This window comes from Conger conger, chromosome 2, assembly GCF_963514075.1.
Source record: "Conger conger chromosome 2, fConCon1.1, whole genome shotgun sequence".
Lineage (NCBI taxonomy): Eukaryota > Metazoa > Chordata > Actinopteri > Anguilliformes > Congridae > Conger > Conger conger.
This window is the reverse complement of record NC_083761.1, coordinates 54,260,108-54,404,286: the sequence shown is the minus strand read 5'-3', so window position 1 is coordinate 54,404,286 and position 144,179 is coordinate 54,260,108. Positions and strand designations below refer to the sequence as shown.

At 39.2% G+C, this 144,179-nt stretch overlaps 1 protein-coding gene across 1 annotated transcript; it reads left to right on the top strand.

Moving 5' to 3' along the window:
- The first annotated feature begins 31,196 nt into the window (after positions 1 to 31,196).
- On the top strand, positions 31,197 to 105,802 carry LOC133121943 (heparan sulfate glucosamine 3-O-sulfotransferase 2-like). The gene is made up of 2 exons (XM_061231532.1): positions 31,197 to 32,064; positions 104,348 to 105,802. The coding sequence occupies exons 1-2, from the start codon at positions 31,508 to 31,510 to the stop codon at positions 104,964 to 104,966; spliced, it is 1,176 nt and encodes a 391-aa protein (XP_061087516.1). The 5' UTR covers positions 31,197 to 31,507; the 3' UTR covers positions 104,967 to 105,802.
- The last annotated feature ends 38,377 nt before the right edge of the window (positions 105,803 to 144,179 follow it).

Here is a 144,179-nt window from a genome sequence, read left to right as displayed (position 1 = left end):
GCAGAACTGTAAAGCAGACCTCTAACTGCAGCTTTTTCCACATGGAAAAAGGACCAGCATACCTCTTTTAGCGACTGAACGGACCAGACGATATCACACAGCACACAGGAAAAACCCCAGCTTTGCGCCTCTCCCCAGGACATCGATTCACGGCTCCATGTTGCTTATCAGAGGACAGCCCACAGCTACCCTCAGAGAAAACAACACGGGTGATACAGACTCATTATGACTGAACAAACTTTCCAGGCATAGCCAGTGTTTAGCTTAGTCTTGACTGAGATGGTGAATGTGTGTGTTTGTCTTTGTTATCAGTAGACTGCCTTCCGTTAGCTGTTTACGTGAATAGGTTTGCTGTCTTTTGCGTATGTATAGAGTTAAACTACACACGTAGCCTCTCTTTCCACTCCCACCCAGAACTCTAGCTAGCTACATTTATATTTCCATTGTTCAACAGACACGTGTGCTTATGCGCACGTGCACGTGCATGCAAACACAACTACCATACCTTAACTTCCCGTTAGTTCAACCCTTTTATGTTCTGTGTTTGTAATGTAAAGTGCTACCATACATACACACTTCGTAGATTTGAACATTCGTTCTTGTCTTTCTTTACATAAAGCATGGTACACAACAGTACATGTACTGCATCTAAAATTTTGTTTGGCTAATTCCATTTTTTTTCCCCCTTCCATGCAACTTCAATCTAATATCCCTAATGATGTATTCACAAATTCGCATTCATTTTTGCTTTGAGCGTGATGTTTTTAATTATATACTTCTTTTAAAAGTATGGATTAAATATACTTAAAACATCTGAGCAAAATATGTAATATAAATCATTAGAAATCACATTATATAAATAGGGAGAAATGCATGTATTCTGTTTTATTATGTAAGAGTTTATATTTTTTCAGTTATGTGTTTAAGATTTAAAATGGTTATACCTCCTGTTTCCCAAAGGAAATGATTAATTAATCACACGTTTCTCTCCTGGTACTATAGTGTGATACTATAATGACAGCCAAAAGTATATGCAGTTTTACCAGTTGTTTGTGCAGTTCAACGGCTAGCACTGCTGAGAAACAACTCAGATTGTGGGGAATAAGGGAGCCATGCAGTGTTACTTCTATTTCTGGAGAGTGGAATTGTCATTATTAATCCTCTTTGGTCCATTTTTGGCCAACAAACATCACTCAACTTGGCCATGTGTGCTCCCAAGTAGTTGCCTAGAGCATGTCCGCACTCTTGACTCAACTTTTGAGACCAGCAAAACACGATTGCAAAGTGAGAATTTGGAAAACAATAAAGCTACATGACAACATCAATTTGTGATCACCATTTTAGTGCCACTGTACCATTCATCTGTAATCAAACCCATTACAGCTGAGCTCAGAAAGTTTGGCCAAGGTCTCAGACTAAACAAAGGCTTGGTGAAGAAAACCCAATAACAGAAAAGCGCGAAATAGGTGCACTGTGAACAAACATATAAATTACATTTCAGGTGTTGTCTTTCCCATTTCTCTCCAAAAGTTCAGTAAGTAATGTTTACTTGGTCCCACCAAAATTGTTAAACCCTGCAAAATGGTAAAGAAGATGTACTAAAGCCATTTGGAAAACATTTAAGAACAGGATTCTGCAGCACAGGGGTTCATTTGTTCAGGGTGGCAATGTCTTGTTTAAAAACTATTTAAATGACAGCATGACAAACAATCCTTTTATTGTGCCAAGTAGTGTGTTTATATTGTAATGTATGTTGTACAGTGGGGTGCAGAAATTTGGGCATCCCTTGTTTAAATGTCTGCTACAATGAATCGGCATGTGATCGAAAGTAAACCTGAACTCTGAATGGTACAGAGTTAAACAGAGACCTTTCTGTCAGAAACATTATCAGAAAATTGAAGATAAATGGAACAGTTGAAGTCAAGGCAAGGTCTGGAAGACCAAAAAAGATTTCAGATAGAATGGCTTGAGACCTGGTGAGAAATGCTCTGAAGAACCCACATCTCACTGCAAAAGAGCTGCAAAAATAGTAGCAAAGGTCTAGCTGTTCACAGGACAACAATACAATGTACTTTAAAACACAAAGACCTACATGGCAGAGTTACCAGACGAAATCAAACGTCTGTAGTATGCAAAAGAAAACATTGAGAAGCTTGAAGCCTTTTGGAACAATGTGCTTTGGATAGACAAAATGATTACTATGGTATGTTTGGAGATGAAAGGGTGAAGCCTTTGTAGAGAAAAACACCTTGCCAACTGTGAAGCATGGAGGTGGTTCCATTATGCTTTGGGGTAGTGTGGCAGCAGGGGGCACAGGAAATATTATGTGAGTGGAAAGAAGAATGGAAACCAACAAATATTAAGAAATTTGAGAGGCTAATGTTCAAAGGTCAGTCCAGACATTGAAGTTGAAGAAAGGTTAGGTATTTCAGCAAGACAATGATCCAAAGCATAACTCAAAATCAACCATGATGTACTGGTAGGAAAGATGGGTGAAGGTTTTGGAATGGCCACCACAGTCCCCAGACTTGAATATTATTGAAAATATGTGGAGAGATCTTAAACATGCCATACACGCAAGGAGGATGAAGGATTTCTGAGCTAGAGGTGCTCTGCCAGGAAGAATGGGGAAAAATTCCAAAAGCGAGAATTGAAAGACTCTTAGCTGGCTACAGGAAGCATTTACAAGCTGGTATAGTTGCCTGAGGACTTAAACAGTACTAACTGACAGTGTTCCAAACTTTTGCACAGGGATTTATTTTTAATTTTTGTATTTAGAAACTGTAATAAATTACAATAAAAAGTAATCTTGCTTTAAAATTGGAAGAAATGTGTCATGTTTAACGTTGTACCATTTAGAGGTCAGGTTCGCTACTGTTCACTTTTCGGATTTTTGCTCACTACTGTATACCGTATATTTTTGCACCTACTGGTGAAATAGAGATTTAATACATTAACTACTGTGGCCCCAGGACAAGGTGTTGTCCACCAGGGGGCAGCACCGGCCCTACTGACAGGTATGGGCACAGCTGAGATTGATTGTAATCACCTTAGCTGTGGCCAATTCTGTAAGCACTGGTTGCCTGGTTGCCAAGACACACTTTTTTTGTTTTTCTCTTTATTGGTTATTTACTGTTGTAATGTATCTGGGTTGCTGGATCTTCCATTTTTTGTTCATAAAACGCGGTATGCCAACCTTTTTGGTCTTTGGTTTCATCTGGTCTTTCCACCTCGTGACCAGTGGCCATCCCCAGCCTGGCACAACATTTTGTTTAATTCACACATAATAATTCTGCTTTACGCTTCGTCTAGGGCTGCATTATTGCCCTCAGACAAACTACCCCAAATATTGCATTTGTAGTCATTGAATTTGAATCTGTTCAGAAATATTAAAGCAAAATAATCATGTTAGATGACTTGCTTAGTGTTAAACTGACACTTTTATGCCCAATAGCGCAATACATTATAAGCGTTCATTTTTAGAATACCCTGGACAGAAAAGCCAATACATTCTCAACAAGCATGTAATCAATACATCAGTAAAAATGTGTTAAAAAATCCAAATTATTGATAATACAAGGATGCTAATGTAACAGGGTAAAGGTCATGGTAGTTGAGGACTGCAATTCCCATACTCCCTTAAATGCCGGTGGTAGTAAATCTAAACTATCCATTTCATTCATTCTGTTTGGCACCAACAAACACAAGGTGCCGGTTCAGCATTTAAACATCGTGATAATCTTAAAATAGGTGTTTTAAGATTGGACAATTGGAAAGGCCTGCGATGGACTGGCGACCTGTCCAGGGTATATTCCTGCCTTTCGCCCAATGTATGCTGGGATAGGCTCCAGCCCCCCTGCGACCCTGTTCAGGATAAGTAGGTTAGGATAATGAATGAATGAATGAATTGGAAAGGTCATTGGACGTTTTTTATACTTGTTTGTGTTGCTCAGAACAATTAATTGAAGACTTCAATATATGTGATATTATGGTGTGGCTGATGCTGCTTCAAGAGGAGTGCTAGTTACCCAATTAAGGTTCAAGCGCAATTACAATTTACTTTTGGGGGTATCCTGTAACCAAATAAGGGACTTCCACCATGTGTGTGTGAATCAATTATTGAATAGGGATTTTACAGATACCTGTATATAGTTGTGTTATTGCATGGAAAGCTACAATAAGTTTGCAACTTCCCTCTGTTTGGATTAGTTCCCCCACTGGCGCTTCCATCCCCAGGGTAGGCCGCTGGCTGAAGGCCCGGGACTGGTGGTGACTGGTGAGGTGGGGAGCATTTTATGTTGTTATTTTTCCTTTTACAGCTTGCAGTGTAGCTATCTCCTTATGGTTTGCAGTGAATTTGGCAACTTGTGGTAGTGTTATTACACTTACCACACTTACCTCACAGCAAGGAGGTCCTGGGTTCGAATCCCCGTCGGCCGGGGCCTCTCTGTGCGGAGTTTGCAGGTTCTCCCCGTGTCTGCGTGGGTTTCCTCCGGGTACTCCGGTTTCCTCCCACAGTCCAAAGACATGCAGGTTAGGCCGATTGGAGAGTCTAAATTGCCCGTAGGCATGAGTGTGTGAGTGAATGGTGCGTGTGCCCTGCGGTGGACTGGCGACCTATCCAGGGTGTATTCCTGCCTTTCGCCCAATGTATGCTGGGATAGGCTCCAGCCCCCCTGCAACCCTGATCAGGATAAGCGGGTTCAGATAATGGATGGATGGATGGATGGACCATTGCTCCTGAACCTTTGGTGGCCAACACATGGACCAAATTTCAAATCATTGGACCTTGTTAAATCCATCTAATATGATGACTGGTACCCACACAGGCACCTTGAGAATATACAAACTCCATGTAGAAAGGGCCCAGGCAGGTCCTTCTGTCTCAGCGGCAACCATGCTAATCACTGAAGCATTACCCCAGATTTCCTAATTATATCGTCATGTTGTGGTCAAATTCTTTTTTTCACAGTCTAAAGGCAAGATCCTGATCACATGTACTAGGTTTGATGAGAATATGCAAAAGTGTTCTGGAGATATAGCCTTACTTCTTGTGTGGCGCCTTCACCAAAAGCGTCGCATGGTAAGCATGACCATTTCACATGAGGTGACCTGAACCAAACTCAAGGAATCATTGGAAATGAGAATTGTAATTCTAACCCAGGGGTGTCCAACTCCAGTCCTGGAGGGCCACAGTGTCTGCTGGTATGTGTGGTTTCCTTTCAATCAGCAGCCAATTAAGGCCTTGAGAACAAGGTGTGTGGACTCTTTAGCCAATGAAAGACTTGAAATTTGTCTCTCGTGCTGATGCACACCAAAAACCACCAGACACAATACAAAGTTATTAGGTAAAACCTAGATTTTTAAATTATAGTGCCCCCTATTTATCAATTGCTGCCTTCTCTCAGAGAGGGGTCACAATGATATCCACCAAATTTGGTGTCAATATGTGAAAGAATTTCGCATATGACCCGACTTCCTGCTGTTTGGCATCTTCACCATCAACTTTTCTTTGAGCACTACAGGCAAATGCGTTTGTATATGTCAAATATTTAGGAGAAGTAGCAAAAAAACGAATGTCATTAAAATGTAAAATGGCAGAAAATTGAATTGGGCAGAAAATGAAGTCATCGGGTGCATTGAAGGATTCAGAGGATAAAAATGAGTAAAAAGTTATGACTACAAACATACATTACATTCTGGCCTGTTGGTGGAACAAGAGAGAGAGTTACAGATACCAAAATAGGTGATATGATTGGCCTCTCTGTTATCAGAGTGCCAAATTTCACAACTTTTTACCATACGGTTCTATGGCACTCTCATGGCAGAAGAATAATTAGAAAAAGAAAAAAAAACAATTCCAATATGCTAATGTAATGAGATTTAATGTTGTATGCAATGTATTTAATGATTTAGAACCTATAATGTAATTGTAATGAGAATGACAGAATTAACATTGAAGGCTTTAGAGTGAATATCTTTTATGTTGAAATCTTTTATTTATTAGCAGGATAAGCCCTTTGGGATGGCACATCTCTTTTTAAATAGGCAATCAACACTTCGGCTGATACATTATCAAAATAAAAAAGTAATACATATAATAGTAAACAAAAAGACAAAAGAAAAACAGACAAAAAAACATTTAACATTAAAAACATTTACAACTGGTGTTCAGATGTAATGTAGTTGTAATCAAACCAAATGTAGTCATAGATCTTAAATTAGTATAATTTATTAATGTGTTCTATGTTAATTGTAATGAGATTTAATGTTGTACATAATGATTTGCAACCTCTAATATTGTAATGAGAATGACAGAATTAACATTACTGGATGCCTTTGCATAACTTTCATAATATTAAATGTAATAATTCATATAATACATCAATATCATTTGTAACATATTGAACTTTGAGATACAACATGTATTTTATTGCTGATACCTACATTGAGAGATATTTCAGAGACGGACTTAAAAATATGGCAATTATTTGTCATTTTTGTTAATCTTGGAAATACACTTGCTTAGAATTTATGGTCAGATGGGATTAATAACACACTCAAATGGAAAAATCCTTGCTTTATATAATGTTGATGAATCAAACATGACTTAAGTGTATGAGAATTTTCTACTTTGTGAATAAAGTTAAATGTTTTATATATGACAACAAATTACAAATATGGACATATACAACTTGTGAATAGATGATGTATGGATAACAAAAGTAATGTAATGATTACATTTTACCCTCTATGCCTGCTGCACAGGAAGAAAAATGAGAACCATGGTTCATATCCATGTTGAACTACCCCTATCATGTGTTAAAACACTGAAAATGTCAACTGCTTAAATAAATGAATCTACTTCCTTGTAAGTACTGCATTTCTTGCCATGTAACTTGAATTTCTGAGTCATAGATCACAAGAAGCAAGAAGGGAGAGGGATGCAAAATCCTCCTTTATGATTACTGTTCACTTTATATAAATAAATATGTGCTTGACTGCATATCGATTCCTCCATTCACTTTTAAAGGTTGTTCAATCATTCAGAGCTGACATTTAGGGATTGGAAAAGCCACAAAAAAGAGCAAGGGGTGTGCCTGAGACCTATTGTACCCGTCTTAGAGTAAGCTCTAAACAGAGGAATACGTATACCAGGCAGTAGATGAGATCTATACCATCATGAACTTATAAGTGTTTTCTAGAGCCATAATCTGCTGAGTGCTACAAATATGACCCTGTGTATTTGATGACACTGCCTGTACATTGCCACAGGATTAGAATTCACTATTAAAAGCTAAATCTATCAGAGTAAAAAAAAATAAAAATAAAAATAAAAATGATGAGGTGCGACACAGCCACCAAATTTTTACATGAACTCACCCCTAAGCACGATCCATCAATGTATAGTTGAAGATGGAAAAGGACACAGACTTAAAGCACTGAATTGAAGATGGACAATGATAAATTCATAATATGAACAATGCATGTTACTCATCATTCTTCCGTGAGTCATCTAAACACTCCTGTTCCATATTATTCATATATTTCAGACTGATGGAAAGACTCCAAACAAAGGTAACTGCAGAACTGGGCATCAAGCTTTTGCAAATAAACAATTTGCCACATATGACATCACATGAAGGTCTATCTGCAGAGTAGCTTATTCCAGACGACTTCCAGACATATCCAATGTAAGCAAGCAGAACCACTGACAATAAATACAATTCCATAAAGTTTAAAAGAAAATGGCTTTAAAAGGTCTCTAACAGTTATAACAGTTAATTATAGTAAAATACGCTCTTTTAGTGTTATGTTGGCTCATTGGATGGGGGTGCTTGTTAAAAAAACAGGTATGGACAGCTACTCCCCCAAATGTACTATAACACTTATACAATGTGTTAAAATCCTGGTGTCCAGGGTTTTATCAATCAGATAAAGCAAAGTGTTATCATTCTGGTGTTAAATTTCATATGATAAATATTTACACTCAAGTGATCATGAATTTGTTATGTACGGTGCAGAGAACCCAGAGGCAGACCACAGGATAATCCAAAATTGTAGTTTTAATGTTCAGTAATCAAAAGCCAAGAGATGCAGTACACAGCCAAAAATGAAAAGCAAAAGAATGGTCGAAAAACAAGCAAGAGGTCAAAATCCAGAAAATCACAGGGCGAAGGTACAGAAGGGCAAAAACAAACTCGTAGTCAAAAACACAAAGTGAAAACGTCGAAAAACCAGAAAATCAGAAGTGCAAACAAAACAAGAGGGCAAGGCAGGTACGGAAGTCAAGGCAAAGGGGTGTCTATCAAGAATCTCAATAATAAGGCTTACACAAAATCGGCACTTACTATGATCAACGTTCTGACAAAGAAGCATACTGAGAATGGGGTTTAAATACAAGAGGGAAGGTGACAATCTAGGCGGGGCAGAGAAAAAGGTGGGCTAAACAAATAGACAACAGGTGGGGAAACATAATAGGGTAATAACATAATAACCCTAGACGAAAACGCGGACTGGATGCACGAAACAAAACATGTAAAACATACGGCTCCGGATTAGGGAGTAGACATTTGCAAAGTTTGAAGACGTAGTGATAGTTAGAGACAGGTGCGAACGCTTTGCTGAAACTAAACGAGTAATCAGGGATAGCATAGGGAGGCGGAGTTACAGAACAGTGCAGAAATACTAAGAGATTGCGTTAGTGAATATTTCTAAACTACCCAATAAAAGTGATTGTTAGTTAGTTAGTTAGACAGACAGTAAGTGTATTAATCAGATTAGTACTGTACAAAACCTAGATTAGTAGTAGTTAGTAAGAATTGTGCTTTACAACATTTAACTACCAAGAAAAAGCAGGAAGTAAGAATCGCGAGTTTTTAGAAAAAATGTTGAAAACCCGAAAAACTACCGTAACCACCCGAATAGTGGGACACGCAGACAGGGGAGTGACTAGACTGGTAAACATTCAGACGCAGACATAACACGGGAGGACAATAGAGAACTGTAATGGAAAACATAAACCAGGTAACTATGAAAAATGAATAATAAACAAGAATAAACATGAAAACATACAGAACAACTACAGAAACATTACAGAATGACCTAATTATTTGATTTATAGTTATTTATTTATTTATTTAGTTATTGAGGATATTATTAATTCTGCTCCAAAATTGTTTCGGGTTTTGAAAGTACTGGTTAAAACATTACTCCATAATTACTTCACAATAAATAGATTTAGCATTCCTAGTCATGGTTTCACTAATATTCCTAAATACTTCCCAATCAGCAGGATCTCTAATTTGTCTAAAGTTAGTCCAAGCTTTATCCCTCTCATCAATAAGGTCAGAATTTATTCAAGGCAAATGTCTTTCCTTCTTTCCAGAGGGCGGGCTTGCCAATTACTGGAAATTCAGATTGAAATACATTCTTGAACATATGGAATTAGCTGAAACCTCTCCCAATTTATAGAAATGATGTCTTGAATAAACATTTCAACATTCATTTTCTTACATTGTCAGATTTTAATAAAGTTTGCAAATTTTGCAGTACTGTGCCTCCAAATACACTTAACCCTTTCCATTTTGGCCTGCTAGAAGGCAATTTCAGCCGATTTTGTACTTGTCCTATAAAAGTGTCAACATTTCAACTATTTACTGCACACGTCATTGAAGACTTAAATTAAAGAAGTGGCTTGTACCATTCATACATTTGAGACATAACAAATTTATGTCAGTGCATTTACATATAGTATACACAAAAGTTACATAAAAATACTAAAAAATGACAAAACTGTATAGTCTAACACTGAATATCTCAATTTCTAAGTCAAGCACCAACCCAGAACTACGTTATATTTATGCAAACTTTCTCTCAAAGTGTGTACAAGATTTGGTAAAGATATCCACAGGCATTCAAGTTCCACAGGAGGTTTCCCAAAACTGCACCCAGATACCCTCAGGTGTCCCCAAATCTCTCCAAATACAAAACATCTGCATATCTTGTTGTCCAGAAAGATGAATGGTCAGAAAAACATATCTTTTCTATTAAACCCGATTTTTTTAAATAGAAAATGCAAAAGAAATGACCCTTCACGTGTTTTATTCACATATATGAAAATATGTTTTATAAAGCTCTCCACAAAGGATTGCTCACCCTAACGAATCTGCAGTTGTCAGGGTTGGGATGTAGTACCGGTCGGGACCACCAGGGGTTTATTATTTTCACCTGGCCCTCATTAGTGCCAAGGGAGCCTACCTCCTGAAAAGTATTTAAAGCCCTCTCTGACTATCAGTCGATGCTTTGGTGTTACTGTTTGCTCTGACACCAAGCCGGTATGCACGCGGTAAGATTCTGTGCTGTGCTGTGCTGTGCTGTGCTATGCTATGCTATGCTATGCTGTGCTGTGCTGTGCTGTGCTGTGCTGTGCTGTGCTGTGCTGTGCTGTGTCAGGTATCGTGCAGGTATCATGCAGGTTCGGGTTTTCTGTCTCATTTAAAAAAAAAAAAAAAATTTAAAATAAAAGGGTAAGGAAGACACTCAGCTGGTTGGTGCTGTGTGCACGGCTGATGCCTTTCCGAAAGGTTCTTTGTTTTGTTTGATTTCATTTTCAGCTCGTGTGAGCTTTCGGGTGAGTGACATTGTCCCCGGTACATGTATTTTGGTTGGTGTTTTTCCTGAGCTGCGCCTCAAGGTTCTTTGTTTTCGTGCCTAGTGTTTTATACTAGGTTGTTATTTTAATATTGTCCCTGGTCTGGGGTTACAGTGCTCATTTTCAGCACTCATTTTTGTTGGGTTGTTCGCCCTGGTTTTTAAGGGTCGTTTTATTTTCCGGTGGCCGTTTTGTGGGCTGTTCCTTTTATTTTGGCCGGAGTTATCTCCAAGGCATTTTCTGTTTCCTCGATCTTCTGGGGTTTTGTGGCGAACACGTTCGCGTGTTCGCTTATAAGGGATACTCTTCGTCGCTCTCTGCCAGTCCCCGACCTTATAGCATTACATTTAAAATGGAACTTTATTTCAAAATGAGGTTAACCAGAGCTCCATTAGCTTGTAAAATTTTTGGTTTATCAAGTCCAACCCAAATGCTAACTTGATGTTATTTGCACATCTGAATACTCAGTCTGCTATGTGAATGCAGGAATTCCTAAACTGTCCATCACCTGAATATGACACATGAAACCTTGTTGGAATTAGTTCCGTACTGAAATGACCTAGCAATGGATTTATGCCGCAACAAGAAGTTCAAGACGGAATTTGCTTCAGTATAGCCCTGGCAAAAACATAGTTTTTTCAAAAATGGCTTACGGACTACTAAATAAACCTCAACGTTGGTTGTAGGTTCATAACCATGTGGTATATTTTGTTCCATAAATGTAAACAAAGGAAAAATACAATGTGTTTATCCATTCAACTTCTGAATTGTATATTTTTGTTCTTATATTGGAACATGATTTTTTGACGTAGAGAAATGGTATTAAGGATTGTTAGAATATGCTGTTTATTTATCAGTCTGTGACTAATTGTAAACCGTTCAAGTGGCATGGGGGAGGCTGTTGTTTTGTTGTGCTGCTTTGCAAATAAGCGGAAGATAAGAATCTAAAGTGCTGTTCCTGCTAGCAGAGAGTCTTTGTAAAAATCGGGCATTGCCATCTTGCGGTTTTATTACGTCACAGTTTTCATTATCTTAGAAAAATGAACGCAACAGTAATTTGGGACATCGAAGACTCAACCAAAAGGGGACAGTGTGGATGGGGTCAAGTGAAGACCAAGTGAAGATCAAGCCAATTTACTCTTAAAGTCACCCAATATAATACTTTATTTTGACCAATCAATGGTCAATTTCTGCTGTGGGCAGAACCCGAACATGGAGTTTGCATCACTGCCAATAATAACTTCAAACCCTTGCTACATCCTGCAGTATTTACCAACTTCTTTTCCCATTAATTAGGATTAATTGGAAGAAGTATCCACAACCAAGGGGTCCAGGAGGGACCTATTTTAATAAAGCTCTGCTGGGTGGAGTGAGAGCATTTTTGTCTTTTAAAATTTACACTGATCTCAGAGACAGCTTCTACAGGACAAATATGACTGTGTTCAATGAAACTAAAGAAATAAGGTGCTGAAGTCTTTTTTCTTTTTACCAATGTGCAATGTACTCCATTTTTTCTGAGACAAGTTAAAAAAAACACAGACAACAATCCTCTCCCAGCTGCCTTACACACACCATGGACCAATCAGAAGACTTGTATGAAAGAAATGATTCCCCACTCTTAAAGCTGCATATCCCCATTAACCAACATAATGCACCCAATGAGGAAAAAATTAATGTAATTAATCATAATGGATACTCGTTTCATCCGAGTATTTGGATCACCCCCCCATCAAACCAACCTCAAACCACCATGCTGCTACTAGATATGCAGTAATTACGTCAAGGGTTCTACTGAATATTTTTTCCAACAGGTTAATCGTCTCCATGTCGGTCATTATTCCATAATAGCAGACCGCCTCGTTGTGGATTATCCCACGTTCGGATTATCACTAACACAAAAGGTTTTAAACTGAAATGAGTCACTATAAAAATAGATAAAGAGGGCATGTCTTATTACATTTGTTTAAGAATACAATGCATACACACTCAGAAATAAAGGTATGAAAAGTGCCCCTTGTACCAGAGTACATTTGGGAAATTTGATCCTTGAAGAACAAAAATATATCTCCACTGTCACTTTATTTCTGAGAGTGTAGAGAGTGTAGACGAGTGTACCAGGCAAAAACCCACTGCAAACTGTCCCTGCTGGAGTTCAGAGATGTATTACAGCATAAAGCTCTGGAGTCTGATATAAGGTATTTGTGAGCTATGATCTGTAATTATGGAGTGCAGCTTCTCTGCAGTAGAGCACCACCTCCAGAAGGGATTGGCTGCACATAGAGAAAGTCAAGAAGAAGTACAGCAATACCTAATATACCTTCTTGCTATTGTCTTTGTATATTCCATAGGAATGCCTCCATTCAATTCAATTACCATTACTATCCCTGTGTCTGTCAGCGCCTCATTACTCACATTAGTGACTAGAGGTATTTGTGCAAGTTGATTTGATGGGCAAAAACATGGTAAATTACTGCAAAAAAAAACACATTGACATTTTTCATTGTGAGTGTATCCACAAATTTGAAAACATGAATGGAACGGAACTTGCTAAAGCAGATCAGCCAACAGTTTTATTTAGAAAGCAAGAAGAATGCATGTGAAGAAACATCAGATGTATTTCCTTTTTTATTTGATTGTGATTACTTCTTAATGGTGTTCCAAACCGCTTTTTGTAAGCCTGTCATTTGGCCTATGTCTCTGTCCTTTCCTGGCATTAGCACACCTCTTGTCTATTGACAAATGCCAATAACAGGTAACCAAAAGCCTCAAATCAATAATAGATACACCTGAATCATCAGAAACAGCTCAGAAGCCAACAGTCCATTACTTTTGGTCCCCTAAAATGGGTGGACTATGTGTAAAAAGGGAGGTTATTCCTACACGGATCACCCAATGTGGAAATACCCTCAAATTGAAGATGACAGCCTGCACTTTAATGGCAAATACTTGCTCAATAAACATACTTTCTTGATTCAATTGATGGTGTGGTCCTTAGCTAGTGAAATACAGTATATGGACATATGCACAGTAAAAGATATTGAATGACGTTGGATCCCATATATGGATAAAAACGTGTCATTGAGTATTGGACAAAGTACTTATACACATAGGTGCATACAACTAATGGTTCTTCAATCCATATTCAAATTGAATAAGAAGAATGAATGCATGCACATGTGAAGCATCTATCAGGGATTTGTGGAAAAAAAATGAAACTGCTCATAAAGTTTTTTATCCCCCCATTTCTTTCCAGATTATGAATACCCAGTTATATCCATAGCCTTGCCTCATTGCTCCAATGTCCTCAGTCATTTCAGAAGAATGCAGAGCTGCAGTCATTGGGTCTCAGGAGTACATGCACAGCTGGTGTGAGCAGAAGAGTTGTTCTTGTGCAATGAGATGGAGAATCCTGCCAACAGAAACCCTCCCTGGGTGATGCTATATTGTAGCTGGCCACAGTCGCCACTTGCATAGTCTTAATTGGGCTTTCAAAGCCACTGAAAACTCTAGGCTTTCTGTATCAATCTCCCTGTCTTAAACAAACCACATATCCCCAAAACAATACACAGGCATAGTTCAAAGATTGAAATAAAGAACACATTTCTACCAAAATGACCAAATCCCGACCCTGATCCTATGGGAGTCAGACTCAGTAAAAATAAAGGACATATTTATTCTGAAAAACAACAAAGAAAACAAAAAGTAGTTTTGTATTTTCTTTCATCTGGAGTGATTACATGTACATCTAATACTTACGGTAGCCCACAAGAAAGCTTCAAAAATGAAAGCACAAACACGCTCCAAATCAAGAAACAATGCAGATTTCAAAAGGGAAAACACAAACTAAAAGGAAAGTGCAATCCAAATTCAAAACGTTGAATTTGAGTTGATACAACGGAAGTGCTCCATGCCACTAGGGGGAATCACACAACAGAATAGAGCTGTTATCATAAACTTTTCAGTGGTCCTAGTCCTGGAAGTAAATATCCATTCATTTTCCCAATTGACATTTCAGAAAATGCCTAGCTAAAGATTTCTAAGCCTTGAACTGAACCATCCAGCCATAAGATGAATCATGGCATTATAAAAATGGTTTTAGAGTAGAAACGTCATTGGGAAGCGGAATGTTTTTAAGAGAGAATGAACTACTCATCCCATGAAGCACTTTGAATGAAGTCATCTTTCCACTCACTTTAAACCTGGCTGGTTTATCCATATAGTAATCCCGTATATATTATTTTTAGGTTTAATTAAATTTTCTCTTTAGTGCTTTCTTGTCATATTGTTGGGATTTCTTGTACTTAACATCATAGGGCCAGATTTACCATACATGAAACTCGTAGTACAAAATATGGCCTGACAAGGGTATTATTTAAGGCATTGAATATCTTCAGTGCGTGTGGCGTATTCCTTGTTTCGGGTGCCATGTAAAAGTGTATCCAGTGCAGGAAAAAATGTGTGCTTATTCCAGCTGTGGTGGCTATTGTCATTTGAATTAACATTGCAATGAGCTTGACTAGTGCCAGGATAGAATGGGAACATTGTGTCGGAGACATTATATATTATATTTCTCCAAGAAGCAGTTATTTGTATGGCTGGTTGTTTGTCACAGAAGTCTTTCCCCGTTTATTTTCTGTGATTGTTTTGGAGGATAACTAATACAAACAAACACACAACCCTGTTTTTATTATTTTAGCAATGCTAGTTAAGCATGCTGTGTCTAACAATGTTCTGTTAAAGGCAAAAAGCGTGTCTTTCCACAATGGACAAAAGTCATGAAAAGCTGAATATCAGTGCATTCAGCCTGCTCATATTATTTAAATGATGAATGGTTTCCCCATTATGAATATTTTCTCAATTCAATTCTTTTCAAACGTGAAAATGCAAAAACATTAAAATGTTTTGCACTGAGTATTTAGTTTTCAAAGTATTGAATCCAGGACCCTGTTACTTTCTGATATCTAATTAAAATATTGTTTCATTTGACATGTTAGCAGTTCAACTTGCAGCAAAGGCACTATAAGCCACTAATATGAGCTACTATGAGAACTGCCATGCAAATATTACAATTTAACGCTGCTTGAGTTATTTCTCCGAAAATCAAAGATGACTGTTACATTCTCTATCTTGTATTGGTCTACTAAATACCTTGTCGAGAAAGCTCAAAATATTATTTTCCTTTAGCCAGTGTCAGCCTGTTATTTATTGGAAACACTTCCAAGGCTCTATAAGGTAATGTTTCTTGGCTTTTGTGTCTGACAATGTTATGTTGTGTAATTCCCTAGGCTGAGTATACAGTCAGTACTAGCAAAGCGATTGCAGCTTTTAAGGTTCCCGTAGGTATTCTGCCCTGGATTTTAAGTGCAACCAAAATACACTGTACCTTCACTGAAATTAAAAGCATCCCTTCCACTGTGCTGAAGTGAATATGTCTCAGTAGACATCTCAAGTATTTTAATTATATCTGTATGATCTCCTCAGGATTTATGGCTACATTTAATTGCAGCCCTATGCTTTTATTATTTTGTTTTGAAGACATTTGGATATAATTTGATTAATTTATTGTTTGTAAGCAATAACTATTTGTGCTGATCTCTGTCCATTTCCTTGCATATGCAATCTGTGTTGTGTTGGCTTGTTCTCTTAAAACAAGTTTTTGATTGGAAAAATATGCTGTACTTTGAACTGGAAAATGTGGTTCTAGTAGGTAAAAGATGTCTGCAAAAACATTTTCAATGTAAAGAAGCGTCTCATATACACAGAGCATGACCTCTGTACACCTTTTAAAAAAAAACTGTCTATATATCAAATACATTTTACATAATTGCAGAATACTGAAAGCGTGTGCATTAATTGGGACAGTGACTATAAATAACATTATACTAACTTTAGTGTATTGCTGATTTCTTTACGATAGCTAGAAAAAATTATATTGGGATGCGATCACATATATTCTTTATGTTATGGAGGTTTTAGTTATCGCCACGTAGGGGATATGCCTCTAGACTATGAGTAGAATTACTAGGATTGATACTGAAGATGTTTCTGTCTTAATAATGCTCACATATGGCACCAATTATGGGGTGAAGCAGTATAGCTGAAAAGAGCTATTCAGTCTCATAAAATTACTATTATCTAAACTATCTAACCAAAAAATGTGAGTAAGAGAAGATATAGTAGTTGTGTGTTTTCGCCCTGGTGTTCAGGCAGCAGCCTTCCTCGTTCCCGACTGAACGCTCCAAAGTCGATGTGATCACACTGCCGGCTGGCAAGGCTCGTGAGTGGGGTACAGCTGGGACTCTGAGGCTCCTCAGTGCGACAGTTTTCCCCACTTCTCTACCACCATGAAAACAGGTCTGGAGTAGAAGACTGCCTTCAATACCCCTAGTGGCCACTATGAGTACCTGGTGATGCCGTTCAGGCTCACAAGCGCGCCATCTGTCTTCCAGAACATGATGAACGATGTCCTAAAGGACATGATGTCCAAATTTGTTTTCGTTTATCTGGATGACATTTCTCCTCCTCCCTCGATGAACACATTCAACACGTCCGCCAAGTCCTGCAACACCTGTTGGAAAACCAATTATTCGTCAAGGCTGAGTAATGTGAATTCCACCAATCCACCATACAGTTTCTTGGATTTATGGACAAATTGAAATGGAACCTGTGAAAATTAGGGCAGTTGTGGACTAGCCCATGCCCACCAATCGTAAAAATCTACAATGCTTCCTGGGATTTGCACATTTTTACCGCCACTTCATTTATAATTGCAGCTTGGTTGCAGCCCAACTCACTACCCTCAACATCACATTCATCTGGTCGTCTGCAGAGAAGGCAGATAAAGCGTTTTCCGAACTAAAGAAACGTCTTACTACCGCCCCAGTTCAACTATGCTGTCGGAGCAGTACTCTCTCAACAAACTGCTGACAACAAGATACACCCATGTGCCTTCTTCTCTCGCCGTCGCACTCCCACAGAGAGGAATTATAGTATTGGAGACTGGGAGCTACTTGCTGTCAAGCTGACTTTCGAAGAGTGGCATCACTGGCTTCATTAGTGTTGTGTATTTAAACCCCTTTGTGTCTAGTATTCCTTTCCAGATTGTCATGTGCTTCCGCCTTGCTACCAACTCAATAAAGACTCTGAACTTTATTCCTGTGGTCTTGCTATTGGGTTCCTTCTTCTGAAGCCTGATACTATCAGCTAACAAATCAGTTTCTCTGTTTACAACTTTGCTACTTGCTGCTACAAGAGAGCTGGTACTGGTTATGAGTTAGCCGACCCTCTTTCCAAAAGTCCTATTGAATTGTAAACATGTGGTGCAGGGTGGAGCTGGTCCAGACTGCAATTTAAAGTCTGTAATACAATGTATTGGGAACTAGTAGTGCCATAGTAATGTTAGCTCAGTACAAACATGAACAAATGTTTGTTAAACATACAAGTTTGCTAGCCGACATTAGCTATTGATATTCGCTTCTAAAGGCGGACAGGGATGTAACATTACAAGCAATATATTATGTAGTTTGTTAATTTTGTGTGGAGAGGGCAGTACAGTACTTTAACAGTACTTCAATAGAATGGTCAAAACAAAAGCATTCAGATATGGTCAACAGCACTGAAAATGTGTTTCGCACCATCCATATATTATATACAAGATGCCTGAGCTAACGAGGTTAAGTGCTGCGTTGGAAGATATACCTGCCTATATCCTCACAATTGCCACCTAGTAGTGGTTGCAAGAAAAGCAAACCCTAAACTTTATTATGGGCAATCTTGCTACAAATGACCTAATACAATTCAAAATGCGAAACGCAACTGCCCCTACTGTTGGAACCTTGCAATTATTTTTTTCCCGGCCCCCAAAATTCTTTCTGCAGAAGCAAACCGGCAAATGAAACACAAAGCCATGGTATGTATGCGTGAGCATGATGAAGTCTCCCAGAAATGTCAAAAGACTTTAGCTGTAGCCTACTTTGGTGTACACTTCACCGGTGGAATAGAGGAGGGCAGAGTTGAAGCTAGTATATGATATCAAGGCAGGGAGTCCACAAAGATCAATTTCGAATCGAGGAGGGTGGTAGTGGAGTAAAGAAGTATGCAGTTTTTTTAAGCATTGGGATGTACCCGGGAGTTCTGAGAAAAATAACTGCTTTTCTGTGGCACTGACGGCCTTTTGTAGGTAGGCAACCAATTATATGAATGGGGTTCATCTGTTCCTCTGGCTTTCAAATAATTGACTGCCTGATTCAATAATTGCCCCTTGTGGACCTGTCCATGCTTGAGGTGGGAGCAGGGGTGCTGAACTTTCTTCTGGTCCTGCCAACAATACATGGAGCTGATTTCCCCTGCAGTGGAAAGGAATGGCAGGATTCCGCACTACCCATACTTGAGCAGGGGTGGGGATTCGCATACTCTATGTCTTTCCATAACAGCTTTGTCTATGGTAAAGACTAACTTGGAGAGAGCCAAAGGAATCCACTCACCATGTTGGTCAAAAAGAAACAAAACACAGGCATTAAATGAAAACTTTGTATACAAAGCATGAAAGGGGCCACTTCTTGTTCAATTGGCTACTGTTTCAAATGGGCCGATTGAAATAAGGTCTCATGGACAGGAAGTTCTCATTCTTTTCAAGAAATAAATGTAATTATTTTATTTTTTGCACAGAAACATATATTATTGATATATATCTTGATATATATTAATGTGCTTTAATGAGTAACATTTATATATTATAATGCCAACAATTGCAGTTTATTTATGATTTGTGCACCTGGGCTGTGTATTTATAGGTTAACCAGTTCAACAATGCATTTTAAAAGAAGCTAAAATATATATAACCTTGAAACAGCATGAATTCAAATGGCCAAACTTATATAACAGCTCATCTCTATATCAATATTGATACCAGTAGAGTACACAGACTATTCCTCCTACTAAAACCTAGTCTACATGTTCCTATGGATATCAAAACATTATGTAAATGTCAGTTGCAAATATTTAAATACCAGCAATTTGTATGTTCAGGATTGTATAAATATATAATTGTTATAAAGCAGTTGCTTGCTTGCTGTTAGGTTTGTCAACCATTGCATAAGCTTAGATATTAAAGTCAGGCGAAACCATAGGCTGTCTAAAGAAGAGAAGAGTCTAAGAATGCAGTCTGCAACAATGACAACATGCAGTGATCTCTGAGATGGATATGCTCTGGGGGAAAGCGAGACATGTTGATAATGTATTCTGCACCTAATAGCTGAGTTAGCAGTATAGTCCTCTATTTGTCTTCAAAGGAAGCCAACAACATAGAGAAACTGGATTAACTTATCATAACAATATACTATAGACACTGTAAATGATGATGACTGAATTGAGCTAGCCCATTGAAACTGCCATCTATAAAACCCTGTGCTGTTAAACAATTAAACACTCTGGATAACTGGATAACATCTTTGATCTGCAGGCTGAGGTGCTTAGCTATGTTCTAGTGTTGTCAATGCTTGTATTTTCCCCCAGAGTAAGAAAACTTAGCCGGAATCGGTTAAGCGGTTCAAAATGAGTAAAAAAGCATTAAGATGTATAAAATTTCATATAAGAAATGTAACTCTTAATTGCACTTAATTACATCATTAAAGTCTAATCCTCAGATATTGGGCACCAGCAATGAAGACAAAGTACTCAAAACCTGAATGTTGACATTTTTAGATTAAAGACTCATTGTGCTGTCATTAGTATCATTTAGTAAACACTAATTCAGACAGGGACTGGTGGTGCTTCTGCTGTAACCCACAAATGATGTACAACTGTCTTTGAAATTGTACTGGACAAGTGTCTCATTAAAATGACAAAATACCTTACAAATCAAAACACCTGGTGCAAGCTAGAGCAATGAAGAGCCTATTATTTAATTGTACTGCAACACATCACACAGCAATGAATATAAAGCTTTATTATGTTTTTGTAAGTATGCCTTTATTGTACCAGAATAAATTGACATGTTGCTGATGAGTGATTATTGATGTTATTAATTTATGTTAATTGACATTATGCTTTAATTAATTAATTTGCTGAAAGAGCTCATAGCTTCTACCTTCCATGGGAAGTCAAGTCAGAACTGAAATAAAGCCATATGGAAATAAAGTGCTATGTGATGACTGCATTTAAAAAAATCTTAAATAAATTAACAATGTGATGTTGCCTGGTCATGTCTGTTCTTTTTATAAAGACCACAACTATATCAAGCAGTAATACTCTCCCCGGCATTTAGGATAATAATAATAATAATAATAATAATAATAATAATAATAATAATAATAATAATAAATTCCTGTCATCTGTGGATTTCCAAAATGCAGAGAAAGTGAGGGCCCCCGTATTTGTTTTGCCACCCCAAATGTTGCCACCACACCAGGTGGGGGCAGCTAGAGGGCTGATCAGGCAAAGGTGACTGTCTCAGCCACAGCTATCAAACAATGCCTATTTTTTGGAGGCTCTGGTGCACCCCAGAGGGAGGTTGGGGGTAGGTACCCTCGCATTTGCATGGCCTCAGACCCTTCAGGCAGTAGTTCTGACCAAAGTGAAGGTGTTGTGGGCCAGGGTACTGCTCGGGGATCCCCCTGGCCTCCCCCAGCCTTGGGTGTGGGGGCTGCTGTGGCACCCGAATCTGGGGCTATTCAGACTGTGTGTTTTGCTCATACTAAGTATACTAAAATGCCACTATACTTATGTGATTTAGTATACATATTTTAAGTATACTAAAATAAAAAAGTATACTAGTATTATACTAGTAGTATGCTATTCAGGGATGAAAATAAAGTATACTTTTTATACTTTTAAGTGCATTAAAATACTACTGTAAGTATATGCGATTGAGTATACTTAGTTTAAGTCCACTAAATAACAACTAAATCCAAAGTGTATTTTTTATAAGTATACTACAATGCACTTTTAGATAAGTGAAGTTAAAGTACACTTTCAGAAATTATACTAGCATCATGCTGTCCAGGGATGAAACCAAAGTATACTTTTCATAATTATGCTAAAAAGCTACTATACTGTAAGTATATGGGATTTAGTACACTTATTTTAAGTACATAGAAGCACAAATTAACTACATATATATGGAAGTCTATCAATTACATATATTTGGAAGTACACTTGAAACATATTTTCCATATTTAAAGTATATTTTACACCAAATTATACTATTTTTTCACTTGTAAGTAAGAATGCTTTTTTCAGGTGCATTTTGGGATAGTTCTTCCAGGATAATTTTAGTAGAGGATATTTAGTATTTTACACCTTTTAACACCCATCATATTATTTAGGTTACATGTGTCCTTTTGGATTCTCCAAATGGCCTTTACAGACACCCACCTAGACATAGCTTAGCTGTAGCTCCATTGTGTTTGTAAGCCCACCAGACACAGCCACATGCATCTATATGCACTCAAAAAACAATCTTCCACTTCCACTGTATTTGCACTTTGCACTTTGAAACTTCGTTTCAGTAATATTGGAAGTAATTTCACTCTTAGCAAACAAAGACCAGGATTAGGCCTGTAGTCAATTTAATTTTTGGCCATTTAACTTTCAAACTTCAAAAGGGGGTGATACTTAAGGGGTTAAAAATACATTAATTGTTTTATTACAAATCTAAAATTGTGGACTATTAGCTCAAAAGGTAAGAGGTAAGAATGGTTGTATTGCAGTCGGAAGGTTGCAGGTTTGATCCCCTGCCCTGGGTGTGTCCCTGAGTGAGACAAGCACATCGGTACCTTACATGGCAGCAATTGTAAAGCGCTTTGGGTAAAATCGCTATATAAATGCAGTCCATTTACCATTTATTTGTGTATGGAATAACCAGACTTTCCCTTCTGCCATTTAATTGGGAATTCAAACAGCATTTGACATCATATGGACCAGCAGAATTCTATTACCATTACTCTTTAAAATTGTATTTAAAGTGATTTTGCTCATTTAAGGTGAGATTATTTTAATGTTAGTATAGAATTGACAGGCCGTTATCATCAAGGACTTCTGTATGCAGGACTTTAAAATCAGATCAGTACTAGAAATCCCTGTTTAGCCATCCATATCATGTAGTAGCTGGAAATAAAGCTGGATGATGTGACTGAGTCCCCCTGCATGTTTGTATTTTAGAACATTGTGTGCCAAACATGCAGAAAAGAAAAGGTGAATTCATCGCCTGTTCATACAGTCAGGAACTCAGTCTGGCCTGCTCACATGAATGTTGTTTCATTGTTTACTTAGTGACTAATTGATCTGGGCCTCAAACCTCATTTCACTAATAACAGGAGTGGATTTGCAGAAGCACCATACCACAACTAATGGGCTATTGGAAGACTGTGGTACTGTTTTATACAAATGAAATAAATGCATCACACCCAAATGTCCATTCTCTGATGGAAAATTAGCTGCTGCTGTAAGAATACATTAATAAATTATAGAAAATAAAAAGCTATTTATCATGAATGCACCCTCTTTAGCTTGTAAAGTAATAACAGTTATAGGCTGAAATGGAAATTAAGGATGCAAATCAAATTCCCTAGGTATAATTACTGGAGGTAAGGACAATTTAAAATCTGCATGTAAGTTAGAATGCCTGGCAAGATCCATTCTTATCAGTTACATTCGCGTGAAGAGGATGGACCTATATGTGTTTCTAAATGGAGTATATAGAGTGCATTTGTCACACTGACTGGTTTCAGATCTTTAGAAAGAAATGTATATTACACAAAGGGCACCTGTGTAAACACAAAACACATTATGATTTCATTTATTTTATGAAAAAAGTTATCAAACACCCATATCACTCCTGTGAAAAAATAACTGCCCCTGCAAACGTAATAGCTGGTTGCACTACTGCTTCCTATATTTAAATTCCTGTGGAGGAAATATTTGCTAAATTTCTGGTTTAATTCAGAAAAAATGTGTAGGTTTAAGCATTAATTGCACATTCCAGGTCCTGTCACAGCATCTCTATTAGGTTCAAGTCCGTACTTTGACTAGGTCTCTCCAAAACTTCTATTTTATTTTGTTTCAGCCATTCAGATGTGGACTTGTTTTTGTGTTTTGGATCATTGTCATTGAGGCGTGAACATACAACAGGGCCCACTGCTGATTAGTGGTGAAAAATGTATATTAACTTTAAGAAAGCCTTTTGAAATATTAAAATCAATCAGAAAGTGCTTTGTTGATGAGGGTGTGGCATGATAAGTTCTCAATTGTATACTGACGTTATGCAATAATGGTCTGTGCTGCTAAATGAGAGACAAGCTCACCATTCCCATGGATTGTAGAAGCTATGAGCTCTTTCAGCAAATTAATTAAAAACTTTCGAAGATCAACAATGTCCCAGGTGAGACACTCTGCTCTTCCATTAATTAATACTAAGTTAACTGTGAATGTGATTCCAACAATGGCATGAGCCCTTTTTCAGCTGACAAAGTATACATCAAGTCAAGCAGAATTATTTTACATTACAGCCTACTATTACTGTGTTACTTTTTAATCAGGCTCAAACAGTAGATGTCAAAAGGTTTTAAAAACAAAGTATGTGAGTCAATGATTTGCAATACAGTCTATAAGTATTTGGACAGTGGTACAATTTCCTTTCTTTTGGCTCTGTGATCCAGCACATCGGATTTTAAATGAAACAATGAATATGAGCTTAAAGTGTCTGTCACTGTCACCTTTAATTTGAGGCTATGTACATCCTGCCTAAAAATGATGACAAGCTTACAGTTTGCTATGTTCTGAGTAAGAGCCTGCAGAGTTCTAGAAAAAGGTATTGTGGAAAGATTAGACCAAAGTTGCCTTGTATCAGAGTGATGGGAAGAGCCAACTATCCAATTACTTTTGGTCCTCTAAAATGGAGGGTCTTTCTATAAAAATGGATATAATCCCTACACGGATTACCTGATATGGATGTAAATACTCTCAAATTAATTAGGCATTGCTTTATTTCAAATCCAATGTACTGGAGTACTGAGCCAAAAGAAAGTAAATGGTGCCACAGTACTTACAGATTGCACTGTATAAGGATTTCAAAAGGACATACATTTTTTGAAAAAAGTCAAATAAAATATGTTTTATGTTCACTTGAGCATTATCTATACATCCAAAAACATTAACAGAAAATAATTACAGCTTTGTATTTTCACAAAATATGTTTAATCCGGCAAATAGTAATAATTTGTTTTTACAATAATTCATAATTAATTTTACATTACAATAACAAATATTATATCTCTACCTCAGTTATATCCTATTTCATAGAAAAAAGAAGGTGGACTCATTAGATAAGGTACAATTCCTTTTTTTTCAGTGGTATAAGCCTGATTACATACGCAAACGCACTTATTCTATACCAACAGTGATCTTGAGTAGACAGACGAACACTTCCAGGAGGCAAACTCAGGCGAACCAGAGAAAACTTTTTCATAGTTGTCTATATGCCAAATTGATTTTTACAGTCTGCACCTAAAGCAGAATCCACTCTTCAATGCCAGTGATTAAATGTTAGCATATGGTGGCATGCCAGGCTTTGGCAGCCCCTACAAACAAAGGTATTATATCTATGTCATGTGTGAAGTGCTTTACGAACCATAAATGGATTGGAGCATCCTCCAACTTCGATGGTGTGAAACAGTTAGTCATAAACTTGGCAGAACACCTGTTCATTAAGGCTCATTATTTATCTACCTTGATTTATCTAATGCAGGGATTCAAGCAGAGAGCTGATTCATTTAAAATGTTGGAATTAAACCTACAGTCAATCAGCTTCTGCGCAGACAATCTACAAACTCAAACAACAAAAATGGCATTGCTGAAAGTTGACAATTTGTGTCTGCACTTTATATCTATTACATGTAATGCAGGTACCCTGACTGAAATTACAATCAGTCTTTGCCATTTTAAAAAGAAACATGGGAGTTTCGCAGCTTGAAATAGGCAATCAGGGCGATTAATTTCCATCTGTTTTCCAATTACTATTAAATTCCTAAATCATTGGACATTAATCAGTGCCTTCATGTACCTATGTTCTGGCTGAACAAACAAACATTATAGAGTAATGTTGGGTCAGGGAGTGCTTGTGAATCGGTACAGCAACAGGAAGAAGTCAGTTTGCTCTGAGAACATGCACTGAATTACACATATGGAAAACTATAAATCTAAGCCAAATTACAGTCTTTGCTTCTCGGAGCAATAGTGTAGTGCAAGAAGACAGAGAATACATTCTGTATTCTTAGACACAAGTACCTTCATGAAAACTGAGAAATGGTGCAATTCGACTAAGCTGAGGACTTAAAGCATAAAGGGTGTTTTCTGAGTATTATTAAAAGGACAAATAATCGAGTCTTGCGTCCTAACTGTAGGCATGTTTGTTTTTTCACTCTATTGCTTATGTGAAAATCATATGATCTCTGCAAAGGTTTGACCAAAGGTCTAAAACACAATGAAAATTGGAAGTTGGTGGAAAATAGGATAATCAATTATGTTTACGTGTATGTGCTAACACCAACAGGCCGCTTTTCCAGTCAATAATCAGATTATCTGCACAGCTCTGAATTTCTCATTGCCATTTGTACTTTATCTGCCTAACTTCATCTTAGTACAAACTAAGTCACGCTTGAGGGGATTTATGCAGACCCATATCTTATGCTTTCATATCATGGGCTTTAATAAAGACTTTAATCACACAGATTTAGGTAGTACACTCACTTGATACTATGCACTAACCTGAATGATGAGTACAGTACACAAAAAATTCTAAAGCTATTTAAATTGGCTTTTATATCTGTATCTATGCTTCATGTAGGCATACTGTACATGTTTGATCCCTCAACCAATTTCTCATGGTTATCGCCCACTCCTTCCTATTATCCAAGCTAGAACTCAGTTAAACATGAAAGAAGTAGATAAGAAGGCAAGTTGTCAGGATTCGGGACAGGGAGAACCAAAAGCAGAATCAGGGATGATGTGAAAAAGACAGGCTTTAATGACTGAGGGCAGATCCAAAACGTAATCCACAAACAGACAATGGTCAAAATCCAGGCAGACAGGTACATATGGTGTAGACAGAGCGTAATTGTTAAAAAACCAGTCCAAGTCCAAACAAGCGAAAGTACAAGTACAAAAACCAAAGCACAGAGTCCAAAACCAGAAAATCCAAAAGCAGAACAGAAACTAGACAGAAAATAACAGGGGACAGGTATGGGGTAGCGGAAGCTAGAACCGATGTAGGGAGCAGAATAACAGAAAGACGAACTAGCAACAAAATGGAAAAGGACAGGTGTAAATACACTACTAACAAGCACTAAACAAGAAACAGGTGGAATCAATGACAAGAGACAGGAAGGAAGTACATATAAGGAGTGGGGAGGTGGAGACACAAAATGGGACACAGCTGAAACAAATGGATGAAGACTACAGAAAGCACAGAGGTTTTAATAAAAGGCAAAAATGCTGGAGACTTAGACATAAAAAATAACAGAAACCACAGAACCTGACACAAGTAGGCTTCATCAGTTACAGTTCATTTTTGTTGCATGGAATATACTCAAAGTTTGCAGTAGGCCTATGCAATGTTTATTGTACATGGATGTGTGTACATACACAGTGCATCCGGAAAGTATTCACAGCGCTTCACTTTTCCCACATTTTGTTATGTTACAGCCTTATTCCAAAATGGAATAAATTCATTTTTTTCCTCAAAATTATTCACACAACACCCCATAATGACAACATGAAAGACGTTTATTTTAAATTTTTGCAAATTCATAAAAAAAAAAAATCACATGTACATAAGTATTCACAGCCTTTGCTCAATACTTTGTTGATGCACCTTTGGCAGCAATTACAGCCTCAAGTCTTTCTGAATATGATGCCACAAGCTTGGCACACCTATCTTTGGGCAGTTTCGCCCATTCCTCTTTGCAGCACCTCTCAAGCTCCATCAGGTTGGATGGGGAGCGTTAATGCACAGCCATTTTCAGATCTCTCCAGAGATGTTCAATCGGATTCAAGTATGGGCTCTGGCCGGGCCACTGAAGGACATTCACAGAGTTGTCCTGAAGCCACTCCTTTGATATCTTGGCTGTGTGCTTAGGGTCATTGTCCTGCTGAAAGATCAACCGTCGCCCCAGTCTGAGGTCAAGAGTGCTCTGGAGCAGGTTTTCATCCAGGATGTCTCTGTACATTACTGCATTGATCTTTCCCTCAATCCTGACTAGTCTCCCAGTTCCTGCCGCTGAAAAACATCCCCACAGCATGATGCTGCCACCACCATGCTTCACTGTAGGGACGGTATTGGCCAGGTGATGAGCGGTGCCTGGTTTCCTCCAAACATGACACCTGGCATTCACGCCAAAGAGTTCAATCTTTGTCTCATCAGACCAGAGAATTTTGTTTCTCATGTTCTGAGTGTCCTTCAGGTGCCTTTTGGCAAACTCCAGGCAGGCTGCCATGTGCCTTTTACTAAGGAGTGGCTTCCGTCTGGCCACTCTACCATACAGGCCTGATAGGTGGATTGCTGCAGAGATGGTTGTCCTTCTGTAAGGTTCTCCTCTCTGCACAGAGGAACACTGGAGCTCTGACAGAGTAACCATTGGGTTCTTGGTCACCTCCCTGACTAAGGCCCTTCTCCCCCGATTGCTCAGTTTAGACGGGCGGCCAGCTCTAGGCAGAGTCCTGGTAGTTCCGAACTTCTTCCATTTACGGATGATGGAGGCCACTGTGCTCATTGGGACCTTCAAAGCAGCAGAAATTTTTCTGTACCCTTCCCCAGATTTGTGCCTCGGGACAATCCTGTCTCTGAGGTCTACAGACAATTCCTTTGACTTCATGCTTGGTTTGTGCTCCGACATGCACTGTCAACTGTAGGACCTTATATAGACGTGTGTGCCTTTCCAAATGATGTCCAATCAACTGAATTTACCACAGGTGGACTCCAATTGAGCTGTAGAAACATCTCAAGGTTGGTCATTGGAAACAGGATGCACCTGAGCTCAATTTTGAGCTTCATGGCAAAGGCTGTGAATACTTATGTACATGTGATTTCTTAGATTTTTATTTTTAATCGATTTGCAAAAAATTCAAAAACTTATTTCATGTTGTCATTATGGGGTGTTGTGTGTAGAATTCTGAGGAAAAAAATGAATTTATTCCATTTTGGAATAAGGCTGTAACATAACAAAATGTGGGAAAAGTGAAGCGCTGTGAATACTTTCCGGATGCACTGTACATACCCTGATACAATTTAGCAACTACTTTGGGTTCTAGATTAAAGCTTATCTGACAATAGTTTGTGATCTACAGTATTTCACCCATTTGTGCATTCAAAATATATTGTGGAGGGAGATAAACATCTTTTATGGGGTGGCTTGCAGCTTCATTATTTAAAAGACCACTTTTTCTCTTAACACACAAACCTTTCATGGACAGAGCCAGATGAATGCACTCATCACATTGGTATACTCAGCAGTATTTTGTGCAACCACTGTCAATTTTTTTTTTGAAGTAAATCCAATTATTACTTTTTTAAGTGTAAGTAAATGTGCTCTTTCCATTCGTTGCAAGGAAACGTCTCAATAGCACAGATAAGGAAGTGTGCAAGGTGAGTCTGAATACATACGTAACAATGACGTGAAACTGCGAATACTGTCCTTAATGATTTATATTAGGTCTTACATCATTGAACTATTTCAAATGTATTGACACTTACGGTAGGCCAATATATTCAACATTGTATTCTTTTAGCATACTCTCGTATCCAGAAGATACAAATAATTCGCTTCCACACAAAACAGCTGATGTAAATAAACACACCACTTTATCAGACCCACTTGTAATTTCGATATAGTATGCTTTTCTGAATGCTTGCTATGTAGGCTATATGACTCCATGAACTGTAGTGTCATCTCTACAGTCTTTCACCAAGTTCCCCATTCACTCCTGAAATGCATACCAATCCCCGTTAATTATCCAGGTCCCTTAGATTGTAACGCGGTGGTGGTCTCAGTCCATAATTCGAATTTGTTCATCTATACTCTCAGACTGATAAAAATATAAAAATCACCCGAGAGACTTCCTCGTTCTTTCCGGGGTTTTCACCTCAATCAGGTACTTCACTGGGGGATGCGAAAATAAAGATAGGCACCAACCTCTGAATTATCTTAAACTGCGAGGGTGCGCAGTATTGGAATTCAGTTGACTTTGTCCATACATAGCCTATATCATGTCTGAATACGTCGGAACCAATGCAAATGGCGAAACTATTGAGTGTATATTAAAATTGTTACAAAGATAAGCTATATTTAACACAATGCTTCTCTATAATGTGACAACTACGCTGACGGTAAAATGGTAAACATATTTTAAAATCCTATGACAGTCCCAATCAGATGACTGTGGTCCTCTTGGTTTCCACTATTCCTGCGCAACGACACTAGAGGGAGTCTTCTGATGTGCAAAAATGTAATGAGAAGTTTCACTTCGAACGCGGTAGCATGAGTTTATTTATTTATTTTTATGTGACGAACTTAGCAGGGACCCCTTGTAAGACCAGAACACAGAGACAAAGTTCCTAGATGATGCGAATTGTGTCACTTTAATAACAATGCAGCACACGCATCACTAAATATTACAAATTAGGAATACATATGCGCTTGTTGCGATTTTGTTTCCTCTCGCCTGTTTAAATCCATGTTTTGACTGATGGCGTTAATAGATTATTGTCGCGTGGCTTCTAAATAAAAAGTGGGGAACCAATTTTGAAAGCATTACATGGATGGACTGTTTATAATAGTGTGTGTTGTATTGTCTAATAATAGGCCTACATGCATTTTTCTACTTCAGTTACAGTCAGTTTTGGCAATTATATATTCAATAAATGTAGTACTTATAGGTTGCTACAGAGATTTGAAGACAAAGCTGTATCTGCAATATAGAGCAGCCTACTGACGAAAAAGCACAGCAGCATTCCTGAATAGAATAGACTACACTTAAGTAGGCTTCGCCAGTCTCCGGGTATTCTATAGTTTTAATTAACAGCTACAAAGTTTTTTGTATTTTACGCGTATTTCAAGTGTTAAATGTTCAGGGTATTCCTTTTATAAATTAAGGTATTTAGGAGTACAAGAACTGACGTCAGCTGGTGCCTTTAAATATTTATAATCAGCTCTTTGCTACTGCAAAGGCATTCTTGGGAAGTTTGAGAGAGCAGGCACCGAAATGAGCAGCCTCAGAGCTCTGAGATATTGTAAAAGTAGAAGGAGGCAGTCCTGGCAGGAAGACATGAGATATGAAATAGCATAGCGCTTTTCGTCATATAAATAGTAAATATTTATTTAATATATGTATTTATTGGGTTTCCAAACCAGAATTTGATATAGTAGGCTACACAAGATTTTCAAATTTACAAACTGAGGAAGTACGAGAAATTTTTGGACAGCGCGGAATTGAAAGTCGTCTGATCTCGGACAATGCGTAATTGGATCACGTTTCAATTGGTTCAGCGGTGTACTTCAAACTACAGTATAGCAACTGACCCAATAGAACATCTCCGTTTTTTTATCAAAACGATGCCTTGGAAGAAGGTTATATGTGGCAAATCAGCTACCTCGAGATCTCTTACTGGTCTGTTGCGGAAAATGTGGTCAATGTATCTAGGCAATGGTAATATCTCAATCTAGCGCGTTGGTATCACCGGAGCTTATTTCAGACTGTGTATCACGCTGGAATGCTGCTTGATCCTACAGATGTCCTGGGAAAACAGACAAGCCCAGGGAAAATCCAAAAGGAAAAACATGCAACCTTTTAATCCATGGAGACATGGCATATAGGTTCCTCACTAGCCGAGTTGTGCCATCTTCAAACAGGCTAACGAGAAGATTTCTTTTTATATTCACGCTGTCTTTGTCCTTCTCGTATTTATGCTACAGCCTCATATTCTGCTCTGATACCATCATGCAAAACCAGAGTGTTGAGCAGCACAGGTGCCTGCTTTTCCAGAATGTCGGGAGCAAAAAACTTCTGCAAAAATCGCATTATTGCACTTTGCCTGTGGATGCGAAAGGAATCCGGGATGCCACTTCTAATATGGGTCTTACTCGCCATGGAACAAATCTAGCTTACAACCAAAGTAAAAACTTTGCAGCGTTCCTTAGCACCCCGCGGAGTATCAGTGCACACGACCGGAGGTCGAATAACAACACTGGCGCTCCAAAATTTGGGAACAAAAAGTTGCCAAATGCCATCATTGTTGGCGTAAAGAAAGGGGGTACTAGAGCTGTGCTGGAGTTCATCAGGATCCACCCGGATGTGAGGGCAGTTGGCACAGAGCCGCATTTCTTTGACAGAAATTATGACAAAGGTTTGGACTGGTACAGGTAAGTAACTCTCCTTGTGCTGATTTTTCTTTCTTTCGTAAAAAAAAGACTTCGTACATATGCTTGTCATCATAGCCTACTTGGCGTGTTTGTCAATTCATTTGGAATTATGTGTTTTATCAAGGTATAGCCCAATTGCCATATATTTACAGAATGACCCCTCAAACGAATTATTTTGTATTAAGTAATTCGAGATATTTTTAACGATACAGATTCATATACCTTCACTGGGCACTTTATTCGGTATTTATTAGACTTATTTTTTTAGCTTATTGGTGCTGTAGCCTATCGACTTAGAGGTTTGACGTGCTGTGTGTTCAGAGATGCTTTTCTGCACACCACTGTTGTAATGTGTGGTTATTTGCGTTACTGCCGCCTTCCTGTCAGCTTTGACCAGTCTGGCCCTTCTCCTCTGACCTCTCTCATTAACAAGGCGTTTTTGCCCGCAGAAATGCTGCTCACTCGATGTTTTTCTTTTGTTTTTCGCACCATTCTCTGCAAACACTAGAGGCTGCTATACATGAAAATCCCAGGAGATCAACAGTTTCCGTTGATACTCAAACCACCTTGTACCAATGATCATTTCATGGTCAAAGTCACTTAGATCACATACTTCCCCATTCTGACATTTGGTCTGAAAAACAACTGAACTTCTTGACCATGTCTGTATGCTTTTATGCATTTAGTTGGTGCCACATGATTGACTGATTAAATATTTGCATTAACACGCTGGTGTACAGGTTTACCTAATAAAGTGCTCACTGAGTGTACAGAGTTATGCTTCTCTGTGCAACTCCAGTGAAGGCTCATAGAAGTAGGTTTTATTATATCATACACGTACTGTAGTAATTTAAATGACCTGTTGACATGTAAATGGCCAACAATGCGTTATTTGGGGGACTGAGGCTCTGTTAACACAATCTACAGAATTTGATTGAGGACGTTTAGTTACCACCCTGAAGTCACGTGTCAGCTGATCAAATGATTGGAAGGCGTTTGATGAGCTAAGTGCTGTGGACAACGTAGCCTTCTTTATTGCTTGTATTCGTGTTTTCTGCTTGTTTCAACAGCCTAGTAATTTATTCCAGCGGTAGTCTAACTGGATGATTGATTCATCACAACAGTCAAGCATAATGGCCAATAGTTTTCCAATAGCCAAACAGCATTTTAAGCAGAGTTTGATATAGGCCAAATTAACGCAATCCATTGTCGCACGATAAGTGAATGTACATTTGGATCACATACATTGTTTATTTTATGTCATTTATTGAGGATTTGTGTTTACATAGGGCACTTTACAGGACGAAACGGTGACCGGTCAGATGTTAATGTATACGTTGTGGAACGATTATCAAACTATTTTATCCAGAACACAATGTTTCCATGTTCTTAAATCAGGGATTGTGTTCCCCCTGCAATGAAAGAACACTGCATAATGCAACGGTTAAACATTTTTGGAATTGACAACTAATGAAAACAAACGATTTTCATGGTTTCCATCTTGGTAAGAGCTAATACGCACTAGAAGTCGGTAGTAGGATATCATTCGTCCTCTGTCATTGCGGACACTTTACGCAGGATCTGTCTCCACTACACAAGCACAACTAAAAACATCTTAGATCATGTATTTAGCCGATACAAATGGCTATAATCTGAACATAGGACCACCAGACATATTTAGAAATGAAACGGGGAATGTTGATTTATTATTATTATTATTATTATTATTACTATTATTATTGTTGTTGTTTGTGTTGTTGCTGTTGCAGATATGGGATATACAAGTTCAATGAAAGATTAAGAAATGTCACTACATATTACAATGTAAAACATGTCAGACAATGATGTTACCCTGTAGTAAAGCAGAATATAAAATTGTACTTTCTAGAGAGATAGCACTTATCCCTGTGGAAGGTCAAAGCAAGGAAGGATAATGGATTCAAGAAAGGTAAATTTGGTCTATTTAACTGTACACCAGTGGCACAACAAATTCCTGAAAATAGCCTCTTCAAAATTCAGATTAGATTTATTTCATGTTTGCCCTTAACTGAAAATCTCATAGGCCCTCATTGTGTAATTAGCTGCAATTATGTAATACTACACTGCTGGCATAACATTTTTCCTGGAATTATTTTATCAAATTCATGTAAATTTAAACTCATAGTATTGGGATTTGAAGAATGAAACCAATGGTATCAAGTATAGTATGTTGCATGGAGTAGTGTAGTTCATCATATGATTATATCAACCTTTTATTTCCTCATTTGCTATTTGCTTGTTTTCTAATAGTGTGATTAAAACACTGGAGCGTTGTATGATGCTTCATATGTGGTAATGATTTGTACCTCACTTTTTTAAATTAGGTTGATTAAAAAAAGAGTGCAATGATGGCTGTCAGTCAGAGCAAATAGGACGGCTTCACATGGGTACTTCAATCAGTTTTTAATAGTATTTCAGTTTTATTGTTTTCTATACTGGCCCAGACTAAGGATAAGGATATTTACAGAAGTTTATGAACCATTGTCATCATTATAATGACTGGTATAGGGTTGATAAAGGTTTTGTTGCCTTGTAGTTTTGCTGTAAGCAAGAATATACACTGCAAGTAATGCCAAAGTACAGCAATATAATGCATTTTGAACTTGTATGTGTATACACTCAGTGACCACTTTATTAGGTTTTATTACTTTTTGACTTATTTGTCTTTTGCTGCTGCAAGCCATCCACTTCAAGGTTCAGTATGTTGTATGTCCAGATATGTTCTTCTGCAGGGAGGGAATTTGCCTTCCTGTCAGCTTGAACCAGTCTGGCCATTCTCCTCTCTCATTAAGAAGGCATTTTTGCACTCACAGGATGTTTTTTGCACAATTCTCTCTATACTATTGTGACTGTTGTGTGTGAAAATTATTATACAGGAGATTTGCAGTTTCTGAGATACTCAAACCACCATGTTTGGCACCAACATCATCGCAAGGTCAAAGTCACTTAGGTCACATTTCTTCCCCATTAACGAGCTGGTGTACGTGTTTACCTAATAAAGTGGTCACCGAGTGTGTTTTACCAAATTAGTGTTCCAAAAATTTAATTATTTCCTATGGTGCATGCAACATGGGACCACTGCACCTAAGGGAAACGTACTGTTAGAATTTTGTGATATTTATGTTTGCAATTGTGAATAAATCATGTAAAATTTGTGTCTTCATATGCAGATCCTCTGGAAACACATTATTGCTACACAAACTTCCATTGTAAAAAAAAAGTACAAATCTAATCTTCCCCAGTTCGAATATGTGATCCAGAACTCCAAGGGAGGGGGAGGTAGGGGGCGCAGTACTTGCAGGGCCTGGAAATATAACCCACCAGTCTCCCATAGACTGTGATTTTGGATGTCGGGATAGTTGTGCAAGTTATATGGTAGGACATTTGCAAATATTTGAGTGACTATAAATAACTACTGACAGAACATGGTATTGTAAAATCCTGAAAAGGGTGGGCATTTTCTCATGAGACCCAGAAAAGAAGTGAAAGATATGTTTCCATGCCATTAGCAGGTGTTTAGAGTCTGGTTAAATCAGGTCCACTGGATAAAGAAGGTCTCGTAGCTCTATACTATGTTTCTCTCTGTCAGCCACATGTACACACAAGTTGCTCATTCCTGCTGTAGATTAGTCCACTTTACACCTGGGTAGAGCAAGCGGTCTGGTATGTATTGCAATAAACATACAAGCAGTGAGAGCCAGTATGAATATAGCTATTTCACCACAATTATGGTGAAGGAGTGGAATAATTCTTAATGTGTAGTTTGTGCCTAGCTATAGATAACATCATAACTAACGTCGTAATATAATTACCAAAAGGAATTAAAGTACATACATACATACCTTATGATGTGATATAAGGTCCCATATGCAAGTACTAAGATAAGGTACAGTGTGGTTTCTCTGGCTATTTAATATTAATATTTGATTATTTTTAATATACTTAAATTGCAGTCTGCACATTCACATGCAGCATCTGTTAACTGGAAGAACCACTTCAGCTCTGCAAATATATGGTAGAGCTGGGAAAAGCCATACCCTGGCAAGTCACATTCATGGACTGCATGGACATACTGTATATTAGCAAGTCAATTTAGCACCTTAAAAGCATGTCTCAGATGCAATATGAATTATACATTTTAAATTGGGTCAATGTATGAAATGCTGCTAGAATGAATTAGGATGAAATTACAGTTTGTGAGGAAGCTATACTATGCAATTTTACATGCAGAACATTTTATTCATGCCCATTGTCAAATCTAATCCATTAAATAACAGATTATATATATATATATATATATATATATATATATATATATATATATATATATATATATATATATATATATATATAACAGAGCAGTTATATACACTTACTGACTACTTTGTTAGGCATTTATTAGACTTTTTTTACTTATTCTTATTGTAGTCCATCCACTTCAAGGTTCAATGTTTTGTGTGTTCAAAGATGCTCACATACCACTGTTGGCATGGTTATTTGAGTCATTGCCACCTTGTTAATTGTCAGCTAGAACCAGTTTGGCTATTCTCCTGTGACCTCCCTCATTAACAAGGCATTTTTGCACCGTTATCTGTAAACTCTACAGACTGTTGTGCATGAAATTCCCAGCAGATCCCCCGTTTCTGAGATACTCAAATCACCAAGGCACCAACAATCATTCCACAGTCAAAGTCAAGTAGATCACATTTCTTACCCATTGCTGGTGTACAGATCTACCTAAACTTGGGATATTCAAATTTATTATTATTTATTACACTCAGTGATCACTTTGAGTGTAATAAATAATAATAAATTTGAATATCCCAAGTTTTCTTCCCATGCTTTTGTTGTGCAACCGCAGTTGCAGGATATTGGTAAGCCAAAAAGAATAGTGTGAAAATTAAGGTAGGAAACTTGCCTTATACACCTTTTAATGTAATAATGTAAATGTTTCTGCACAAATGAATACAGTAGCATCTCTTCATGTTAAATACTGGAGTAGTATTTGCATATTATTTTTACATTCCAAGTTCCTTCCTAAAACTTCCTGAAAACATAATTTCACCATTTTGCATTACTGTATGTGTCGTTCTGACGCAGGCAGTCATGAGCTAAACCCAGCACAAACGAATGACACCACTTGGGTGATTCGGAGCTTGTTGTGATGGAAGATGATGTCATGGCTAATGATAAAACGTGGGTTTCCCGAACACACACGTTAGACGGAATCTAACATTAAACCTCTTTTCCAGTCGCATGAGTAATTCACGTCACATCTTTCTTAGCCAATCAACACTGAAAAACGAAGTGCTGAAAATATGAGAATATATATTGTGTTATCGTTAATCCTAAAATCTTTTTGAAATATAATACCAATATTGAAATATAATAACTAATATTAAATAAAACGAATATTAAAACAAAAGATTCCATAATAACAAACTTTAAAAATACAGAATAAAATCGAACATTACCCACCCTACGCGTCATCTGTGAAGTTGTCAAGCGGTATAAAATGTACCCTGATTTCAAAAGTATATCTAGGAGGTTATTAAGTTCTTTACCTATTCTTAGGTAAACAATTTGGCCTATTCACCACATTACAGGGGTGGCGATGTTTTGCCCTTATTTATACAAGTATACAGTTTCTAAAGAGACGCTTTCGTTGCGATTATGTTCGGTAAACCCACGTTATTTTAAGAGCGATCGTAAGATACATTTAAAGAGGTTCTTAGCATTAAGAGGCTTTCGGGAAACGCACCGCAGTTCTAATTTCCTCAAGGATGCTTTTATCCTAATTTACTTTGTCTGTTTGGATCTTTGACTTTCAACAATTAAATTATTCTTAACTGAACATCTTATATATTATTGCTGATCTTTCTCTTTGCTCTCAACTAACTGTTCACTTCATTTAAATGTTTTTATCCCCTTGAGCAATGCAGGGTTAGATCTTATTGTGGCTACACCGGGATTCTAACCACAGACCTTGCGGGTCCCAGTCATGCCACCCTTATTTTTGAAGTAATTTTATTTAATCTATTTTAACACAGTTTTGATTTTCTTTTAAACAATGTATTCTGCCTTTGACTTCATTTTTTGCTACAGTATACTAACCAGCTCATACTGGTTACACCTGCTTATCTAGCAACACCTGCTTTTCTAGGCCTGCCTGGAACATTTTAACTTTTTAACTATGTCAGGCCTGGAATTCAAGCTTACTGTTGTGCCACATTCTTCTGGCCACTCTCCAGTTGGATGTGACAGCTGTTTCTGCTTCAGCCAAAAATTGTCAAGCTTTGGAAGGCATGATCACAGCTCTATCAGATCAACGAGATTCATCAAGAGGAAATGGGGGATTTTTTTCCAGCTAGGTCCGCTCCTCCTATTGTGGACATTGTGGATGAGAGTTCCCACAACCGGCTGCACAACCCCAACCACTGCCCTCGATAGGAACCCAATGCTCTCCAGCACTGCTGAATTGACTCGTCAATCTGGCCCTGAGCAATGTCAGATTGCTCAGCTGCCTACTCACACCTGCCTGCTTTCTTGGGACCAAACTCTTTCACCTCCTTCTCGCATCTCACCGACCATCACTCAACTGTAAGGAATATCAGGGCAAAATCAGCTGTCACTGCCTACCTGGTGCCATGGTTTCATGCATCGTGGAACAGATCCTCAGCTTCCTTGAAAGATACCCATGATGTTATTTTCCATCTTGAACTCATAAAGCATGATTTTATCATCCAGCTCAAGCATTTTATTTTAACTCTGGCCTTTTGACCATGGAATTGGACATTTCAGCAGAATCCTCAGCCTTCACACATGCGTACAACCAACTTCATACAAAACAATTCGCTGTTTATTAATAAATTAGATCTCTTCTGGGAGCACCCATCGTTTAAAAGCCTTGTGTGCACGTGGCCATTCTACCTGCCACAAACGCTGCTTCTCAGACTATTTAATCAGGTTTGCGCAGACAATACAGAGACCATTACCTCCACCCACCATTCAGCTGCTGTAGATATTTATTGTATTGTTTTTTTGTTATTTAGCTGATGCTTTTACCCAAATATTAGATTAGACTAAGCAATCCCCCCCAGAAAATGTGGGGTAAAGGGCCTTGCTCAAGGGTCCAGCTGCTGTGGCTACACTGGGGCTTGAACCACCAACCCAGGTCTCAGCAAAGCAACTTAGCCACTAGAATGCAGTATGCTACATCAGGATTGGGAAATACATTTGAACCTAACTGAAGACTCTCACCCCAATCAGGACTTGACAATGAGGAGTGCCCACTGGCCCAGAGCCACTATGAGATTAGTTTGTGCCCGTTGATCTGTCACTTGGCTAATTGGGCCAGTTCCATAAATAAGCCTTATCCAGGTATTATTTGACCATCTGTTTGGCCATCAGCCCTCCTTTTCCATTACTGTATTCTGTCATTTGGATTCTACCAGTTGTTCGGCCCACTTTTAATATGTGAATTTGGGGTTATTTTCCAAAGTCACTTGAAAAAAGTCACCAAGGTTGTGGTCTTTCAGGCATGTTTTTAAAAAAGCATGGCACTTTTTAAGATAAGATATGCTTTATCGAACACAATGTCCTCTGCTTTTAACCCATCCTAATTACTTAGGAACAGTGAGTAGCCCCAGTGCAGCGCGTTGAAGTGTAGTTCAACTGCAGAGGCCAATGCCTTGGTCAACGGCAACGGCAGGAGTTTTCCTGACCTAACATGCATGTCTTTTGGTGTTTTGTGTGGTATGGGTTGTACTGAACATGAAAATTAAGAGCACAGGAGCCACAGCAACTTTTTTGTTTAATTGTTTATTAGTTTTAATGACAGAGAACCAATTTGTACAAGAAAATGAAAGAAAACCATTGCTTTCATGAAAATCTCAAGCTTAAAAAACTTTTTTTTACCATTTATTGCAAGCTTGCTCACCAAGCCAATTTTATTACTTTAAGCAGCTAAAAGCTTTGAAATTTATGGTTGAGATTTGAACAGTGTAATTAGAAATTACACCCATTAATATCTCAACCATGAATTTACTGCTGCCAAAATTCTGACCAAAACAAAAAACCTGTTCTAGAATCCGAACATTTGGCCTCATTTTTCGAACATGAGCTGAACCAATTTGATCATAAATCACATGTAAATGCATGGGGTATGTGGGTTTTCATATGCCATTTTGTTAGTAGGATCTGAGGTGCTCGAAGCTGTATATTACATTTACATCGAGGAAAAGCTGTGTGTATGCGTGTTTGAAAAATCTGGCGGAATTTGTTTGTTTTTTCTGATTACACATCAATTTATGAAAATATTGATAAATTACGTCCAATGTCACTAGATTTAAGGTACTTTTGCCTACATATAAATTGCTTGTCAGAACTTGTTGTACAAACACAGGCTTTGAGGTCACAGAATGCTGGCTGTCTGTTTGTGCTGAAAACTAAGAAGAAAGCTGCTGTAAACCATGCTGCCTTTTTGTCAAACATTCTACCAAATGAAATTAAGGAGGCAAATTCTTTGATTAAATTGAAGTCAAAACTTAAAACATATTTTTTGTTCTTAGATGGCCTTAGGTACCCTGTGCCCCTCCCCCCACCCCCCACCCCATCATACATGTGTGTCTGTAAATGACTATACAGTGTATGTATGTGACGCTACAGTGTTCTTCCTTTGCTTTCCTCAAATTGTAAAAACTTTGGAGACATTTCAGGTGTAGAGGGGCTATATAAATAAATAAACTTGCATTTTTAAAATTATGATAAGCGCTATGAAGACTATTCAGCCCCAGTAGTAATGAGAAAGATTATTTGGCTGATTAAATCAAAAGTGCCTGTTTTTCTGTGGCTATTATAAACTATTTCAATTTGGCAATGATTTAATTAAATTTAATTAAACAGAAATGTGTCCAAGATTCAAGATTGGGCCCTTATCTTTTATTTTACTGCATGTTGGCAACGGGAATGAATACAAATCCTCATTATTGTCATCCCGTGTGACTGGAACCCATAATTAATTGCTTACCAGCACTGACTGTTTAAAAGCAGATAAACTTATGTTTATTTTATTTAGTTAGCACCAATGGTATTCAAATGACATCTTATTTAAATTACAAGAAAGTGTTGAAAACAAGCAAATTAACTTAATAAAATACTTGTGTAAAACAATTCATTGTAAAAACAGTTCCTCAACACTTGTTTTCTTAGTACAATCAAGATTGTGGATTGAGTACTGCTTTGCAACAAGGACAATATGGACTTCTTTAGGCAGTTGTGAGTGTCTTAAATGCAAGTCTGCCTTTTGTAGGTCTGGCAAGGTGACTGCCAGGCAGGACAGCCATTGGAGGGTGATAGGAAGAGAGAAGTGGATCAACCAGTGATATGTAACATCCAGCTATGTACAACACATATACATACATGCTGATTCAAATAATTTCCATAAATAAGTTTCCATATACATATGGCTTGTAACTCAAAAGTAAATAAAAGTCGTACTGTATAATACAAACAGTAGTGTATGTAGTTATAAAAGTGGAGGATATTATGATACATTGGTACTTATATGATTTTACATGTTTTGATGTTTTGACAGATACAAATATGTGGACTGGAAATAGAGGTAGTGGGAATGGTACGACACAGCAGAATACCAACTCATTTTGCATGGCTCAGTTGGGAGTTTTATTGGTCGGTCTAAATATTGCTCCGTTATTGCATTCCTTAGAACCGCTGTGTAGCGCAAATTTCTGCTTGGACAATGCTTAAAAACCTTTTTAACAACTCCCACGAGCTGTCCACAACTCAACAGTCATTTACAACTGCAACGCTCACCAGATCAGCAAGGACTACTATCAGATCTGCTGTAATTTATTTTTCTTACAAACGAAATACAATGTGCAAAAGATAATTGTCTTTGCCATTTAGTGATTCATCTGTAACCACAGACATGCTGTCAGCTGACTTGACCAGTTCCTTTATATTTTCGTTATGTGCATTAGCTGCCCACAGCACATAGTTCTGGCTAAGCTGTTTGGGAGAGATGCCCTGCCATTGAATACATGTTTATCGATATTGTGGTAATAATACCAATAATAATAATTGTGAGAAATTGTGAATAATTGTGAGAAATGTGTTGCTAGAATGCGCTTATCCCATTTTTCACCAAAATTGATTCACATTTTTTAAAGTTGAGAACGGCACAAAGGTACACCCTTTGCGGCATTGAGACGCATATTTATCTATGGTAGTTTTTATCTATGGTAGTTGTGTGTAGTGAGAATGGATACATTGCATACTGCAGAATATTATTGTGTGCAGTGCACTTCATTTGTGGGCCACATGCAAGAGCATTTTCGTATTGAGAATTATAACTTAAATTTTTGACAAAAATGAGTTAGTGTCATACATACGTTGTTTATAGGCCACTAAATACATGTGTTACATTTTATACAAAAGTCACTTTGGAATCTTTGAAGCATAATATCTCAAAACTACTCTGAATGCAGATAGAACCTCTATTTCTCTTACTTTTTTAGAATGAAGCGCTCATACAAGTGTGCCACATCAGATTCAACAAACACACCTAACTTCAGACAGCTGTCTTAAATGAAGATGTTACAGTATATACGGTACTGTAGGTGTATTTTGTTGGCTGATGGGATGAGTTGGGTATGTCTGCAGACCAGAGACTTTGCGTGGGTGGAGTTCCTATCACTTTTTCGGTCTTATAATATTAACCTGACCAGTCACCGTCTAAAATCAGTTGTCAATCACTTTCTAACCCGGCCAATAGACTATGTGTTTTATTATTTCATTTACTCTCCTCCTGTTAAATGCCATGATGGCTGGCTGCAAAGAACAGATGGACAGTATTTGAGTGTAGCCAAGGATCATGATTAAGGTATCCTGGCTGTTTTAGACAGTTAGCTGTGAACATTATTAGCTTAATAAACAACTGAATAGTATGGCTTTGCTCTACTTGTACAGAAAATGTCCCTTGAGTGGCTAATGCCATCACCCGGTGACTTCTTATATGTTAGACAAAACATATGAAGGTAATGCAATTGAAATGGCTATAATAATAAAAATTTGGTTGACATATATTCAATATTTAATCTTTTTTATATACAGTTGTAAATATGTTTATGGTTTGCTGTTTTTGCGCAAACCTGTCCGGTAATAGGTGCGCAAACTCGGCAGCTAACTAGAATCCCACAGAGAACAGTGTAGGCCTAACAAATGTTCAATGTAAAATGAATGAAAGAGATGTGTGCATGAACCAGACTTCACATCAACTGTACTCAAGTCGTACAATACAAAGTTTACTTTTTAGCATTGAGGGTGTTAACACTGATCGTTGTTTCTGAAAAAGATTTTTGAATGTTATTGGTATTTGTAGATGCACAATTTGGTAAAAACAACATTCCATTGAGATGGTTGTCATTATAGTGGTCTACAAGTCCTAATCACTAATCACTAATATTGTTAATTGACTAAATCATTTGAAGTAGCCTACTTATTACATATCCACATTAGTTATGTCATTTTAGGTAATTTGTTCTTTTTACTACCAGGCACCGGGCACAGGGATTTTGGGCCTCCACTCCATGCTACTCAGTCCCACAATCAATTCATTGATTCAATCAATTTTTAGGGCCCTGACTTTAAATTGTACTCCAGCCACATTGTTTAAAGAATATCTAATTGTCTAGTTAACTGCTGTCTAGTTAACATTTTTTTCCTCTTTGTAGTTTTATTCACATTATTTAACGGACCGGAATATTACCCCAGTAAGTATCCTATTCATGTATAAGTTTATTTTAGAGCAAAACAATGGTCCCTCCTCCCATGTGAACCCTCCTCCTCAGGTTAATATTTGATAATAGCCTTCTGTTTGGTCGGACCGAAAAGTGAGTGACAGGAACTCCACCCACGCAAAGTCTCTGGTCTGTAGACATACAGTCAGGTCCATAAATATTTGGACATTGACAAAGTTATTTTTTATTTAGCTGTCTACCACTGTAGCACTGAAAACAATCTTGGGTACTTTTGTTAAATCTTGAATGGAAATGTAATCAAAGAAATCAATGAAATCAAAGAAATTCATACAATATCGTTTAAATGTGCAATTTTATTTTTAAAAATGTAATAATCAAATATTTTTCTTTGTCTTATCATTCCACTACTTTGCCTTTAAATATTCAGGTTGTAGTGAGAAAAAAATATTTTATTCAACGTTTAATGTTGTTGACATTATAGGTAACACAAACGTCAAGGAAAGGGCACATTAATTATTTACTGAAATGTAGAAAAATAATAAAAATACATTAAGTCTCCTTGTTGTGGATTCATCAAGTTTAGAAGTTAGTTATTGCTGGACAGACACGGATGTAAACTGCAACCACCGCAAGGTGGTTATTTTATTAGTTCCCTTTAAAATTCCCCCTTGTTGTTGACCGGGGGGGAGGGTTCTATGCACTCTGGCCTTACTGAAATAAGTGAACAGAGTAATTCGAAAGAGTCGTTCTTTTGATTGAACAAAACGAAAGTGAACGACTAAGTTTAAAAAATTGCATTGCATTTTGTAAATTTTTTATAAACATTTAATTGTGGCAAATGCTGCGGTATAAGCAGAATGAACCATTCTGTGCCATGCATTCATGGGCACAAGTCTTTCAGCTATATTGTCTGGGCAATAACAAAACACACACACACACACACACACACCTCCTCTATATATAGAAGGAGGGAGAAAGGCTGATTCTTTTTTCTAGCTTTTATGAATAAAAACCAGTTAAAAGAAAAAAGTCAGCCCTATAGATTCAGCTAATTACTGAAGTACTGCAGGTAAATCTCTTAAGGAAATAGTGCTTAGATCAAGCAAGTAGCCTTCTTGCATTTATTGCAATTGTGAATATCATCTGGCTCTACAATAATTGACTCAGGGCGGATAAGGAGCTCATAAATATCACCTTCAAAAAGGCTGACGAGGAAGGACTCTTTGATGGTGCTCATTTAATGGCTAAAATGGGACATTTTGCTGTGTTATTGTAATAGCCAGGCACCTTCTATGCATTATTAATGTACAATGTTAATTCCAAAATAGCCCAGAGCCTCCCAAGTGAGATTAGCAATTCACATTAATTGCCCGCACAACCTCCCTCATGGAACCTGAAAATATTCCCAAGGAAGTGCAGGATTAGGTTTAGCTTACTTTTTTTTGCTCTCAGTAATTACATTCTGGAGTGAGAGAGGTCAAGAGTTATGGTTATGTCCTTAAGTGAACATATAGTATATTTTGGAATACAGGAAGAAAAAAATAATAAAAACTACCTGATTTAGATCGAGGTATGTTAATTAAAAGCACCACAATGTATTTTAGATCAATATAATAATGATCCAGAATCTCGAGTCATTGCCATCATTCATGAATAATAGGTCGTTTAACTAAAAGGTGTCTGTAACCCTACCTTTTCAGAGAGAAAATGAGCTGTAGATGGGGAGTGAGCTGAGCTTCAGCCAAAGAAAAATAGCATACAAAACTAATATTTAAGAAAATAATGCCTTAAGTATCTTATCTTACCCTTATCTCGACAAGCTTGAAAATAACATACTCAAAATAAAATGGTTAATATTCTTGAACCATTTTTACAACAGGCATAATCCTGGTCTCATCTCAAAGGTAACCCATTGGAGTTTGTATTCCAAGAGTCAGAATTTCTCCAAATATTACTAGAACAAAGTTACAGACGCTCACACACAGTGAAAATTGAAGTTTTTTCTCAGTGAAAAGATTTTCAGCTTTTTTTCTGAAAATATTGGATAGTTGATAGTGATTATTGTGGCTGTGGCTGTTGTAATTAGAAACACAATGGGGCCCTAAAACTGGACAAATCTTCTTTCAAATTTCATGACAAATTCTATGACGAAAAATTAGCATTTTGCATTGCTTTTTCTAAGATATGTCAAGGCAGTTTTCCATCAAGGACATTTGGAGACTCCAAAAGGACACAAGGAAATGAAGCAGAGAACAAACTTTTTAAACTTGTTTTTTTAAAACGCAATGCTCCATTAAATATCACTCCTGGCAAGTGCAAGACGCAATTAAATAGGGCTTTATTAAGGTTCCGAACTCAGCCATAGTAACAAAACTGTTCAGTTGAAATGTTTGCTCAATTTTGTTTCATTTTATTGGTGCATAGTGTTTGAAAGCCTTTCTTCTCAGTTCAGAGTTAAAGGAGGGACCTTAAAGCCATTCTTGGGATCTTGTATGGCATTCTCACTCTGAACTGCGATTGTGATGAAAGATAAAGTGAATGCTTCCCTAGCAAGGCCTTGTAAATGAAAAGCATTTGGGAACTATACATACAGTATCTATAGTATTTTGTAAATGTGTACATTACATAGTGGATCTAAATACGCTGTTTCAATAAATGAAATAATGAGTACAGAATACATCAATGATTTAATAAGTGCAGTTTTTACTGTTCATAAACGATAAGAAAAGGAAAAGGGCCCTGTGCAAAAGTTTGGGAACCCTCATGGGTTATTCTTTGATCCTTTTAAAAAAGATTATTACTAAGGCCCAGACCCAGGTGATTCACTCGTTAGGGCTTCAATGAGTCAAGTGAGTATAATTTCAGGGCTGAACCTTTTATTCCGAAGTAACTCCTTCTAATACCTTCTAAAGTCTCCAACTGCAGTGGCTGTTCTGTCTGATGTTAACAACCACAGGTTCCTCTAAACAGTTGTTAGGGGTTTCACAATGAAGATGGTTCATTTCCAACAGAAGTAGAAGGCTTCAAAATACTCTCTCAATGTTTCACTACTACCCATTTCCACTGTCAGAAACATTATTAGAAAATGGAAGATAAATAGAACAGTTGAAGTCAAGGCAAGGTCTGGAAGACCAAGAATGATTTCAGATAGAATGGGCCGAGACCCATTGAGAAATGCTCAGAAGAACTCACACATCACTGCAAAAGAGCTGCAAAAAAAGAATAGCAAACACGGGTCTAGTTGTTCACAGGACAACAATACAACCAAAGAAGGTATGTTTGGATAAAAAATGGTAAAGCCTTTGTAGAAAAGGACACATTGCCAACTCTGATGCATGGAGGTGGATCCAATATGCTTTGGGGTTGTGTGTGGTAGCTGGGGTCACAGAAAGAGGTCAGTCCTGACATTGAAGTTGAAGATAGGTTGGGTATTCCAACAAGACAATGATCCAAAGCATATCTCGAAATCAACCATGAAGTACCTCCAGGAAAGATGAATAAAAGGTTTTGGATTGGACACTACAGTCCCTAGACTTGAATATTATTGAAAATCTGTGGAGAGATCTAAAATATGCTGTACATGCATTGAGGCCAAATAATATTTCTGAGCTAGAGGTGTTCTGCCAGGAAGAATGGGGAAAGAAAATCTAAAACCGAGAATTGAAAGGCTCTTACCTGGCTACAGGAATCATTTACAAGCTGTTATAGTTGCCTGAGGAGGAGTTACAAAGTCCTAACTGACAGGGTTTCCAAACTTTTGAGTAGGGTCTTTTTCATTTTTTTTTTAGCATTTTGAAACAGTAAAAACTTAAAATAAAAAGCAATCTTGCTTTAAAATGTTAAGAAATTTTACCGTTGTACCATTTAGAGGTGAGGTTCACTTCTGTTCACTTGGATATTAATTGGAAAAGACCTTCTTTCAAGAAGGAGCAGAGAGCCAGCAATTTTGTAGTGCAGGGATCATTAAATCACGGTTCTCGAGGGCCAAGAACAGCTTGTTTTCTGCCCTCTCTTTACCTGGGGGTCAGGAGTGAAGACAATCTGGCCAATCACTTGTACAAATTCTTCAGGTAATTACAGAGGTGGGTAGTAACGTATTATATTTTACATTTTACATTACATTTACTTAAGTATGTTTTTTAATACATTTTACTTATAGGAGTTGTTTTATATGAGGATACCTTTTACTCTTACACAAGTATATTTGCCAAGTAGCAGTTGGTTAACCGCGAGGAGAGAGGCAAACAAAAGAATGACTTCTTTATCGCCCGATCAGCTCGATTTGAGCAACCACGAACCGTGCAGAAATTAACCATTATAAATCTGGATTACTGCTATATTTACAATCAGTACAGCTGACCTGAGATTTAAATACAGTACTTATTGAGGAAAAACACATTCAGTTATATGGACAGGTTGTCCTTCAGCATAGTGGATGAGTCAAGGTCACACGATTTGTGACTGGCATTAAGAATGAAGAATATGCTGTTGCTGAATTTATCAAAATTACCATGCATAAAAAAATAACAAACACTTTGAGCTGTTGGCAGTACATGTACACTCTGTCCTAAGATTTCGTACCGTAATGCATTTATACTGCAGAAACCACTAGATATTTGTTACAAAGGCTTAATATTTGGAAAAAGAGTGATAAGAATGTTTCTCATTCAGTCTGTATGTAAATCCAAAGTGAACAGATTTTTGGCTACTGTACCCACCTCTGGCTAAATAAAACCATTTCAAGATTTGGATTTGAGATCCAGATTTGATTTTTGCTACCATAGTGCATGAAAACCTGCTCTCCATGGCACACGATTGTGCAATCATGTGCCAAAAGGCAAGGATACTCAAATCTGCCCCTCAAATTCAAATCCAACCAATCCAACCAACATCTAGCCAATTAGTCCTGCTGATTAGCCAGACTGTTTTTACATTTGACTCCCCAGTATAGGGAGTTTGGAAAACCAACAGTTCTCGGGCGTGGACTGTGAGATTTGAGTAACAGGGCACTGAGAAATGTGTATTGGTCACATATCTCTCTCTGTCATGTTGCTTTTCTTCCTCCCTGTTGTGCTTCTGTATTTTCTGTTCACAAAACAGCCACATTGTGTAAGTGCTCCAGCTTTCAGTTTTCATTGATTGATGTGCAATGTGATCTCAACTGGAAAGGAACGGCCACTAGTCTGTAGGTCTTGTTTCCTGGCAACCACATAAGTCTGATGACTTCCTTTTCCGGGGACATGAGAAATCATTAACTGTGAGTGTGGGGTTTCAATAAAGTGTCTTTTAGGTTTTAGATCAAATAAAAAGATATGCATGCATTGACAATGAAAACATCTGACCCTGTCTTCAAGAACATAAGGACCTATCTAAATCATGATCAATAATACTACATTTACATCATCCTCAATGTATCAGGCATTACCTGTTAGGTAATTGACAGTGATGAGCTATCTGGATCAGGGGGCTTAATGAAGACAAGATTATCAGACTGTTATCTTCACAGCAGCTGAGGATAGGAATAAGGGAGTGTTTCTCTCTGACTCATTTTTATGTGCCATAATCTTCAATGGTTGAATTTCAAAAGGCTACCCCACTGCAATTTAATTCAAGATATGTACGGTTCTCATTTTAATTATGTTCTCTCTTATTGCATATTCATATATAGCATCCCAATCCCAATTTCTTTGTCCTTTTATGGCATACTGAAACATTGCTCCACCATATTCTGATTATAAAACCTTTTGCCCAATATTCAGTCACCTTTTATAAATGTGTTGACAGCCCTAAACTTTCATAAATAATTGACTAATATCTAGAAATTGTTTTTTCCTCTTTGCATTCATCCCTGGTTCCTAGCAAGTCCTGATTGAAATCAGCTTAAGTTTGAACAGATCAATAATGAAATGAGCCTTAGTGGCTGCATTCATTCCTGTTTCATTAGAAATATTACAGTACAACAAACATAGTGATATATAGAAAAGGGCAATTTAGCTGAAACCATCTATGTGGAGGCATCAGGCAATTAAGGGATGTAAACTGATGTTAGCCAAAAAGAAATTCAGGCTTCATTGTCCTTTAACAGAACACCAAGGGCCAGATTTACGGACATGAACCTCGCAAAATAAGGGTATATTGGTGCGGTCGGATTCTGAATTAGCATCTTATTTACAAAGGGTACAGCTCATTACGCAATCAGCAAATGGGACTGCTTACTAATAGCATTTTTCCAATGAGGCAGATCTTAACCGGCGCAGATAAAACACCTGGGCTGTGTTACTCGATGCCTTCTTAACGCTACATTGTTTGTAAGTTGTACCTTAAGCTGTACCTTAACGTTTCCCGAAATGTTTTTAGCTAAGTATACCTTCTGTAAGTGGTACTTTCGTAAGGTTGGTCTGGACCACTCTTAGCTATACCTTATCGATGTTGTCAGCTCATTCCAATAGTGGCCACCACTGTGACGGCCACAAGCCTTTAAAATCAGCTGTTGCTGATTCTGCCAAATCAACTCTGATTGCAAAGTCAACAACCAGAGTTGTGCCAATGATGGTCAAAGAAGCCATTATGACAAGGGCAGTTTCAGTGTGCTGAAGTTTAAACCTCAGATTTAAAACACTAGACCACAGAACTGCATTACAACTGGAACAGCAATCCAAAACTGTGGAATTAGGATTACCTCTGTATTGCTATAGTCTAGGGTTAAACCTGACTTTTAAACTCAAACTAAGTATACTGAAATTGACCCAGAACATAAAAAGGGCATTTGAAGAATTTGATGCTTGCTCTCCAAAGATGAATATCTACTATGTACAGGTATATACAATTATAATTTTAAATTGACAGAACAAAAGGAATGACCTTGAAATTAGACTGACACTAAACCTACTCAGAAGAAGGTAGGCAAAATACCTGTAGTCCTATGTTAAGGTGATATTTACAAGAGGAAATCTTGTAATTCTTGCAAGAGCAAATCTTGCATCTCATCAATAAAACATGAATCAACCATCACTCTTCAGCAAAATTCTGAAAGGTAGCAGTGACACATTCTGCACTTAGCCAGGTAAGAATGCTGATTAAGAGGAAATGAACTCTTTCTGTTTCTGTAGCGCAGAGTTCAGAAAGCAGGGTCTTTTTGGTTCAGAGCACTGATGACGCAGTGCTAGCAGCTGTACCTGAGAACACTAGTGCACAAGAAGTGCTGTGCAGAAGAAGCCTCCTCACAATGAACCCTTCAATTCTCTTGCCTGCATTCTGAAATTAATCTCTTACCATAAACTCATATCTAATGAGAAAGACCACTACCATACAATTCTTCTCTCTGTATCTTGTGATTGAAAATATGTTAACATGCAAAAACATGCCAAACTGCCCCATGACAAACAAGGTCAGTGTAATATATTGTGGATTGAAACCTATATTTTTATCCCTTCTGGGTGCTCTATTATCCTGTGTGTGGTGTTCACTTTTAGTTGAACATCAAGATTAAACTATTGACATGCTGGTTCCAGGGTGGATGTAGTAGACAAGTTGACTCTCTGATATACAGATGCTTGAAAAGCATGCCAGGACTGCAAACACTCACACAGCACACCTACCATGGAATAATGAAAAGCTGAATGAACCTTTCAAAGCAATTTTGTGCAGCTGTTGTGAGGTGTGCTGTCCTAAGTACATACATTGTATGCTTATATGGATGCAAACAGTTGCAAATAAAATACATTTTTAGTTCAAAATCCAAAATGTGGATTTTGATTGACTCAATAATTTCCCTTAACTCATTCTATCAAGACAGAAGTCAGACAGGTCTTACCGGGAATCAATCAAGAACAAACGTAGGAGAGTATGAATTTGACACATAACAATTTGGCAATGAAACATATAAAAACAGAGGGTTTTTTATAAGACCGGTAACAAGAGGGAATGGCAATCAGGTGTGGGAAACAATCAGGAAGTGAAAGCGCAGGTGAAACGAATAATAATGAATGAACTAACTGACAGGGTGACTACGTTGTGCACAGAGGCTACCAAAACACGGAAACGCAAAGCACATAGACAAAAGACTAGACAATGAAAACATGGAACCTGACACATTCATCCAATTGTGCAACTTTCCATTTTTTTCATTTTGTTGTTCATTATACTACTGTAGCTAAACAATACAAAACCATAATCTCATTTTAGTTTAAGTTCAATTGACAAAAGTTTGCAAAACTCAAAATGATTAATCATAGATAAATAAAAGGTTACTTTATTAGTCATTTGGACAGACATTTTGTGGATGTGAAGTGGATACATACCTCTCTGATAATTTATTGTTACTTTAATCCCCTTTACAATCACTTTAATGAGATAGGATGGGGAGCTTCTGAAATATAAGGAGGCAATATAAACTCAGTGAGCACTTTATTAGGTATTTATTACACTTATTTTTTAGACTTTTACTGCTGTGGCCTATCCACTTACAGTTATGATGCTTTGTGTGTTCAGAGATGCTCTTCTGCATACCACTGTTGTAATGAGTTTTTATTTGTGTTACTGTCACTTTCCTGTCAGCTTTGACCAGTCTGGCCATTCTCCTCTGACACCTCTCATTAACAAGTCGTTCCTGTCAAAAAATGTGATCTAAGTGACTTTGACCTCGGAATGACTGTTGGCACCAGATGGGATGGTTTGAGTATCTCAGAAACTGCTGATCTCCTGGGATTTGTACACACAACAGTACAACAAAAAAACAAAACATCCAGAGAGCGATAGTTGCCTTGTTAATGACAGAGGTCAGAAGACAATGGCCAGACTGGTTCAAGTTGACAGGAAGGTGACATCAACTCAAATAACCATGAGTGATACACGCACATACACACACATGCAATATCAATATTCTCTAAAATAATATTAATCCTTCATTCCATGATGAGATATTCTTCATTGCATACTGTCTAGGCCAATCTACACTAAAACTGAAATATGACATATCTGAACAGTGACATATCCCTGAATGTAGCCATTTACAGTATGGCTGCAGTCATGATCTCTTTATTATCTAAAGGCAGCACAGCATCTTCGGGAAATCTAATGACACATCGGTTTGACTCACTTAAATTTAGACCGATAAACCATAGAGACTTCTTTATGACAGCATAATTTTCCCTCAGGTATGAAAAAATCTATAGAAGATAAATTGATGACTTTCCCAACCATATACATTTTTAAAGAGCTACGTTTAGATTCAGCTTTTTAATTAAGTTGCTCCCATTGCTACTGACTCCAGATCCTCATTTGGACTGATTAACAACCCTGCTGGCATGCCTTATAATGATGTGGCTGTTTAGATTGTTTCTTGTTAACTCTTAATTCACTTTCATCCAAGGCCATATTCAAAGCTGGACTGTCTTCCTGCAGAAAATATAAATTAATAAAATAAAATATTGAATATAACAAGGCAAATATTGTACTGAGGAAACATAATGGAAATATTATCCTTTTCATCTGCAGACTGGAATCCACTGCTGGGTTTGTTTGTATTGTGACAAGGGAGTTATGTGAGATTTAATCTACAGTGTATTTTGCCACATTAAGTTATGGTGTACAGTGAAAACACAATGTGAAACATTGACTCAGGACATAGACAGTTTGCAATTAAACTACTCCGGTGGCAACGCAGTTGTTCAGGACATAAAACAACCAAATCCTTAACCTCCAGTTACTTGCAACAAATCTCTTTAATGCCCACCAGCTCAGGACTCTCAGCACTGACTACTCTCATTTCTGTGCAAATGCAAACTCTTTATTGAATTGAAGCATTAAATCTGTGGCAGGTCCTCCCCTGACAGTACCTTGCATTGCATTTGAACAATTCAATTGGTAATTTCAAGTAGTATAGCTCTGAAGGGGGTAAAACTTGAGCAGAGACACATTCCTTTCTGCTTTACTTTCCACTAAGCTGGCAGAACAAAATTAATTATTATAACTTTTGAAGCCTTTCTTTCTCACTGCCTTGCATTTCTAAAATACGTTGCTATTCATTAGCATTCTTGTAAACACAAAACATTCTGTTCTTCAGCATATTTGTTCCTATATTATTAATTGTTCTTAATAACTCACTATTCATGTTAATATCAATTGGATTACTGATTACTTAAAGTCCATTTACTAAATGACTTAAATGTATTGATTAACCAGGATAAATGATAATAACACCTCAATATTGATAATATTAGTATATAATATTGAATAAGTTACAGTCACTACTCTTGGGGCTCTATTTTCCAGAATCAATATCACACAGTGCATGGGCACATTTAATGGTGCAGTGCCTGAGTGCACTGGGCGCGGCTATTGAATGTTGGCATTTTCATTACCAGAGGCGAGGAGCACACAGCTCAAAGATTGTAAAATGTGCTCAATAATCCTGAAAATACTGTAATATCAGTGGGCATTGCAGCTGGATCCATTCATAGCCAATCAAATGACTTATTTCCCTTTAAGACCAATGTGCTGCCAATTTTACCACAGCAAAGGGAGATGTGGATAAGAATGTACTAACCAGATGTTCTTTTGTGGGAGTTTTTTGAAGAATTGAAGAATAAATAATAGAAATTTGTGAGCATTTTATTGTCAGAATTAAAATATAAAATTATTGTAGTATCAGAACAGCCCTAAAAAAAAAAAAATAATAATAAAATAAATACAGGATAAATACAGGAATTTGAACTGTACATTAAAAATTACAATTAAAAGCTAGGGATATGCATTTCCTCGAGAAGATTACGAAAAATTGGTAGACTATTGTTACTACTGCTCATACTATAATGTTTAAATACTTCCATTTACAAGCTGGTGTACAGGTGTACCTAATAAAGTGAGTGTATTTGAACTTTACTAGAGGGCAGAGGCTATTATGACATCACAGGCTATTGTGACATTGCGGCACAATCGTTCAGTTTAGAAAGCCATATCATTCATGTGAATTAATGATTTAATTGTAGGCTCACATTATAATTTTGTTCTTTCATTTGTGTAACAGTTCATAATGAGTCATTCACTGCTGCGAATGTCTTGGTAGCCTACTGTATTTTATGATCTCCCCTGGTTTCTTTATTCAATAAAACTTAAAGATACTGTACTGTATACTATATAACTAAGTATTTGTTTAAAGTATCGAGCTACAGGTATAATGGGAAATTAAAGTTTGGCCATAGTAAAGGTGATGCTTTATTGAAATTCTGACAGTACAAATCGATGTTTTTAATACATTTTTGGTAGAAACATCTGCCTTATCCTTGTCTTCCATTGTATTCTCAGAAATACAGAAATTTTCAATACCACCTGAGCAATATACATGGATCTTAAAGGTAATGAAAAGAGTTAATTTGATTGGATATGAATTAATCAAGTTGCACCACACCCACTGATAATATAATGAGCATAATCCCGCCCATTTTCCACCTGCACCTTGATTTGTGCGCCCCTCACGAAAATGCCAACATTCAATAGCCACACCCAGCGCACCACACACCCCGCCAGTGAGTTAATTCCAGAAAATATGGCCCAGTGAGTGAATGAACAACTTCAAGGTTCGAAAGGGGCGGCATGGATGGTGCAGTGGGTAGCACTGCCACCTCACAGCAAGGAGGTCCTAGGTTTGAATCCCCGTCGGCCTCCCTTGGAGTTTGCATGTTCTCCCCGTGTTTGCGTGGGTTTCCTCCGGGTATTCCGGTTTCCTCCCACAGTCCAAAGACATGCAGTTTGGCTGATTGGAGAGTCTAAATTGCCCATGTGTGCCCTGTGATGGACTGGCGACCTGTCCAGGGTGTAGTCCTGCCTTTCGCCCAATTTGCCAAACTGTTTACCATCAGAATAACATGAAAGTGTCATGATGGTAAAAAAACAATGTCTTTATGTTTTTAAAAAACTGGTAGCTGGTCATTTCAAGCTGGTCATTGCTGGATTTTACACCAGGGACATACTGTATTTGGTCGTCCAAACCTTGTAAATCAAATATGGGTTGCCAACCATTGCTGGAAAATGTTCCAATATTGCCTGGATTAGAGTGTGTGTTGGTCCTAGTAGGTTGCAGAATTACAATGACACTGTCGGTGTGAGGATTATCTGTGTTTACTCTGCCCCTAACCTGTGCTACAAATGACAATGTATTATTTCTGCCAAAATGCATCCTTTTCTGGACCTTTGTTGATCCTGTACAATGTGGCCCATATAGTCCACAACACAATACATATTGATTGTAGTTTCTCTTTTTTTAAATTTCCCTTTGTAGAGCTGGAGTCTCACTAGATTCATACTGGAAATGATTGGTAAAAGATAATGAAATCAACTGGAAATGTGTGAGGTCGATAGAAAAAAGCTCATTGGAGATGATAGAGGAATGTACTGAAATCCCACTACAAATGAGCAGGGAGTATATGGGTAATTCCAGCGTTATGGATGTGACATTTCGACACGAAATGACAAACAAAATCCCTCTGCATAAAAATCTTTTGCATATTATCATAGCACCCACTGAGTAGAAGGGCCAAAAAAATCACATATCATATTCGTGTCACTGTCCCAATACGTTTGCATTTCACTGCATACATCTCACACATGCAGATATATGTGTGCTTATTACACACAAACATACACATACATAGACACACGCCCACACACTCATTCTTAGCGTCATGCTGTATGCACACATACTGTAAGTATGTTCCTTCCATCAATTCATGTAAACACCATTACGTACAGTAATACATATCCATTGTTATATTACTGCATCATTAATTTACTTATAAAATAGATTTAGCCAGGAGAAATGACATAGTTTGCATTTCACACATAAGCTGTATTACAGCCAGGTATTGCTCTGCCCCTTCAAAAAATAAAATTGCCATAGCATTTTCTGTACCAAGCTTTCTTCTCTATTTATTCTTATCATTCAATTGAGCACATTGAAGCAAACAGTCCCTATTCTGAGGCTAGTTTCATTATAACAAACTTTATGTAGAACTATATTAACAGGACTGTCGTTGGTTTTATGCACAGATCCATAGGTAAATAATAAATGGACTCGAAAAAATATTTGTTAAATTACACAAAACCAAAAAATGAATCGGCATCTTCTGTTTTGTCAAACCTTTGGTAAAGACTATAACTCATATCCAGGGCAGAGATTCCCAAGAGAGGTTCATTATTTACTGTGGATGATGACAGGCATTTCAACTCCCATGTCTTAGGGGAAGAAACCACCTTCTACATCTTTCTTTTGTGGCATAGTTCTGCTACTGCCCATGATGGATGGCTTCCAATTTAAATACCAATAAAACCAGTCCAGGCTTAAGCAATCTCTTCTTTTTTCTAATCCACCAACTTATCACACAGTACTTTAATTAAAAAGCAATCCTCACTGAATAAGGAGTGAAGCATTATCACTGTCTACTTCCTGACTGGCAGAAGGAAGTTGTAATATATACACACGGCCGTGTTAAACCAATGGGCAACACGGGCTACAGGCCAAAGGGGCCTCCCCAGGATGTCTTCAGTTGTTTTTTCATCAATCATCGGCTTGTGTCAAATGTTAATTACAGTACAACAAATACGTGTCCATGTACACTACCGGTCAAAAGTATTAGAACACCCCAATTTTTCCAGTTTTTTATTGAAATTCAAGCCGTTCAAGTCCAATGAATAGCTTGAAATGGTACAAAGGTAAGTAGTGAACTGCTAGAGGTTAAAAAAAAGGTGAGGTTACCCAAAACTGAAAAATAATATACATTTCAGAATTATACAAAAAGGCCTTTTTCAAGGAACAAGAAATGGGTTAACAACTTAAAGCTGTTCTGCAGCAATGGAGGTTGATCAAGCCTTGAAAGTTGGTGCTACCAATTCCTACAGGTGTTCCAACTTTTCTTGATTACTTACAACCCCCTCTGTCTGCATAAAAGTAGTGTTGGAACACATTATGTTACCATACCCTTGTGAGCATCATTTGAACAGTATTGTACTGCAGAAAATAGTGTGTTACTATAAAAATGGCGAGAAAAAGGCAATTAACAATGGAAGAGACAGACCATCATGACACTTAAAAATGTAGGGCTTTCCTACAGAGAAATTGCGAAGAAAGTCAAGGTGTCAGTGAGTACAGTTTCCTTCACCATCAAAAGGCACTCAGAAACTGGGAGAAACTCTGACAGGAAGAAGTCTGGCAGACCCAAAGCCACAACAGAATCAGAAGACAAGTTTCTGAGAGTCAACAGCTTGCGTGATATCCGGCTCACAGGACAACAGCTTCAAGCACAGCTTAATAGTGGTCGTAGTAAGCAAGTCTCAGTTTCAACTGTGAAGAGAAGACTTCGACTTGCAGGTTTGAACGGTCAAGTTGCAGCAAGAAAGCCATTGCTAAGACGTCAGAATAAGAAGAAGAGGCTTGCCTGGGCCATGAAACACCGCCAATGGACTACTGAAGACTGGAAGAAGGTGTTATGGACTGATGAATCAAAGTTTGAAATCTTCGGTTAATCACGCAGGATTTTTGTACGCCGTCGAGTAGGCGAAAGGATGGTTCCTCAGTGTGTGACATCAACTGTCAAACATGGAGGAGGAAGCGTGATGGTCTGGGGCTGTTTTTCTGGATCCAGGGTCGGCGACTTGTACAGAGTGAGAGGCACCCTGAACCAAAACGGCTACCACAGCATTCTGCAGCGCCATGCAGTACCCTCTGGTATGCGCCTAGTTGGTCAGAGGTTCATCCTACAGCAAGATAATGACCCAAAACATACTTCCAAGCTATGCCAGAACTACCTCAGGAAAAAAGAACAAGATGGTAAGCTTGAAAACATGGAGTGGCCAGCACAGTCTCCAGACTTAAACCCCATCAAGCTGGTTTGGGATGAACTGGACAGAAGAGTGAAAGCAAAGCAACCTACAAGTGCCACACATTTATGGGAACTTCTGCAACAGAGTTGGGAAGAACTTTCTGCAGAATATTTGATTTCCATTGTCGAAAGAATGCCACGAGTGTGTTCAGCTGTTATATCTGCCAAAGGTGGCTACTTTGATGAGTCAAAAGTTTAGAATACATTTTGGTTCAAATTGATTCCATGATTTATTTTTTAACCTCAATTGTTTATTTGTTCTATGCTTTCATTTCAGAGTACAATGAGACATTAAACTGCATAATTTTCAATAAAAAACTGGAAAAATTGGGGTGTTCTAAAACTTTTGACCGGTAGTGTAGTACATAATACATATAAAACTGTGTTTAATAAAATGTGAATAAATAATTACATTAATTAATGGCATTTGGCAGACACTCTTATCCAGAGCAACGTACAGTTGATTAGACTATGCAGGAGACAATGACCCCTGAAGCAATGGAGGGTTGAGGGCCTTGCTCAAGGGCCCAACGGCTGTGCAGGTCTTATTGCAGCTACACCGGGAATCAAACCGCCGACCTTGCGGTTCCCAGTCACGTACCTTAACCACTAGGCTACAGGCCACCTAATAACTGTGTGCTGACTGATACAGTAGGCTACTTCTGTGATGTGTGGTATAGTAGCCTATAAGGCAGCATCCAATAGGTAGGCTATATTTTGGCTTTTAAGGAGGGTAATGAGTGTGATTGTGAATTTCAATGTGACATTGTAAATCTCTTGCTCAGAATCGGGAGTGTGTCGCTCTCTTGGGGCCACACCTATGCATCAGCCCAGGGCCTCCAAACCCCTTAATGCGTGCCTGTATATACATGCTCAAAATATTCTGTAAATGATCGATTCCCTTAATGTATAAGCCATTTTAGAAATTACAAACAATTTGGCATTCCTTAATGCAAGTAATTTCACTTCAATTCAGATGCAAAGTGTACAAACCAGGGCTGCATTATTCATATCTTCCTTTATTTCAGGAACTATTTCTGAAATTAGACTCATGCTGTGTGTCAGAGAAAGTTTTTTTGGCTTCATGCTTTTTTTGTTTTTCACATTTATATTTACATCAGGAAACTGATGTCCAGCACATAGCTCCCAATTATCTCCAGAAAATGGTACTCTGCAGGAAAAAAGTACAGGTGATCAATCTACTGAACACAACAAAGGTTCCCTTGTGAAGTAGCATGCCAAGGGAACCCAAGTGCATCACAGTGGAAACTAAGTAACGTGAAGTAACTTAAATCCCTCAACTAATTTTGTTCATAATAGACAAAAACATGACTATTTAAAATGTAACTTTTCCCATTTTCACTTTGAGGTGTTATTTGCTCAATTAAAACATTCCTTCTGAACTGTGTTGTGCCTTGTCTGGCATTGTTTGAAATAAAAATAAAATTCACGTACAAAGGATTGCATTGGTGTAATTGAAGACTTACAAGCAAGTGCCATGGAGCATCAGTGAAAACCCTCTGTACACAAAACACTACATAGGCAAACATTTGCTCAATAGCTTTAGAATGCAGTTCATTCTTTTGGGTTGCTCAGGCAAAACACCACTGTAATGATACTGGTAGAATCTGAATGCATGTATTGTGCAGGCAGAGATAATCTGGCTGAAGCAGACCTATCTTTGCAGTTGATACATGTGTACAGTGCACTCCAGACTCCTTGATAAATATGCACAAAAATAGAAAATAATTTAGAATACAGCTATCGACATTTTCCAACATAAAGTGCTTGCTGTATTAATGATTCAGTTGAATCAACCAAAGTTACACATTTGAAAATAAATACGTAAATAAAATAAAAAATCCCCATTATGGGGACTTTTCCTAGCAGTGGCAACCAGATTTTCATAATTCCAATGAGGTTTGGCAAACTCAAGATGCTTGGTATTGTTTATTCTTCTCAGTAAGGGCTGCCTTAATGCCACCCTTCCAAAGAGTTTGCTGGTATGGAGGTGCCATTTTATGTTTGGGTTTTTTTGGTGACCCCAAAACACAACCAATCTCTGCAATCCTTAAACTGCCATCCTAGGGTTCCTTATGGCCTCCCTCAACATCTACCTTACTATCTGTGAGGATAATAAGCATTTGCATCCTCTTCCTGGCAAGTTTTCAACCATATGTTTTATGCCTTTTTGTTATTGCCCTTACAGTGCTAAGTGGTATGTTTAACCATTTAGGTATTTTTTGTACCCATTTCCTGACTTCCATCCATCCATTATCTGAACCCGCTTATCCTAATCAGGGTCGCAGGGGGGCTGGAGCCTATCCCAGCATACATTGGGCGAAAGGCAGGAATACACCCTGGACAGGTCGCCAGTCCATCGCAGGGCACATTCACTCACACATTCATACCTATGGGCAATTTAGACTCTCCAATCAGCCTAACCTGCATGTCTTTGGACTGTGGGAGGAAACCGGAGTACCCGGAGGAAACCCACGCAGACACGGGGAGAACATGCAAACTCTGCACAGAGAGGCCCTGGCCGACGGGGATTCGAACCCAGGACCTCCTTGCTGTGAGGTGGCAGTGCTACCCACTGCACCATCCGTGCCGCCATTTCCTGACTTGTGAAGGTCAATTATTATCTGTGTCTTCTTTGGCTTTTCCCATGCTGATGGTTTACAGAGGGATTATGCATGCTTGTTACCTCATTTTTATACTCTAGTGAAACAGGAAGTGATGGAATGACACAATATAGACTGTTAAATTTAAATAATATTGCCAATTTCACTTTTTAAATTTTTATTTACAATGATTGTTGGGGTGTACCAATAATTTAGGCATGTGTGATTGAAACAAGAAAGTACATTTATTGAGATAAAAGTATGTAGTTTTACCTTATGTTTGATCATATATGGATCCTTATCCATGTTGTTTATTATATACAGCCTTCTTTCTCCATTTTTATTTAGAGTGTCAATAATCCTGGAGCCCACGGTATGTGTGTGTGTGTGTGTGTGTGTGTGTGTCTGTGTCTGTGTCTGTGTCTGTGTGTGTCTGTGGGTGTGTGAGGAACATCAAAACAGCCAGGCCAGTGTGAAAGGGTATGTTTCTTTAATGCCATGGTGTTGTATAAGGCACAGGATGCCTGAGGGCATATTAGAGGCAAATACATAATTCAGTTCATATGGAGATACATATATATATATATATATATATATATATATATATATATATATATATATATATATATATATATAAGGAATAGTTAACCAACATATTAGGAAATCATATTTATTCACAGATCCACTTTGTTTTTCATATTCAAAGGGATCATCTACTGTCTTTCAATCACATCTTGTCACCACGTTGTTACGTGTGAGTAGAATCAATTCATGATTGCACATCTGTAAGCCCTACATAAGCAATTATAAGCTTCTGTCAATAACCACAAATAGGAATATGGTGTGTTATATCAACATTGATGCAGCAAGTGACATTACCATGACATACCAAATGACACAAGATCTTAGGATATTCACATAAGCACTTATGAATGGTTAATTAGTGCTAATGAATGTGCTATTTATTGCTTATTGCTCCTACGTAATAACAAGGTGTTATTACGTAGGGGCCTTCAAATAAAGTGTTACTGTTTTTTTGTTTTTTTCAAACCAACACAGAAGTGAGACTGCATCATTGTTTTAGCAAAAAGAAGTATGAGTGAAAAGCATTAGATGTTAAGTCAATATGGAAAATAGGATCAACATCTGAAATGGCTGATGCCTGATGCCCTGAGATTACTTATGCTTGTGCTTATGAAGGAGTTATATAGCACTTACAGCATGTAGGAGCCTTCAAATTAGATGTTACAAAACAAACCAGTTGCCTGTATCATGAAAGTAAAGCATAATGTAAAAAGGTGTTGTTTGTGTTTAAATGTTCCATTTAAATAAATTCATTGTCACATTGCTAAAAGCAATAATGGCCATCAGTGTGCATGGTGTTTCTCAGGAAGGGCGTAGTATGATCCTTCTGTGAAGTGTGTTTTCATGATTAGGCTGTTAACTAGCAAACAGCTTTACCTGACCTCATTGTCCATTGATCAGATATCATATTATTAGCAATGGAAGAAACAACAGTTGAAAGTTGCAGTTGCATTACAGCTTTAATGGTATGATCACATTTTTGCTTTAATGAATGCAAAACAGTTCCCCAGACATGATACATTTGCAGTTGTCAAAAGAAAATTAAATTTCCTTTTTACACAGAGGTTTTAACAGCTGTCTGAAGTAAAAGTTCCAGCAATAAATATATGAATACTATGGCCATTACAAGCTGAATTTATTGCACTGCAAGCTGAAAAAATGAGTATTTACCCTCAATGAATATTTACAAAAATGCTAGATAAGATTTATCAAATGATCAGCAATATGAGAAATATGTGAAAATGATGCAGTCTTACTGTGATTCTATTGCTCAGAGAAAATAAATTACTTAATGCAAAATCTATTTTTCTGAAAAACAGACGGTATGTGACCATTATTAGCACCACTACATTTAGTACTTTACTCTCCCTTTGCCAAGGTAACAGCTCTGAGTTCTGTTGTATAATGTTTGATGAAGTGGGAGAACACAGAGTACGGGATCTGACGCAATTCATTCATGCAATTCATTCATCTCTCCAGATCTGTCCTTGGTCTTCACTAGCAGACTTGGCTCTTCAACTCGGGGTCAGATGTAGCCTCCTAAAACAATTCTGCAGCGGCACATGTTTTTTTAGCACATAAGAAACAAAACAGATCAATGAAAAGGGACTGAAAACTTACAGCACATGGAAAAGTAAAATACAAAGCTTAAGACAGAAATACAGCAGTAACCCAAAAAACCCATAGGGGCTTGTCAGCTGGCCCTCCTAATGACAAACATTCAACATAAAGACAATAAATTAAGTAAATCTTCATTTATGGAGTAGTTATCTTGGCTTAACAGGATAGGTAGCCAGTTTATTAGCCACCTCCGACCAGTAGAATTAAACGCCTTGGTTCAGTGTTAACCACTTGCTCTCATGATAGTGATAGCTAGTAAGTTAACACTGCAGTGGGGTCTAGTTCTGAGGACAGGGATGGTCATTACATCAATGAACAATTTCTTTATGAATTTGGAGGAATGCTTTTGATTATAGTCCTGTTGGAAGATCAAACCATGACCCAGTTTAAGCCTCTTGGCTGAAGCCAGATTTTGGACTAAAATCTTCAAGTACTTGATTTATGACATGGGCTGTTGGAAGCAAAATAGCCATATGTCATATATCAACATCAGCTCAAAATCATGGTATTTGTGGCGAGAAAGCCCTATTTCTGTCCAATCTGACCATAAAACCAAAGTTCCAATGGCATTTAGCAACCTCCAGTTGTATCTTCATGATAGTACAGGCATTCATCTGGCAAACATTTCAAGTAACTTGTTGGCAAGGAGGCATGTCGATTTGTATTTTGGAGACATGGTGACCCTGGATGCAACCAATTTCTGAACTTCTGAATGTAATCCTTGGAGAATGTTTTGCCTCTTGAAGAGGGCTTGACACCTGCCACCTGCCAAATGTGGGTAGAATTCAGCAGATTCAGCACAAAGTCCATTTGTGGTGTTATTACATGATACTACAACTCCAATGACCACTGTGTGCTCGTTCCATTGGCCCATTCACTTTGCTCTCTTGCTCTTGCTTCCTCAGTGGAAGAAGGCAAACTTGGCTGAAATCAAACAACCACCAAACACGGAGCTGCATACAAAAGGCTTCAAAGTGTTTGTTTAGTGACACTTCATGCCAGATTCAGATTCTCCAGTTCTGAGAATCAGAAGTGACAATTGCAGCACCAAACACAGAAAAAAAACTATGGTTTCGTAAAGGAGCAAGAACTTTTACCACAGACAGATCTGTGACAGATGGACGTCCATGATTTCAACATTGCTTTAGTTTATTTGATCCTTGGAGATCAATTTGTGCACACTTTATCAATATTATTTAAAATTGTGGATACTACATGTAGTTCTCACTTAATTCTCAGCAGTGACATTTTTCATAGTACGGAAAAGACCTGCAATGTCAAGGCCTGCTCTTGAACCATCAGTATGAGTGGGAAGGAAAAAATTTCAATTCAAATTTTATTTTGTAGAATGCTTTTTACAGAAGACTCACAAAGACACACACACACACACACTCCAATGCAGTTAGTCACGCCATTTGACAATGATTTTAAAGTGATTTAAAAAAATGTGTCATAAGAATGTCATAGCAAACAGCAAACACATGTATGTGACGTGTACAGAAAGTAAAATGTTTATTATATTTAAAATTCTATTAATTTCTTGCTTTATATTTATTTATTTAGCTGAAAAATGACTTATGTCTTGAAATTTTGTGATTGAAGTCTTCAATAATTTCCTACCATCTCAAGGCCCTGCTGGCAGCTGAGGCCCCATGTGTCAGGGTTGGGAGGTAGTATTATTTATTATTTATTCACCTGGTGCTCATTAGTGCCAACGGGGTGGCTACCTCCAGAAGGTATTTAAAGCCCTCTTTGACCATCGGTCGATGCTTTGGTGTCACTGTTCGCTCTGCCACCAAGCTGGTAAGCACACGGTAGACTCACGGTTAAATGAGTCAGGTATTGTGCTGGTTCTGGGTTTCAAATTTAAAAGAAAAAACAAAACGAAAAAAAGGTAAGGAAGGTGTTCTGCTCGTTGTGTGTGTGTGTACACTGCGAACACCTTCCTGTAGGTTCTTTAGTTTTCTTTTCTCTTTTGTTTTTGGCTCGTGTGAGTCTGTGGGTGAGGGACGTTGTCCCCGGTATATATTTTGGTTTGTGCGTTTTCCGGAGCTGCGACTCACGGTTGTTTATTTTGTTTACCTAGTCTTTTTTTACTAGGTTGTACTTTTATTTTGGGGATCCCTGGTCCGGGGTTTCAGGGCTCGCCTTTTAGCCCTCTTTTTGGTTGTGTTATTCGCCCTGGTTTTTAAGGGTTGCTTTATTTTCATTAGCCGTTTTTTGGGGCTATTTTCTTTATTTGATCGGAGCTGTCTCCGAGTTGTTTTCGTGTCCTCGACCTCCCTGGGTTTAGTGGCGGACACGTTCGCGTGCCCGCTTACTAGGGATTACCCTTAGTCGCGCCTGGCTCTCCGCCATTCCTGAACCTCATACCATGAGGCTTTACAGGGTAACAGAATGGTCAGCCCACCAGCCCTGAAGCCCCAAATATCAAACACATGAGATAAAAACTCCCCAGTGGGGAGAAAAAACTCCTCGATGGAAAGAAACCTAAGGAACAACCCAGTTATAGAAGGGATGGAGCCCAGCCTCTGGTGGCTGGAAAGGTGTAATGGTAGAATGGATCTCAAATAAATGTAATGACAAATCTATTATAGCCATTCAAATGGGTTAAACAGGATTCAGTTAAGATAATAAACTCATTGGAAAAGTAGAAAGCTAAATGAGTGGAAATATAGTGAGCAGTTTAGAGAGGCAGGGTGATGCATTTGTAACTTCAGTATGTGTTGAGGCAAGAACCAGGGGAGGAACATGGTTGGCAGGGCTGGAGTGGACCAAGAATTCAGGGCAGGAAAAAAAAACCTAGAAAAAGAAACAAAGAAAGAGAACGTTAGGCACTGTAGAAATATCTGTACACAGAATATGTAGTCAGTGACAAAGCTAAAACTTAATTCCAATTGATGGTCTAACTCTGAAGTGGCTAGCTCTGATCATGCAGTCATGAGACTAGGCTAAGCTACCTTCCTCCCTCGAGGGTACAGCTTAGCTCATTGAGCGTCACTGTGCCCCATCTGCGAGATGCCAGTACACTTGTGTCCTTATGTCAAATACCAACTTTACCATTATTTGTGTCATCTGTGGATTTCCAGCACCCATAGAAAGTAAGCAGACATTGCTTTGATTGAGCCTGTTTTGTGTCCACAAAATAAGGAATCGTTGTTGCTGCAACATGTGGATTGTAAAATAGTTTATGGACATAAAATTGTACATTTTCAACTAATATACTCAGTGAGCAGAGTTGTACCTTTGCGTGTCCTTCATAAGATATTATTCAAACCTAGGTACTAACTACAGTGAAGAGCAATATTTATAACATTTCCTCGGTCAAGTGAGGAGAAATAAACAAACCAGAGAAATACAACACCAATGATTTTCATGCCTTTAGACCATTGCTGCAGAGCTGGGGGGTTTTTTGGAAAGAGATATAATGTGAAGATAAAATGTAGCATATTTGTTTTTACTTTTATGTTTGTCAGGTAGCAGCTGAACACTGTTGAATTCAAGTCAAAATCAATTTCTCTCTTCACAGTCCTATACAAAACCTTGATTAAAAATTTCAAGTCACTAACACATCCTGACTTCAGATATTTAGAGTGTCACCAATAGCCTGTTTAGCTACGGCTCTGGATCTACTGTAAATGAGTCATATAATTCTTTCTCTGACAGGCAGGTGGGAGGATGGTCACAGGGAGGTAGTTTATAATACAAATGTTCATCAATCTTTCCATAGTTTGAATCATGTCCATTTTAATAGTTAAAATGTCACTGTGATGACTTCAGCTTGGTTTATGATATTTTATGCATGATTTGAGCTTGTATGTCTGTGTGTGGATGTCTACATGCCGTCATGGTTTCACAGCTGAAAACAGTTGTCCACTGCTCCAGAAACCTAATTATATTGATATGTCTTTTCCAAGATGCAAGTCGTAAATTCAAGTTACATTTAGAATTTTTGTCAAGAGAATATGATCTTGTAATATTGAGGAATTACCTAAGCTGCTAACAACATTGCCCTCTAGAATTGCCCAATTGGCATCCGCAAAAATTGCTGGAAAACATTAATTTTATTGCTTATCAAATATTTTCTATGCTCGACACTCACTGAGCATTTTATTAGGAAAATGTTTACTTTATTACACCAACTTATTAATGCGATTATCTAATCAGACAATTGTGTGGCAACAGTGCAATGCATAAAATCATGTAGATACAAGACACATTTGTTGGCTGAATTAAGTCATCAAGGGTCATCAAGGGTCCAAGGTATCAAATGAGCCTCAAACCATCAAGCTGCTGCCAGATATGCAGCAGATACTACAAGAATAGTTTCAATTGATTCAATTTCGTGTTGAACTCAATGGAAAAAATATTCAGGAGAAACCATTTTTGTCAAATTGCTTTTTGGCATGGAGGTGGCATCTATTTATAGTTTTGTGACCCCAGGATGTGACTGACATTTCTCCAACAGTGATCCTTGGAGAAACCTTTTGCCTCTCTAAGCATCGTCACCAGGGTACATGGAGCCAAAATAGATTTGTGTCCTCTTCCATGCAGGTTCATCACAGCTCCAGTTGTTTGAAACTTAGTTTTAGCCCTAATAGTGGAGATGTTTAGCATAGCATATGTTTAGCTATTTTCTATCAGGCCATTGCCTGATTTACGTTGGTCAACCTTTTCTCATTATGTTTGTCTATTCTCTGATCTTCCCCATGTTAAAATATAAGGGAGTTTATTAAATATTAAGGGAGTTTGGTCTGCATGTGATCTCATTATTTTTATTCTTATGAATTTCTAGGGGTGCCAATAAATGTGCTATTTCTCAAGGGCACTGATTATAAGTTAACATTGGATGTGGCATGTGGATAATGGAATTAATAATATAATACTTTTTGGTTTTACTAAGCGCTGTCCTTCGGTGATGTTTTTACATTCTGATGCTATAAAAATAGCAGTGAAACAGAAATGCATAAGTTTCCATAAAAAACGACATTTGTACTGTGTGTCAGGTTCTGTATTTTTGTAACTTTATTATTTTTCATATTCATGCCTGGTTTCTGTGTACAGCCACTGTTCATCGCACTCTTCTTCCCCTGTGATGTCTGTGTCTTTATGTAGTTCTGAGTCAATACCCTGTCTGAGTGATTCACTATTCGGGTGTTTTTGGAATTTTCCAGTTTCCCATGATTCTTCCCCATCCTGCTTTACTTGCTTCCCACTTTCTCTCCATTCATGTTTGTAGATAGCACTAATTGACTAATCCTGAGTAACAGAATTTGTACAGTACTAATTATATTAACACACTAATATGTTTGTCTAACTAACAAACTAACATTCACTTGTTTTGGGTATTTATAGTTTAATAACATAACTAACATATTACATTACATTACATTCCAGGCATTTGGCAGACGCTCTTATCTAGAGCGACGTACAGTTGATTAGACTAAGCAGGAGACAATCCTCCCCTGGAGCAATGCAGGGTTAAGGGCCTTGCTCAAGGGCCCAACGGCTGTGCGGATCTTACTGTGGCTACACTGGGATTAGAACCACCTACCTTGTGTGTCCCAGTCATTTACCTTAACCACTACGCTACAGGCATTCTCCCTATTTCTGCACTGCTCTGTAGCTCCACCTCCCTGTTATATCTATGACTGCCTGCATTAATTCTGCAAAGTGTTCGCGCCTGTTCTTAATTGTCTACTCCCTAATCTGGAGCCATTTGCATTACATGCGTCTATGTGAATCCAGTCCCGCATCTTCGTTCCTCCCTTGTTATTGTATGATTTCCCTTTCATGTGTCTCACCTGATGTCTATTTGTTAGACTGCCCTCACTCCCATGGCCCATCTAGGTTGTCTCGTTCCCCTGTGTATTTATACTTGTCCTTTTCAGTTTCTCGTTGCTGGTTCATCTTTCTGTGATTCTGTTCTGTTCTGTTCTGTTCTGTTCCCTACCCTACCCCCTGACTTCGCTCTGCCTGCCTTTCATGTACCTGTCTGCTTGGATTTTAACCATTGCCTGTTTTTGGACTACGTTTTGGATCTGCCCCTTTATTATTAATGACTGCCTGATTACATTATCCCTTAGTCTGCGTTTGGCTCCTCTGTCCCACATTCCTGACACTGTGTTTTTTATATCTGCTTAAGATCAATATCATAATAATTTTTGTATGCTATTCCTTAATTACTGGCAAGTCAGAAATAGTGTTGGGGTTTGGTTGTCTCTGTTGGAAAGGGCTGAAGTGGCTGGGAAACCTACAGTTGTACATTCAGTTTGCATGATTACCATTTGTATCAGCTATTTTTATATTTGTTTATGTATTTATTTGGCAAATGCTCTCCAGGAAACATACATTATTAGACCATTGTGACCAGACACATACAGTCTACTGCTTATGTGGCTTTTTACATCCATTGGCCAACGTTTTAGACCTTGAATTTTACAAATGATACAGTATGTTTGGAGGAAAGTGGTAATTCTCCTGTATGTATAATTGTAGTATGGTCTTTCTTGTTTAATCCATGTTAGATGTTATCATAAAAAATCTAATCCAATGTAAAAAATGATTTATTTAAAAATGGCAAAATAGCAAAAGGGCCTGTGATGCTGAGGGAACTCATATGCAGTGCTCTGTGTTTCACTGTATGTGATCCCACATTTAATAGTCCTACTTATTTACCTTCAGTGCAGTATAGTTTTTTGTACAAAAACAAGAAAATATGCACAGCAAACCTCTGGGAATATGATTAAACTGAATTCTACCAAGAAGACCGTAACAATGTCCCTTCTGCCAGAAATGGCTTAAAATAGCCATCAAGAAAAGGGGGACAGCTATCTCAGTGAATTTTAATAAGCAGGAAATATTTATTTCATTTATATCTTTTTTATTTCAAACCTCAGGGGAAAATATATTAAATGCAAGCTTTATGTTCCTGTTTACTAGTCTCAATGAATTTGCTACAGTTCTGCATATGCAGAGCATGTCTGTGCCAGAACACCCAGACAGAACCATACTGTATGTCAGTGACATGTGGTCGCCGGTCTATTTTTCAAAACAGGTCTTAATGTGACTCAATGCAGCAAAGGGTGTACCATCGCACAGTTCGCAACTGAAAAAGCTGTGTCAGATTTGATTTTAGTCAAAATTGAGATAGGCATAGATCTGGAATCTTTAAATACTTCTGTATCATTCAGCTATAACACATGATATATCCAACTATATCTATTACACATCACAATGTGCAAATATGAAAACAAAATATATATGTAAAGTCTAACCAAGTCCAGTCACTTTTCCTGTTGGTCCTCCATGTTCTTCTTTGTTGGAACAGCCGTAGTATACAAAAAAATTGGTGACAATGTCATTACTGTCACAGCCCTTTTGACTTGCTGCATTAACACTTTACAAAAGATAAATTCTATTTGGTTCACTGCTAAATTGGGTTTGCATATGCACCCGACCAACAGCATGCAGATAAAACGTGGCTATTTATCTAAACACTGCTTCTACATGCTAGACAAGTGTGGTATGGTTTGAAGATAGCTAGCCTTACACTACGAAAGTATAATAAGCACTACTAAGTATATAATGTGGTAATGTTTACAAATCAGTCGGTAGATAACTTTCACTGATAACTGCACTGGGTACAACCTGGAAGAAGATGATTGTAGTCTACACAAGAAAAGAGCCACTGAGTTCTGTTTCCTAAGATTAATGTTTGAGAAAAGAGTTAAGATCATTTTTTCATTTAGTATATGTCAATCCAAAGTGAACATGCTCTTTGTTTTTTAGAAAATAGTTTTACAGCATATGATTTCAAAATAATTATTATAGGTTGCTAATGGTGCAGACATTGATGCTATAATGCTGGACAAACATATTCAACCATATTACTAATAGGAGGTGCATTTCTAGCATTAAACCACAAAATGCATAACTCTTAAACCTCCCACCTAAAGCTCATGCATACATTATACAGCCAAGACAAATTTCTGAAATCCACATCTGTGAGATGCACAAACTTACTTTGCACATACTTTATCTCCAAAACGGATTGGTCAATCCAAACAAGTGATACCTCATTTTGTAACGCTGATCTTCTAGTTTCACATCAGATTAAAACAATTCTAGTGGCTTAATTAAAGATACAGCTTGCATAGAAACTTGAAATTATATGTTATTTCATGTGTCAATCAAGGACATGCACTCTGTAGAAAACAGGATGGGATGTCTCTCAATGACAGAGGAGTAGAGACCAGGCGATTTTGTGACTTGCTTCAAAAAGCCTACGGCCTAAATGCAGGCTGACAGCAAATGACACAAATAAAAGGTTTAGCACAACCCTGCACAGTAAAATGTTCAGTGTTAAATCAACTCTTTCAGTACAGTAGTGTGCAAATATTTGGGCACCCCTGGTTAAAAAGCCTTTTACAATGAATATCTAAGTGAACAGAAGCGAACCTGACCTCCAAATGGTACAATAGCTAAAATTTGAAAGAAAGATTACTTTTTAGTTTCATTTTTTAATTTCATAATAATAAAAAAAGGAAAAAGGAAAAAGGAAAAAGGCCCTGTGCAAAGGTTTGGGAACCTGTCAGCTTGTAAACAGTTCCTGTAGCCAGCTAAAAGTCTTTCAATTCTCACTTTTTTATTTTTCCCCATTCTATCTAGCAGAACACAGCTGGCTCAGAAATATTTTTCAGCCTCCTTGCATGTACGGCATGTTTGAGATCCCTCCAGATTTTTTTATCATATTTTAAAGTCTGGAGACTGTGGTGGCCATTCCAAAACCTTCATCCGTCTTTCCTGAAGGTAGTTCATAGTTGATTTCAAGGTATGCTTTGGATCATTGTCTTGCAGGAATACCCAACCTCTCTTTAACATTAGCCTCTAGAATTTGTTTATATTTGTTGGAATCCATTCTTCCTTCCACTCGCACAATATTTCCTGTGCCCTCAGCTGCCACATAACCCCAAAGCATAATGGATCCACCTCCATGTTTCACAGTTGGCTAGGTGCTATTCTCTACAAAGGCTTCACCCTTTTTCTCCAAACATACCTTCTTGGCGGTAGCCAAAAATGTTAATTTTGCTTTTGTCACTCCAAAGCACATTGTTTGACAAGGCTTCAGCCTTCTCCATATTTTCTGTTGCATGCTTCAGATGCTTAATTTTGTGTTGAGGTCATTCTTTCTGGCATCTCTGCAATGTAGGTCTTTGTTGTTGAAAGTATGTTGCGTTGTTGTCCTGTAAACAGCTCGGCCTGTGTTTGCTACTCTTTTTTCTCCTTTGCAGTGATGTGTGGGTTCTTCTGAACATTTCTCCAGGCCTTGCCTTGACTTTAACTGTTCCATTTATCTTCCATTTTCTAATAATGTTTTTGACAGTGGAAATAGGTAGTTTGAAACATTGATAGTGCTTGTCTAGCCTTTCCTTCTTGGTGGAAATGAACCATCTTCATTCTTAAGTCCTTAGACAACTGTTTAGAGGAACCCATGGTTGTTAACACCAGACAGAGCAGCCACTCCAGGTACTTTAGAAGGCATTGAGATACTTCAGAATATAAAGTTCAGCCCTAGAATTATACTCATTGAAGCCCTAACAAGTAAATCACCTGGGTCCAGGGCTTAGAAACTTTGTAAAAAGTATCAAAGAATAATCCAAAAGGGTTCCCAAACCTTTGCAATGGTCACAGGTTTAACTTGGTTAATATGGTCCCTATTGTACTCTTATGTATTCTATTAGGGTTGAATTATCACAATGTTTTACTGTGTGTGACACGACATAAATGTTAAAAAATTTAATAGAAATTCCCAAAACATTCAGTATTGTTCATAATACTACTGAAATAAATGTATGTCTCCAGGTGATCAATGAAGAATTGCAATGGAACCCACACATTTTAATTGTCTCGGTAGAATATTTATTCATTTTTTTCAGCTATATAGGAAGCACTCAATTTGAAAATGTACAGCACTATCACATTTGTGAACTGGTATGTTTTTATTAATGGTTATTTATATGATTAAAACAATTGGGCATAAATTATGTTCAGTCTTGTCCCTAAAAAACCCTGCTTATATCAGACATGTCAATAAGTACAAACTGAATGGGTACCCAGGGAAATTGTCTTATTAATAGTACTTAATAGTAAATAGTATTATGTTTGTATATTTAATAAATCAAATGTGTTAGTCTCAAATAAAATGTTAGCCACAAATAAAATAAGTATAGTTAACAGAGTCGCCAGTTTACCTGGTCTTTGATACTATTACACTCATTGTATTTTACTCCATATTCTGTATAATACTAAATATATTTCATCTTCACAGATAAAATTACATTTTGTTCTAGATATGCATCTCTATGAAACTGTATTCAGCGTGACACTGCATTGCAGCCTTTAGTTAGAGCGGAATAAAAAATTTCAACAGTTAGAGATTTTGTTGAGACAAGTTATAATTTTGGGTGGTTTTAAGCAATAATAGCTCCTGAAACCTTAGTTTGTCAGAATAGTCTACAGTAGCTTCATCAAGCATTTCATTAAGAGATTAAAAGGTTTGGAACCGCTGAATTATAAAGCTCCCATTAGAATTTAATTGAATATGTATTGTTACATGTCTCAGGTAGATCTGGTCAAGAATATTGCTCTCTGTTCAGCAGAACCAGATTTTTCAGTTAAACATGCTTTGTTATTGAAGGTTTTGTCTGCTTCACCACTGTCTAAGATATTGAAATATAGCTCTGCTCACTAAAATTATACCTTTGGTTGAAAAAGCAATTAACTATATTCACATGCTCTGGCTGCAACTTGACTGATTTGTATCATGCAGGTGATAACATGTTGAATTACCTTTTTCTTAGCTTTCTAAAGCAAACTGTTCTCAAATGGTTGGGTGCGATCAGAAATCTGATCTAAGTGACTTTGACTGTGGAATGATTATTGGTGCCAGATAAGGTGATTTTAGTATCTCAGGAACTGCTGGGCTTTTCAAGCACAACAGTCTCTAGAGTTTGGTGCAAAAAACAAAAGCAGTTCTGTGGGTAAAAACACAGAGGTTCAGAGGAGGTCAAAGCTGACAGGAAGGTGACAGTAATAACCACAAATAACCACACATTATAATAGTGGTATGCAGAAGAGCATCTCTGAACACACAACAAGTCAAACCTCTAAGTGGGTAAGCCTAAAAATACCTAATAAAGTGCTCATTGAGTGTGTCAGTGGTTTCAGTCAGAGAGCCAAGTGATTGAATATATCTTAGCAAAAGCAATGTGAAATTCTCATTACGCTTTCTCTAATATAATTCTTTAATAGGTGTCCCAGTGATGAAAGTTAAATATCCTGAATTTAAAAAAACAGCCTACACTACAGTATGCATTATGCATTACATTATATCGCTGCAAAGTAACCACTCCACGAGAATGAGGTTTCAGCATGTTGCAGAAAATGACACCTTCACTAATTTCATGAAAACTTATGGGACAGGCACTAATTTAAAATGATGAAGACAAGAATAAGAAGGTGATATGGAAGTTTACTGAATGATAAATCTGTCCAATCACTGGGTTTTTGTTGCCTCAGCAAACTGCTGCTAACAGCTTCTTGGGACAGAAGGGGGGGGGGGGTTAATTGGAAATTTCCCATTTCATTTTTCTAATTTATTGCAATGGATTGTTTCATTTTTCATAATTGATTGGAGCAGGTGACTTAATTTGTCAAATACATGGATTTAATGGGCACTGTAATGAAAATGTAACAAGCATGAAGATGTTCCATTAATGTTACAGCAGCTTTACCAATTTCTGTTAATAGCAAACAGTTATAAAGCTGTCTGCCTCTGATTGATTGTGGAAACTTGGAGATGGAGTGAAAAGAGTAATTTCCTCTCAAAGTACATCACTAGAGTCGGAGATACTGTACTTTGTCTAGGCAGAGAGAACATCCTTTCTCATAAGCCAGCCTTCCAAGATTTACACAGATGCCATTCACATGCGTTTGCGTCATAATAAGGCACTACTGGAAAAGTACACAAAGCTGGGGATGCTAAGAATATTCCAGAAGAAAATGTTAAATAATGAGGGGATGAGCCTCTCAACAGCATTTGCGACCTGCACTTGGGAGAGCATTGTTGGAGGTAAACACATAAGCCTGTCTCTATGGTGACAGAGGTTTCTGCCCTAAGAATGAGAAAGTACAGCTTCAGGGTCACATCAAATGCCTGAAATAAATGACTGTAAATACCAACAATATATTACATTTAGTTGAGTAGCCTGACCAAGCCAACAGTTTCCATTTATATTATTGCATGCTGCATATAAAACATTCCTGTCAAGTCTGCCCATTTTTTAAGCAATTATAAATATCGTACAAATGTGTGTTGGTAGATGAGGTGTCTCAGTGGTAAAAGGAAATGTCGGAGATAGCAGCAGCAGAGAGCAAGAATAAAACATAAGTGCTGATAAATATTGAGTCAAAGGTGAGTGTTTTGAAAATAAATGAATGTGAGCTTCCTCATAAAGAACTGTTGCTCTTATTGCCACTTAATTTGAGGAACTGTACAACAATGGTTAATCTGTTGCCATTGACTCAGGTGAGTCAGGAACTGTTCATCCAAAATCAAACATACAACTGGCTGCCTGTGATACTAGTCAGAGCCCATTGAATTGTCCGCAACCTTAAGGGCAACATGCGTTTTCAGCTTTTTAAAGCTAATCTCTCCTCAGGCATCTAGGTATGCGTGTGATTCCAATCAATACAAATGTGAAAGTGTGACTGTACCAAAACAGGGATTTCTGTTTGATCTGAGTTTACATTAGAGGAGTGTGTAGGGTTTAGATCATTATCTTTCTTTCATGGGATCTGGATGACTTGCCCCCCCTACCTATATATACCCTCCAGGACAGACATGGAAAAATGTAAATACTGTGAAGACTAAGCCCTTTTCCCATGAAAATATTTTGCAATAATTGATTTGACCAGATTCCATGTAATTTAGAGTATGCTGGTACACATGTTAGAGAAGGATGCAAAGTTTTGCCAGCCACAAATGAAATGCTGCTCATTGTGCATTTCCCCCATTTCTTAACTTCAGTTGTCACCACTGCTATAAACAGGATGTGACAGACTACAGGATATGACAGGCTATTAAATTTAGAAGAAATTCAACTGGTTGGCAGGCATCCAATAGAAAATGGTGTCAACGCAAGTAGAAGAGAAACCTGATGCCTACATTTTGATAATTGTTCGGAAGGCTGTAAACAGAATTGTTGATTACACTGACACCATATTTTGCTGTATGTTCTATTACCAAAGCAAGATCATATTGAAATGAATGTCAAATAGCTTGTGTGAGGTGCTCTAAATCTTGAGGGATAGCAAGTGATAGCAGTTCAAGATACAGTTGTTCTGCAGAAGCACAACATCGCATTAATTTCACAGGTTAAATGGAAAAGTATGGGGACAGTAGCACAATTTTAGGATCACCAGATGTGGATGTAAATACCCTCAATTTCTGAGATACTCAAACCACCCTGCCTGGCACCAACAGTCATTCCACAGTCACAGTCACTTTTCTTCCCCATTCTGACATTTGTACAGGCCTTCCTAATAAAATGGTCACTGAGTGTATATTGTCTGCATATTATATAGCACCACAAAACAGCAGAAGTATCAAAGTCAATCCTTCTTCCTTAGATTTTTCTTGAATATTAAAGTTGAAGTCTTACTGCTACAGTACTGCATTCTGCAAACCCAGACATGTGGAATGATGAACTCAAAGAAGACATGAGGTCTTATGTGTCTGCTGCTTGGATATTGGTGCTTTGCGGTTAGTATGTCTACCCTAACAATTCAGAAGTCTTTGCCTTTTAGCATTATCAGCATTCCTTACTCAGAAAACAGAATTCAGGTCTAATATTAATATGCAGAAGCAAGCCTGCGCTTCGTGCCTGCTTCATGCTCAAAATTTCCTCGGGAATCTGTCAATGGAAAAAGACAGGATTGCAGTAACTGCAGGCTGCTTTCTCGCCGTTAGCCATGTGGTCAGAGCATGCAGAATGATTGACTGCATCCCATTCACATCCATCTGTCCCCCCCAGCTACCCTCGACCAGTGAGCTTAAGGCTGGAGGCTAAAATGGGATTGGAGCTGCTGACAGTAAAACAGTATTTAACAGGCTCACCTCAGTCGAGTTAATGGAGCTGAGTAAATGCTGTTAAATGTCTGGTTTCACCTTGGTCAACAGAGCACGATCACCACGCCACCGAGAGACTTGGCATTTAGCATTTGCCCCACTGAGAAGTCAGGCAAAAATTTTACATCAGATTAACTGTGTATGAGGCATGACTCGCTGGTAAGGGAGAGAGTGGGGGAAAGAGAAAGAGAAAGGAGGGCAAAGTGCAAGAAGAGATGGAGGGAGCCAAAGACAGAGGGGACTAATGAGCTCTTTTCCTTTAGTGCTTGCTGCAGAGCCGTGGTGGTGGTTCCCAGCATGCTCTGAAATCTATCAGGCTGTCAGATTCATTGGAGCTTGCTGGAGTGTAAATTAATCCAGAGAGCAGTGACTTGAGTCTCCAACGCTCCCACATTGTTAAGGTGGAATATGTTTCCTGTAACTGAAATATTTCACGGCGCGCATGGGAAAAGTGGCGTTGCCGTAAAAGGCCCTTTCTTTTAATGTCTTTTTTTAAGACGGCAGCGCACGGACAGAGTGTCCCAATGCTCAACTTGTGAAGATATGTTGCAGCTCTAATGTAAGATACACTGTGAAACTCCATATACAGCTGTTGGAACGGGTCTTCTTTTTCAGTTAAGCCTGAAATCAGTCTGGATCCTGACATATATTAATAAAATAAACAACATGAAGTTCAGTGAGGTGCAGTTCTAAACACTGTCTCTAAACCTGTCAAAGTATGGAAAATATGCATTTGTTGAATAAATATTTGTATGTACAGTAGAAGGAAAGCAGGTCATTCAAAACTGGAATGTTCCTAGAGTCATTTTATCAGGATTCCTATTTACATTACAATGACTGTTTTTAAATAAGCTATTCATTTTGTAGTTATAAACCTTTATATTCACCAATAATGTAATGTAGCTGTGATCAGGATGGCATTACAGCAGCGTTTCTACACATCTACTCTCCAAACATAAATCTGTGCAAAGCCACTCATTCCTTTTGTGAAGTACATTTTGTTTTAAAGTACAGGATTAGACAGTGACATTCAGAAATGTTCACTAAAAACACAAATAAATAATATCCAAATCTATATAAACTCATAAAGGATTGCATTTCAAGCATATGTGTTTATAAGTGTGTGGCTAATTATCAATTATAATTAATTATGGCTAATTAATTATAATTATAATATTGATCTTTTTTCCAATGGGGACCATAAGAGTTGATTTAACACTGGACATTTGTGTGTTTGCAGTGGAAGTAGGTACCATAAAACAGGATGCTATGAATACAATTTTGGAAATACTACGGTGAGCACAAGTATTATTTTATCCTCTAAATGGCCTTTTAGTGCAGGAATGCATCTTGCATTTCACTACAGCAATTGTTTTCTTTAGCAATAATGTGAGGACTACTTCCTTTTTTTATCAATTAAAATTATTACTAAAATAATCTACACTATACTTATACATATAAAAATAATACAGACTATACATAATACAGTCTTTAAACATGTTTTATACAAAACATAATAAAAATGAATATTTTTGTACTGTTAGAGGCCTACATCCAGTTAACTAGCTCGTGCCACATCTTATTCTTCTAGTTTACAGGCTGTCAACAGAATATTTGTTTGAAGTGTCAATATATGTGCATGTGGCAACTGCATCTCCCTGACAAGTACATCAGAAATAACAAAATTGGCTGTTTTTTGCAAAGGTAGAAATGCACTGGTATTGAAGTGAAAAAGAAGCTGATCCGAATGTATTATGAAACCAAACCTCCAACACTCTCACCAGTAATTTATTCTTTAAACGAACGTCTTTTTGCAATTTTGCTGTAGGCATGCTGCTTTGTTTTAAAATTACCAAAATGTACTGTACCGGGGTAGATGTACCTTGATTGGCAGCAGCAATTTTAGCAGATTTATATCGCAGATTAATAAATGCATAGCTACAACATTCTGAGTATTGAGGAAAATGTCACATGACCAGATGGTAGCAAGAAGATTTGCCTCATTTTCTAGCAGGAATTAATTAGTGACGGACACAGCGAGTCAATCTGATATGTGTAGGATCTTGAAGAGCTGGTCCTGCCAACCCTGTTTTCTATCAGCCCTAATGAAGCATACCATGCACTGTCTGCCATAGCCACATATTTTCATGCAGAATGCTCCTCAGTGTCCATACATATCCTCAGCAGCCATACTAATAATGCATTCAGATCATGTTCAAGTCCAGTGTTACATAACTCACAATCCATCCAAGACATTATTATTTTTTGTTTATTGTGGGGTACTCTGGAGTTTCATGTGACTTAAGCCAGAATTAATGCTCATCTTGTGTTTTTGCCAGAAGGGGCCAGAAGCGTGGAGTAATATTGATTAGCTACATATTAATTCATGTAGTTGCTTTCAACAGAGAAGCGCTCCAGGGAATTTTCTGCTGTGGAGGTGAATCTTAAAATGGCTTACGGGGACTGGCATGTTGTCATACCTCAAATGTATTTGCTATGAGCCTTTGCTGGCTGATTATTTCTTCCATTTCAGTGGAACTCCACAGAGATCCTTATTCAATGTCAAAGCAGAAAAAATGACTAATTGATAGGTTTTACAACTATTCCTGAGTTCTATTTCTTACCCACACTCCCCTTTGGTACAATGCTTCATTTGTAATTGTTTAGATGACTGACTGACTGACTGACTGACTGAAATTCATTCATTCAAAGATGTGCCACTGAATGCCACTAAAAACCTTAAAGGTCTTTAATCTTAAAGACCAACTGAAACAGAAGTTAGAGCAGTTACTATCACCTTCCCGTCAGCTTTGACCAGTCTGGCCCTTCTCCTCCGACCCCTCTCATTAACAACACGTTTTGCCCGCAGAACTGATGCTCACTGGATTTTCATCTTATTCTCTGCAAACCCTAGAGACTTTTGTGAGTGAAAATCACAGCAGATCAGCAGTTTATGCCCCAACAATCAATCCACGGTCAAAATCACTTAGATCACATTTCTTCCCCATTCTGAACAACAGCTGAACCTCTTGACCACGTCTACATGCATTTATGCATTTAGTTGCTGCCACATGATTGGCCGATTAAATATTTGCATTATCAAGCTTGTGTACAGGTCTACCTAATAAATTGCTGAGTGTATTTTAGTGTGTGTGTGTTTGTGTGTGTGTGTGTATGCATACATTCCAATGTATATTCATGACAGTGGGCTCCAGAATTATTGGCACCCTTGATAAAAATGCACAAAAGCGCTGTAAACAAAATAATTACAGTTATTAACATTAGCTTTATTTTCCAACATGCATAAGGTAGTGCTCTTTATTAATGATGCAATGGAATCAACCAAATTTATTCAAATAAAATAAAAAAAAATTTTCAAATAAAAATGTCTTTCCGTAATAAACAGGTTCCACAATTATTGGTTTAATACTTTGTGCAAATTCTCCTGGCAAAGAGGACAGCCTTTTCGTAGCATTTGTGAGAATTTTGACCTTTCCTCCAAGCAGAACTTTTCAGGATCATTGATATTCTTGGGGTACCTCCATCTTCAGTTCAGAACACATGTTTTCATGAGATTGAAATCTGGAGATGGCCAGTGCTGGCCATTGCAGAACATGGTGGATGTGTGGATTTTGAGTCATTGTCCTGCTTGACAATCTACCTAGACTCAGACTCAGCTTCTTAGCAAAGGCAACCAGACTTTTTGCCAAGATTTCCTGATACTTTGTTGAATTCATTGTGCCTCTGGACCATTGGCAGCAAAACATCTTCAAAACATCAATCACTCATCGTCATATTTGACAGTATAGCACTCTCTTCCAGCCTTTTTTCTCCATTTTTATTCAATAATTCTGGAGCCCACTGTATCTCAGCTATTTTAGCAAAAGTATATGATAAGAATAACTTGTAGCAATATATCCTTCCAATGTAATATAAAACAATAAATGGTATAATCTTTCCTATAATATTAGACCATGGACAGTAATTCAATGCATGGGGCATGAATACAGATAGATGCTTTAATATTAACTTCATACATTGATCACATGACAATCAAAGCAAGAAATAAAACTGTTTTTTTAACAGTGAACAATCTATATCGAAAAAGCTGAGTTCTGTAGAGACTGGAATCATCAGCCAGGTTTTATCCAGTATTCAGTCCTCCAGAACCAAAACAAAAAATGTTTGTCCCATTTTTACAAAATCCATGCTCCTGTCATACATATACCTTTTTGCCTTGGTATATAAAAAGTATTAGGAATATTGTAGACTCCTTAAAGTCTCATATTCTTGAAAAATGAACAAAGGCTGTTTCCATTAGGCAAGCTGCACAAGGGACATCACATTAAATCTGACATAAATTATTGTTAATGGAAACATGGTCACTGGTGGTAGCATTTGTCTCATCCCAGACCTCTACAGATGGGTCTGCTAATTCAAAGGGCCTTTAAACATTGCATCCTTCGAATAATTGTGCCTCCTCGTGTGAGGGCAGTGAGAGAGTGGTCAGAAATGTGCTCCAAGCTTGCAAGAAAAGTTAGTGGACACCAACTTGTTTTCTTACCTTTGTTGACATTGCCATCAACTCAGTGGTGGCAACACTGTCAGAGTACAGAGCCATGGAAACTTTCTCTTCTAAATCATTTCTACCTGGAAGGAGATGTGTCAGCCCAGGATCTCCAAAGAGTGCCTGGCCTTTCTGCCTCCTCTTTGATCCTTCTGGGTCTCATCCACCTCAAACTCCTCCATAAATAGTTTAAAGGGCCTGGTATGCTATAGGCAGAGTTGCTTTCCAAGCAGAATGTTATGACCACAGAAATGTGGCATTTTAAGGGCTCCCTGTCTTAAGGTGCAAGTCGATACAGCCCTTGGAATTGACTTTGTATTTACTAAGTGTGCAGAGGGGTTGTCTTTTAAAGGCATCTGCAAACCCTCTTTGAAAGAAGTTTAGGGCAGTGAAGCCCACAGAATACCTCTTTCTGAAACGTGCTTATAAAAATATCCTTCTGAGCTCAGGCAACATGACTGATCAGTGCTGTCCAAATGGGGGATCAGACATACCCAAAATCACCACCCACACTGCTCAGTCCAGCACACAATGCTGTGGAAGGCCCAGTCTTCTCAAGATGTGAGCTAGGCTGTTGAACAGCATAGATGGATCAGGGGATCAGGTAATGTTGGATCTTCAGTCAGCTGTCTTGAACTTACTCCCCCCTGGCCCTCACATGTACAGTACTCATAGACCTGCCTTGTGTTCTGCTGTCAGTGCACCAAACATAAAGCTATCTCAGAACACAACAAACATATAGAAGTGCTCAGTTATACAGTTGACAGAAGTTGCATGTAAAGTAATTCTGTCTCTGCTTGACAGGATGGCTAGATAGACACACCCTTTTGGGATCTGCAGATTTTTAAAGGACACATACTACCTTTGCACAAGGGCCTATCTACAGGGAATCTGCAGGAAAAAAAACCCATTTGCAAAATGGAAAAGGAAAAGGAGTGTTTGTGGAACTTTGTTTCATTAACTAAAACCTGGAATGTCTGCCACATATATTTAAACACATTATTGAGTTCTTGGCTGGGAGAGGTGCTTTTTCATTCAGCAGAAGATTAATGGTCACTAATGGCCCTGTGCTGGTAAGGCTAACTGAAACACCCTGGCACATAGCACCAGACCCATTAATCATGTTTTATTGATAAATATTTCTGTGATACTCAGGTAACTCAGAAATCTTTCAACAAAAGAAAGATGGTAAGAATGCTATGAGGACTGAACAGCTGATTTGAAACAAGATTTGACAACAACAAAGCATATTTCAGTGCTATATTGTGTGTATGTGCACACATGCATTTGTGTGTGTGTGTGTGTGTGTGTATGTGCATGTGTGCGTGCTTGGATGCATAGTGTGTGATTGCAGGCAGGGCTGGGATGGTGTGGGGTTTTTGTATTCATACCTTTTTTTCACGGTGCAATTTTCAACCACTAGGATATACTGCTCAAAAGCGTTAAAACCCACGGTTCCATCTGTGTAACCTATTTTAAAATGCCATTGCTCTAGTGAAAACAGTACCTTATTTTGTAACATGTGAATGGCAAAACAAGCATGGCTGGGACCTCGCCTTCTCTGCACTGTCAAAATCTGCATACTAAAATAAATACGGTAATGTCAGTATCCTTTTCACGGCAAGGGTCCAGCGAACCAAGTGCATAATAGTTTCTAATTATAAAAACGTGGAATTATCATTGTTGTCCATTTTTCTGTTGCATACTTCTTCAAAAGTACTTAGGAATTATCTAGGTTTTGTGAAGGTGCTCTGGAACAGCATGAGCTCACATAAAAGCTTCTCTGACCAGTAACCGCAGTCAAATACAGTATGACTATCCAGCAAATAACCGACTACATACATGTTATTGAAGTGATGACTGAAAAACATTTTGGAGATTACTTTCCAACGGTGTATAGTTTGTTAAGCTTGCATAAAACAACACAGCATTTTTTTCAATATACATGCGGACACTGTTGCCCTTCGCCAAAAACGGTTCTTGAGATTTTATGGAGCAATTCATTTTAAGTAATATCTTTTCTGAGTGAATATTTCTGAGGAAGACTGTGAAAACACCTTTGACTCCACAATAGAGGGCATTTTCAGTGACATGATCAGGATAAGCGGGTTCAGATAATGGATGGATGGATGGATGACCCCATTTTAGGGTGAGCATCGAAGAACATTCTCTAAAAATATTTTATTATTATTCAGTAAGCTTATAAATAAGGAACATGCCTGCTTTTGAATAATAAATAGCATGTGAAATTGTGGAATGTGTTTTACTTGTTGATGGGGGTTGGGTATTTGACAAAGACGTCAATCAATGGACCTCAGTAAATATATTAGTGTACAAGATGTTGTTATTGTTATTATTGAACTTATTTTTTATGATCTTCTCAACTTATTGTCTGAGGAGAACACAAGGAGAGGAAGGTTGAGACAGAGAGGTAGGGGCAAGTGCAAACACTTTTTTGAGGATAAGTAAGTAAGCAAAATACAGTATTTTACACCTCATAAGACCCATAATATCATTTAGTTTTCATGTGTCCTTTTGGAGTCTCCAAATATAATTTTTTGGAAAACTAGCCTAGATATAGCTTAGAAAAAACTATGCAGAATTTTTGCTGATATTGTCCAATGTTGTGGCTGTGGCTCCATTGTGATTTAACCACATCAGCCACACCCACAATAATCTGTATCCATTTGAAAACAGAAAATCCCAAATGGTTACCTTTCAGAAGAGACCAGGATTATGCCTGTAGTCAAAAGGGTTCAAGAATAGTAACCATTTTATTTTGGGTATGTCATTTTCAAGCTTGTGTCAAGAAAAGGGGCGTTAAACATCTCAGAACCAGTCACATTTTTGACTTTATCACTATTTCCACACAGCATTCTGCTTTTTTTATTGAAATAATTTTTTGCTGTTTTCACACTGCCTGTCAGTGACCCATAGACATCACCAGATACTAGGTATCTTCCCTGGTGATGATCTGCCAGGCCTGCACTGCAGCTATTTTCAGTTTCTGTTTGTTTCACAGGCTTTTTGCCTTCAGTGAAATCCATGTTCAATTGGATTCAGATCAGGTCATTGAATAATAACATTCCCTTTTGTGGCCCTGAGCTATGTACTACTTGCTTGCTTTAGCAGTATCTCTGGGGTCCTTATACTTGTCCTGCTGCAAGGGGAAGTGTACTCCAATGGGTTTTGGGGCATTCACATAGTCAATAAAATTAGCCTGTTCCAGTGGAAGCCATACATGTCAAGCCATAACATTACCTATGTTTCACAGATGAGGGGGCATGCTTTTTAAAAATATTTAAATGTACTTAGTTAATTCTAATCTGGCCATTCTGTTCGTGGGGATTACCAGTGGTTTGTATCTTGCAGTATTGGTGTCAGCTTCTCTTTATGTTCACTCTTGACACATCTATGCTAACATCCTGGAGAGTGTTTTTGTTCTGTTTCGGTTTTTTTCTTCAGTCATCCACTTGGTCTAATAGGTTTCTTGCTATTGCCGAGCTCACCAGTGAATTCTTACTTCTCCTCCTTGAGAACAAGCCACTTTAACTCCATTCACGCTGTTGAGACGTCAACATCACAAATTAGTGTTACATTCATATTCGCAAGATAATAAAAAACTGAAACAAAATAAAACCGCAAGATAGTGATGCCCAGTTGTTAAAGCACTTTAGATATCTATCTACCTCTTATTTGCAAAGCAGGGCAATAAAACAGCAGTGTCCCCCATGCTATATGAAAAGCTTAGAGTGTTGACCGAGTCAGAGACAGAGACAATAAAAGGGATATTCTAACAATCCTTGATACCATTTCTTTACGTCAAACAATCATGTTCCAATATAAGAACAAAAATATACAATCCAGAAGTTTCCTGAATAAACGCTTTCTTTTTTTTCCCCTTAGCTCACTTTCACTTTTTTTCTTAGCTCACTTTCACTATTCCATGTCTGACCGACATATTTCTGGTTTGTTTTGCAAATGATTCCATTGCAGATATATTTATGGAACCAAATATCCCGCCTGATTATGACGCTACAACTACTACTTTTTCTGATGTATTTCGTAATCCGTTCAGCCATTTTCAAGAAAACTATGTTTTTGCCAGGACTATACTGGAAAATGCCGTCTTGAACTACTTGTTATTGTTGCGTAAATACATTGCTAGGTCATTTCAATTCTGAACTAATGTAAAACATGACACAGAGTTTGTACAGGGTTTCCTACCTTTTCCAACAAGGTATAATGTGTAAAGGTGACAGACAGTTTAAGAATATGGCTGCATTCGCATAGCAGAATAAATATGCAGACGTGAGTAATTACAGGATTTGGACTTGCTATAGATGTAAACCTGTAATTGTACAGGTGACTAATAAGCCTAGCAGGGCTCTGGTTAAACTAATTTTAAACGTGATGCAGATTTGTTAGAAAGTGTTAGTTTGAGTAAACATTTTCGGAGAGCTTTTTGAACACTTTGGAGAGCTTTATAAACACATACTCTCATATGAATAAAACACACGTGAAGATTCTGTAACAATTAATGTGTCTGAACAAAACGATATGCAAATGTTTTAAATTTGGATAGATTTGGGGACACTTGAGGACATCTGGGTGCAGTTTGGAGAAAGCTCATGTGGAATTTGAATGCCTGTCTATATCTTTACCGTATTTTGTACACAAGTTGACATAAAGTTTGTGCACAAATATAACATAGTTCTTGGTCCTTGACTTAGAAATTGAGATATTGAGTGCTTAACAATAAAAACACGGCTTTTTGTAATTTCTTTGTATTTTAGTGTTACTTTTGTCTACACTGTATGTACATGCTCTGACATTGTTCTGTCTGAAGTTTATGAATGGTACAAGTCTCTTCTTTAATTTAAGTCTGCAACCATGTGTGTGCAGTAAATCTCTTTTTAAATATTGACACTTTTATCGGACTAGTACAAAATAGGTGGAAATTGCCCTAGGGAGGGCAAAGTGGAAAGGGTTAAAGGAGCAGGGAAATGGGCATTGCTGTTCCCCCTGCAAGCAAGAAACTGAGGGGCAAGGCTGAGCAGGAGTCACCTTAACTGAAACAGTTATGAACTTATGCACTCTTAGATTTGAACCGTTTACTACATACCTGCTTAGGTACTTATTTTCCAAATAAGGTACACTGTGGGTAATTCATGCAACTCATGTAAATGTGAATTTCCCTCTTCACAGTGTAAGGCAAACATCACTGATAAATAAGTGTGTTGCATACTCCTGAATTAAATATAAATGGTGCTTTAAAACTGGGCTAATTTTAATTTATTATTTCATAATACACTGCCAGAGCACTGGAGGGAGGGAAGGGCAATGGGCATCTAATTCTACTCAGTTACAGTATGTGACAAAACTACTCCCCATGTATTTAGCTGTATTTTACCACATGTAACTATATTAGTTAATAGTGTGGTGATATGAAGCAAACCCGTAAATGTTGAGGACCTCATTGTGAAGAGAAGTGGGAAATGTGCCATCTGACACTGGAGAGAGGCAAACATGAAAATGATTTGTAAATTAAGGTGAATTGGGGCAGGTGAATTAAAGGTCTATGCTTGTCCCCATTATTCCCTTGTCTTCTCAACCAATCTATCTCATCACTTGCGATTTTATTCATTAAACCCTATTCATCACACAATGCTGTCAGTAGGCTTGAATGTGCTGAAAGAAGTGGCACTTGTGTACTCAAAATTGTATTGTTCTCCCCTCTAAATCTAAATTATCCAAAGCTAGCAATGTTTTGAGTGCAGTTTTTCCAAAAAGTTCAGGTAATGGTAGCTGTTTCACACAATCCACTTCATAATCATGAGGCATATCACAGAGACAACTTTGCATCTGTGTCTTTTTTTCACTACTGTACACATGTGTATCACATGTATCACATGTACAGCAGTAGGTCACACAGTTCACTCTCAAAGACACACACACACACACACACACACACACACTCGTGCACGCACATGCACACACACACACACACACACGATTCCACATGAAGAAAGAACATGTGTAATATAAGAAATAATATACGAATGTAAGATAACATATGATAATATAAGAAAATTATGCAATGACAGATTGTCCATGCATATCACCACTGTATGTGCCTACAAAGGCAACCCCAAAAATGAACGGGTCTATTTCATGACCTAGATTTCCTAACACCACTCCTCCCATCAGACCACACTACAATACATAACTGTGATTTATGACCAGTAACACTAGATTAGACTGAGCCTTGATAAATCTGCACTGACTTCTGAAACTGGTCCTCATATTGAAGAAGTAGTGCTAAGATCAGTGATAGGAGGAATACTTTGAACAATGAAAAACCTGAATGCACCCCCTCGGATACAGCCATGAGTGATATCACAGTGGTACATGATCACAGCACATTTCCTCATTTTGATCATCAAACTTTACATCACTCGGCTCAGAAGTTGGGTCTCTGCCAGGCTGGTTTACACATGTTAAGGACCCACATACCTGTATAAAAATTTATAAAATGTATCTAATAATTGAGGTTTGCAAATTCTGGAGTTTTTCATTTTCATCTGCCATACAGTGCCATACAGTGGGACACTCTCAGAGTGAAAGTTCAGGGGTGTTTTCCCTTTCGGATTACATATCTGTGCCACACTGATCGGCTGCACTTTTCTGGACCGCAGGGGCATAGATACAGTGACTTCAGAAAGTATTCAAACCCCTTCACTTTTTGCATACTTTATTGTGTTGTTGATTAAATTGATAATTTATCAAAGATCAAGGCAAGGGTATAAAACCATTTCTAAAGATTTGACTGTTCCCAGGAGCACAGTGGCCTCAATAATTGTGAAATTGAAGTTTGGAACCACCAGGACTCTTCATAGAGTTGGCCGTCCATCCATCCATCCATCCATTATCTGAACCCGCTTATCCTGATCAGGGTCGCAGGGGGGCTGGAGCCTATCCCAGCATACATTGGGCGAAAGGCAGGAATACACCCTGGACAGGTCGCCAGTCCATCGCAGGGCACACACACACCATTCACTCACACACTCATACCTACGGGCAATTTAGACTCTCCAATCAGCCTAACGTGCATGTCTTTGGACTGTGGGAGGAAACCAGAGTACCCGGAGGAAACCCACGCAGACACAGGGAGAACATGCAAACTCCGCACAGAGAGGCCCCGGCCGACGGGGATTCGAACCCAGGACCTCCTTGCTGTGAGGCGGCAGTGCTACCCACTGCACCATCCGTGCCGGAGTTGGCCGTCCAGGCAAACTTAATAACCAGCGTCTTTGTCATGGAGGTGACCAAGAACCCAATGGTCACTCTAGCTTCGGAAGTCTTCATAAATCCTCTCCAGACATGGGAGAACCTGCCAGAAGGACGACCTTCTCAGCAGCACTCCATCAATCAGGCCTTTATGGTAGAGCGGCTAGACAGAAGACACTCTTGAGTGAAAGGCATAAGACAGCCACTTGGAGTTTGCCAAATTGCATTTAAAGGACTCCTGAGAACATGACAGAAAATAATATCTGATGTCTGATGAGACAAAAATGTAACTCTTTGGGCATAACTCCAAGCACAATGTTGGCAAACTCCAGGCACTGTTCATGCCCTGGCTAATACCATCCCGATGGTGAAGCATGGTGGTGGCAGCATTGTGCTATGGGGGTGCTTCTCAGTGGCAGGGACAGAGAGACTGGTCATATATGGAATTGAAGGATGGATGAATGCAGCCAAATAGACGAAACCTCAGACTGGGCGACGGTTCACCTTTTAATGATGTGAAGCATACAGCCAAGGCAGCACTGGAGTGGCTTCAGTCTCTGCCTGTCTGTGGAGTGGCTCACCCTGGTGTAAAATCCAGCTATGACCAGCTTGAAATACAAGCAAAACCTATGTTTTTTTTTAGCAGGGCAGCCAAAGCCCAGTCATAAACCCATAGAACAGAGAACTGAAGATGGCTGTTCACAGGCATAGCCATTCAATCTGACAGAGCTTGCGAGGATCTGCCAGGAAGAATGGGGTAAACTGCCCAAATCCAGGTGTGCAAAACTTGTAGAGACTTACCCAAGAAGACTCAAGGCTATATTTGCTGCCATATGGGCTTCTACAAAGTACTTATGATTATTTACACACTTGAGGCACAGGTACATACCTTGAGGATGCACTGAGAGAATGCTTACAACTCTGTGAGCAAGAAATCACTACAGATTAAGCAGCCATGCAATAATTAAGGCTGGGTGTTTGTCACAGAGCAGTCAAAGCAAAGTTGTTTAACACATCTTCCCTCCATTGGAATTACCATTGGTACTGCATGTGATGAAATTTAGGTAGGAATAGAACCCATGGTTGGCTTCGGGCTGGAATCGGGGAAGATCCGATCCAGAGTCGCTTGCTGTCTGGGGAGGATGTTGCCTTAGTTGTATTTTTTCCGTTCCTTTCCAAATCCCTGGGAAAGTCAAAGAACACTTTAAAATCACTAATTTTGTTATACTTTGGTAGGCTACTAGGCGACATGATGATAAGTTAAGTTACGTTCATTTTGGTTACAAAGTAGATAATGGTGACCTACAAATGCAGAGTAATATTAAAAGATGTGTGAACATTCCATTTAGTTGTGCATATATCTTGGATATTGCATTTACGTATGAAACGAGAGGATAAATAAAGTTGAAAATACTGTACTAATCGCTGGAGGTAAACGGATATCTCATGACTAAATCGGAGGCTCTCATAAAGATAATATTAAAAGGTCTTGCTGTTCTGAAAAAGCATGTTCCCTTCTAAATGCTTTTCTGACAAGGACGTCTCGTTCCTCAATAAGAACCTTGCTTTCAACAGCTGAGCTAATTTCTGCTGTTTGATTTTGCCAGGAAAACAAAACATAACCATGATTCAAATGTCTGTGTGAGTATTTTGGTACTGTATTACTTCTGGGAACAGACTGTTCAGCTCTTTCATGACAATGCAAGCTTCTCATGATGAAAAAGGGCACTGCTGCCCCCCTGCCCCCTAGACCGCTGTGGATTAGTGCTCTATATATATATACAGTACTGTGCAAAAGTTTTAGGCAGGTGTGAAAAAATGCCGTAAAGTAAGAATGCTTTCAAAAATAGAAATGTTAATAGTTTATTTTTATCAATTAACAAAATGCAAAGTGAGTGAACAGAAGAAAAATCTAAATCAAATCAATATGTGCCCTCAAACCAGCATCGATTCTTCTTGGTACACTTGCACAAAGTCAGGGATTTTGTAGGCATATAGTAGGCATATAGGCATATAGGTGTGTGATTAACCAATTATACCAAACAGGAGCTAATGATCATCAATTTAATATGTAGGTTGAAACACAATCATTAACTGAAACAGAAACAGCTGTGTAGGAAGGTTAAAACTGGGTGAGGAACAGCCAAACTCTGCTTCCATGGTGAGGTTGCTGATGACAGTTTAATGTCAGAAGTTATACACCTTGGCAAGACTAAGCACAGCAACAAGACACAAGGTAGTTACACTGTATCACAAGGTAGTTATAAGGTCTCTCCCAGGCAGACATTTCAAGGCTTTTTCAAGGTTCCAGATGTGCTGTCCAAGCTCTGTTGAGGAAGCACAAAGAAACGGGCAACGTTGAGGACCGTAGACGCAGTGGTCAGCCCAGGAAACTTTCTGCCACAAACTGTATCAATAACCGTGTATATAATTTGGCAAAAATTACATATATGGTCGGATAATTTCGTTTGTAGGTTTTTAATTCTATTAATACGTTCCCACCAGTCATGATAAATGCAATATTTTAAAGTATTCTTGCAGTGTTTAATTCATAAATAACACTGCTTTCTCTCATAACACAGTCAAGCAGTCGCTTGATGGAGTGCATAATCGAACTTCAAACAGCCTAAGTGATAGTTTGGGGAACACACATAGAAAAGTAAACAACTTTAGTAAGGTAGAGAGTCTTCGTAAAGCGCTAAGGGACACCGTTATTGGGAAACGCACCCCTGGTCAGAAGTGGTCTTCATGGAAGAATTACGGCCAAAAAGCCATACTTCTGAGCAAGTACTACTACTTGGGAGCAAGGCCAAGCGACTCAACTATGCACAAAAACACAGGAACTGGGGTGCAGAAAAATGGCAGCAGGTTCTCTGGACTGATGAGTCCAAGAGACTTGAAATATTTGGCTGTAGCAGAAGGCAGTTTGTTCGCCGAAGGGCTGGAGAGCGGTACAAGAATGAGTGTGTGCAGGCAACAATGAAGCATGGTGGAGGTTCCCTGCAAGTTTGGGGCTGCATTTCTGCAAATGAGTTGGGGATTTGGTCAGAATTAATGGTCTCCTCAATGCTGAGAAGTACAGGCAGATACTTATCCATCATGCAATACCATCAGGGAGGCATCCGATTGGCCCAAAATGTATTCTGCAGCAGGACAACGACCCCAAACATAGCCAATGTCATTAAGAACTATCTTCAGCATAAAGAAGAACAAGGTGAATGATGAAGTGATGGTATGGCCCCCATAGAGCCCTGATCTGAACATCATCAAGTCTGTCTGGGATTACATGAAGAGACAGGAGCATTTGAGGCTGCCTGCATCCACAGGGGAACTGTGGCTAGTTCTCAAAGATGTTTGGAACAACCTACCTGCCGAGTTTCTTCAAAAACTGTGTGCAAGTATACTTAGAAGAATTGATGCTGTTTTGAAGGCAAAAGGTGATCACACCAAATATTGATTTGATTGAGATTTTTCTTCTGTTCATTCACTTCTTCTGTTCATGCATTTTGTTAATTGCTAAAAATAAACTATTAACATTTCTATTTTTGAAAGCATTCTTATTTTACAGAATTTTTTCACACCTGCCTAAAACTTTTGCACAGTACTGTATATAGTGTGGCACCCCTGCTCCTGCATGTTGCCCGTGCAGGTCCGTGCAGGTCAGGGGGCCCGTGCAGGGGCCCGTGCAGGTCAACCGCGCAGACGTCACGCATTGGGAGAGGTGTGCGAAGGAGTATATCTGCCTAGAGAGGTGATGGGGAGATCAGCACCTTGGAGAGAGATCCCTCTACCTGCGGTCCATGAACCCGGACAGCGCACGTGAGTGAGCAGAGTGGAAAATCACTGACTCAGCTGCAGCCTCTTTTCCTAATGAGCAGGGAATGGGATTGAAGGCGCGGTCGAGGCTACAGCCAGTCTCAGTTGGTGCCATTCCTGAGCGTGTGAGAGTGTGGAAGGCAGAGAGAGGAAGGACCTGCAACGCCCTGCCATACTGAAACTGAGGAAGACCCCACCTTCACGGACGGCAACAGCGAAGATCTGGAAACGGACGCCGGTCATGTGAGCCAGATAAAATCCCTTCCTATTCACCCCCTGTCTTTGTGTTTCCCACCAGCCCTGACGCGGCCGAAGAGGGGAGAAGGGAGGAAGCCCTGGAAAATACCCCGGTCTGGGAAGAACCTTTGTTTATTTTTTGCCTAAACGGCCCCTTTTATTTCTCCAGTTTTCCCCTACCCTTGCCCTGAGGGGGGCGCTATCACCGGTACCCCGGAAAAAAAAACACAGAAAAAATAAAAAGAAGTATTTTTTTCTGACATCTGCTATCTTCTGTGTTGGTTTCTAGCTGTGCCCACCCGCTGCACCTCAGGATCCACCCCGAGGCTCCACATATGGTGGAGAATGCGGGTAGACTGATGCCATGCTGTGGAAGCTGATATGGGCCGAAGAACCAACACGGGTGAGAACTGACAGTGAATGGAAGCCACACCCCCTGGGGAAGAGCGAAGAAGGAGACGATTGGCTGCCCCTACCCTCGCTGAGATACAAGACGTGGAAGCAGAGGAGGGCTCCCGAGGGATGATGGAAGCGGCCATCACTGAGCTGGCGAGGTCCCAGCGGGCCCCGCAGGAAGCGGTGGTCGAACTCTGCCGCCTATCCCCCCGTGACGGATCGAGACGAACCCCCCGAGATGCGTTGACAAAGATGACAACCGATGATGACGTTGAGGCGTACCTCCAGGTGTTTGAGTGCGCCGCTCAACGTGAAGAATGGCCACAGGCAGACTGGGCGGCCATACTAGCCCCCTTCTTGACGGGGGAGGCCCAACAGGCCTATCGAGATATGGACATGGCTGACGCCACCGACTACCTCAAGTTGAGGAGAGCCATCCTAGCCCGATATGGGTTCAGCCTACCTGCCCGAGCCCAGCGATACCATGAATGGTCCTATGACGCCTCCCAGCCTGCCCGGTCCCAAATCGCCGCCCTGACCCGCCTGACCAAGAGCTGGCTGGCCGAGGGAGAGGGGCCACCCCTGTTGGAGAGGGTGGTGTTGGACAGATGCACCCGCGCTCTACCCAGGGAAGCCAAACGGGATGTAGCCCAGGTGGGACCCGCCTCCGTAGAACTACTAGTGGGCCTCCTCGAAAACCATCAGGTCACTCAGAAGATGCTCCAACCTGAACGCACCAAAACCCCAAGCCGCCCAGTTAGGTGCCCAGCACATGTGAAGCACCCACCAGCCCGCCCTGACCCAAATCGGCGGGGCAGACCTGACGCAGGGAGACCACGGCTGGAGTGGAGATGCTATAACTGTGGAGAGGAGGGGCATCTAGCCAGGAACTGCCCCGGGAGGGAGGTGTCCATGCCCACCACCAGGAGTTCGAGCAGCCCAGCGCACCCCTGCCTGTACCTGACCACCTGTTGGGCGCACCAGAGTACGGAGGCCCCCAGGTTCCCGATACGAGTAGGGGGACAGGACACTGTAGCAGTGCTTGATTCGGGCAGCGCCATCACCCTGGTAAGACCAGAGTTTGCGGGAGAAAAGAGGGGTGAAGAGGTGGCCGTGGCATGTATACATGGGGACACTAGAGAATACCCCACGGTGTGGGTCAACCTAATCACACCACGGGAGACGCACGCGGTAAGAGCGGGGGTTGTACCAAATTTACCCGTACCTGTACTAATGGGAAGAGACTGCCCTTTGTTCCAGACTTATTGGGAGGAGGGGCCCTGGCCTCTGAGTGAGACGAGGCCACGACGGCCCCGACGGGCTGCCCGCCGGAACCCCCTACCACTCTGGGCCGCGATATCTGGGGACTGTGAAGGAGAGGCCCTGCCACCATAGAGGGAACGCCAATCCAGCACCCCAGCCACCAGTGGAACCGTCACTGCGTCCGAGAAAGAGCTTGGGGAGGCCCTGCCCCCGGAGAGAGACGTCCGTCTAGCCTTCTCGGAGGGCCCCCAAGAGGTGAGCAAGGAGGCCGAAGCACCCACCCGCTTTGGCACTGCCCAACTACACAAGCCAAAGTTCGCTCAGGCCTGGAGAGATGCCCGAGACATTAATGGGGTACCACAAGGGCCGGTGAGTACACCATCATATCCCTTCTTCAGGGTAAAACAAGACCTGCTCTATCGAGTCTGTAACCCACAGGGGGAGGAAGTTGAACAGCTGCTCTTCCCTCAACTGTTTGTGCTCCGAGTCCTCTACTTAGGTCATACTCACCTGCTGGGAGCCCATCTGGGGATGGGGAAGACCTACGAGAGGATCCTGGCAAGGTTCTATTGGCCCGGGGTGAAAAAGGCTGTGGAGGACTACTGCCGACACTGTGCCGTGTGCCAACTCCACAGCCCTAAGGTAACCCTTCGGAACCCACTAATACCCCTGCCGATCATTGATGTTCCCTTCAGGAGGATTGCGATGGACATCCTGGGGCCCTTACCGAAGTCCAGCCGGGGACATCGGTACATCCTCGTGATCCTGGATTATGCAACCCGCTACCCAGAAGCCGTCCCGCTCAGGACCGCGACGGGAAAGGCGGTTGCCAGGGAGTTGTTCCTGCTTTTTAGCAGGGTCGGAATAGCGGAGGAACTCCAGACAGACCAAGGATCGTGCTTCATGTCAGGGGTCCTAAAGGAGATGTGCCAGCTGCTACAAGTGACCCAACTACGAACCTCCGTCTACCACCCCCAAACCGACGGACTAGTGGGGAGATTCAATCAGACCCTCAAACCATGCTGAGGAAGATGATTGAAACAGACGGTAAGGACTGGGACTAGCTCTTACCCTATCTTCTCTTTTCAGTCCGAGAGGTGCCCCAGAGCACAACCGGCTTTGCCCCTTTTGAACTGCTATACGGTAGACGACCCCGTGGATTACTAGACCTGGCGAAGGAGGCTTGGGAACAGCAACCGTCCCGAACCCGCAGCCTGATCGAGCATGTGGAGCAGATGGACCGGCGGATGTCCCAGATCTGGCCCATGATGAGGGCCCACATGGAACGGGCACAACGGGAGCAAGCCAGGCTTTATAACCGGGGAGCACAGGTGAGAGTCCCCACCAGTGAATTTCTGGCCCGATGGCATGGGCCGTATGAGGTCGTGGAACGCACGGGACCTGTGAACTACCGGGTGAGACAGCCGGGACGACGACACCGCCTCCAAATCTACCACGTCAACCTGATGAAGAGGTGGCATGAGCCACCCCTGACGTGAGTATTGGAGAGCAGCTGAGCTCCCGCCAGCAGCAAGCGCTACGTGAGCTGGTGAATCAGAGCCGGGACATCTTCTCGACTATGCCCGGCCACACCCACCTAATCGCCCACGACATCAGCACTGAACCTGAGAAGACGGTAAGATTACGACCCTACCGAATCCCAGAAGCTCGCCGACATGCCATCCAGGAGGAGGTGAAGAAAATGCTTGTCCTCGGGGTTATTGAGGAAAGCCGCTGTGCCTGGTCCAGTCCCGTGGTGCTAGTCCCCAAGCCGGATGGAACCTGGCGGTTCTGTAATGACTTCCGCCGCCTGAACGACATCTCCCTATGTGACGCGTACCCAATGCCGAGAGTGGACGAACTCATCGAGCGGCTGGGACTGGCCCGATTCATCAGCACCCTGGACCTGACGACCCCGACGGGCCGCTACCAGTACACAGTCCTCCCCTTTGGCGTGCATGGAGCCCCGGCCATGTTCCAGAGGTTGATGGACCAGGTGTTGCGGCCCCACCAGAGGTATGCGGCAGCCTACCTGGATGACATCGTCATCCACAGCACCGACTGGGACAGCCATGTCGACAAAGTCGAAGCGGTGCTGAGGTCCCTGAGGGAGGCCGGGCTGACGGCTAACCCTGCAAAGTGCCGGCTCGGATTGAAGGAAGCCGCCTATCTGGGCCACACAGTCGGGAGGGGGCGGGTGAAGCCCCAGTCGAACAAGGTCGACAGCGTTGTCACCTGGCCCCAACCGGCCACAAAGAAACAGGTGAGAATGTTCCTGGGTCTGGTGGGTTACTATCGGCAGTTCATTCCGGAGTTTGCAGCATGAGCAGCCCCCCTACACGACCTCACCAAAAAGGAGCAGCCCAACCGGGTCCAATGGAACCCCCTCGCCGCTGCAGCCTTCCAGGACCTACGGGCCGCTCTAGGTGAGAAACCAGTATTAATAACTCCCAACTTCCAGAAACCCTTCGTGCTGCAGACCGACGCATCGGAAGTGGGCCTGGGAGCGGTCCTGTCACAGATTCAGGATGGGGTGAAGCATCCAGTAACCTACATCAGCAGAAAACTCCTCAGCCATGAAAGGAATTATGCCATGGTCGAGAAGGAATGCCTCGCCATCAGATGGGCGATAGGTAAATTACGATATTACGTACTCGACCATGAGTTTCTGTTGGTGACCGATCATGCTCCCATCAAATGGATGTACCTTAACCGAGACAGCAATGCCCGAGTAACCTGCTGGTTTTTAGAGTTGCAGCCCTACCAGTTCAAAGTGGAGCATCGCACTGGGAAGCTGCACCAGAATGCTGATGCGCTATCCAGGAGGGAGGATGGCCTAGGGGCAGACGCTCCCACCCGGGGCTTGGAGCTGAGGGGGGGGGTATGTGGCACCCCTGCTCCTGCATGTTTTGCCACGTGGGTGGAGAACCCTGGAGGGGCCCGTGCAGGTCAACCGCGCAGACATCACGCATTGGGAGAGGTGTGCGAAGGAGTATATCTGCCTAGAGAGGTGACGGGGAGATCAGCACCTTGGAGAGAGATCCCTCTACCTGCGGTCCAGGACCCCGGACAGCGCACGTGAGTGAGCAGAGTGGAAAATCACTGACTCAGCTGCAGCCTCTTTTCCTAATGAGCAGGGAATGGGATTTAAGGCGCGGTCGAGGCTACAGCCAGTCTCAGTTGGTGCCATTCCTGAGCGTGTGAGAGTGTGGAAGGCAGAGAGAGGAAGGACCTGCAACGCCCTGCCATACTGAAACTGAGGAAGAACCCACCTTCACGGACGGCAACAGCGAAGATCTGGAAACGGACGCCGGTCACGTGAGTCAGATAAAATCCCTTCCTATTCACCCCCTGTCTTTGTGTTTCCCACCAGCCCTGACACGGCCGAAGAGGGGAGGAGGGAGGAAGCCCTGGAAAATACCCCGGTCTGGGAAGAACCTTTGTTTATTTTTTGCCTAAACGGCCCCTTTTATTTCTCCAGTTTTCCCCTACCCTTGCCCTGAGGGGGGCGCTATCACCGGTACCCCGGAAAAAAAAACACAGAAAAAATAAAAAGAAGTATTTTTTCTGACATCTGCTATCTCCTGTGTTGGTTTCTAGCTGTGCCCACCCTCTGCACCTCAGGATCCACCCCGAGGCACCACAATAGTAATTACAAATAATTACTGTGGGGAAAAAATAAAAATGTCCTGTTGCCCGGCAGATCTCTGGAGGAAGAAGCACCAAATGAAACACGAAACCACTGTAGATATATTTTTAAACAACATTTTAATGACTTAACACATTGAAATAATGTATGACGTATGTAATGTTTTTAAGCCTCCGTTTTCTTTCTATGAACTAGCCAGCTAAATTGCTTGTAATCAGGCATCACATAATCATGTTACGTGCACCTCATTCACATGCTGCCAAGGCACCTCCAAAGACGCCTGTGAAGGACAGATGACTAATCAGGCTGCGAGGCAACAAGGCATCAAGGCAACTGCCTTTTGTTTCGGATGCAGCTGTTGTATGCTGTAGCCTACATTGTGAGATTTGAGGCTTTGATTGGAGGACCGTCTATCACGGGTAAGGTTACCATAGCTACCGGAAAAAGGGTACTCAGCATCAAGACTGTTGACAGGGGCCATCAAATACTTGCAACTATTGTGTGTAGGCTGTATTATAGTTCCCATCCAAAGCTGCCAGAAAATTACAGAAAGCAGTAGAAACAGGGAAATACACACTGCAAAACTGCAAAAATAAGACAAAAATCATAGAATCAGAGACACCTGTGACAATCTGTGACAAATACCCAGCCATAGAAATAATTACCCTTCTTGGAGAAATAAAAGATGACCTGGAACCTCCCACACAATGTATCCTTTCCATCTTGGCAATAGGCAAACTCCTTGTAACATCAAACTGTCTCACATCTGAATCATATCAATCGACAATAGCTGCCACAGCTGGAATATCACAGTCCGCATTTTGTTTTGCACTGACCATACTGCTGGAGTTCAAGGTTCTGTGCAGCAATCATCCAGAACATATTCAATGCACTAAACAGGAGGGTTTGGACTGCAAAGGCTCTACTTCATACATAACATGCATAAATGGCTGCAGCCGTAGTAAATAAGATAAGTAAATTTAATGAAGACCAACATACCCATGCAAATTTGTACAGGAGATTTAGACATGTACATTTGACCTTAAGTACTCCTAATCTGAAAATGACACACCACAGCACAACCTACAAGACTATCAAATAACCCTACAGTGGGGTCCAGAAGTCTGAAAGCACCAGTGAAAATGCTTATATTTTGCATTCTTTTAAAATTTAATACAAACTTTTAATTAGAAATTACATTATCGGCATAGCAATTTGAGTGAAACATTGAATCTTTGAGAAATTTACATGAATTTCAGAATTTCTTAGTGTTCCTCTTTTGCTTTAATGGGAACGTGCACTGGAGCTGGCATTGACTGTGCAAAACCTGATGATCCATGTTATTCCAGCATTATCTGACAATGTTTCAACGGGCATCTTGTGATGTTACTGAATGCTTGGCTTTTGTCAGTCTTCAAGTATCCCCATAAATATTCATTTGGGGTTGAGGTCAGGTGATTGTGGATTGTGCAGCACTCCTTGCTCTTCTTTGGTCTTCAAGTAGTTCTTCCAAAGCTTTGGAATTTTCATTTTGATTTTAAATTTTCAAAATCCTAAAACTTTAGTTTCATGATCCTTTCATGTTTCATTTCAAATCTTTTAATGGTTATAACAGACGTGAACTCTGTGCATGCTAAATATTTGCTGTAAATATCCTCTAAATGTAGGCGTGGAGAATAAAGAGTACAGGAAACCACAATTGTAAGCAATGTTGATAAAATATTTTGTGATGCAAATAAAATAATTGTATTACTTGCCTTAGATTCTAATTGAGGAGAACTGCCTAAGGGTATCGAGTATTTTGTGAATTGATCACTGTATTGTTATTAAAGAAAAATGATTGAAAACATGTCAAGACCAATAATCAGTTTAAGGGGAAGTTTTGTCCAACCCACCAATGATTAGTGGTCAAAATGCAAACAAAAGGTCAATCTAGTTTTGACCATGTACAAAATGCAGATTATCTGTGTCATATATTTTATGTAACCTTATTTTTTCATCTTTCTGAAATGTGTCAATCATTTGGAAGTTGCTATATATATTTATTAGGTGTACCTGTATACCAGCTTGTTAATGCAAATATTTAATCAGCCAATCATGTGGCAGCAACTCCATGCATAAAAGCATGCAGATATGGTCAAGAGGTTCAACAAATGTCAGAAAGGGAAGAAATATGATCTAAATTACTTTCACCGTGGAATGATTGTTGGTACCAAACAGGGTGGTTTGAGTATCTGAGAAACTGCTGATCTCCTGGGATTTTCACGCACAACAGTCTCTAGAGCTTGAAGGGAATGGTGCGAAAAACAGAAAGCATCCAGTAAGCAGCAGTTTCGCAGACTGGTCGAAGCTGACAGGAAGGTGACTGTCATGCAAGAAACCACACATTACAACAGTGGTATGCAGAAGATAATTTCTGAATTTGTGAATGATTGTTATGCTGTGTTGGCAGGTGTGACTAAGAAATCATAAGAATCTTTATAATAATGTAATTTTATCATGCTGGAGATTTAAAAAGTACACTTTATTGTTGCATACTGCAGCCTAAAATGACAAGTTACAAGTTATTATTTATTTATTTTCTGGAAAGGAAACACATCACTTGTGCATACTTCTTGTCAACAGAGTCATTCAATTTCACTCATATCATGGTGACATTTGAGGTGCAATTATTTTTGCTGCTGTAATCAAGTTTGTCTCATTTTATCTTAAAATGTTTCACAAGAGTCAACATACTATGATGTATAGGAAAACAAATGTAACAAGAAAGAACCACACAGCGAATTATTTATTTTTTTACAGTCAAGAAGTTGCAAACATGATAAGTACTGTAATATAGTGTTTTTCAACTGCATGCTTTGATACTCCTACAGTAATACATACGCAACTATATATTTGCATTTCGATGTCTGGGAAGACTTTTGATAAATGGGGTTCATTAATTATTCAGACTAATTCACAAAGGCCCACACTAAATGCATGTCATTAGCATAAGAAAATAACTCTAAAAGCCTCCAGTTAATTTAGTGCAGACCTTTTGACTTGTACGGTATGGGTCAATACAGTATAAATCCAAAGCTCTGTAGAGTAATTCCTTTAACTATGGCTGTTATACTCACTACAAAGACACCATCAGCAAAAGGAAAGAGAGGACATTTATGACAATAGTTTGGCTTTCTGAGCTGATTGAAAAGCCGGGTCAGCCCTTTATTTGAAATGAATGTTGTACCAGGTGGCATGGATGGTGCAGTGGGTAGCACTGCCGCCTCACAGCAAGGAGGTCCTGGGTTCGAATCCCCGTCGGCCGGGGCTCTCTGTGCGGAGTTTGCATGTTCTCCCTGTGTCTGCGTGGGTTTCCTCCGGGTACTCCGGTTTCCTCCCACAGTCCAAAGACATGCAGGTTAGGCTGATTGGAGAGTCTAAGTTGCCCGTAGGTATGAGTGTGTGAGTGAATGGTGTGTGTGCCCTGCGATGGACTGGCGACCTGTCCAGGGAGTATTCCTGCCTTTCGCCCAATCTATGCTGGGATAGGCTCCAGCTCCCCTGCGACCCTGTTCAGGATAAGCGGGTTCAGATAATGGATGGATGGATGGATGGATGGAATGTTGTACCTTTACATTCTCTGCCTGCAGAGACTTTCTGCTCTGACAATGGCCACTCCTCTTGTGGTTCCCTACCTGCTTCCAATGCTTGCATGAGATAGAATATTTTAACCCTATCAACTCTGCCCCCTTGTGGTTGAGTCATCTACGTCTCAAATTATTGTTGCGTTCATATTTATATAATACAAAAAGCTGTGACATAACAACAGTGATGCCAGATTGTTAAAAAGACTGTCCGCTAGCGAGAACAGCAATTTACATGCTCATCAGCCTCTTATTTGCAAAGCAGGGCAATAAAACTCCAGCCTCCCCCTCACCACACTCACGGTTTACAACGTTCACCACGTCAGACAATAAAAGGCATATTCTAACAATCCTTGATACCGTTTCTCTACATCCAAATATCATGTTCTAATATACTAACAAAAATATACAATTCAGAAGTTGAATAAGCATGAATAAACATTGTTTTTTTCGTAGCTGACACAAGTTATTGCACGTCAGCATAGCAGAATGGATATACAGACATGCATAATTACAGGATTTGGACTATAGATAAACCTGTTATTGTACAAGCTAATGGGTCTAACAGGGCTCTGCTTAAGCTCATTTTTAAATAAGGTTCCATTTTAAATGCAATACAGGTTCGGGTGAATAATCCTTTTTGGAGAGCTTTTTGGACACTTTCGGGATGCTTTATAGAAACATACTCATATATGTGAATATAACAGACGTGAATGTTCATTTATTTACATTTTGTATCAAAAAATCTGTTTTAATGGAAAAATAATATTTTCTGATAATGCATGTGTCTGGACCGGAAGATATACAGACGTTTTGTATTTGGAGAGATTTTGGGACACATCTGGGTACAGTTTTGGAAATTTGAATGCCTGTTGATATCTTCACTAAATTTTGTACACAAAGTAGTTTTGGGTCAGTCCTTGACTTAGGAATTGAGATATTCAGTGCTAAACTATAAAAACATAAGGCATTTTGAAATTTTCTTTGTATTTTCGTGTAACTTTTGTGTACACTGTATGTACATTTGTTCTGTCTGAATGGTACAAGCCTCCTCATAAATTTTAGTGTTCAAAATGTGTGCAGTAAATAGTTTGAAATATTGACACTTTTACAAAATAGTTGGAAATTGCCCTCTTGGTGGGCAAAGTGGAAAGGGTTAATGAAGACTTATTTCATACACATCATTAAGTTGTTCTTTGTATGAACTGTTTAGATACTGTAATTATCTATGCCATGGGACCATGGCCACAGAACTTTCAAAGATTTTTAATAAAATTTTAAAAATCAAATATATTGGTCTGAAAGAAGTTGCCTTCGTTACCCTATGAATTCTCAAGTGCACACTACTTTTTTCACTTGTTTCCCTTTTCACATCCTCATTTTCCTGTGCATTTTATGTATGTCTATTTCAAATTCTGACAGGTTTAATCCCTTATGAAAGATTATTTTGTGGTTGAAACATTGTTTGAATTTAATCATATATCATATCAGATTCACATTTCTATATACAGTACAATATTTTCTCAATATATTCTCAGGGGAACAAAACCGAGAAATGTCTTTCTTCAACCTTTACGGCAAAAAGAAAATGTTCAAATTCCTGGAACAATGTAAGCTTTTAGAGATAACATTAACATAAAAAAACAAACTGAAGCCTCTGTCGTGTTTATTTTTCATTCTTTCCTCTTGATGGCATTCTCTCTTCCTGTCTGTTTTTTCCTGTGTAGAGGCCTGATGCCGCGGACTCTAGATAGCCAGATCACTATGGAGAAGACGCCAAGCTACTTTGTGACACGAGAGGCACCCAAACGCATCTCAATCATGTCTCGTGACACCAAGCTGATAGTTGTAGTGCGCAACCCTGTCACGAGAGCCATCTCTGACTACACACAGACCCTGTCCAAGAAACCCGATATCCCCACCTTTGAAGCACTGGCCTTCCGGAACAGGAGCCTTGGCCAGGTGGACACATCCTGGAATGCCATCCGGATTGGAATGTACGTGCTCCACCTGGAGAACTGGCTACAGTACTTCCCGCTTTCACAGATACATTTTGTGAGCGGCGAGCGGCTTATCACAGATCCCGCAGGGGAGCTGGGCAGGGTGCAGGACTTCTTGGGCCTCAAGCGCATTGTCACGGACAAGCACTTCTACTTTAACAAAACAAAAGGCTTCCCCTGCCTGAAGAAGCCAGAGAGCAGCAGTCTGCCTCGCTGTCTGGGGAAGTCTAAGGGAAGAACTCATGTACAGATTGACCAGGAAGTCATTGAGCAGCTCAGAGAATTCTACAGGCCTTATAATATCAAATTCTATGAAATAGTGGGACAGGACTTCAGGTGGGATTAGAAGAGGGAACAGAGGAACTTCTCACTACACATCACAGACAGCTAGAGCTTAAGTCTTCCCTCGATTATCAGCCACACTGATGTACTTATTTCTTCACATGCATGAGTGTCAGTCTATCAGTGGTCATCGACACACCATCACAATGCAGATGTGTATTGTAAGCGCTTGGGTCAATGTCCTCTGCCCAAAAAACAACAGACCAAATGTTCTTCAGATTGTCGAAAATCAGTTGATGAGATGCACTTTGGCTGTTTTATGGGTGAATGTTTGAGTCATCTAGAAAGCAGAGGTATTTCAAAGTATGTCAGTCACATTGTGAAGCCTATGGCTTTATTTATTTAATGCCATTAAAGATTGATGTTGTATTCAAAGAGTAAGGTGGGATCTACCCAAATGTTCAAGCACCAGTTCAGGTCATTTGACATTGTAATTTATGCACATGATGTAACAGCAAAAGACTTGGATTATCTAGAAAAACTGCTGCTTAATCATTATTGTTTTTTATATACATTCTATTTGTTTACCAAGGCCTACTGCTGTCACATCAGTTCCAGAGCAGTAGAACACATTCATCATTCTACCAGCTGGATCATTTATCAAAGGCCTGCCATATGTACAAATTTACAACCTAATCTATTATAAATCAATAAAACTATACTGGTACTGTATGGCAAGGTGTGTTGAAATAATGACCTTTATTTCCCAAGGGATGCAAAGAAACTAGTATAGCCAGGAAATAATGATGTATGCTTAAAAACATGTCTTCAGGCTTATTGTATTGTAACAATATTTTGTCCTGTGAATAAAGCACAGATTTACTTTAACAAACATGAAAACTGAAACCATGAAAACTGATTATTCACACTTATGGCTAACAGACAAATCTTGGTTTGCTAATATTTGCTTTGAAAAGCATCACATTGAGAAAACAGTGCTGATCAGTTTGTATTAGTGGATAATATTGTAAGATCCCATATGGAAATCTAATATGGACAGATGCGGTATGTCCCTATACAAAAACAAAACAACACGCATCTGACCAACTGACATATATGATACATATTAGATTTCCATGAGGAATTCTACAAAATTGGATGTAATAAATTGGTACAGTGTGTTTACATATTCTCAGTTTCAAAACCTTATACAGTATATTTTCTCAACAATGTTCTGCATATTTTAGACTTTGAAGTTTGAGTTATGTATGGAGAAAATTGTCCCAATTCCCAAGTTATTGTTTCATGAAATACTATTTTCACGCACATTGCCCATTTAAAATTAAATCTCTCTATTAATTATCTTTCTATTAGTTTACATATTTTAGGTTTGGCGGAAATGCCTGGAATGAGTGTAGCATTAGCATATAAATAGGTCCTTATCCCCACACTGTTGTGGTGAATGTATTACATGACTCAAACATATGACAGATGTTGAGACAGTTTTCTGCAGACTAGTGAAACACCTTGAGATGCTGAATTATACATTTACTCCAGCAGTTAGCTTAGAAGGCCTCCCAGATGCTGAGGAAGAAAAACCCACACATAGCCTAATAAATAATTGAAGCCGTGCAAGTTGCCTCCTCCTTTGAAGCTTCACAGTTCATCACAGTTATGAAAATAAGTATTATTCAAATTGAAGGACTGTCAGATTGGATACTCGTTCCAATCAGTCAAAACTGTACAGTATGTACTGTATGTATATGCCTCATATTGTAGAAAAGTCACTCCTGCAGAAAAAAAAGTCACAAAATGCATATAATGATTATTAACCTCAGTGGTCTGCCTCTAACTGGACAGGAAATCTGGTTACCAAACGTAATATAATGGGTACTGCCAAAGAACAGATGAGGGAATGGGAAGCCTTGTTTTAACATGTGGGGAAGGCAAAAGGCAAAAGCCCACACTCACTTGTACATTTGAGGCAAGAAGCACAGTCATTCTACAGGTTTAAGGCCCCTGGGAAAAACACCCATATAGACTGTTCATCCACTGCTTTTATTGCCCTTACTCCATTTCACAGGAAAGAATCTAATGGAGCTTCTGTCTTGCACTCCATTGAGCAGGGTCAGATTTTGGAAGTCATAGGCCACACTCATTGTTCAGGCCCCACCCCACCCACACACCACTGTCAGGTACACACATTATCAGATACACACATCATCAACGACTGAGACATTTGTACACCACAACATGAAAAAGAACAGAAAAAGAATGTGCATGTTTTATTATGGCAGAGCTCAAAACCTCTGGCCTGAGCAGCAGCCATTTTTGAGTGAGTACAGAGTACAGACCCAAATAAAGAAAAAATATAAGTTTTTGTCCCAAACATTATGGAGCTCACTATAATCACAGGTCTTCATGGAGAGGCAAGAGGCATATGGCACACACTGCGTGACCTATGATGAGACCAACCGACACCCTGTCTCACCATTAGAGTGCTCATGCTGCTGCTTCTGAAAATTATTATTTAAAATCACGTCCACAGCTGTTCATCAGGGACACGTTTAAGAGACGCATTAAATAAACCAAACTAGATTGTAGAGCACTTCTGAATTTTTACTGAGCTTATTTTTAAATTGTCCGAGTCACAAAGAGACATCTTGTCATACCTGAGCAACAGCTCCATAATGGAAAATAGCATTAAGCCATTTGCCCTCTTTTTTGCAGAGTGGTTGTAATCACATATACTGGCTTTCATCTCCGTGGATTTTAAAGGTGAGACATTCTTCTTCACACACTCAGCAAGATGGCAACAGATTATCATATCGTTCTGTCACTGGAGAATTTTTGAAAAACACCTAAAGAATTACCCCACTAACATGATAGGATGAATAGGAAATAGCCAGGGTGGAAAGTATTCTGCTAAACAGTTTTTCTTAATCATCAGGTTTCTGTATGCAAGTAAGCAGTCATTTTCATGGTACTCTAGGTCAATACACACATATATGTATGATTTATGAGCTCTCCTACACAATGGTGACACAGTGCCAATGCATCAGACGACTGGGCGAGAAGGCACTGCAGTGCTTCTGGAACCAAACCTATTAAATAATTGTGTGCAGAGCCGACAGATGCAACGTGTTCACTGTACTTGGTGTGAGACCAGCAAGCCCCCTTAAAATGATTATCTGTGCTTGCAGGAGGCCCTATGATGTGAGCACCTCTGACTGGAATCATCCAGAAAAATGTAAGATCTTCATTAATTATACCGACACCTTCCACATTTTCCCCATATGTCTCGAGCAATTTCAATCACAGACCATTGCAGACTCACTGCAGGCTGGCAGGCTTGTAGATCCAATCCAGGGCAGATCCATTCGCCTCGCTGTTTAGCTAAATTATCTCAACAACCCTCATCCTGCGCAGGTCTGCAATTGCGTTCTCCTCTCCCCCCTTCAGCATGCGCAAGCACCCCACCCTGGTTCATGATCACTATCCCCCCCTACCCCTTGCCAGTCTACGATCTCCATCTTACAGTAAACCTCCAAAATTCATTTGGTCCAAAAGTCAGATAGTTTGCATTATTATTCTCATTCTGGCACTGTAGCATCTGTTGCGTGGGCGTGGCTACCGATGGAGTGTTGTCTGCTCACCCTAGAGAGACCCGCAAGTGCTGCTGCTATCGGCTGTCTTTACCATAGGCTGAAGTGAAGTTTAATGCCGATTATCCTGCTGTGAATTGACAAACATTCCAGCTCTCTCCCACCACCACCCTCCCCCGAGTCGTGTACTGACCAACAAATGCCCACCGCAGGATGATATTCTGGTAACGCCACTGATCTGTTGCTGGAAACCTTCGCTATAACTTTACCACAACAGTAATACATGATCTCAGTAAATAATTGCCAAGAGATGTTTGTCTTCAGTCTTGTTTATAGCAAGTGAAACAAAATGTTCAAATGGATTCAGGAATGGTGATTGACTTGACCAGTCAAGAACATTCTACATTTTAGCCCTGAGAAACTTGGTTGCTTGCTTGCATTATGTTTGGGGTCATTGTCCTGTTGCAAAGTTAAATGAGTTTTGAGGCATTTGGTTGTGTCTGTGCAGATAAGATGTTTCTGTACGCTGCAGAATTCATTCTGCTGCTGATGACAGTAGTCACATCATCAATGAAAACAAGTGAGCCAGTTCCAGTGGCATGCATACATTCCCAAGCACTACCTCCACCATATTTCACAGATGAGGGGGGAGCTTGTCCTATGTTCTATGAAGAAAGTTTGATATACCAACCAAGTGTGTCCGTGTGCGCTCATCCCTGCGTGTGTAGATGCGTGCTTGGCATTCTCTTCTGACTTACCAAGGAATCCACTCTGTATACATTCAATGCTATAGAATAAGGTCTCAGGCTTCCCCATACCTCCCTGTCTGTATAATCTGCCCTATTTTCACATCAGGCATGGTAGAAACTACGATCAGCAGGCAGGAAGAACACAGTGATAATGAATCAGGCTTCAATTATAATTTTATAGTAATATGAGAGGTTACATTGCAACTTACAGAGAGTGTTCCAGTCATAAAATGTTCATTTGAAATGGTGCGAATCAGAGAACTTTGTTAAATTGTGAGCTTACTCAGCATATCATTGAACTTAAAGGCCCCAGTAAAATCTGAAGAGGTGGGTAGTGCACACAAAGTAGATGCTGACAGCAGTAAAATGTGCATGAAATCCTGGCTTTGTAGGAGTAGTCCCTGGAGAATTTTACTAGAATTCAGAAGGTTGCGAGTTTGCATATGAATTTGCAATACTCTTGTACCTTAATAAGTTTGCAAATAGTTCAGCAAATATAAGGCTCTGTAAATGGTCCTGGGGTCCATTCCAAAAAGCGGTATTGGCAAAATATCAGGATCCATTAAATTGTAATTAAGGACATTTCTGAATACAAGGATCAGAGAAATCCTGTGTCAGTAACTATGGTAACCTATGCTCTGAAGCTGCCTGACCTCCCTCGCAGCAATTGGTGAGATTAATTTGGCGGACACATCACTTAGCAGGTGAACATCTGATCATGCGCTGTAAACATATCGCGTAAGAAAGCAGCGAAAATAAACTATTGTCAGTGGAATAATTCTACATGATTTAGAAGTAGTTTGAAGAAGTCTGTCTCGATTTAGTCTTTCTTGATTTAGTATATATTATGCACGACAAACCATAAACTATAAGCATAGTACCACATGAAACACAATAAGTAACTACAACAAGAATAGCTACTTTAGCAAACAGGATAATATTTGATGAGGTTGCTAGCTCCCTGCTGTGGTTGAGGTATGCTTTTTTATTGAATATATATAGTTATTCCTTGTATGGCCTAATCATAGCCTCCTGTGGACAATGGACATGAATAAAAATGAAGTGATGTCCAAAGTTTCTCAGACTCCTTGTTAAATCATTTTTTCTGTGTAATTGGAAATGGCTTTTAAAGTTCACCATGAACGGGCATGGTTTGGTTTAAACCTAGTTGGATCAATCTGTATCACTTGATACAGGAATCATTATTGTGGAACCGTCGAACCCAGACATGCCACATGTAGCTCAAGCAAGATAGACTTCAGGTTTACATTTAAGATTTATTGAGGCCACTATCTGGAACGGACCCCTGGAGATAGTAGCAACAATAGCAGGGCTGTAGTCAAGCCCATCTCAGTTAAGTCCATGTAAAAACTATTTCAAAGGTAAAACAAGATCAAATAAAATGTGTTTACTCTGGTTCCCTTATTATTATTCTGGTGGCTGCTCATTTGCGGACTGCTGTTATTCTCGGCTTTGTTTCACAAAAGCTTTTCTAGGATTTTCACTTGCAGGTTGTCAAAACGCATTTCACAAAAATGCATTGCTTGCAAATAGGAAGCCTCTCGCATATCCAGTTCTTTCCTCGCAAGTTTCCTCTACAGCGGGTCATCAAAACTGCACAACATATAACTGGAGTAAGACTCCCGGATATGGAAGACATCAATAACTCTCGTTCCCTCAAGAAGGCGATTTCCATCATCAAGGATCCATTTAATCCTGGCAACTGCCTGTTCACCCTACTACCATCAGGCAGGCGATACAGGACCATCCGTGCTAGAACAGCCAGATTTGGGAACAAAAATGCTTTATTTTAATACCAAGACTAAGGTTGTTGAATCCAGCATTTCTTACCATTTACATTTTTCCATCTGATAATTCCCCGGTAGAAATGGTCTATACGTATATTTTTATACTAACCACGTATGACAACAACCATATGTAATTAATGCCTGGGAATAAATGGATAAGAGAGAAAATACACACATGCCCCGCCTGGGCTAGTTGTGGTCCTGCATGGCTCACAGTCTCTGCTTGCTTGTGAAATATGCCAAAATGATACTGCTTTATAACCCACAAGACAGTGATTTAAATGATTGATATTTGGAGTCTGTGGCGTTCACACATCCTCAGTTAATTGAAAAACGCTTACTTACAGTGTGCTAAAACACAGATTTGTTAATAAATATTGCTAAAGTTTTCAAATCATCCAGCCACTCACACACAAGAAGTGGGTTGCTATAATACATAAGTGAAAACAAACCCATAATTACGTAAATGCAAAATCCCAATGTTTCAACATGCCCCTTACCCTCCAAAAAAAGTATTCTGTGATCACATGCACTTCAGATAACTAGAGAGATATAATGCGTTGCTCAAAAGATATGGATTGCCACGGTATGAAATATTACGTTTATGTAACCTTCTTGTCAGAGATCTCAGATCAAACACTAAGGAGAATGGCCCTACCTGTCTCACTTAAAGTGTCCCCTTGCAAGAAAAGGAGGACATTAAAGTTAATTTTTTAGATAAATATAAAAAGGATACAGTGCAGTCCTGCCTTGTGCACAAAAGCAGGGTATAAATCATTGAAATCGCATAGAAAATAATCTGAAAAAAGGCACTCTTAGGCGTTGACGCACATCCGGTGTTATCACAGCCTTCCTCAGCTTTTGTGATGGTTGGTCTGCCTAACAATGCCATATGTCATAATCTCATTTTCTCCCCTTCTTGGCACTTGTTGGTCACACGTATGACGTATGGGGGTTGCCTTCATAGCTCCAATCATTTCAGTCCACTCCAGACAGTTGTGTGTGCTACAGAGACAATAAAATTGTATTGTTTGACAATCCAGATATGGAGCACGCCATATGGTTACATGTTTTTGGTGATGCATGGACCTTCCAACAGCACAGGAATCTCTGCAACCACCGGATGGCCCCACCGTAAGGCAGCTGCCAGATGAAGCATGAATCGACTTAAGGTAGCCCACCCTGGTCTTAACAGAGATCTTTTTGAAAGGTCTGAGTGAGTCTGTATAAATCTAACTGAACGCTGTTTAAGTACAAACTGTAATACAGTGCTTGTGTCTATCTTAAAAGACACATTCTCTCGCCAAACGTCATGTCAACCTTTTTTCCCCACAGGATTTTGAACATCATTGGCTGGACACTCATGCTTTGGAAGTGAGGGAAAGCAACCGCATTTGTCACACAGTGTGCTGTGAGGCTTGTGCTGACTGTTTTGTGGGTAGTGTTTGGAGCTTGGACCTTAGCCATTTGCTGGTGCCCATTACCGGAACCCATGTTATTATCTCAAGGTTCAAATAGATATTTTAAGTTTAATTGTTTTAAATTAGAGCAGTGAAATAACTGAAAGAATCAATGTGATGTGTGCTTTCATTAATATCCAGCATCCACAAACTAGGGTTCCCCCCAGATACTCCAATGTAATCACTGAATAATACTGATGGTAGCAGTACACTTATTTTACAAAGAGAAGGTATAAGAGATTTTATAATTTAAAAAGTTGACTTTATAATTTCTGGGTAAAGCATGAGTCATCTGAAGTCTTGGGGAAATGTATGTTTGCTCAAAGAACTAGGTCATGTCTGTAGAATGTTTTTGTTTTGCTGTTTTGTTAGTATAGTATTCCTGTAATACTTGTGGTTATGAATATCACCCCAGCTGGCACCGTATAAATGGCTAATGCTTTATGATTATCTCTTAACAAGAAGATCTATGACACAAGCCATCATAAACAAGAAGTTATTGAAACTGTAAATAGTGAGAGCAGTTACTGAACATGTGTTGTCAATTGAATATTCAATATTGAGCCAACTCTCATTCACACTACTTTAAATTGTGAAAAGTTGCATAATGCCCAAGAATAATGAACTAATAATGAAGTAAGTTCTGTTCAGCTCAATTCAGCAAATTAGTGGGTGTCTACTTTCACTCTGAACTCTGTCACAATTTTTTGAATCTGGGATGTTAAGAGGACAGCCAAGCCCTTTTAGCCTAATTAAGAGGAACATTTAAAACAATTGAATGCTTTCCCCACCCAGACCAGGCCAATAAAAGAAGGGGCTCTTACTTGAAGTACTGAAAATCGTAGTCATTTACTTCACAAATGGCATGCCACTTGCCAGGCTGTGCGCTGAAGTGGAAAAAAAGGATGAGGAAAATTAAAAAGTCAACTCATTAAAACTTCTTGACCTAGCCGTTTAATATGGCTGCTGTGGCATAGTCAGAAAAATCAGTTGGGGGGTGTTTTGACCTTTTGGGCAAACTGATTTAAGGTTTGAGTGGGGGGGAGGGGGGGGGGGCGGGGCATGGGTAATCAGCTATGTTCTCACACTTGTATCTGAATGATAATAATAATAATAATAATAATAATAATAATATTTAAAAGGCTTATTGGTTTAACTGTCAGTCAAGCCATTCAATCAGCTTACACTGTGAGCCCAGCATAGATGCAACAAATTATTTTTCTTCCCTGCACACTTTGCTTCTTTCAAAAGTCACAGATCTGGTATTGATTTGTTTTGATCATCCGTGGGAGTAACAATGCAATTACTAGCACTGGATAGCTTAACCTTCAAAAGAAATACCAGGAAGCAAGCAAACAGTTCTGCAGTAAATGTCATGAACTTTTAAGGACCCAGGAGTAACACGGCCCGTGACTTTTGTACACAATGTCAAGCATCAATTCAATATATCGGCTGCCAAGAATTACACCTTTCCCCTTTACAAAATAGCACAGAAGACATCAACCTCCTTGAAATCACCCACTTGGAATTTATTTTCATTCAAGAAATTTGAGGTGAGGCTGCTTCGTTGCATGCGTGAACATCCAGCTCTATACGGTATATTCCTAAATAAATAAAAGATCCTGGATGAGGAAATTATTATTCTTGCTTGTTGTTGCTGTTATTTAGAATCACAATAGTATCGCAAATATTATTATAATTATTATGTGTCCGAGCATTGGCTCTACTGGATAAGTGTTGTTTTTAAAAAATATAAAGACATACATTCTAGATAGTACTACGAATACTCATGACTCTTTGCAGGTTGGTACTGATGAAAAATTTGCAAGCCATGAATGTGAATGTGCTGCAGGTCAGACAAATGGTGAAGTAATAACCAAATGAATGTATTAACTTTGAAAGGTCATCCCTGCAGCCAATTTGAACAAAATTTAAAAAATGTACCACATACTGCCAGTTCTTCTCATGAAAAACAGGTTTGTCTTAAGGACATATAGGGCCAGTTTCACAGACACAGATTAAGCCAAGTCTGAGACTAAATTCAATGTTTAATGGAGATTCTCCCTATAAAACTAAAAAAAAAGTTTAGTCCATGTCTTAATCTGTCTGCGAAACTGGCCCATAATATCCACCATAGATTTTTTTAAGAAAACAGAAAAACTGTCACAAACCAGTCCAATCCAGTCGAAGCTTGGTATGCACTATATTGGAAAGCAACTATTTCTATTTTATTACTGTAGTAAATTAAATGAATTTCTGACTCATTTCATTTTTTAAATATAGTAAATACAGTTTTAAGTGTATTTACTGTACAAAAGTTAATCACATTATTATCACTCATTAGCTGATGGAGCCATTACATGAAAAGGTTGGCCATCACAAGTGACTGAGTATAATAATAATAATAATAATAATAATAGCAGATTATTTTATTTTAGTTACAGATAATCTGTCAGTCCATGTTTCTCTGATAGATTGAAGACCTGATGGAAAATACGTCTTCAGATGTTGTTCTTGCTTGAGAAGCAGAAACACCAGATTGCCTGTGTGTTCCCTAGAGTGCAAGCTGATCAACTGCTGACAACAGAGGCTTGTTTGATGTTCACCTGATAGAATGTCTCAACACTTAAAACCATAACATATGCTTTCAAGTATATGGTATGGTTTTAAATGTGTGTGTGGATGTGTGTGCATGTGCGTGTGTGTGTGTGTGTGCGCGTGTTTTTAACTTGTTGAAGAACCTATGCACTTGTATATCACTTTGGATTAAAAGTGTCTGCTAAATGACTAAAATGTAAATGTAAGATGACCGTTGCTCCAGCAAGACGAAAAGTTGTATGGGAAGAACTCACAGCTAAAGAAATATTGTCAGTGAAGTGAAGAGACCTATAATTGACTTGAATATAATAGAATTGCTGCCGATAATAGTGAACCCTGAAATCCATTATTGGGCTGCAGTATAGCAGCAGAAGCAGAAGGATTGGTTTATGGAAAGTACTGCCCACAGATAGCTATTATATAATTACGCAATTTCGGTGAACTGAACACATTTTTGAGTGGGGAAAATACAAGGTGAAAAACTCAAACAGAACACCTGCACATGGGTTCAGGAGCACTGCGCCGGTATGTATAAAGCCGCTCAGAGTAAAACTTAGGTCTCAAATGTGTCAGAATTCTGAGAATAACGCAACTTTTATCTTAATTGTAGATGTACGAAAAAGTGCATTGTATGATAATTATTATGTGTCAAAAATGGTCTTAGCTCATAAACTATTTAAGAGAGCTTGGGAGATGTCTTAACTCTGTTAGGAGTTGCCAGCAGATGACTGGGGTGCATGCACAGATGCAGAGACCATGCACCTTTCTAACAAGAAAGGACAATGTCTGGGGACTGAATTGTTGAAAAAGTTAAAAGTTAAAAGTCTTCATTGTCTGGGTATTCTATTTGTCACAGATCTTGTAAGAGATGCTGTCTATTCTCCTACTGCACGCAATAATGTTCACACAGCATACATTAAAGTTATCATGACACTACAGTTCCTGGTGACTGGAAAAACACAACAATGCTCAAGTGATGACTTGGTCCCATTACAGTCAGCAATTAGTAAAATAAAATCAAAAATCAAAATCAATATTTTTTGTGATGTGGAAAGTAGGCCATGTTGTATGATCTCTCCTCACATTCGTCTGGAGTACATTTACAAGAGAAGGAGGAATTACTAGTTTGCAAGATTTCTTGCCATGCTTTTTTGTTCCATTACATTCTTCTGAAGGAGTCATGTGCAGCATTTGCCATCACGTGTGTGATGATTTTCCATTAGTGATACACAACCAGGGCATTTATAGAAGGTGTGTGCTTTCTGTATCTGCACACATGCTCATTTGCTGATGGGGTATCATGTGTGCAGTCAATTGTACCTAGCACATTTGGGAAATTAGCGATGGCATAAAATCCCCATTTGGTTTCCAGAAAAGCCTCTCAATTATTTGGGAATGTGATATAAGGAGACATTTGACACAGCCGGCTTTCAGCACCAGCGACAGCCCATTTGAAAACGGCAGCTAATGCAGCATGTAAAGGAGTTTTCTGACTGCAGGACTTCCATTCCTGCAATCACAAAGAGCCGCAGAGCCCAGAGGTAGATGCTGGGGTGGTGGGAGGGGGAAAAAAATCTGGCAGAACCAGCATGCAATATGAGCAACAGCAGCAGTGACAGTGTGCCAAAACGAGCAATGCAGCAGAAATAACCAGGCAGCATGGCACGATGGCTTTAGCATGCAGAATGAGTGAGGCAGCAGGGCAGCTTTTGCATGATTTCCTGTCAGGTTCTGTGTTTCATGGCTGAAAATCTGATGAATGGCCTGCCTTTTGAAAGCAAGGTACACTTTCAGATTACTTGGCAAACTGTGGCTTTGCTGATATTTTCATTTCTGTCGCTTTATTTCTTCTTATTATTTCATATTTTTGTCTCTGCTCTGTTCTAATTTCCTCCTATTCACTACTGTGTCATCTTGTAGCCTGTTATGTTTGCTTTTAATTTAGCTTAGTTTTTAGTTTTTATTCTTGCGAGCAGCATCAATTGCACATCGTTGGACCGCCAACCCTCTAGGTCCCAGTCATGTAGCTTAACCACTATGCTATAGATTGCTGCAATATAAAAGGGTCATCCAATTCATTGAGCCATATCAGCACCATAAATATTAGTGAGTTCATAAATCAGTCCAAAAATAAATCAACACATACATATTAATTAGTGAGATTGGCAGCAAGCGCCAAAGAAAAAAAGAAAAGAAAAGAAAAGAAACTGAAGCTGAGCAGCTTATTTAGAGGTGAAAATAACAGTTTATTTGATCCACTGTTTATTTTTACATTACAATTAATTTTATTTTGCAGACGCTTTTATCCAAAGCGACTACAAAACAGTGCATATAAAGGTCATACAACAAACAACTGAACAAGTCAGATAAGAAATATTTCTAAGCTCCATATAACTTGCTGTGGTATCCTGAAGTGATGATCCTTGTGACAACAGATTTAAAAACTTCTGTAAGGTGTCAACCCCAACACTTTCACAGGAAGACATGCCTACACAGAAACTCAACAGCAGTGCCACAAGTACACAGTGCACACAATATAATTTTCAAATATCAACTTTTGTATTTTTGGCTTATTTTTCTTCACTCTTGTGAACAGCAAAAATGTGTTTATAAGCGATGAAAATCTGTTAAATACAGACATGCTGAAGCTTTAAAGTGACTTCACCCAAAATCAATTCAAATACAATGTTTTTTAATCAAAATCACTGTTCACTGGATATTTTGCCCTTCTTTGTGGAATCAAATTCAGGACGATGAAGAACACGCCGGCAACTTCTTTTAAGAGTTTTCTGGTTTAATACAATGCGCAACTCAGAGCATTCGGTCAGCCTGTTCTGAGAATATCTCCACCCAACTAGTGTGTGTGGTCTGTTAAAATACAGTTCACAGTCATACATCTGAAAGGGATAAGAAGTGGCTAGCCGGAGACAACTTGTGTGCATTTCCGTGGGAGCCTCAGATTAACCATTTGAGCAGGAATGTATTATATCCCTTGCTACAGACAGGGTGTTACACATAGATAGGCAATGTACAAAAAATTGTGTCGGATACACATGTAGTATTTGTGATATCGATAAAGGTAGAAATAGTCAAACTGGGAACCTATCACCACACAGAGCAGAAGATACGCATCCAAAAGCAGAGAAAGTCTATATACAGTACTCTCCTAGTGACCTCCTTGTGACTTCTATTCATTCGGAAATTGAGCTTGTGCATAATATCAGATGACACAAACAACATATAAAATAAATAACAGCAATTTAGTCTGGGTGGCAGCCATTGCTTGTTCTTTGATAAAATTGACAACTGGGTGATGAATTGTATTGAAAGAAATATCACAAATAAATACAGGTACATTTAAATGTACTTGGCAATAAAGGTCTGATAATCATACGAAAGAATGTGCATTAAATTTAAAAAGGCTTATGTGATGTGTGGTATTGACCAGTGATACAGCTTCAACTACACTTGCCAAACAACAATTTCAATAGGTGGTGGATTCTATCTGGATTGAAACTGCATTTCTAAAATCACATCTGTTCATGGAGTGTCACATTCTGTGCTCCTGTATCCTCTTCTGTTTCCTGCCTTTGTTTTCATGTTTCTTGTCCTGGTTTGCTTTCCATAGTCTTTCACTCACCTGAGTCTCGTTATTCGTTTCCCTGCACTCGCACCTGTTCGTCATCTCAGTTAATTTGCCAGTGTATTTATACCCACCTAGTTTCCTTGTTTATTTGCCTTACTCTCCTGTGGTTTTCTGCCTCCCTTTCCAATGTAGCGACCGTTGTGTACCCCAACATCTGTTTTCTGCATCTGCCTTTTGTTTTGTTTCTGTCTACCTGTTACCTACTTTGCCTGCTTCTTTGGACTTTGATTACTGGATGATGTTTTGTACCTTTGCCTATTTGGACTGGCTTTCCATGTTTGGACTTTTGCTTGTTATTTCAACAGCAAACTTGATTACCTCTCTTGTGCATGTTTGCCATTATTTGACCGCTGCCTGTTTGATTTCCATGTCATCTAATAAACACACCAATTCTGGCAAGTTCTGGGTTGCAATTGGTTCTTCGGTCCTGGCAACTGAAATGGAGTGGAACTGCACTGGTTGTCCCTTTGATATTTTGATATGATATTTTAACTGATCTGCCAGTGAAGGAGGTGAACAACAATCACAAATTACCCATTGGGACGCTTGTGTCCTCATTGATAAATAAGTTTGACATGTTCATTATGTGCCATGTAGATATCAGGTTGAAAGCTGTGAAGAAATGCTTGAAATACAAAGTGTTTTATTTCTTATGCACCATGAATCTCTGGAGTGTCAAATAAAATTTAAATAATAAATCAAGAAACCCAGGGCCCATTAAAACGAATTATTTTGTTTACATGAAAACATTAAACATGACATGTACTATATCAGTAAATGGCTCTGCATCATACGGATTTGTTTTGTTACTTTGTCTAATGGCAAATTTCATAGCACTTTTGAGTCCATTTTCTCCTGTTATCCTATTATGAAACCAAAGTCTGTCTTATTTATATTAGATAATACAGCACATAATATGCAATTTAAATCCTGTTACTGCCAAAGCTGTCAGCCCCACACTGCATTGTTAAGAAGCAGGACATGCTACAACACCCCTGCTGGTATAAATGACAACGTATCCAATTTACTTCTGCAATTCAGAGAATACTGCGACTATCAGTGCTGAAATATTTCCAAAGGTCTTTGATACATATTCCCATGTTTTTTTCTTCATACTGCTTAAGAAATGATACAAAGAAAGAAATCCAGCTCTACTGATGGCTATGCATTTGTGCAAATAATTTTGCAACAATTCAGTGCATTCTGGGAAAGCCCAACTTACACGCTATGCACACATCATGGTGAGGCTCTCAAAGAAATCAAGCAATAATTTCAAAATAATCCCCCAAACTTCCTCTCTAGTGGAATGGACAGATCTTATGATGTTAGTGCAGTGGGGCAGTGAGCGTGTATTAAAATTAATCTGCCTGGCGCTAGAATGCTGGGTTCGTTCGCGTACACTCAACTGCTTGTGGAAAATCACTGAGGGGTCTGTTTTCACTTCACTGGCTTTAGATCAAAAGAAACATTTATGGGATGGGTTGCCATTTTAAGAACAGTTACACCAGGGAATGTCCATGGATGAAGTGATCATTTTGTGTGCAGGGATTAAATCGGAAACCATTCCAGGAAGAAAAAAAAAACATTTACATGGTGAATGTAGATAATGTCTCAAATATAATATAATAATAATTCAATGTAATATATTTGGATTGGTTGAATTTCAGGTGAATTGGATCTAACTCTTGTGGGTAGCACTAATGTCTTGTAGTGCTGAAGCAGAAACTATTGCCTCTGTGTCCATATTATCCACATTTATTATGATTGAGTGATCATACATACAAGCATGGGTAAGCATCACACATGCCATTTGAAAGGGTTCATTCATTCTACTGCTGCTGTCGGTAGTTACATCATCAATGAAGACAAGTGAGCCAGTACCTGTGGCAGCCACACATGCCCAAATCATAACACCCCCACCACCATGTTTCACAGATGAATGAGGGGTTCTCACAGTCCTAATTCTTCTTCCACACTTATATGTATTTTCTACTATGGCTGCTGCTACAACTACCAGTGATAATAATATCAATGATGGATAATACAAATAATCCATCCATTTTCTAACTATGATGTGTGCATAGCGAGTAAGTTGGGCTTTCCTCTTCCCGGAATGCAAATTGTTGCAAAATTATTGCACCATTATTGTATAGCCATCAGTAGAGCTGGATTTCTTTCTTTGTATCATTTCTTAAGCAGTATGAAGAAAAAAACATGGGAATATGTATCAAAGACCTTTGGAAATAAAGCTTATTCCTTGTCAGGGTTGTGGGCAGGCTGCATATCACTGCATGCATTGCATAAGAGGCAGGAATATACCATGGACATGTTGTCAATCAGGGTAATGATAGTAATTCTAATAACTTGCAAATGGTGTAACTGAAATAACTGAAATTATGCAAAAATTATGAAAAACAAAATCTCTGAAGACACAATTAATTTATTTTCCCTGTAGGCGACATGACTCTCTGGTCTTAGTCTCAAGAACCATATGTTCTACTACGGTGCAACCGACACTACAAGAGAAATTCTATAAATATTTTCACTGCAAAATCTCTCTGGTACTTCCAAAAGTACAACATAATCAGTGCTGTCTCTACATTAGGGGCCTGTGTTGGTGGTATTACATTATTATCTATCATTGACTTTCTTATCTCTGAAGTACTGCAGTTCAATTAAAAAAATTCATTTAGAATTTTAGATATCTTAGATATTATCCATATTTCTTATTTTAACCCCTTAAGTCTCACCGGCCCAGCCAGGGTTTTTTGCATTCATTCTTTTTTTCAGGGTGCAATTTTCAATCACTATGGATATACTGTTTGAAAGCAGTAAAACTCTGTATATGGTTCTGTATGATCTATTTTAGGATTGCTTTAGCAACCTCAGTTCCTTATTTTGTAACATGCAGGTGATAAAACAAGCATGGGGGGACCTCACCTTCTCTGCATTTTGGAAATCCATATACAACCAGAAGGAAATGTCAGTGTCCTTTTCATGACAAGGGTCCAGCGGACCAAATGCATCGTAGTTTCACATTCTTCAAATGGAGAAACTTCAATAGAATGTCCATTGTTACTGGAGGAATTATCATTGTTGTCCGTATCACCGTTGTATATTACTTCAACCAAAGAACTTGTATGAAGAAATGCTATTATTTTCATTTTGTATAGGCTCTTTCGCACACGATGAGTCTCTGACTACTATTGTTACTGTGGTTGTAGTTTCAGAGAAAATGCGTTACCCCCATCTGTGTGTATGAAAATTCAGTATAACTTCAGCTCATCAAAGAACTGACTATAGGCATGTTTTTGAAATGACGACTGAAAAGCATTTTAGATAGTGACATTACTTTTAAACAGTGTATAGTTTGATAGGCTTGCATAAAACAACACAGCATTTTGTCACCTGCGTAACGAAACTGTAGCATTTTCAATATGCACACTGAGACTGTTGCGCTTCAGCAAAAACAGTTCTTGAGATTTTAGAGGTTGATGTTTTACAACAAAAAATGTTTTTGTGATGCCTATGTCCAAATAGAAGTCTTTGGAGGAGTTCCAAGGAATTATTTTTCAATTCTTTTTGAACCCTAATCAATTAACCCATATTAAATAATATAATACTGGACCTGAGGTGTCTGCTTGTGTCATTCAATGCTACCACCTCTTTGGCAGTGTTTCAGACTGTAGTTGGGAACAGCAGGGAAATGTTGGCACTACTTTAGCCAACTTCGTAACTTTCTGTTCATTAATCATGCAACATTAAGTGGAAACCGGATGGCAGGGATCCAATCAAGCAGCAGTAGGCTATTTATTCGGTGCAATATATGGGAATAATAAATGGGAAAAGTAGTTTGTGTCACCACCAACAATGGTTCTAATGTGAAGAATGCCTTCACTGAGCTTCTTGACACATGGATGAGCTGCCTTGGGCAAGCTGTCTATTGGACAAGCGCTGGAAATTGAAAAATTGAACGATACGGTTCCACCCAATGGTGTGCAATGTTTTGCAACAGCTTTGAAATATGTTTGCAGCCATTTAGGTGTGTAGACCGAATCAATAATGATGTAGGCCTATTCTTTAAAGCCAGCAGAACGCCTTATCGGACACCATAGGAGAAAATCGTACTAGCAGGCCAGAGGAGAAGGGCCAGACTGGTCAAAGCTGACAATAAGGTTACAGTAACACAAATAACCACGCATTACAATAGTGGTATGCAGACAAGCATCAACTTGTCAAACCTCTAAGTGGATTGGCTACAGGTGCAGAAGACCAAAGTAAAAAAAATAAGTCTAATACCTAATAAAGTGATCATTGAGTGTATATGCTTGTTTTCTTTTGTGTAATTTGACCTGCCAAGAATTACACATCAAACAGAATCAGAAGTGAGCACTTGCACCTTTCCAAGTGGGAATAATGCCTTTCTTATTAATCACAGAACCAGAAAGAATTTGAAGCAGGTCTTCCTGTACCGGAAATGTAGGACAAGAGTTCCTCGGTGGGCCACGACCTCCATACCTTCTGTTCAGACGCATTTACTTAACGGTGCGGTTTAAAATAGAGATTTGAGCCATCTGTGACAGCAGAGATATTGTTCTATAGACCAAAAGTTGAACCCTGCATAGTAATAAAAGGCAGGTTCACTTTCCTTGGGGGTTAGCATTAATTGAGTAATGTGTCCTTCAGTAGGCGGTGATATTCATAAGAATAAAATTGTGGAGAATATTTGCTGTAAGGTTGGCGGTTTGCACTCATATACATAAAAATGTAATGTCCAATACCAGGTTTGCTAATGTCACAGGTGTAGAGGTGGAGAGCTGTGGTGTGGACCCAAGTGCAGAGAGCCAGACTGAGGCAGAGATGGGGTGGAAAAAGCAGTAAAACTTTACTCAGCACAACTTGGGTTTCCATTCCCCAGCTGACCAGGGCCATAATGCAGGAACTCTGGAGGATAGGCTCTGGGAGGTTGATTAGCTTGGGTGGGTCGAACTGTCTGGAGAGGGCATTGGGCTTGAGGTTTTTGGAGCCAGGGTCGTAGGACAAGGTGAAATTGAACTCCTTGTGAAAAGAGGGCCCACTGGGCTTGACGGAGTTGAGGCGCTTGGCATCTTGAATGTATGCATGTCAGATGCCTGGGCAGTGAGTAGAGCAGCTACGGTGCTGAAACCCCAAATTAACCTTCTGTAGACCTCCGTCAATCCACCTGTTTGACGGAGGTGGACTGAGGCCAGTCATGTGGCCCAGGTCTTGGCATGGTCCATCTGGATATAGATCTTTAGAGATGACGAAACCCAGGAACAGAACGGTGGTGACATTAAACTCACTCTTCTCCATTTTCACGAACAGTCCATTAGCGAGCAGACGATGGAGAAAGTGTTTCACATGCTGGACGTCCTTGAGAAGATGAGAATGTCGTCGAGTTAGACAAACCTGTAAACCTGTTAATGCAAATATTTAATCAGCCAACCACGTGGCTGCAACTAAATGCATAAAGCGTGCAGACGTGGTCAAGAGGTTCAGCTGTTTTTCAGACCAAATCTGAGAAGAGGGAAGAAATGCAATCTAAGTGACTTTGACCATGGAATGATTGTGGATGCCAGACAGGGTTTGAATATTTCAGTAATTGCTGATCTCTTGGGATTTTCATGCACAACAGTCTCTTGAGTTTGCAGAGAATGGTGGGAAAAAATAAACATCCAGTGAGCAGCAGTCCTGCGGGCACGTTCTTAATGAAAGAGGCCAGAGGAGAATGGCCAGACTGGTCAAAGCTGACAGGAAGGTGACAGTAAAACAAACAACCCCACATTACAACAGTGGTATGCAGAAGAGCATCTCTGAACACACAACATACTTAACAAAGTGTTCACTAAGTGTATACATATATTTGCAATGAGCATTTTCCACCATGTTTTGCATGGGGCCCTACGGTGACTACCCATTAAAAAGTAACTTAAATTTGTTGTCTGCATTTTAAGTTTCTAAATCCAAGAGACAAGTAATTTTTTATAATTATAGAGAATGTGAGAATGGAATTGTAGGGAAAATGGGGGGGGAGATTGTTAAGATGGTTGCGTAATGACCTCCCTGAGGCTCCATCATTGAATAAATACACAATTTTACCACAAATAATTTAGAAAAATCATTTAACCATTACCGTAAAACTGTATTTCAGATAGTAGTGCAATAAACAAGAAAAACGATGGCAGCAAACTAATCATGTTTTAAATAGCATTCAGTGATAGGCACTAGTGTTATGACCTTGCTTGCTCCATTAAGCTTTACCAGCTTCTCCTGTGGGAATCTTCACTTTCCAAGAGTGATTGTTAACTAATGATAATGAACCTGTATTTGCATGTTTTCCTCTCTGGAAAACACCTCTTAAATGAAAGTGCGTAATATTTCATGCTGAACGACTCCCTTGCTAGTTTGGCCATTCCACTGAGGAAAGAAATGTTGTAGAGCCTTGCTATTATGGTAATTACAGCTGAAATAACCTCTTCACCCTGGTTCACCGAACGCGGATTACCACAAGGTGGTCAAGCTGGTGTGAGTCACATGACGCTGCAGATGAAGCGCAGCTGTATTATCTCCCGTTCTACCACCATGTGTCATTTTATTGAGCTATTAAGCTTATTGAGCAAGTGCAACCAAAATCTATACTCAAGTCTGCAAATTCTTATTTATGGCCTTGAAAGATAGGCTGGCACGGGGGGGCAATGTAAAACATGCCTTTGCTCTGACATTCCCCTGTGGCAATGTCTGCCTGCTACCAAAGGTAAACATTTTTGCTAAATTAATTTGTCAAAAAAGTCCATAACAGATGGCTGCCTGGTCCTGATCATTAACTTCACCCCAGTGATTTGATGCCAACGACTGGATGAAGGTGAGAATTTTGTTTTCTGTCACAAAACATCACCTTGTCTCTTCTCTCTGAATGGCAAGCCCACTGAGGACAATGAATGTTCTGCTTTTCCATATGGCATGATAAGAGAGTGGCTCCATCTGTGAATGAAACTGTCTGGGTCGGGATGATTTACATCAGGGCAGGCATGCCCTGCCTGCCTGAGGAGTCCTGTATATCTCTATGTATAGCTGGAAAATGTTGCCTATCCAGACTTACCTCTGATTTATTCAGATGAAGAATGATGTATGCTTGAGCCCTGCAGTCTTGGATCAAATCTGGACGGTGCCAGTGCTGACTGTGGCTGCTATCTCCATAGGGTGATGTGCAGCTGGTTTTTGCATCACCCAGGGTATTGGTGGGTTTAGTCAGTTAGGGGTCCTCATCAGGCCTGTGTCAAATACATGTTTCAAATATTTAATAGCCTTACAAATACTTAAAGTTATTTGGAGAAAAAAATAATATTTACAAATACGAGTATTTGATGTCTTTTTGGAAATACATTTATTTGAATTATTTGAAAGCAGCTGAGAATAAAAAAGTATGTACAATTACTTAAGTATTTAATTTCATGGATATATTGCAGTAACTCCTGCCTGAGGCCTGCACATCAAAGCTGCATATGAAAGGTATTCCTCCGACTCTACTCTGTGCAAGTTTAGCTATAGTCTTCAGTGTGAAAACATGTAGACTGGCGTCAAAGGAGAGCTGTGGATGTCTACACTCTTCTGAATTGGCAATGGGGTTTGCCATTGAACACAGCTGCAGTTGCAGATAGTTGGCTGTTCAAAATTAGGAACTGGACATGCTCAGCCCCACGTTGGGTGCGAAATTATTTTTGTTCAAAAAATTTTAAGAGAGAAGAAAAAACAGACCATCAGTCTACACGGTGAGAGCTACTGCAGCCAACAGGACATGGGGTACGATGGTCTTTACGATGAGTGCTACTACAGTCTACAGGGCAAGAAAAACTATCAACAAAGCAACAGTTTACAGGATGATGTTACCACAGTCAATAGGGCAGTACAAAGTCCATCATCATGAAGGTGAGAATTGCATGGGACCCATGTATGAGCACTAAAATCAGACTTGGCAAACAGGCAGAGTGTCTTTTACATCACTCCTCGGAACAGATTAATGTAGTCATAATTCTGCATCGGCAGTATTGTTGGGTCACTTTCAATAATTCATATGAAGAGTCAATCTCAAAACTTAGATCTGAGAAATCTGAAACTGAGCATCAAGGTCTGTAGATTGAACTCAGCCAAAAGTAAGCACACACATGCCGAGACACATACCCAGTCACAGAGCCCCAGCATACAGTATATGAAGCTCTTTTCAAACTATCTGAAGACAGAACAAATGAACTATGATTAAAACATTAAGTGATTTGACGATTGCATGTTGTCACAAAAAGGGCAGCCAGCCAGCTGCTGTTGATGTTTCTTTCTTTCATGCTTCACAAATTCACCCCATCAGGTTGTGTGTGACGTTAATGAAGGTTCAGTTATTAGATACTGTGGCAGCCGTATTCATTGCCTTTGATCCTGTCAAGGCCTGTATGTGAAGTGTGACAACATCAACAAAATCCACAGGTGGGCCCTGCTCTGTGTCCAGTTGTGAGTGCTGGGGGGGAGGTTTGAGTGGTTTTATTTGCATATAAATCCACTAATTGCTGACTCTACAACATAAATCACTGGGTGCAACAGTGAGGGATTTATACAGTTACAAGCCTGCTCATGGATGTTAATTGGCTTAGAGTTACTTAACAAGTAAGAAGTATTGTTAGCTGAGTCACTGTTTAAATCTCTGCTCCAATCAGATTAGACTGAGATGTCTACTCAATTATATTGCTCTATTATTTACCCTACTGCATTTTGTGAAAACTATTTTGTGTACTATAATACTATTATACATACATGTTACGACCTGGTCAAGGGTCAGGCCGTGACAGGCTAAAGGATAGGGAGATGGTGTAGAATGGGGAGTGGGGGGATTGCAGACGACAACTCTGGTCCTGTCTGCCTAAACAAACCTAAATAAACCTCAGCTAGTCTTCGAAAACCTACCAGACTCAAAGTGTGTAGCCAATGGAGATCAGGTCTTCTCCCAAGATTGCCTTCAAAAATAAAAATAACAAATCCAAATAACAAAATAACCTTTCCCGTTGGAAGGATTCAATCCAGCTGGAAACACCCTAATTACCAGAGCCACTATATAGCGAGCAGAGGGACATAGCAAAGTCACAGTCAGGGTGGGCAAACAGGGTCGAGCACTATACACTGGGGTGAACAAGTCGCATGGGAGGAAGCAAGGGAAAAAATCAGATCAGCAAACAAATTAAAATGGCTAGGTGAGAACCGGGAACTAGTCTACCTAGAAGAATGCCTTTTCAAAGAAAAGCACGGAAGTGGAAACTGACAGTCTAGGGCAACACAGAAGTGAAACAAAGATAGTTAAATATAATGTTAGACAAAGGGAATCTGAGTTTACACAAAACACATTTTTTAAAATTATTGTTTCATTGATTTAATGAAAAAGTTTATCAAACATCTATGAGAAAACGTAATTGATCATTTTTCACGGCACTGTACACTACAGAGATTTAGTACAGGACCATAACCATTCATAAACACACACACCAGCCACAGATAAAATCATTCCACCTTTACATTATTTCAGTTTCTCTTTTCCTCAGACGTTGACTTACATCACTTTGCAATGAAATATGAATCAGCCACTGAGTGTTCTAATACAACAAAATAATAACTCAGAACTAGTCAAATGCAATTCAAACACAAATGCCATCCTTTGGCTTACATTTTGGTTTTTGAGTTCATGTTCCTGTGCCAAGAGGATAAAGAAGAGTGTAACAGGATGACAGCATGCCTTCCATAGCATGACTGTTTTTATTTCTCTGACATTTAAAGCATAACTTGCTTTCTGATAGCTGGGTCCAAAATTTCAAGTGCCAAACAACATTTGAGAATGACTTGCAAAATCCTAAATTATTCCGCCTTTGACAGCTTCATAATCACAGTGCATGGCTAATTACATTGTATAATCATGGAAACTGTAATCCAAAATGTATCATTATTTCTTTGCCTGTTGGCTCAGCTTTATATAGACAAAAGCATGATGTGATTCCCAGTCACATTAAATCTAGAGTCTAACAGTATTCACTGTTTCACCTGTTTCGCTTACTCACATGAGAGAGAAAGCTTCATTCTTTACTGTAGAATAACAGTATTATTTTTAAAACAGTGATTTCCCCACATACAGTGGTTTCGTGTTTCATTTGGCGCTTCTGCCTTTTTTGTTTTTCCACAGTAATTACTTTACACAACCACCACCAGGCGGCATATGTGAGCACTCCACAGTGGTCTGAAATACTTGCAAGGTCTGACTATAGGGGGGCAGCAGTGCCCTTGAGGAGCATGCATTATCATGAAAGCTTAAAAGTCTGTTTCTGTAAGTAAATACCGTACCAAAATATTGCCGAGGGAAAACAGACATTTGAATCATGGTTATGTTTTGTTTCTATTTATACTCAGTTTTAAACAGGGATTTTTTGTAAGGGTGCAATTTCTGTCTCCTTCTCAGAATGTGGACCACCCTGGTGGAAAATCCAGCTATGACCTGTTTGAAATGAAAAACTACCATCTGCTTCAAAATATAGCTTGAGCTGGTCAAACCATGTTGAGTATGGAGGTGGGGGGTTTACAAAGAAGCGAGATTGTGGGGTTGGCAAGTTAACTTACCCTGGGTTCTCTGGGTAACCCTACTACAAAGCTCAGTTACTTTAAATCGGGGTATATCACTGGGGCAACGTTTTCTGCAAGGCTAACCCGGTCGAGGCAGTTACCTGGTTCATGTAGGCAAATAGTTCCGAACAATGGATGGCGGGCCATTGAATGCATGTATTCGCCGTATATACATTACAGGCCGACCTATATTGGATTTGTGTATGTAGTTATATGACTCTTGCAAAAAATATAGTAAACAAATACATTGGATTGGTGCAAACAGCTAACTAGCTGGCGTTTCAATTATTATTTTACTTGTTTGTTTGCTTCAGATAATAAGCTAATTAGTAAAATCAAGTGGTGTAGCGCACGGCTGAAGCAAATGCCTGCAGACTCTACGATAACCTTATTTATTTATTTTATTTATTTACCAGGGACAGTGCATATTAATCAACATAACAAACTACAATTCCTCCCTATGGACCTATTTCACTATGGTAACAGCTTCTGTTCCACTGGACCATAGCTTCCGGGCTTCTCAAGCTGAACTACACAAGACAACCTAGCATGCTACGTTAGATAATGGAGTTTTATTACTGCCCATACATAAAAAAAAGCTTCTGAGAAATATATGTTATGTTCATGCATTGAACATAAGGAGAATTTAAGCTTGTAGCTAGTAAATGTCAGCTCTGTAGCTATATCTTTCACATCAGCAGTTAATGGCTACTAAGGTAGTGCTCCTTAGTGCTGGCATCTCGTTTCGCATTGTTCAATCCCTCTGCATGAAGTTAGAGTGAATACCACTCCTTAACTTCAAAATTTGTCACTTATAACTTTACACCCCTGTCCAGCTTTGCAAGCACATATTAACCCCTGCTGAAAAAAAACAGCTTAAGCTAGGTTCTGATACAGCTGGTAGCTGGTTGGCCAGTTAGACCAACTCCATACTCAATATGGTTTGAGCAGCTCAAGCTATGTTTTGAAACAGCTGGGTAACTGGTATCTCAAACTGGTCATAGCTAGATTTTACTCCAGGGACAGCTAACATCAGCTAGCTAACATTTGTTTACTTTAATGTTAAGTTAATGTTTGTAAAGTTTTGTGAAGTGATAACTTTCACAGTTAATTTGCCGTAACCAGCTAACTAATTACATTTAAATCAATTTACTTGCAGAAAAGGTTTTACTATGATAGTAAGTTTTATTTGAATTTTATGCTGGAAAAATGCTTTACATTGACTTTAGTTTGCTATTCATGAAGTGTGCCTCCATGGTTGCTGACATTGTTGTGTGATGTGAGATAACAATAAAGTAGGGGTACATAAATTTGGCCCGAGTTCACAAGTAGGAATTCCGACTTTCTATTGCACTGTTTCTCGTAGGAGGTCGGAAAAACTTGACTTCCGAGTTGGAATTCAGCATTAAATTAGCAAACAACCATTGGCTAACTTTTATGAAGCATGGCAATGTCAATAGGATGTTGTATTCCCTAAATATATTGCATTTAACAGACAATGACAACACAAGATATATAGCTACATTATTCATTTTTAAAAGTGTTGGGAACGTAGGAGCGTTTACAGACCTTGAATGATGACAACATTTTGGCTAACGCTAGTTCAACAATTGTATTCATGACCTAGATCAGGTAGTTCAGCATGATTGCTAGCTATATGTACATCCTGTCATAATCTGAATTCCTTAGGCCGCACACAAAACCATAAGCTAGCTACTTTAACTTTTTGACATTTGGATGAAATCAGTGGAGTCATATTTTAGTCATGCTCTTTCTGTGTCCATTCGTTCGCATCACATTGTTATAAATAAAATAAAAAAATTATCCTTGTTTTGGCACAGGTAATGCAGGCTACTGGTTAGGCTACATGCTTTTTACACTTTAAAGCCCAGGTTGTTCCTCTATATTTAATACATTTACATTTTACATTTACATTTTAGTCCTTTGGCAGACGCTTTTAATCCAAAGCGACTTACAAGTGCATAGGTTCTACCATAAGTCAGAGCATCACATCTAGAAACTAGCACAATACACAGGAAATGCTGTTCTAAACATAGTTGTCATCAGAAGTGAATTTTTTTTTGGGGGGGGGGGGGTTAGACAAGGATAGGGATATCAGAAAGGAGGGGCAGGGGAAATCAGGAGGGAGGACTAAGGTAGAGTTTGAAAAGGTAATAATGTGAGGCAACATGGCCTTATAGCCTTGATTACTGTATAAACGGCCTGCTTTACTGCACTTACACTTTCTGTAGCCTACTTTTCTGTAATGGCTATGTATGTGCATTCTTAAAATAATAATAAAAAACTAGTTTCCATTTTCCACTAATCTTTTTATGTTTGCAATCACAGAATTTTTCTGATTTAGATAATTAGAAAATGAGTAGATATCAACTACGCTACAAGAGCTGAGTCTTATGCTGATTAACAGGTCTAGTGTTTACGTAGGATGAGAAACACCCACACCCCCCGACAATAGTAAAAAGGTGTTGATAGTGGGCATGTGTCCGACCCACTATTCAGTAGCAAACTGAACGATAGAGGAGGGTAAATCAAAATTGGCTGCATGTTTTAGGACTACAAACATAGCACTCTATTCCCATAGAGGAAAATTTGTAATGTCGTATGTTCTTATGAGCAAACAATTACACAACCCCATTCTTCAAACAATGTGTATTAATATTATATTGTACTATATTGTTACATTTTTATTTGTTATTTTAAAGTTTGTGTTGGTAGGCCACATTGCAATGTTTAAGTCTTTGATGAGCCTGTCAGTGAGGTTACCGTAACAGCGGAAGGAGTGGTATCCCCAACGAATTGTAATACAAAAACAAATTGCATTTGTATTTCAATGAATACACATTTTCATATACAACTCTCATACAGTATTTTAATATTTTAATGTTCCTTTTTTCAATATCTGTACTTTATTAAAATATACAGCCATATTTTTTCTTGGCCGGCAACATTCTTGCCGCAGAAGCAAACTGACAAATAAAATACAAAACCACTGTATTAGAACATGTCCTCTGGGGATAGCCACTGTTCTTAAATTGAAAACATCACATCATCTTGCCAGTATAAGAAGAACTGAGGATAGCCTGAATAACTTTAGATTGTCAGTGTAATGTTCCTGTATTTGTCCTGTGTGTATTTATGTTTATTCTTGTTATTTATTCATTTTTGAAATTGGTTAGTGTTTTCCATTACAGTTCTCATTTGTCATCCCCTGTTATGTCTGCGTCTAAATGTTTACCAGTCTAGTCACTCTCCTGTCTGCGTGTCCCACTATTCGGGTGGTTACAGTAGTTTTCGGGTTTTCAACATTTCTTCTAAAACTCGTGATTCTTACTTCCTGCTTTTTCTTGGTAGGTAAATGTTGTAAAGCACGATTCTTACTAACTACTACTAATCTAGGTTTTGTACAGTACTAATCCGATTAATACACTTACTGTCTGTCTAACTAACTAACTAACAATCACTTTTATTGGGTAGTTTAGAAATATTCACGTAACTAACTCACTAACGCAATCTCTTAGTATTTCTGCACTGTTCTGTAACTCCACCTCCCTATGCTATCCCTGATTACTCGTTTAGTTTCAGCTAAGTGTTCGCACCTGTCTCTAACTATCACTACATCTTCTAACTATGCAAATGTCTACTCCCTAATCCGGAGCCGTATGTTTTACATGTTTTGTTTCGTGCACACAGTCCGCGTTTTCGTCTCCCTCCCGTTATTATATTACCCTAATATGTTTCCCCACCTGTTGTCTATTTGTTTAGTCCACCTTTTTCCCAGCCCCGCCTAGATTGTCACCTTCCCTCATGTATTTAAACCTCAGTCTCTGCATTGTTCTTTGTCAGAACATTGATCAGTTTTAGTGCCGAATACCTCTTGAGATTCTTGATAGACACCCCTTCGCCTTTTGATTTCCGCGCCTGCCTTGCCCTTTTGTTTTGTTTGCCTTTCTGGTTTTCTGGTTTTCGACATTTTGCTGTGTTTTCTGCTTTTGATTCTTACTTTCGTCCTTTTGTACTTTAGCCTTTTGATTTTCTGGATTTTTGACCCCCTCGCCTGATTTTTCGACTATTCTTTTGCCTTTCGTTTTTGTCTTTGTATTGGATCTCTTGGCTACGATTTCGGACTATTAAACACGATTTTTGGATTATCCTGTGATCTGCGTTTGTTCTCAGAGCGGTACATAACAGTCAGATCTAACAGTATGCACTAGCGCAATTTCAATGACTATAAATCTCACAAACAGATCTATGGTTTAGTGCATAGTCAAGCAGAACAGGTACGATTAAAAAGATAACCAGCATTTCTATTCGTAATTCAGTTTCAACATACATTTTCTGTATGCTCCATATTGCCCAGAAGGCAGGCACACTGGTCTCCTTGTCTCTCACACACACTTTTTCTCTATTTCTCTCTCACTCTCTCTATTGTCTGCATAGAGCTTTTGATTCTGCACTGTTGAATATATTTGTTATATTTCTGTCTGCATCTCTGCTCCTCACCTTGTTCCTCGGTTCTGCTTGTGTCCGATGGCTTGTTGAGCATATACAGGTCACCTCACCTTTAAAGGAAGGCATCACAAAACACGACTCCCAGCACAAAGCAGTGCCTTAATTAGGCCCCCTGTGTTGAAGGGGCGGGAATCCCCTTGAAAAAGAGACAGCAGCAGCGTGATGCTCTGTCTTCTGACCTCTCCAAAGAGCCTTGGGAGGTCAGTGCCATCCTGTCTGGGATTCACTTCTGGATGTGCCACACAAATTACCGAGCAAAAGAAACCTCATCAGTTCTAGGAAGCCAGATTTTCCTGATGCAGCTTGAGAACTGCTCATGTGATACAGTACCTATTTCATGCTGGTAACCTGCTCACTTTAAATGAACAAAAGAAGTGAGCAGAAATCTATGACAACAAACCTGAGAAGGACAAATAAAGGGCATTGCCACAACTGTCCGCTGAGTGTACCACAATTCCCCTGTCTTCAAAATAACTATTTCCAAAGAATGTATACAAAAAGGAGTTCTCATTCCCTGCCCTCAGGAATGTTTCTAATTTCCCGTAATGCTGAATCACAATATTCCATTGCTCAGACCCCAGCATTACTGAAATTACATTACATTACATTACATTACATTTACATTAATGGCATTTGGCAGACGCTCTTATCTAGAGCGACGTACAACAAAGTGCATACCCATAACCAAGGATAAGTGCGCTGAAAGACCCTAGAGGGAAGTACAATTTCACTGCTACCGGTACAACAAAGATGAGGACCAGGGCCTTAAACGAACAAATAAACAAACAAACAACAAAGCAAAAGTGACCAAACTTAACTATCCAAACACTGCTTACACCTAGCCAACTAAAAATACCGATACACAAAGTAAATCACAAATACAATAATTAAGGTTCACAGGGAGGTAGGGAGGGACGGGGAGAGGTGCTGCTTGAAGAGGTGCGTCTTCAGTTTGCGCTTGAAGGTGGGGAGAGATTCCAATCCTTCAAGCTGCATTCTGGATAAGTTGGAGGGGTCTGATGGCGGACGCTGGGAGGCCAGCCAAGAGGGAATTGCAGTAGTACAGGCAGGACAGAACCATCGCTTGGACCAGGAAATGGGTCGAGTAGGGGGTGAGAAAGTGGCGGATTCTCCATATGTTGTATAGGAAGAACCTGCATGACCGGGTCACCGCCGCAATGTTCTCGGAAAGGGACAGTCTGCTGTCCATCACCACGCTGAGGTTCCTTGCACTAGGTAATGGCGTGAGTGTGGTATCTCTGAGGGAAATGGAGAGATGGGGAGAGGTATTAGCAGGGATGAATATCATTTCAGTCTTACCTGAGTTGAGCTTTAGATGGTGGTTGTCCATCCAGCTCTGGATGTCACTCATGCTGCAGAATATGCTGCAGAAGAGCAAACACAGTGTAAGGAAGTGGAGCTGGACAGATACTCCATATATGAGTGGGCTCTGGTCACTATTAACCAAAAGCTGATTTTCATCTGAAGTGGGATACAAAGAATTAAAACCAAGGGACTCTCAACTACCATGGACTTGATACACGGTGAATTTGATCTTGGAAAGCATCATATCTGCACCTTCTGTTTCTATTTTCACCTCACAAATCACTCTCTAATGAGAGCTGTCTTTTCTGGAGACCAGCATCAACATGACATCCAATCTCATTACTGATACTGCAATGCTGCCTATTAGATAACCAAGCACATATGGGGATCAGGGCCTTGGTCTGGTGAAGAGACACAGAAGAGATGATAGCCTCATGAGGAAGCAACCATTAGGCTTTGGTTATGTAGTGCTTTCATGAATAGTCATTCAGCTGGTGGGTGTTGTTAGCTAAGGTGGAAAAATAAATCACACTTCCTTCCTGCATCCACCCCCTCGTCCACACCTCATACAAAATTAATGACAGTGCAGTCCAACATACAGGCAAGTCAGAGTCTGACGAGCAGTCAAAATCTCCCCGTTTCCAACTGTTCACATCTATGCCCAAGTGGGAAGGTGTTTAATAATTGTGAGATTTAGCAGAGAGATTATAAGGGATGACTGACAGTCAAAGCAACTCAAAAGTGATCTTATCATTACATTACATTATTGGCATACGCTCTTATCCAGAGCGACATACAGTTGATTAGACTAAGCAGGAGACAATCCTCCCCTGGAGCAATGCAGGGTTAAGGGCCTTGCTCAAGGGCTGTGCAGATCTTATTGTGGCTACACCGGGATTAGAACCAGCGACCTTGCGTGTCCCAGACATTTACCTTAAACGCTACGCTACAGGCCGGCCTCTGATTCATTGTGCTAAGTACTTACTAAATACTTACAAGTATAGTAACAGCAGGGAACTGACCTATCCCTGGCTAGGTGCCTATGGGGTTGTACTTTATACACAAGCAGAGTGGGTTTGATAATCCTGTATTTAAGTCCTTAATGGCTGGACTATTTCAGTTGAACTATAATGAATATGAAACTTAATTTTAACTCAGAATAGAACGTCATATATCAGCATTTTGCTGACAAATCTTTTTGGGCTGCCAAATTAGCATATTTGTCTGTTTCATCTGCTTTTTTAGATGAAGCATGTACAGCCAGTGCAGAGAACATGCTCCAGTTCAATTCAGCACTCTGTCACTGTCATACTAGGACAATTAGAAACAGTTGCACAGCAACACCTTAATCAGGTGATGTTGCTGCGTAATTGAATTGTCACAAATTAATGGAAATTAGCAACAAACAGTCTGCATTGTGGGGAAATCTTAATTAAGGTGAACGGCATTTTATTATTCACAGCAGAACCTGTTTTGTTGCTTACCAATTCTAATTAGCACGATCAGTGTTAAATTGGCTTTCTGTGAGTTGCAAAGTAACGTGCCATAAAATGCAAATTATTTCTCAGCACTTTCTCTGTCATCAGAGCTGTCTTGCAAAGTAAAAAAATATTTTGGTCATGCAGATAAGACAGTATAGTATACATTTCAGAGTAATGCAACAAACACAAAGCAAACACAAACACTCATTGTCTGTTTTCCCCTGATTTTTAAAAAAGGATAGTGCAGATTAAACCAATTTTCCCCCAGATTTTTGATTTTCTTTGAAATGTTTTTGTAATTAAAATCTATTATGGATTTGGTTCTCTGGAATCATTGCCATTGTTAGTAAATGACGGTATGCAGCTTTAAGAGTGGGAATCATGGGGATTGTTTCTGTTTTGAGTATTTTCATTGAGAGCATGGTCACGGAGAAAAGCCAGTCGTACAAGGGAATTCATGTCATTTTCTTTGGTGCAATAAAGGAAGCAAATGCCTAAGGACTCATTGTTTTTGCAGCTGAAACCAGCTAAGTCATTAAGTTGGGTGTTATATAATTAGCAGCTTCGGAAGCCTTTCGGTTCCCCTATGTCTCCCAACTATGGAAAAAGTAACACCGGGAAAAGAAGACCAATTTTAGCCTGATTCATGTCGCCTGTGAAGTTCTAAAATGCATAGAAGTTGAGGTCCTCCCATGCTTGTTTTATCACTGCACGTGTAATAAAATAAGGAACTGTTGTCTAAAACAATAGTATAGTAAAATAGTGTATACAAATAGTTGTTTTATTGCTTTCCACCATGTCCCAACAACGCTGCGTTTGATTTCAGTAAATATGACCGCCTAATGCTGCAAATTCAACAAATGACCATTTTCAGTTCTTTACAACCTATAAAATGTTTTGAAACTCTGTTGTGTGTAATAATTTGGAACAGTGCATTTTAAGTTTTTTATTTTTGAAAAAAATACTGTTATCATTGGGAGGTTTGTTCAATAACATTCGAATTATACCCTAACAGTTGATGACTTGAAAATTATGCGGACTGTCATTTTCATCGACTATTTAGGAAAATCAGAGAAAGATATCATTTGCATAATAATTTGGAACACAGTGTATATTACTCGAAATAAGGTAATGCCAGTGTCCTTTTCATGGCAAGGGTCAAGCAAACCAAATGCATAATAATGGAATTCTAAAAACTTGGAAAAACATAGATAGAATGTCCATTGCTTACTTCTCTGGAGGAAGTATAGTATACTGTATTTATACTGTATAACTTCAGCTGAACCTAGAACTGTCTAGTGGTATGGTATTGAAGTGACGACTGAGAAGGATTTTAGCGAATGACATTACCTCCAGTGGTGTATAGTTTATTATGCTTTCATGAAACAACACAGTGGCGGCACGGATGGTGCAGTGGGTAGCACTGCCGCCTCACAGCAAGGAGGTCCTGGGTTCGAATCCCCGTCGGCCGGGGTCTCTCTGTGTGGAGTTTGCATGTTCTCCCCTTGTTTGCATGGGTTTCCTCCCACAGTCCAAAGACATGTATGTTAGGTGGATTGGAGAGTCTAAATTGTGTGTGTGTGTGTGTGTGCTGGATCCTGAGGTGCAGATATCAGAAAAAATTATTCTTTTTATTTTTTTCTGTGTTTTTTTTTTTTTTGGGGTATTGGGGATAGCGCCCCCCCTCAGGGCAAGGGTAGGGGAAAACTGGAGAAATAAAAGGGGCCGTTCAGGCAAAAATAAACTAAGGTTCTTCCCAGACTGGGGTATGCTCCAGGGCCTCCTCCCTCCTTCCCTCTTCGGCCACGTCCGGGCTGGGTGGGGGAAACACAACGAGATAGGGTAAGTAGGACGGGTTTTTGTTTGGCTCACGTGTCCGGCGTCCGTTCCGGGTCTTTGGGGTTGCCGTTCGTAAAGGTGGGGTCTCCTTCAGGGTCAGTACAGCAGGGCATAGAAGGTCCTTCCTCTCTCTGCCTTTCTCCCTCTCACACGCTCAGGAAGGGTGCCGACTGAACCTGTTTGCAGCCTCGACCGCGCCTTACATACCATTCCCTGCTCGTTAGGAAACAGGCTGCAGCTGAGTCAGTACCTTTCCATTCTGCTCACTCATGTGCGCTGTCCGGGGTCCTGGACTGCAGGTAGAGGGATCTCTCTCCAAGGTGCTGATCTTCCCATCACCTCTACAGGAAGATATACTCCTTCCCAGACCTCTCCTAATGCGTGACGTCCGCGCGGTTGCTCTGCGCGGGTCCCTCCCGGGTTCTCCACCCACGTGGCACAACATGCAGGAGCAGGGGTGCCACAGCGCGCCCTGCGATGGACTGGTGACCTGTCCAGGGTGTATTCCTGTCTTTCGCCCAATGTATGCTGGGATAGGCTCCAGCCCCCTGCAACCCTCTTCAGGATAAGCGGGTTAGGATAATGAATGAATGAAAACAGCACAGCTTTTTTTGCCTGTGTAACGAAACAGTGGCATTTTTTTGATTTTCCAACAAATTTGCGATGCCTATGTCTAAATAGAGGACTTCCTTTGGGGATGTCCAAGGAATCTCTTGTCTCTCTCGCCTCATGAGTATTCTCGAGTGAATATTTCTGACAAAGACAGTGAAAAAACCTTTGTTGTAACCCCATTTTATTTTATCTAAATACATTCTCAAAATAAAATATTGTATTATTATTCAGTATGCTTATAAATTACATTACATTACATTACATTATTGGCATTTGGCAGACGCTCTTATCCAGAGCGAAGTACAGTAGATTAGACTAAGCAGGAGACAATCCCCCCCTGGAGCAATGCAGGGTTGAGGGCCTTGCTCAAGGGCCCAACGGCTGTGCGGATCTTATTGTGGTTACACCGGGATTAGAACCACCAAACTTACTTATCCCAGAACCCACCGACCTTACCTTTCTGCTACAGCCAAATATTTTCTAATTTTGACTCATCAGTCCAGAGAATCTGCTGCCATTTTTCTGCACCCCAGTTCCTGTGTTTTCATGCATAGTCGCTTGCCCTTGTTTCCACGTCGGAGGTATGGCTTTTTGGCTGCAATTCTCCCATGACCAGGACCAGAAGTTCTGACCAGACTTCTCCGCGCAGTAGATGGGTGTACCTGGGTCCCACTGGTTTCTGCCAATTCCGAGCTGATGGCATTGCTGGACATCTTCCGATTGCAAAGGGAAGTAAACATGATGTGTCTTTCGTCTGCTGCACTAAATTTCCTTGGTCGACCACTGCGTCTATGGTCCTCAACATAGCCCTTTTCTTTGTGCTTCTTCAACAGAGCTTGGATAGCACATCTGAAAATTTCTGCCTGGGAGAGACCTTGCTGATGCAGTATAACTACCTTGTGTCTTGTTGCTGTGCTGACATATACACCTACATATTAAATTGATGATCATTAGCTCCTGTTTGGTATAATTGGTTAATCACACACCTGACTATATGCCTCCAAAATCCATGATTTTGTACAAGTGTACCTAGGAGAATTGATGCTGGTTTGAAGTCAAAGGGTGGTCACACCAAATATTGATTTGATTTAGATTTTTCTTCTGTTCACTCACTTTGCATTTTGTTAATTGATAAAAATAAAATATTAACATTTCTATCTTTGAAAGCATTCTCATTTTACAGCATTTCTTCACACCTGCCTAAAACTTTAGCATAGTACTGTAGTTTAGAAAAATAATGTAGAATGCTAATTTTTGGTGTTATTGTCATCAAATTTGAAAAGGAAAATTTGAAAGTGTTTTGGCTGGCTCCAAAAAGCCTACCAGGCACGACCACAATAATCAGTATCCTCTCAAAAACAGCAAATCTTTTCAGTGAGAAAAAAGTCTTCCACTTCTACTGTGTTTGAGTTTCTGTAACTTCTGTAACATAGTAATTCTGACTCTTGGAAAACAAAGAGTCTACCTTTCAGAAGACACCTGGTTTATGCCTGTAGTCAAAAGGGTTCAAGAATATTAGGCATTTAATTTAGGGTATTCCTCAAGCTTGAGTCAAGAAAGGGGGTGATACTTAAGGGGTTAAACAACATATAGCCCAAAGCATAGCTGAGATGGTTTTTATATTATTAAACAGACAACATTTATGTTGGATCTCATAACTTCACTGTCAAGTTAATGCTTTATAAAACATTATTTAGTTTTGAAAACACTAAGTAAATATGTATGCCAGAAATATTTTTTCAGCATTTGACATGATTGTATTGTCAAAATGTTTATCATCAACATTAAGTTAATTAATAAAATGAATAATATGTTTACCCTTGCGTGCTTGTCTTTTGACATCAAAACTGAGGAGAAGTAATAGAGCCCATTAATTTAAAAGCTTCCTTTCATTTGTCTTTTCTTTTCTGAAAAGCACATTTACGACAATTGCAATAAAATGAACTGTATGCACATGGACCGTGGAGAATAAAGCAGATGGTTTTAAAGCATCGGCTTTGTGTAAATCATTACAATTCAAATCACTGCAATGATGGAAATGGAAACGTTCAGTAATGCGTTGCTCAGGAAGTAATGGTCAGAGGAGATGTACAAACCAATGTCCTCTAGCACAACCCTGAAATAACTTTTGCAAGAGGAAGTAATTTTATAAAAACACTGGACCTCCTTTCAGTCTACAACCAAGCAGATGTAATGATCGGTAAATTGAAGGTCAGGATTATGGCTTCACTGTATGATAATGGTGCTCACAACATAATGAACATAATGGAAAATGCATTTATGAATACAAATAAAAATAAGACCTTCTGAGCTACAGAGTTTGACAATTCCTTCCAGCTGATCTCTTCAGAGAAATCCTATAGAAATGTAAATGACTCTTACACTTTTCTAATCCAGGAAATTATTACCGTACTCCTCTCCATGTGGATCACACAATATGTATATACATAACCTCAAATTAAAGCTGACAGTCTACACTTAACCTCATATTCATTGTTTCATTTCAAATGCAATGTGCTGGAGTACAGATCAAAAAAAATTTCCACTATCCCCACACAATTCCATTTAGCTGTAGCTTTGAATAGAAGATAACTATTTTTGGTCATTTTATGCGCAGGAGTAGAGATTGAATCATTCATTACACCTAAATGGAAAATATTTGTCCTGACATTTGGACAAAGGTGTTATGCGATTATTTTTTCTTGCAAAGTTTGGTGTTTGGAGATTCTTATTCAGAGGAAATTACAAAATATCAGTACCATTTTGAGGACCACACTGGCATAAAAAAAAAAGAAAAGTGTGGGCATTAAAGGAATCACTATTGACATGATTGGGGTTTGCAAAATTGGGTCCCGTAAGAATCCCAGCTGTTGCAAAGGCATTTTCCTCTCAGAGCAGACTATTAGGGAGGTGTTGTCAACAGTGATGTCAATAGAAAAGGTAAAGAAACATTAAAGCATAAAAGCACTCATTCCACAAACACTAATAATCAGATTCATCCATTTACACATGCAAGAGCGAGGTGCTTTCAAGCGCAAGCCAAATTCAGCTTTAATGTAGATGAATGATCTTCCTCCTCCCAGGGGCTGAAGACTGACAAAAGCATGCTGACAGACTCATTTCAGAAAGCCTTCTGATGCATAAAAGATACCCCGAAAAGAGGAGCCTCTCAGATTATAGCAAACTTGCTTTTAAGGATTAAAAGGGACTGAATGAAAACTACAGTCTGGTAAACATGGGGTGGTGAGTCCACCTTCCATATATATACAGAGGTTGAATCACTTTAGGATTTCTGTGGAAAAAGAACAAGAAAACAGGCAACTGTTTGAAATTCCTTCCCTTTCCCTCTCAATGTGAATCCTTTATTCCCCTTCCACACTGCTGCATATTCTTTAGTGGTGCGGATATGTACTGTACATGCCATCTTTGACGGGGGGGTTTGACTATCGGGTGACGCCAGGGGATCAATGACCCCAGCAGGGACTTCTTGTGCCACATGTCCATGCATCTCAGCATGAATAGGATGTCAGTGAGCCTACAAGCAGCAAAAACATTAACCTTCTCTGGAAGATGGGAGTGTAGACATCAGACATGGGAGAAATTAAAATATGCAAGAAATAATAAATGAAACACTAAAAGGCTTGTTCTCGCCTCCACCCATGAATCATGAAACTGTTCTAACAAGGATTTAATTGCACCACAAACGAAGAAAGCTCTCTGCAAAGAAGTCTTTCTGTGATTCCTGCATTTGAAGCGAACTGTACCGATTTTTTAAACATCTGGAACTTCTTCCTTCTAAAATTTACACAGAAAATGTGTTTTTGTGATCAGCGATAAACTCAAGTACAGAGATGGACAAATTATGATTTGTCTCTTGAAGACAATGGGCTTTGTGCATTTGTTGTTAAATCTCATACATATGCATGGTCCCAACCTGTCATATGAATCATGTACACTTTTTTGACTAATGGATGGTATATTGTTGCTCCAGATAATTCTGGGCAGTTGCTGCCAAACTCGCTAGCTAGCTCGTTAGCTTGCAAACTACCGTGAGAGAACAACAAAAGTTTATGCATTTTTGAATACTGAAAAACGGTCCAACATCAGTGTGATCATGTTGTGTAGGTCTACGGATTTTATTATTAGCTTTCTTTGGTCCAAGTTTCATTCACCGACAGAACTCTCATACGTACGGACCCACTTAAGGACATAAATCTCTCTCGCAAATCAAGTCCCGCATCGGTTAGTATCTGAATTATGTGGAAGCGAAGGCAGTCTGTTGCTCTGTGTCCCTGCTCACTTGCAAATGCTAGGCAACATTGTTGCAAGGTCATTGACGTGCATCGACTTTCATGTAACAGTTTTTCATTTTTACTTGAACGACTCTGCCACAGAGTGATAATTGAAATAGAACTATAAGCAAGCATTAGAAATCATAGCAGTGGTATATACAGTGGGAGCAATAATTATTTGATCCCTTGCTGATTTTGTAGGTTTGCCCACTTACAAAGAATGGAACTGTGTAGAATTTTAATCATAGGTACATTTTAACATTGAGAGACAGGATATCACAAAATAATCCACAATAACAACGTCATATAAATTTTATAAATTTATTATCGTATTTCTGCATGAAATAAGTATTTGATCCCCTACCAATCAGCAATAATTCTGGCTCCCATAGACCAGTTAGTTTTCCATTAAGAAGCGCTCCTAATCTAAAACTCATTACCCAAAACACCTGTGTCAACTTGTTACATCGTTATGTAGCTGTATAAAAGACACCTGTCCACACAATCAATCAGATTCCAATGTTTCCACCATGGCCAAGACAAAGGAGCTGACATCAGGGACAAAATTGTAGACCTGCACAAGGCTGGGATGGGCTACAAGAAAATAAGCAAGCAGCTTGGTGAGAAGTTAACGACTGTTGGAGCAATTATTAGAAAATGGAAGAA

What these genes read in the sequence shown, in the direction of transcription:
- LOC133121943 (XM_061231532.1), top strand. Translation starts at nt 31,508, where the DNA reads ATGGCATATAGGTTCCTCACTAGCCGAGTTGTGCCATCTTCAAACAGG. An exon ending in AAAGGTTTGGACTGGTACAG is followed by an intron (nt 32,065 to 104,347) that starts GTAAGTAACTCT and finishes TTTCCTGTGTAG; the next exon opens with AGGCCTGATGCCGCGGACTC.